This window comes from Zea mays, chromosome 8 (assembly GCF_902167145.1).
Source record: "Zea mays cultivar B73 chromosome 8, Zm-B73-REFERENCE-NAM-5.0, whole genome shotgun sequence".
Taxonomy (NCBI): Eukaryota; Viridiplantae; Streptophyta; class Magnoliopsida; order Poales; family Poaceae; genus Zea; species Zea mays.
This window is the reverse complement of record NC_050103.1, coordinates 72,379,505-72,523,683: the sequence shown is the minus strand read 5'-3', so window position 1 is coordinate 72,523,683 and position 144,179 is coordinate 72,379,505.

Below are 144,179 nucleotides of genomic sequence, written 5' to 3'. Positions count from 1 at the left end.
AGAACTAAATTTGTTTTGTAGGTTTATGCATCCGGGGGCTCAAGTTGGATACTCGACAGCGGGTGCACAAACCACATGACCGGGGAGAAAAGGATGTTCTCCTCATATGAGAAAAACCAAGGTCCCCAACGAGCTATCACATTCGGGGATGGAAATCAAGGTTTGGTCAAAGGATTGGGTAAAATTGCTATATCTCCTGACCATTCTATTTCCAATGTTTTTCTTGTAGATTCTTTAGATTACAACTTGCTTTCTGTTTCCCAATTATGTCAAATGGGCTACAACTGTCTTTTTACTGATGTAGGTGTCACTGTCTTTAGAAGAAGTGATGATTCAATAGCATTTAAGGGTGTGTTAGAGGGTCAGCTATACTTAGTAGATTTTGATAGAGCTGAGCTCGACACATGCTTAATTGCTAAGACTAACATGGGTTGGCTCTGGCACCGCCGACTAGCCCATGTTGGGATGAAGAATCTTCATAAGCTTCTAAAGGGAGAGCACATTTTAGGATTAACAAATATTCATTTTGAGAAAGACAGGATTTGTAGCGCATGCCAGGCGGGGAAGCAAGTTGGAGTCCATCATCCACACAAGAACATCATGACGACCGACAGGCCGCTTGAGCTACTCCACATGGATCTATTCGGCCCGATTGCTTACATAAGCATCGGCGGGAGTAAGTATTGTCTTGTAATAGTGGATGATTATTCTCGCTTCACTTGGGTATTCTTTTTACAGGAAAAATCTCAAACCCAAGAGACTTTAAAGGGATTCTTGAGACGGGCTCAAAATGAGTTCGGCTTAAGGATCAAGAAAATAAGAAGCGACAACGGGACGGAGTTCAAGAACTCTCAAATTGAAGGCTTCCTTGAGGAGGAGGGCATCAAGCATGAGTTCTCTTCTCCCTACACACCTCAACAAAATGGTGTAGTGGAGAGGAAGAATCGAACTCTATTGGACATGGCAAGAACCATGCTTGATGAGTACAAGACACCGGACCGGTTTTGGGCCGAAGCAGTCAACACCGCCTGCTACGCCATCAATCGGTTATATCTTCACCGAATCCTCAAGAAGACATCCTATGAACTCCTAACCGGTAAAAAGCCCAACATTTCATACTTTAGAGTTTTTGGTAGCAAATGCTTTATTCTTGTTAAAAGAGGTAGAAAATCTAAATTTGCTCCTAAAACTGTAGAAGGCTTTTTACTTGGTTATGACTCAAACACAATGGCATATAGGGTCTTTAACAAGTCCACTGGACTAGTTGAAGTCTCATGTGACGTTGTGTTTGATGAGACTAACGGCTCTCAAGTAGAGCAAGTTGATCTTGATGAGATAGGTGAAGAACAGGCTCCATGCATAGCGCTAAGGAACATGTCCATTGGGGATGTATGTCCTAAGGAATCCGAAGAGCCTCCACATGCACAAGATCAACCATCCTCCTCCATGCAAGCATCTCCACCAACTCAAAATGAGGATGAAGAGGCTCAAGTTGATGAAGTAGAAGATCAAGCAAATGAGCCACCTCAAGATGATGGCAATAATCAAGGGGGAGATGCAAATGATCAAGACAAGGAGGATGAAGAGCAAAGACCGCCACACTCAAGAGTCCACCAAGCAATCCAACGAGATCACCCTATCGACACTATCCTCGGCGACATTCATAAGGGGGTAACTACTAGATCTCGGGTTGCTCATTTTTGTGAACATTACTCTTTTGTTTCCTCTATTGAGCCACACAGGGTAGAGGAAGCTCTCCAAGATTCGGATTGGGTGGTGGCAATGCAAGAGGAGCTCAACAACTTCACTAGAAATGAGGTATGGCATTTAGTTCCACGTCCTAACCAAAATGTTGTAGGAACCAAATGGGTCTTCCGCAACAAGCAAGATGAGCATGGTGTGGTGACAAGGAACAAAGCTCGACTTGTGGCCAAGGGATACTCCCAAGTCGAAGGTTTGGATTTCGGTGAAACCTATGCACCCGTAGCTAGGCTTGAGTCAATTCGCATATTATTAGCCTATGCTACTTACCATGGCTTTAAGCTTTATCAAATGGACGTGAAAAGTGCCTTCCTCAATGGACCAATCAAGGAAGAGGTTTATGTTGAGCAACCTCCCGGCTTTGAAGACAGTGAGTATCCTAACCATGTTTATAGGCTCTCTAAGGCGCTTTATGGGCTCAAGCAAGCCCCAAGAGCATGGTATGAATGCCTTAGAGATTTCCTTATTGCAAATGGCTTCAAAGTCGGTAAGGCCGATCCTACTTTGTTCACTAAAACTCTTGATAATGATTTGTTCGTATGCCAAATTTATGTTGATGATATCATATTTGGGTCTACTAATGAATCTACATGTGAAGAATTTAGTAGGATCATGACAAAGAAATTTGAGATGTCTATGATGGGGGAGTTGAAGTACTTTCTAGGATTCCAAGTAAAGCAACTCCAAGAGGGCACTTTCATTAGCCAAACAAAGTATGCTCAAGACATTCTAAGCAAGTTTGGAATGAAGGATGCCAAGCCCATCAAGACACCCATGGGAACAAATGGACATCTCGACCTCGACACGGGAGGTAAGTCCGTGGATCAAAAGGTATACCGGTCGATGATTGGTTCATTGCTTTATTTATGTGCATCTCGACCGGACATTATGCTTTCCGTATGCATGTGTGCAAGATTCCAATCCGACCCTAAGGAATCCCACCTTATGGCCGTAAAACGAATCTTGAGATATTTGGCTTATACTCCTAAGTTTGGGCTTTGGTACCCTCGGGGATCCACTTTTGATTTAATTGGTTATTCGGATGCCGATTGGGCGGGGTGCAAAATTAATAGGAAGAGCACATCGGGGACTTGCCAGTTCTTGGGAAGATCCTTGGTGTCTTGGGCTTCAAAGAAGCAAAATTCGGTCGCTCTTTCCACCGCCGAAGCCGAGTACATTGCCGCAGGCCATTGTTGCGCACAATTGCTTTGGATGAGGCAAACCCTGCGGGACTACGGTTACAAATTAACCAAAGTCCCTTTGCTATGTGATAATGAGAGTGCAATCAAAATGGCCGACAACCCCGTCGAGCATAGCCGCACTAAGCACATAGCCATACGGTATCATTTTCTTAGGGATCACCAACAAAAGGGAGATATCGAGATTTCTTATATTAACACTAAAGATCAATTAGCCGATATCTTTACCAAGCCTCTTGATGAACAAACTTTTACCAAACTTAGGCATGAGCTCAATATTCTTGATTCGCGCAATTTCTTTTGCTAGATTGCACATAGCTCTTTGATATACCTTTGATCATATCTCTTTCATATGCTATGACTAATGTGTTCTCAAGTCTATTTCAAACCAAGTCATAGGTGTATTGAAAGGAAATTGGAGTCTTCGGCGAAGACAAAGGCTTCCACTATGTAACTCATACTTCGCCATCACTCCAAGCAACTCTCTATTCTTTGGGGAGAAATGAGCATTAAAGAAAAGGACTTCGTCTTTGGTATAATCTTAACTCATTTATTTATGGCCAAAGGGGAAGAAAAGCACTTCAAAGGGCTCTAATGGTTCCGTTTTTGGCGATTCATGCCAAAAAGGGGGAGAAATGAGCCCAAAGCAAAAGGACCGCACCACCACCACCAATTTCAAAAACTTAGTACTTTTTAAAAGTATCTTTCAATTGGTATCTTATTGTGTTCAAAAGGGGGAGAAAGTAGTATTTCAAAAATGGTATATCAAAACCCTCTTGAACACTAAGAGGAGTATCTCATTTAGGGGGAGTTTTGTTAAGTCAAAGGAAAAGCATTTGAAACTAGGGGAGAAAATTTCAAATCTTGAAAATGCTTTGCAAACTCTTATTCATTTACCTTTGACTATTTGCAAAAGATCTTTGAAATGAATTTACAAAAGAATTTGCAAAAACAAAACATGTGGTGCAAACGTGGTCCAAAATGTTAAATAAGAAAGAAACATTCCATGCATATCTTGTAAGTAGTTTTATTGGCTCAATTCCAAGCAACCTTTACACTTACATTATGCAAACTAGTTCAATTGTGCACTTCTATATTTGCTTTGGTTTGTGTTGGCATCAATCACCAAAAAGGGGGAGATTGAAAGGGAATTAGGCTTACACCTAGTTCCCAAATAATTTTGGTGGTTGAATTGCCCAACACAAATAATCAGACTAACTAGTTTGCCCAAGTGTATAGATTTTACAGGTGTAAAAGGTTCACACTCAGCCAATAAAAAGACCAAGTTTTGGATTCAACAAAGGAGCAAAAGGTGCAACCGAAGGCACCCCTGGTCTGGCGCACCGGACTGTCCGGTGCGCCACCGGACATGTCCGGTGCACCAGGGGGACTCAGTTTCAAACTCGCCACCTTCGGGAATTCCCTGAGGCGACTCGGCTATAATTCACCGGACTGTCCGGTGTACACCGGACAGTGTCCGGTGCGCCAAAGGAGGTCGGCCTCAGGAACTCGCCTGCTTCGGGAAACTCCAACGGCCCGTCCGCTAAAATTCACCGGACTGTCCGGTGTGCACCGGACTGTCCGGTGCGACTCCGGAGCAACGGTCATCTCCGCGCCAACGGCTCTCTGCCGCGCATTTAATGCGCGCTCTGCGCGCGCAGGAGGCAGGATCGCCCATGCTGGCACACCGGACAACAAACAGTACATGTCCGGTGTGCACCGGACACCCAGGCGGGCCCACAAGTCAGAAGCTCCAACGGTCAGAATCCAACGGCAGTGATGACGTGGCAGGGGGCACCGGACTGTCCGGTGTACACCGGACTGTCCGGTGCGCCATCGAGCAGACAGCCTCCCAACGGCCACTTTTGGTGGTTGGGGCTATAAATACCCCAACCACCCCACCATTCATAGCATCCAAGTTTTCCCACTTCTCAACCACTTACAAGAGCTAGGCATTCAATTCTAGACACATTCAAAGAGATCAAATCCTCTCCAATTCCACACAAGGGTTTAGTGATTAGCGAGAGAGATTTGCCGTGTTCTTTTGAGCTCTTGTGCTTGGATTGCTTCTTTTCTTTCTCACTTGTTCTTGTGATCAAAACTCCATTGTAATCAAGGCAAGAGGCACCAATTGTGTGGTGGCCCTTGCGGGGAAGTTTTGTTCCCGGCTTTGATTTGAGAAGAGAAGCTCACTCGGTCCGAGGGACCGTTTGAGAGAGGGAAGGGTTGAAAGAGACCCGGCCTTTGTGGCCTCCTCAACGGGGAGTAGGTTTGAGAGAACCGAACCTCGGTAAAACAAATCCGTGTGTCACACTTCATTATTTGCTCGCGATTTGTTTTGCTCCCTCTCTCGCGGACTCGTTTATATTTCTAACGCTAACCCGGCTTGTAGTTGTGTTTATATTTGTAAATTTCAGTTTCGCCCTATTCACCCCCCCTCTAGGCGACTATCAACGTGGCCGAGCCAACGGTCGGGAGGGGGCACCGGACTGTCCGGTGTGCACCGGACAGTGTCCGGTGCGCCAACGGCTCTAAGGCTGCCAACGGTCGGCTTCGCCAAATAAGGAAGGAAATCCGCACCGGACTGTCCGGTGCGCCAGGCGACAGAAGGCAAGAATTGCCTTCCCGGATTGCTCTCAACGGCTCCTAGCTGCCTTAGGGCTATAAAAGGGACCCCTAGGCGCATGGAGGAGGACACCAAGCATTCCTTGAGCACTCTTGATCACTCACACTCCATTCTTGCGCACTTGTTCGACATTCTAGTGATTTGAGCTCCGTTCTAGTGTGCTAGTCTCTTGAGCTTAAGTCTGGGTCTTGTGTGTGCGTACTTGCTGTTATCTTTGTGTCTTGTGTGAGTTGCTAATCCCTCCCTTACTCCATGCTTCTTTGTGAATATCTTTGTAAGGGCAAGAGACTCCAAGTTGTGGAGATTCCTCGCGAACGGGATATAGAAAAGAAAAGCAAACATCGTGGTATTCAAGTGGGTCTTTGGACCGCTTGAGAGGGGTTGATTGCAACCCTCGTCCGTTGGGACGCCACAACGTGGAAGTAGGCAAGTGTTGTACTTGGCCGAACCACGGGATAAACCACTGTGTCTACCTGTGTTGATTCTCTTGTGGTTATTGTGTTTCGCTAAGACTCTTCTCTAGCCACTGGGCAATACTGTGCTAACGCTTAACCAAGTTTTTGTGGCATTAAGTTCAAGTTTTACAGGATCACCTATTCACCCCCCTCTAGGTGCTTCAGAGGCAACTTGAGCGCGAAATTGGCTTCGCTCTGTTGGCGGCTTGGCGCCGATCAGGACATCCATTACTGTGATATGTATCGGCGCGGACATTCCGCAACCTGGCGTAGTTTTTGCCGACAAGCTAGACGATCCGCGCTAGATGGTCGGATGGTCAGCGCGTGCGCAGAGGCGACTGAGTTCACCAACAGCCCCTAGATCTCGCTCCCGGGAGGGACCCCGTCGGGGAGGAGAGGTCCTAGGGTTTGTCTTGGGATCGATAGGCCACTCAAGACGCCTCTATACAACGTAGAGCCGGAGAGAGATGAAGAGAGAATGCTAGATTATTGTCTACTCCTAGGGCTAAAGTAAAGAACGAAATATAAATTGAATGTTTGATCGATTATTGGTGATTGCAATCGGCCGTACCCCTTAAGGCTTTGTTTTGATACTTTAGTATTTGTCCCAATACATATGTATTGAGGTGGATTGGGGTGTAAGTTAAACTAACTTACACCCCAATCCACCTCAGTCCATGTGTATTGAGGTAAATACTAGAGTATCCAAACAAAGCCTAATATATATAGGGGGAGGTCTGGACCCCTTCCTAGGCGTCTCCCAACAGCAACTGCGGATTGGGGGATAAACTCGCGCGGAAAAGGGATTAGTCACGCCTGATTCTATCTATTTGCAGACCGTCCGCGCCTATGGGCGGATCGTTCGTGGGCCGGACCGTCCGGTCGTGCCCAGTGCCACAAATGGTGCTCAACACATGCCCCCTGCCTTTTGAAGAAGATGAGCGAATCAAAAGCACTAATGCAGACTAGAATCAACTCGATGTGACCATATTGGTTCTCTTAAGCATCATGCCACATAGTAGGATGATATTGCTTCAGGAAACACATGTTCAGTGCCTTGGGCAAGTCCTCACCTTGTAATGTTTGCAACATGTAGGTGTTACCAGATATTACCTGTGCGATCTTGTAAGGGCCTTCCCAGCTTGGCGACCATTTCTGGAACTTCCGGTATCTGCTCCTCAGTGGCAAGATGGTCTTCCATACCAGGTCTCTTATCTCTCCCGGAGCTATCAATCTCTTGTCGGTCACTTCATCAATATCGTCCATCATTGAATTATAATAATAACCGATAGTTAGATCGTTTTGCATGGCGAACCTGACAACATTTAAGCTTACCTCCACATGCAAAACTGCTTCCTGTCCATAAACAAGCTCAAACGGAGAAACTTTAGTAGCACGGTGTTTAGATATTCTATATGAGTCCATAAAGCTTCAAACAAGACCTTATGCCAATGCTTAGGATGATCAAATATCTTCTTCTTTTATAAGGCTAATTAATGTCCTATTACTAGACTCGGTCTGTCCATTGGCCTGAGCATAATATGGTGATGAATTAAGCACTTTAATCTTATATGATTCAGCAAACTCACGTACCTCCTTTGACATAAAAGAAGTCCCCGGTCTATGGTCAAAGTCTGACGAATGTCAAATCTATGAATAATATGCTCAATTATAAACCCAATTACCTCTTGGTGCGTCATGTTCTTGAGAGCAATGACTTTAATCCATTTAGTAAAGTAGTATGTGGTGACTAACATGAACCAATACCCTTTTGATGATGAAGGATGAATTTCTCCTATAAAATCCAGTCCCTACCCCCGAAAAGGCCTAGGTTTAATAATAGGATGTAATTTGGCTGCAGGGACTAACTGCAAGTCACCGAATTTTTGTCACACTTGGCATCCTTTGTAGTACTTGAAACAATTAGCTATCATGTCAGACCAATAGAAGCCAGATCTTCGCAATAGCCACTTCATCTTCGGAGTCGATTAATGAGTACCACAAATCCTCTCATGTACTTCGATCATGGCTAATATAGCATCATCTGTGCCCAAGCATTTAAGCAAGACATCATTGACAGTTCGGGGGTAGAGTTCATCATCAATTAAAACATATTTGAAAATTGTACGTCGAACATTTTTGTATGTTCTAACACCGGGATTACGTATGTAATTAATTATAGGTGCCCTTCAATGAGTTGCATCGACTGTGTTATCAGCCGAATCAATTAAGAGGATGTTTCTAGCACCGTAGGACGGTTCAGACCCCTTGCCCGAACGGTCTGAGCCCACCGCGGACGGTCCGGCTTGGCCGCTCGGACGGTCCACAACCTAAGGATTTGGCGCGGCACCGGTTATCAGATTTTTGGTACCGTGAAATTTCCCTCATTTTATCTGATAACCTGAGGCGTCTTGTACCAAATTTTAGCTCTGCAATTCTCAACTATGGATATATGCTGAATGTTGAATTTGTCAAAAGAATGGATTATGTCCCAACATTTTTCAAGATAAATATTTAGAGTACCATCTAAACATTGATACTTTTCTAAAATTTGCTGGACAACTAGCTAAGAATCATCAAATGCCCTCACATGTTTTATCTCCATATAATCTAGGAGTTCTAAACTGAATAAGAGGGCCTCATATTCGGCTTGATTGTTAGTGCAATAAGTTTTCAATCGGCTAGAGAAGTCAAAAGAGGTGTTACTTGGTGAAACAAGCACGATGTCAATTCCTTGTCCTTCATTACAAACTAATCCATCAAAATACAAAGTCCAAAGATTAATATTGAGATATGACATGTCTAGTTTATAAGTATCATTAATCTAATGTTGTACAATAAAATCTGATACGACCTGGCCTTTCATAGCTTTTAGTGATTCATAGACCAAGTCATATTCTATAAGTGCATAATCCCATTTACCAGCTCTACCACTCATAATTGGGTTTTTGCAACATGTATTTAATCACATCGGTTTGACCAGAAATGGTGCAAGGACTATACAATAGATAACACCTACACTTGGTGCATGCATAAAATAGGCATAAGCATAATTTCTCAACGAAAGTGTACCTTGTTTCAGCATCCACCAGCCTTTGGCTTAGGTATGTCACCACATGCTCCTTTCCTTGGGTCTCCTGTGTTAGTACAACTCTATTAACTTTATATTTGGCTGCAATGTATAACCTGAATGGTACTCCTGCTTGTAGTGCTTTCAATACTGGAGCCGAAGATAAATAGTCTTTAATAATATCAAATGCTTCATGTTGTTCTGCCCCCAAGTGAAATCAGCATCATTTTTAATCCTAAGAATAGGGGTGAAAGCATCAATCTTCCCGGCTAAGTTAGAAATAAACCTTCGTAAATAATTTACTTTGTTGAGAAACTTCTGCATCTCAATCTTACAGGTTGGACCTCCCACATTCCAAATGGAGTTTATGTGGTTGGGATATATCTCTATATCATGTTCATGAATGATGAATCCTAAGAATTTACCAACTGACACATCAAAAGCACATTTATGTGAGTTCATTTTTAAATCGTATCGACGAATTTTATCAAAGGCTTTGCGCAAATCAGCTATATGAGAACCAAACTCAGCCGATTTGACTACAATATCATCAATGTAAACTTCCACAGTGTTTCCCAACAACTCCTGAAAGATCAAAGTCATAGCTCTTTGATAAGTGGTACCAGCATTTTTTAAACCGAATGTCATGACAACCCACTCAAATAAACTAATGAAGCCTGGACATATAAAGGCCGTTTTAGACATATCTTCCTCGACCATAAATATTTGATTATATCTGGCATTACCATCAAGAAAGCTAATAAATCTATTTTCTGATGCATTATTAATCAATATGTTGGCTATAGGCATAGGGTATTCATCTTTAGGAGTTGCTCTATTTAAATTGAGGAAATCAATACACACTCTAAGCTTACCAGACTCCTCCATCAGTACGATATTAGAGACCCACTATGCATATGTGTAAGGTCTAATAAAATTAGCTTCCAAGAGCCAGTAAATTTTGTCCTTAATCCTAGGGAGTAAGATGAAATGATCTTGGTCTCTCCTTGAAGGGCCTGAAATCAGACTTAATAGGCAATCTATGCTCCACTATCTCTCGACTTAATCATGGCATTTTGGTGTAACTCCAAGCAAAGCAATCAGAATACTCTTTTAATAAATCGATCATTTTATCTCTAGGATCGGCTTCTAGGGCCTTGTTCACAAAAGTCGGCCTTGGAGTTTTACCATCTCCTATGTCAATCTCTTCTAAAGGATCAGCCAATGTAAATCCATGTTATAACTTGTCGAGATCCCTAAATTCCTCTATTGTGCTCACCTAAGAGGAGTTAGATGATGTCTGCGCGACTATGGACTGTCTGGCCTTAGAGGTTAGACCGTCCGCGACACCGCCCTCGTGCTGCGGCACTCTCTAGCAGCAACCGGATTGTCCGGTCTCAGGGGAAAAACTGTCCGTGATAGGGGCTGAGCCCTGCGATTCTTCCTGTTCTACCTCGGACCGTCCGGCCTCGGGGGGCGCATTGTCCACAACCTAGGGTATGATCTCTTTGTATGTACTCATTATTTAACATTTACTTGGGATTTAGCCGATTCTCCATCAGCTCTAGCATTACAGGGATGAAGCCTTTCCTATCTATACTTATGAATTGATAATTAGAAAAATCTACTCCTGTGAGACATGTGGCAGTTTCATAGGTCCAAAATATAGGAGCATCGACCACGACAATGCAAGCCGATGCATCAGCATGTACTTGTTCTATATCATCGACTACCCATTGCAATAACATTTGATGTAAAGTAGAAGGTACACATTGATTTGCATGGATCCAATCTCTACCTAAGATTAGACTATAATTTCCTTCTACGTCGGCGACGAAGAAAGCAGAAGCAAAGGTCTTGGTCCCGATGATTAACTCAACGGATGTGACTCCCTTGACTTTAATCGAATTGTCGGTCCCAACACCAATGAGTGTCATGTTAGTCTTGACTAGTTCGTCATCTTGCTTCCCTAATTTTCTGTACAATGAGTATGACATTAAATTCTCGGCCGCCCCACCATCTACCAACATTTTAGCAATCGGTATTCCATCGACATGACAGCGCACAAAGACCAGATTTAAGTGATTGTCCGATTCTTTGGGCTTAGTGAAGGCGGCCTCTTTAGGACCAAAATTGAATTGAGCAACAACAGGTTCATCGTCACCGATAATAGTGCAATCGGCTGAGAACATAATCACATTTACATCCATACATGGGTCCTCTGGCGAGGCTCCATAGTTAACCAAATCCTCTCCTAGCAGGTCGTCCTCCTTAGTGTTATATTCCTCCATAGGTGTTGGCGCGTCGTTGAAGGCATTCTAGTGAGGCATGGATGGTCCAAACTCGAGGGTCGGACGGTCCGGGATGAATGCGAATGGTCTAGCTTTAGCAGCCGGACTGTTCGCTGTACCTGAAGAAAGCTGTGCAGATGTTGTTTTGTCCTCTATTTTTTGTGGCCATTTAATTTGCTTCGACGGCCTTTGGTTTCCACCTTTTTGGGGTGGTGGGTATTGCGGATGTGTATCATTAAATATTTTTCCACCTCTTTTTTGTCTCCTTTGCTCTTAGGCACTGCAATTTGTGCTTTTGAGATCGTGTCAGTCCCGGTGGGCACCATAAGGGCATGGAGTATTTCGGGTCGGCTGTTTTGCTAGTTGTTCTCGTGTCTTCTTCCTTCTTGTATTAACCGATTTAGTAAAAATAATCGGCCCTTCATTGTTCCCCTATATGACGACATCTGTTGTGCCTATTTTGATGTGTCTCCTTTTGTCGTTCTTTTGGTGGTTGTAGACATTTCCTCTCTATGCCCCCTATCGGATTGGTCAGCCTTTACGACCGAGTAGTCTAGCAACTTTGTTGGACCCGTGCTTGGTGACTGGATTGAGGTGCACTCAATCGGTCTTTGTACTAGAGGTGTGAACCTGTCAAATACATAAGTTTGGCCCCCCCAGTGGGGTACTATGGCATCCCGTATGGATATGGTGGCATACCCCACATTTGATTTGGGATAAAGTGCCGGTAGGTATGCATATTGATATGACACAGATGGGTATGGGTGTGGAGGTGTCCATGTAGGTATATTATGTCTTAGATGAATATCATGATGTGTTGTCTCCTCCAATTGGTGAGTGTCACACCCGGTTTTGGAAGGCAAACCTAATGCGAACCATGTACGCTCCAGGATCAGAAATTCACATACACATCGATTACATAATTGGACATTATCAGACAATATTTAAATAATAGCACAAAGAAGTATTACTTTATTACATCATGATGTCCGAAATATCCACATAGTCATTAACTTAAACAGAAATCAAAGTGCTAAACAAAACGTAGTAAGATAAGGCCTTCATAGGCAACTAACTAGGGGTTTGCCGTAATCTAGTTTAGAACTCATCGAAGTCCTAAAACTCTTGAAAGTCCTCCACATGGCCTTCATCTTCACCTAAGCAGGGGTTGCAATGGGGACAACCTAGTGTTTGGTGTTTAAGCAAAGGTGAGTACATATAAACGTACTCAGCAAATGTCATGTTTGGCTAAACTGGACTAGTTGTATGTGGGGTGAAGCTTAAAGTAGTTGACTTTAGTTTGTCAGGTATTTATTATTAGTAGAAGCCAAGTTTTAGCAAGAACCCCAAGTTATTATCCCAAAAGGTACTACCCCAAGTTTAGCAATAACTCGTGTTTTTGCAGTGTTCCTGTCCGAGGCTCACCCTGGTGTCGCGGACGGTCCGCCGCAAGGGCCCGGACGGTCCGAGTACAGGTGAATTTCTAAAGAGCTTCTCATGTCCAGAATAAACAATGGTATTCCGGATAGTCGACTTAGAATTGATGTATATGAACTTTATGCACTTGAGAAATGATCAACTAGGCAAACTAGTTAGTCCATAAGTTTTGTGATGGGCGTCAAGCACCAAAATCAATTATAGAAAATGGTTAAGGCCATTTCCCTTTCAATTTCCCCCTTTTTGGTGATTGACGCCAACACAAATCAAAGAAAATATAAAGTGTAGAAATGTAGCTAGTTTGCATTTTGACAAATGTGCATAAGTTACTTTGAAATGAAAGCAGTTCTAAGTATATATGAATGTTTTGACATAGTTAAAATTTTGGACCACATTTGCACCACATAGCTTGTTTTTGCAAATCTTTTGGAAAAGTCTTTTCAAATTCTTTTGCAATTTGCCAACGGTAATAGAATATAGTTAAGTTTTGAAAGATTCCCCCTTTTTTAAATGCTTTTCCTTTGACTAAATAAAAAGCTCCCCCTAAAATAGTTCTCCCCTTAGTTTTCAAGAGGGTTTTTGCAATTTGCAAATGCAATATTTCCAATTTAGATTTTTTTTTTCAAAAAATAGGGTGGTGGTGAGGTCCTTTTGCTTTGGCATATTAATTTCTTCCCCTTTGTCATTAAGCGCCAAAATTGAAGAAGTCTGGAGGCCTTTAACAAGAAAGATATGAATGTAAATACATGAGTAGGGCAAAGGGTATACGATACTAACGAAGATGTAGTGGAAGCCTTGCCTTTGCCTACAACTTCATTTCCCTTTCAATGTAAGACTAAGTATAAAAATACACTTTAAAGCACATTAGTCTTAGCTTTGGCACAAGAAGAATAAGAAATATGCATTTGTACCAAATGGAAGAGACATGGCATGATCAAAGGTATAAAATGAGCAATGTGTGCAACATTTCAATCAAAGTTCTGAGAATCTAAGACATTTAGTTCATTCCTAAGCTTGCTAAAAGTATTTTCATTTAAAGGCTTGGTGAAGATATCGGATAACTGGTTGTGGGTGCTAACATAAGCATTGTGATATCTCCCCTTTGTTGGTGATCTCTCAGGAAGTGATATCAGATGTCTATGTGCTTTGTGTGGTTGTGGTCAACAGGATTGTCTGCCATGCGGATTGCACTCTCATTGTCACATAGGAGAGGGACTTTGCTCAATTTGTAGCCATAGTCCCTAAGATTTGCCTCATCTAGAGTAATTGTGCACAACAATGTCCTGCAACAATATACTTAGCTTTGGCGGTGGATAGTGTCACACCCGATTTTTGAAGGCAAACCGAATGCGAACCATGTATGTACCAGGATCAGAAACTCATGTACACAACGATTACATAATTGGACATCATCACACAATGCTCAAAGTAAATAGCGGAAAGGTACTTTATTACAATAAGATGTCCGAGACATCCTCAGAGTCTAATAGATATCCATAATCATTAATATTATCAAAGTGCGATAAAAACGTAACGTAGTAGATAAGGCCTACACAGGCAGTTGATTGGGGGTTTGCCACTAAGAAAAACTAGAACTCGTCATAGTCCTAGTGTAGGATTACGGGGAGGCTACGCTAGCGCAAAACAAAAATTTTCATCCCCATAATACCAAGAACTACTGCGGTTATAGGTCATGGAATTACCACTAGACGCGCAGAGCAGCGGAAGACGTCTCGATGTAGACGAACGCGTCGAGCAGTGCCGTGCAGTCGCCGGCGTCCTTCACGTCCTTGCACGGTTCGCCCAAGTGCTCCAGATGTAGCACCTCCGAGGTATCCACACGTACAGGGAGGAAGCGCCGCGTATCGAACTGCTAGGTTCGCGACGGCGGCTTGGCGAGGGCGAGAGGTGGGCGGCGACTGTTAGTTCGCTGGTGGCGAATTAGGTTATCCTTAACCGCGCCCCCGCCCCTCATTATATAGGCGTTATGGTGGGCTTCTGACGCCGAGGCCCATCATTAACCCTAAAGCCCAGTCTAATTTCGGATCTAATCCGAATTAGGCTTCCTTCCCCTTAAGTGTGTGACCCTATAGGTTCACTTACAAATAGACATAGCCCGAGTACTCTTACTTGGCCCAATAATTGACAACGGCCTCTAGCAAGACATGTCAACTCCTATGTGTACGTAAAGATCATATCAGACGAACCATTGCGACATTAAGTACATGCTGTTCCCTCACGATATTTGGTCTGGCTCTAAGCTGACCTCTCTTTCTCGATACTGTGAATTGGAATCCTTTCAATGGTTAACTCTTAACCCTAGCACGGCCATGCATTTCTTGATCCAATCACTCGAGGGGCCCAGAGATATCTCTCTCACAAAGAGAGGGACAAATTCCATCTTGACTGACCATGCCTCATAGCATGCTTCCTGACAAACCCAAAACTACCTTTATAACTACCCAGTTACGGGATAGCGTTTGATAGTCCCTAAGTAAGTCAATTCACATCTTGAGAACATGCGACAATCTCAGGTCTAAGGATACAGTATTCATGTTGCAAGAAGAGAACTATATTACAATATCTCACGTTGGGTCGGTCCAGCCTCATGTCATACATGCGCCCACATTATTAATTTAACATCTCCATGTTCATGACTTGTGAAATGTAGTCATCAACTAATACATGTGCTAGTCATCGACTCTGACTAGGGACATCATTTAGAATAACCATATAAGTAAAGAATTGTTGGGGACTTGTTCTCAAATGCTAAGAGTTAAGAACAAGGCAACATAAAAAGTGTTAAGTGTTAAAGTCCTTCGTCCTTCGAAGCATTATGTCCCTTCAGGAAATAATGAGTTTCGGACGAAGGTCATAAGAGACATACCTTCGTAAACATAACAAGTAATGACGAAGGATTCATATAAAGCATGAAATATAATATAAGCATCATCATAGAATCATTTCTATTTTATTAACATGGAAAAATAGAAATGATTTCAAATTACAAATGTACCTTCGGTCCTGAGAGAAGGTAAAAAGTACAAGCGTGACGCAAAAGCAAATGCCAAGTCAGCGTGAACAGTACGGGGATACTGTTCACCTATTTATAGACACGGGACACAGCCCTTACAAAATTACATTTATGCCCTTTACATCTGACAATAACTCTATAGTAATCCATCGAGGTCCGAATAGCCTTTTCATCTTTAAGTCGGTTTCCTTTCCTGCCACCATGCCGAAGCTTTTCTGCTCACAGCTTCGGTGCTGTATCAACCTTCGTATGCTTTGAGCTTCTCCCTCTGTGATACCGATTCGAGTCCGAAGATACCTGTTTGCACATTATACTCCAGAAACACTATTAAATCATGTTTTTGAGGACCTTCGGACGCCGAAGGTCCCCAACAGTAGCCCCTCGCAATATTAATTTGTTTGAAATAATAAATTCAGATTGCGATATGAACGAAGGCTTTATGCCGAAGGTCCGAAAAAACACCTTCCCTTTGCTAGAATAGCAACATTCAATGACAAGTGGGGTCTTTCAACTTTCAACGCATCAAGCGTATAAATACGGCCATACCGCAAACTTATTTTGCACGCTTTCTGGCCAACCACTCTTGCTCACTCATTTTTTAGCTCTTGTGCACTGTGATCTGCTAAGCTTTTAGCTTTGAAGCTTCGGCTTTGAAAACAGTTTTTTAGTGTTTCCGAAGATGTCTGAAGCTGCTAAGAAGGCTGCTGCTGAAATGAAGCTGAGTCTTGATGAAGAGAAGAACTTAGGGTTTCTTATAGCAATGTCGAAGACCAACACAGAAAAGATCACCAGGGAAATTCTGGAAGGGCTGTCTGAAGATACTGGTGACAGTGAAAGTTATGATGTGGACAGCGGTGGCGAAGACTCCGAAGATCGCCCCTGGCGACCAAGCCATTCAGTTTATGGTAAATCAACTATCAAAGAGAATCATCTTGTTAATATGAGAGGAAGGTATTTCCGGGATCTGTCCATTGTGAGGGCGGACGAAGGGGAAAAGACTTGTCCACACCCTGAAGAAAATGAAGTTGTGGTGTACCGAAGCTTTTTGAAAGCCGGACTGCGATTCCCCTTGAGCAGCTTCGTCGTGGAGGTGTTGAAAATCTTCAAAGTCTATCTTCATCAACTTACTCCAGAGGCTATTATAAGGCTAAATATCTTCGTGTGGGCCACGAGAAGCCAAGGTCTGAAGCCTGACGCAAGAAGCTTCTGTAATATACATGAATTATTATATGAAACAAAGCCTTGGGGTAAGGAACAGTATCACAATAACTTTGGCTGCTACAAATTTGTTTCTCGGTCTGGGTCAAGCTGCCCCGTGCCAACTTTTCGGAAAAAATGGCCCAGCGGCTGGATGACAGAGTGGTTTTATGTAAAAAAATGATCTGAAAACACGAGAAGACATCAAAGGTATAATCATGCGTCCTATTTGGCAAAGCTTCGGCCTTCGGAGGCCGAAGGTTGAAATGAATGAAGCCGCCGAAGAGTGCCAAAGAGCCTTCGGCGTTGTCTGCTCTTTTATGGGAACAAGGGACTTAGTACAAGAGCATATTGCCTTCAGGGTGTGGCCGCTTGCGGAGAAATGGGAAATGCCACAAGAAACCATTAAAGAGGCCGACGAAGGTGGACTTGTCATGTTTAAGTACACCTTTAAATTTGGAGATAAATTTATTGAGCCAGATGATGAGTGGTTGAAAAGCATTGACAATTTAAGTGATGAGCTGCTTGGGACCTACTCGAAGGCCGAAGATACTGCAATGTCAGCAGCCTTCGGAGGCCGAAAAAAGAAAAGGCTGAATCGGGTATTTGATGCCATCGGGTTTGTCTACCCTGACTATTGCTACCCCATTCGAAGGCAGAAGAGAAAAAATACAACCTCTGCAAAAGAAGAAACTGCAGCTGCTCCTAGCGAGCCAGAACCAAAAAGGAAGAAGATAAAGGTTCTTACGCATCGGCCGCGTTATATTGAACCATCTTCGGTGCCTGAGTTTACCGGAGAGACTTCTTCGGCCACCGAAGCTGAAAAACCAGCCGAGCCAACTTTGCTGCCAGAAGTCACAGAAACAGCCGAAGTACCAACGAAGACAAAATTGGAGCAATCAAAAATTTTGTTACCGGAAACGAAAGAGAAGGCCGAAGCGCCATTCACAGAAAAAATGGAAGAGGTAAAGGAAGCAACCGAGGACTCCAAAACATCAGAAGTTTTGAGTCCTTCAGCAATTATTGGGACATCAAAAAATGAAAAAGTGCCAGCTGCAACTCCGAAGAGAAAAAGAATGGCTAATGTGCTAGATGTACTGGAAACGATCATATCTTCGAGCACACCTCCGAAGAGGGCTGCTATTACTTTTGAAACAACAGCTGAAATTTCTGGTTCTGCAGCTCCAGAGCAAGAAATTGAAGCCGAAGCTGGGCCCTCAGAGCCCACAAAGGCAAAAACCTTGGAAAGTGAGGCAGAAAAAATAACAAAACCAACTTTTGCTGAAGAAACTGGTGTTGTTACCCCCGAAGCATCCCCCAAAATTCGTGATTATATTTTTCGTCATGCTTCGGGGAAAAAATTATCAGAAAAAGAAGAACAAGAGGCCCAACACTATGCCCAAAGGTTGAAATATCCAAAGGGGGCGTTGATATTTAATGGCAGTGGAGAAGAAGATTTCTTGTACTGCCTCCCCGACAGCAAGGAAATTTCTGTCTGTCGGGAGATGAGCAGAAGCTTCGGATTCCCAACTTTAGAAGACGGACTTTCGGTGCTGTCAAAGAACGATCTGGCTGACAGCCTAGCTTACAACAGTTTAAAGGTGCGACAAATAGAATTCTTATATTTTTGTTGAGTTCAAGATTTTTCGTTTGTTTAAAACTATTGACACAGACATATTCCTGTCTGCAGGGCCTGATACTCAGCAATGCCCTCAGAGCACAGAAAGATGCTGAGGACGAAGGATGTACTATAGCCCTGAGCAACCTTCGTTCCGAAGTAATTGAACTGAGGAACGAAGGTCTCGAAAAAGACAAAATATTGCATTCCTTAATAAATAAAATAAAAGAAGACGAAGCTATTTTCAAAGGTCAGGCCGAAGCTCAGAAGCGTGAAATTGAAAACCTTCGTAAACAATTAGCCAGAGCTAAAGAGGAATGCATACTTGAAGAAACAAGGCGAGAACTCAGCGACCAATGGGCAAATCATTTAGAAGAAACTGTTAAAGAGCTTCGGTCAGCCAAGAAGAAATGCTTCGAGAAATCTATGGAGTGTGTCAAGAAAATAAAAACTAGCTTCGCCAGCGTTGGCGCATTTTCGCAAGAAGAAAACTTTATAAGAGGTAACCCCGAAGGTCCCCTGGAATGGATCAATCATGAGGCGGAGGCCTTTGAAGAAATTTTAAATAGTCGCGGAGACATCTGCGCTTTTTCTGGTGCCAGAGGGATTGCCACCATTTTGGAGGGGAAAGGATGTGAACATGTAAAGATTTTATCGCAGTCCGAAGCCACCTTGTCCACTGAAGATATAAAAGATCCTTCAGCCGAAGCTAGCGCGGTTGGGGGAAAATTTTTCACCGACATCTGGGACAACGGTGGTAGAGAAATGGCCCAAGAAATCATTCAGAAAAGCGAGAAAGGGATTCATGAGGCTAGAAAAGTAGCCGAGGCTGCTGAGAAAAACGCAGAGCCCGAAGGGCAAATAGGTACTAACGAATAGTTTTCATTGCATTATAACTTTTAATTTTATAGTTCGTTCGCGATCTGTAATAATGATGTAATAGTATCCCGTCCTCACTCAGTTCCTACTAAAGCATCTTCGGGCCCTCAGCCTAAAGATGACGACGAAATTAAAAAGATGGCCGAAGCTATCATGGATCAGGTTGTCGATCGACTGCTGAACGAAGCTGCAGAGATAGTACTTAGGGAAGACTAAGTGCTATTGGAAAAAACATTTGATATATGATTTGTGTAATATTCTGTAATCCTGTATGTAATATACTTGTTTTATGATTCAATTCTTTACGATGCATGAAACTTTAAACACGTACCATTTTTGAGTCTTCGACGAAAAAAACACCTTCCCTTCTTTTCATGCTTTGTGAAGAAGAATTTATCATTTATCACGACAATATCCATAGTGTTCTGATAAGAAATATCCAAGCTTCGTAAAAATAATCTCCGAAGCTATACCTCGAAAATCAATATTGTTTCTCCCTGTAACTTGGCATGATTTGCCCTTTTTCAAAGCATTTTCCGAAGATCGATAACATGCCCCCTTCTTGTGCCACATGCAGCATGATGTATGATGATTATGCTATGCAAAATGATGTGATGATGTTATGTTATGCAAAATGATATTTTGTGCCGAAGATACGCACATTCCTGCAATGGGGCACAATCTTTTGTATCAATACTGACTTTTTCATTATAAGCCTCCCTTAGGAGCTTCTTCGCCTTTTACTTCAGCGGAATCAGCGTTTATTTTTCGCTGTAAGTTCTGCATCCCCTTAGGAACGTCTTTGGAACTTCTTCGCCTTTTACTTAGGCGGTATAAGCTCTGCATTCCCTTAGGAACGTCTTTGGAGCTTCTTCGCCTTTTACTTAGGCGGTATCAGCGTTGACTTTTCGCTGTATGCTCTGCATTCCTTTTGGAACGACTTTGGAGCAGAAAACTTACACTGCGCTCCCTTCGGAACGACTTTTTGTGACTTCGTCAGACTTACTCTGCGTTCCTTAGAACGACTTTTTGTTGCTTCGAAGGATTTTCGATAGTCCGAAGGTCCTTTTTACTATCACAAACCTGTGAAGAAAACATATTTTTCTTGTAGGAATCAACGAAACTAATTACATGAAACCTAAACAATGTCCTTTATTACAAAAAATAAAACTGAATGAAAAAGATTGCTATTAAGGTAGGATATTTGTCAATAGATGTGTTTTGACTCTGGCACGGTGCTGTTGACCGTGCGAGCTTCGGACTGTTCTCTGAAGTCCCTTTGATGTGGAGCATATTGGCTCCCTTCTGGCTGCTGGCCTTGTTGCAACGGAGGTGGAGGCGGGGGCTGTTGCCAGGAAGCTGAAGGCTGACTTGCCGAAGCAGCAGAGAATGCAGGATGGTTGCCCACATATTCTGGGATGTAGGGCGAATGATACGAAGCAGTGTGCATGACCTGCTTCGGCTGAGCCTGTTGCGCGGCAGCTTCGGCTATCTCTTTTTGCTTTTGAATGGTAACATGACACATCCTGGTAGTATGACCTTTGTTTTCACCACAGAATAAGCAAAATATTCTTCTGGGTTGATCCCCGAATCTTCCGCCGAAGCCCCTGGCGCCTCTGCCTCTTGGAGCTGGTGGTCGGAAGGATCTTTGCTGTTGCCCCGAAGCCTGTGAGGAGTACTGTGGCCTTTGCTGCTGGCTCCCCTTATCATCATTTTGATTGGAATTATGAATTGATCTGACATGCCTCGGATAGAATCTTCCTCCGAAGCCCCTGGTCATCTCAGAAAATCTGAAGGCCTCCTCCCTTCTTTGGCGAAAATCATTGTCAGCTCGAATATATTCATCCATCTTCTGGAGCAGCTTCTCCAGCGTTTGTGGTGGCTTCCTGGCAAAATACTGCGCTGATGGCCCTGGCCGAAGCCCCTTGATCATGGCCTCAATGACAATCTCATTGGGCACTGTCGGCGCCTGTGCCCTTAGACGCAGAAACCTTCGGACATATGCCTGAAGGTATTCTTCGTGGTCCTGGGTGCACTGGAAAAGGGCCTAAGCAGTGACCGGCTTTGTTTGAAACCCTTGGAAACTAGTTATGAGCATATCCTTCAGTTTCTGCCAAGAAGTGATTGTCCCTGGCCGAAGAGAAGAGTACCAGGTCTGAGCAACACTTCTGACGGCCATGACGAAGGATTTTGCCATGACTGCCGTATTGCCACCGTATGAAGATATTGTTGCCTCGTAGCTCATTAGGAATTGCTTCGGGTCTGAGTGACCGTCATATATGGGAAGCTGGGGTGGCTTGTAAGTCTGTGGCCAAGGTGTAGCCTGCAATTCTGTTGAAAGAGGAGAAGCATCATCAAAAGCAAAGTTTCCATGATGGAGATCTTCATACCAGTCGTCTTCATTGCGGAAATCTTCCTGATGAAGCTCTCTGCGTGGAGGCCTTCGGGTTTGATCGCCTTGAACGAAATGACGGACCTCTTCCGAAGCTTCATCTATCTGTCTCTGAAGATCAGCTAGACGAGCCATCTTTTCCTTCCTGCGCTGAACTTGTTGCTGAAGGATCTCCAAATTTTGAATTTCCTGATCAAGATCATCATCCGGAGGTGTTGGACTGACAGCCTTCCTTTTCTGGCTTCGGGCTTCTCTAAGAGAAATAACATCCTGATTGGGATCCAGCGACTGCAGTGTGCCAGCTCCTGTTGTTGAAGCCTTCTTCGGCGGCATGACGAAGGTGACGCTCGCCGAAGGTATTCAAAGCTCAAGAAATGGAAGTGAGTTCACCGGAGGTGGGCGCCAATGTTGGGGACTTGTTCTCAAATGCTAAGAGTTAAGAACAAGGCAACATAAAAAGTGTTAAGTGTTAAAGTCCTTCGTCCTTCGAAGCATTATGTCCCTTCAGGAAATAATGAGTTTCGGACGAAGGTCATAAGAGACATACCTTCGTAAACATAACAAGTAATGACGAAGGATTCATATAAAGCATGAAATATAATATAAGCATCATCATAGAATCATTTCTATTTTATTAACATGGAAAAATAGAAATGATTTCAAATTACAAATGTACCTTCGGTCCTGAGAGAAGGTAAAAAGTACAAGCGTGACGCAAAAGCAAATGCCAAGTCAGCGTGAACAGTACGGGGATACTGTTCACCTATTTATAGACACGGGACACAGCCCTTACAAAATTACATTTATGCCCTTTACATCTGACAATAACTCTATAGTAATCCATCGAGGTCCGAATAGCCTTTTCATCTTTAAGTCGGTTTCCTTTCCTGCCACCATGCCGAAGCTTTTCTGCTCACAGCTTCGGTGCTGTATCAACCTTCGTATGCTTTGAGCTTCTCCCTCTGTGATACCGATTCGAGTCCGAAGATACCTGTTTGCACATTATACTCCAGAAACACTATTAAATCATGTTTTTGAGGACCTTCGGACGCCGAAGGTCCCCAACAAGAATCTCACAAACAATTCACATAATTGCTAATCAATACAAGGTGCCTTCCATGGATATTCAATTAAGCAATATATATATCATGGATACAAAGAAATATGCTCATCTCTATGATTATCTCTAGGGCATATTTCTAACAGTCTCCCACTTGCACTAGAGTTAATCTAGAAGATATCTAATACCCATAGATCTCACGTGTGCCTCATGCTTAGGTTGTGGAAGAGGTTTTGTCAAAGGATCAGCAACATTCAAATCCGTATGTATTTTGCATATCTTTATCTCACCCCGCCTAATGAATTCCCGTATGAGGTGAAACTTCCGCAGTACGTGTTTGTTTTTCTGGTGGTTCCTTGGCTCCTTAGCTTGCGCAATAGCCCCATTGTTGTCACAGTAGAGGTTCAATGGGCTAGATGCATTAGGAAACACACCAAGCTCGATGAGGAACTTTCTTATCCAAACACCTTCCTTCGCAGATTCAGAAGCTGCAATGTACTCGGCTTCTGTTGTAGAATCAGTCACAGTCTCCTGTTTGGAACTCTTCCAACTAACAGCACCACCATTTATTGTGAACAAAAAACCTGATTGCGATTTTAACTCGTCTGGGTCAGTTTGGAAGCTAGCATCGGTGTAACCAGTTACAACGAGCTCCTCCTTACCCCCATATACCAGGAACATATCTTTAGTCCTTCTTAAGTACTTAAGAATGCCTTTTACCGCTGTCCAGTGATCCTCACCTGGATCAGCCTGGTATCTACTCGTAGCACTTATAGCGTATGAAACATCTGGGCGTGTACTTATCATGGCATACATGATTGATCCAATCGCTGAGGCGTATGGTACCTTACTCATGCGCTCTCGCTCATTAGCCGTCGCAGGACATTGCATCTGGCTAAGGTGTTTACCATGTGACATAGGTATGAAACCTTTCTTGGACTGTTCCATGTTGAACCGTTTCAAAACCTTGTCAATGTACGTATCTTGACTTAATCCTATAAGCCTCTTCGACCTATCTCTATAGATCCTTATGCCCAAAATATATGCTGCTTCCCCTAAGTCCTTCATAGAAAAACTCTTTTTCAGTGAAGCCTTGACGGACTCCAGCATAGGAATGTCATTCCCAATCAATAATATGTCATCCACATACAAGATCAGAAATACAACAGCGCTCCCACTTTCCTTCTTGTAAACACAAGCTTCTTCTTCATTCTGATGAAAACCAAGCCCTTTGATCACTTCATCAAAACGAATGTTCCAACTCCGAGATGCTTGCTTCAACCCATAAATGGATTTCTGAAGTTTGCATATCTTTCCAGCATTGATCGGATCGACAAAACCCTCGGGCTGTATCATATACACGTCCTCATCAAGGTTTCCATTAAGGAAAGCTGTTTTGACATCCATCTGCCAAATCTCATAATCGAAATATGCGGCAATAGCTAGAATGATCCGAATAGATTTAAGCATCGCTACTGGCGAGAATGTCTCGTCATAGTCAACTCCTTGAACTTGTCGAAAACCCTTTGCAACAAGTCGAGCCTTATAGATGTGAACATTTCCATCCATGTCTTTCTTCTTCTTATAGATCCATTTGCATTCTATAGGTCTAACACCATCAGGCGGGTCAACCAAGTTCCAAACTTGATTTTCTCCCATGGAATCTATCTCGGATCTCATGGCGACATGCCATTTCTCGGAATCTGGGTCCATCATCGCTTCTGAATATGTTGCAGGTTCGTCGTTGTCTAACAACAACACTTCCCCATTGCCCAACAATAGCACTTCTCCTCGTGCCTCGCGAAGCCTTGCTGACCTTCGTGGTTGTGGTGGTGTTTCTCTTGCCATAGACGTCTCAACTTGTTCTGCTACATTAGCATCGCTTGTTGAATCTTGTCCCACTGGCTCATCCTGAACTTCTTCAAGATACACCTTTTGTTTACTTTTCTCTCTTTTGAGAAACTCTTTCTCTAAGAACACACCGTTCCGGGCGACAAACACTTTGCCCTCTGACCGGTGGTAAAAGTAATATCCCAAAGTTTCCTTTGGATATCCCACGAACATGCACTTGTCCGATTTTGGAGTGAGTTTATCCGACTGTAGTCGCTTGACGTAAACCTCACAACCCCAAATCTTCAGAAAAGACAAGCTGGGAGTCTTCCCAGTCCACATCTCATATGGTGTCTTAACTACGGACTTAGACGGTACCCTATTTAGTGTGAAAGCTGCTGTTTCTAGAGCGTATCCCCAAAACGACAAAGGTAGGTCCGACTGGCTCATCATTGATCGAACCATATCCAATAAAGTCCGATTACGTCGCTCAGACACGCCATTCCTCTGAGGCGTTCCAGGCGGCGTAAGCTGTGGAACAATTCCACAACTCTTTAGATGATTGCTAAACTCATGACTCAAATATTCACCACCACGATCTGATCGCAGTGCTTTAATTTTCTTGCCACACTGATTTTCTACTTCATTCTGAAACTCTTTGAACTTTTCTAAGGATTCAGACTTGTGTTTCATTAAGTAGACATACCCATATCTACTAAAATCATCAGTGAAGGTTATGAAGTATTGGAATCCTCCCCTAGCTGTCGTACTCATTGGTCCGCACACATCAGTATGTATGAGTTCCAATAAATCTAACGTCCTCTCCGGTAAACCCGTGAAGGGCGCCTTGGTCATCTTACCAAGTAAGCAAGCTTCACATGTCTCGTATGATTCAAAATCAAACGAAGTTAAAAGCCCATCAGAATGAAGCTTCTTCATGCGATTCTCACTTATATGACCCAAACGACAGTGCCACATGTAGGTAGGACTTAAATCATTAGGCCGAGGCCTTTTAGCACTAATATTACAGATAGGTGCATCATCAAGATTTAAAATGAATAACCCATTCATAATGGATGCAAAAGCCACAAACATGCCATTCTTAGAGATCACACAACCATTGTTTTCACTCGCAAATGAATAACCATCCTTCATCAAACATGAAGGAGACATAATGTTTCGACTCATACTAGGAACTAGATAACAATTATTTAACTCCAAAATAAATCCTGATGGGAGGTGGAGTTGCATTGTCCCGACGGTCAACGCAGCAACTCTTGCATTATTGCCTACCCGGAAATCAACTTCTCCTCTTTTCACGCTTCTACTTCTTATCATTCCCTGCATCGAATTGCAAATATGGGCAACCGATCCGGTATCAAATACCCAAGAATTAATATAAGAATCAGCAAGAAAAATTTCTGTAATGTGAATAGCAAGTGTACCTGCTGCGGCTGTACCCTTACCGCCGCGATCCTTAATAGAGGCCAAGTACTGCTTGCAATTCCTTTTCCAGTGACCAAGTTCTTTGCAATAAAAGCACTCTGCATCTACAGCTGGTCCAGCCTTGGGCTTTTGATTTGGCTTGGATACTGTATCCTTTGCCTTGCCCTTCTTCTTTTGAGATTTACCCTTCTTCTTAAAGTTGGGTTTGTTTTGGACCGCCATCACATGGCCGCTGCTGCCAGCGCTTTTCTTTATGTCCCCCTCTGCTGTTTTCAGCATGCCACATAGTTCATTGAGGCCCCTCTCCGCCCCATGCATATGGTAGTTCGTGATGAAGTTTCCATAGCTGGGCGGAAGAGATGCCAAAATGAAGTTAGTGGCCAACTCTTGGCTTATTGGGAAGCCTAGCTTCTCCAACCTCTGACTGTAACCAACCATTTTGATTACATGTGGCCCAACTGCTGCGCCTTCTGCTAGCTTGCATTCCAGAAAGGCTTTGGACACATTGAACCTTTCAGTCCTAGCCTGAGTCTGGAACATATCCTTGAGTGCCACGATCATATCGTACACCTCATGGTTTGTCTCAAACTGCATCTGGAGCTCAGGCTCCATGCAAGCAAGCATTAGGCAACTCACTTCAAGATTAGCATCCATTGCTTTCTTGTAAGCGGTTTTAGCTGCAGCAGTTGCATTTTCACCAGGATCCTCTGGCAGTGGGGTGTCTAGAACGTCTTCCTTTTTTTCAGCCCTGAGAACAATTCTCAGGTTACGGATCCAATCCATATAGTTTGTTCCATTTAACTTATCCTTTTCAAGAATTGATCGCAAAGTAAATGTTGGTGTGCTAGGTGCCATCTACAACAAAATAATGCAAAATACTAAGACAAAAATATCCATGACAGAGTAAATCATATTAAACATTTAATAGTCTACTCCCACTAAAATCAATATCCCTCGATTGATACTTAGTGATTCAGAACCCACAACTAACAAGTCTACTAGTGAGCTTTAGCATCACCGCTAGAAGACAAGGTAGATCGGTAAGCAACTCCTTGCTAATCATATCATATATATGACTCCTGTTGTTGGGTGACATCTCTATGTCTCGGCTCCCAACCTTATGCCTCAAAGTCCTTAACCATTAAGCTGACTTTGTTTAAGTTAACCAACCCTTTCTGCAGTTCGTATCCGATACAAACCTATCTAGTCAAGGAAAACTGGTGGCACCCTAATTTCATAGACCCACCACCAATTGTACAAGACTTATGATAGTGCAAGGTTTGGAGAGGCATTAAAGCTTAAACATTTATGAGGGATCGTCCTACTTATAACATCGCACGCAAGGAATTATATGCAATATAAACAAGTAGAACAATAAGAATGGCATTCACACAACAGTTGTGATTCGGTATGGCTTGCTTTTCACATGGTGATCCCCATCTCCAATAATCTGTCCATCACGATGATCTCCATCTCCATGATATAGGTATGCCATCCTCCAGGTGATGAGTCCTTCAAGATCTATCTAACGTATGCTGGTAAACAAATTACATATACGCTTTGGATCATCACATGTTGACACGCAGGTCATTACATTAAATTTGGACAATACATGTGGCTCCAGCCGTATTGCCCTGGTCACGACACGCAGGTCATGAATAATTTATTAACATGCATCATATACACAATAGCCATACCGATCACAAGATGTCCTGCAAAAACAGGTTAGACAAACACGTTTCTATACGTTCGCCACTACAGGATTCCATGCATCGTATGTATGGAAATTCCACTGGAAATCTCATGCGGTTGATCAAATCAACCCAAATCTGTTACATCAATCTGCTAGTTGTGTACGCAGTTAGCCCCGATGGTGATTCCAGCCGGTAGGGGCAAGTCGCGCACATAACAGAGAAGGACAAACTGATCTCTCCAGTCATATCCGATGTAATCGACTTCAACCCTTTATAACCAATTGATCTAATCAAACCGTGCATCAAGTAGATCCATCTCATGAACCTAGATCCAGACCTAAAACTACGCAGAACCTGGCTCTGATACCACTGTAGGATTACGGGGAGGCTACGCTAGCGCAAAACAAAAATTTTCATCCCCATAATACCAAGAACTACTGCGGTTATAGGTCATGGAATTACCACTAGACGCGCAGAGCAGCGGAAGACGTCTCGATGTAGACGAACGCGTCGAGCAGTGCCGTGCAGTCGCCGGCGTCCTTCACGTCCTCGCACGGTTCGCCCAAGTGCTCCAGATGTAGCACCTCCGAGGTATCCACACGTACAGGGAGGAAGCGCCGCGTACCGAACTGCTAGGTTCGCGACGGCGGCTTGGCGAGGGCGAGAGGTGGGCGGCGACTGTTAGTTCGCTGGTGGCGAATTAGGTTATCCTTAACCGCGCCCCCGCCCCTCATTATATAGGCGTTATGGTGGGCTTCTGACACCGAGGCCCATCATTAACCCTAAAGCCCAGTCTAATTTCGGATCTAATCCGAATTAGGCTTCCTTCCCCTTAAGTGTGTGACCCTATAGGTTCACGTACAAATAGACATAGCCTGAGTACTCTTACTTGGCCCAATAATTGACAGCGGCCTCTAGCAAGACATGTCAACTCCTATGTGTACGTAAAGATCATATCAGACGAACCATTGCGACATTAAGTACATGCTGTTCCCTTTGTCTCACGATATTTGGTCTGGCTCTAAGCTGACCTCTCTTTCTCGATACTGTGAATTGGAATCCTTTCAATGGTTAACTCTTAACCCTAGCACGGCCATGCATTTCTTGATCCAATCACTCGAGGGGCCCAGAGATATCTCTCTCACAAAGAGAGGGACAAATTCCATCTTGACTGACCATGCCTCATAGCATGCTTCCTGACAAACCCAAAACTACCTTTATAACTACCCAGTTACGGGATAGCGTTTGATAGTCCCTAAGTAAGTCAATTCACATCTTGAGAACATGCGACAATCTCAGGTCTAAGGATACAGTATTCATGTTGCAAGAAGAGAACTATATTACAATATCTCACGTTGGGTCGGTCCAGCCTCATGTCATACATGCGCCCACATTATTAATTTAACATCTCCATGTTCATGACTTGTGAAATGTAGTCATCAACTAATACATGTGCTAGTCATCGACTCTGACTAGGGACATCATTTAGAATAACCATATAAGTAAAGAATCTCACAAACAATTCACATAATTGCTAATCAATACAAGGTGCCTTCCATGGATATTCAATTAAGCAATATATATATCATGGATACAAAGAAATATGCTCATCTCTATGATTATCTCTAGGGCATATTTCTAACACCTAGAACTCCTCAAAATCCTACATGTTGCAAGCATCTCCTCCTGAGCACAGAATACAGTGGGGACAACCTGGGGTGGGGGTGGTTTGTAAAGCAAGGGTGAGTACACATCAACGTACTCAGCAAATGTCCTGTTTGGCTAAAGTGGACTAGCTTTATGTGGGGTTAAGGTTAAGCAGTTGCTTTTAGTTGGTTAAGTATTTATTACTATTAGTAGAGCCAAATTTTAGTAGTAACCCAATTATTTACCCAAATGTACCTCCTCCAAGAGGAAATACCAAGGATCAAGATTATAACCATCATCATAAATGTAACCAAAGTTCTTCTAATCAAAGAGGATCCCAAGGCCGCTGTTAACAGTGAGCTCGGTTGATATACCATTTTCTAACACTCTACAGAGGTTGTACACTTTACCCACGAGTCATGATCCCTTTCCAGCCTGGGTTGTACAGACCCGATCTTCACTACCGAGGTGAATGGCTGGGGATACACTACGTAGCCTTTACAAAGACTCCCCTGGTGCATAGCTGCTCGTTAGGTTTCGCCAGTCGTACAAACGCAGTACACCTCCCTAAGGTGGGTGACTAACAAAACCAAATCGAATGAACCTCTGCACCCCCCTTGGCAGAGCGAGCACCATGCCCCAGCCCCCATTGATGGCCCTTTGGCAAAGCCAACTACACCCCAGGTTCATCTAATTAATCAGCTAAGGGCGTCCCATTCCACCCTCATGGTTGCACTATTATCCCGGGTGGTCACTCCACGAACAGGTCCTTACAGAGAGGTACTTAGGAAAATGGCCTGAGTCCCCTAGAGTATCACAATATCATCATCGGGATAACATCATCGTATCATAAATAATCACATCATGTTCATTGATTAAGTTAAAGCAATAACATAAAGCTAACTATGATAATCCAAAATGTAAGCAAGGACAAGATAAATACAAAGCTAGTCAATCCTTAGGTTTCAATTAAGTAATACGGGACCGTGAATTATGGAGTAAGTAGGACATAATAGGTCAGAGGACACTTGCCTTCACCAGGTTGTTGCTCAGGAAGATCTTCAGTAACACACTCAGGAACCACGGACTGCTTGTTGTCTAAATAAAGCGATCATGCATTCAATACATTTGGTAAATGACAAATAATCAACACATCTATCATGTACAAACATGGGAACACATCTTAAAAAGAAAAGTATAAACTCAAAAGGGAGTTTAAATTATAGGGTAGACTAATCTCACTAAGTAGTTGATTATTCTTTAAGTGTTGTCCATGATTACATAATCTGATTCTATTTGTTTTAATGAGACATAAGAGTTACACCAGAGATAAATTCATACATCACATGTTATTATCTTTCCAATATTAAACATATATTTACCACTAGGGTTTCCTTTTTATTTATTTTATTAAGTGAATAAGTCAATACATACATTAATTCATAGTTAGACATAAAAATTAGAGTGTGCAGATTGTGAATGAACCTAATTTATTTAAACAGAGAATATTCCTATGAACATTTTGCAATTTGAATCACTAAATTTGGAGTTCATACGCAAAAGATATGAAATAAACAAGTTTGGGAGTTTAAAAATGAAAATAGGTCTAATTCTGTAATTATTTAAAAGCCTAGGGTTCAACCTGCAAGATTACAGGGGCCTGCGCGCGAAAACCAGGGACGACGGGTTGATTCTCAACAAACCGAGGGTCTCTTTAACAAAATCTATCGCGCGAAGGGGTATTGGGTCCGCTCAACCGTTAGATTTAAAATCAACGGCCGAGATTAGATCCACGGGCGGGCGCGCACTGACCAGCGGGCCAGGATGGTCAGCGACCAAGGCGGGGATGGCGGACTGACCAGCCGAGCCCGGTGCCAGGGGCACAGATGACCGACAGGTGGGTCCGGACGCAGGGCGCGCGTGCGCGAAGCGGTATCCCGTGATTTGGTCCATGCAATCCGAATCGGACGGTGGAGATCAAAGCCGAGAGGGCTGATTGGCTGCAGGCGGCGCCGCTCCTTCTCACGACGTTGAGGTCACCGGAGTTGGGGCAGGTGCGTGCTATGGCGGTTCCAGGGTCGTTGGGGCTTCCAGAAACGAAGAGGAGCACTCGACGAACTCACTGGTGGGGCTTTAGCCACGAGACTGGGTCAGAGAGGGGAGAACGGCGGCAGAAAGGCTCCGGACGGGTCGGGGCAACTCCGGTGAGGAATCGCGGCCGAGTAGAGGGGGTCTGATGCGCGCTAGGGCTTGGACTAGCTTTAGCAGAGCGAGGGAACATCAGGGACCCACGCGGGGGCGCTGGACTGGACTAAATCGGCCGGTCACCGCGCGGGCGCGGCGGACCGCCGCGGCTAAACTCCGGCGAAGCCGAAATTGGCCGACGACAAATCATAATTGAGGGAACCGGGCAAGGGAATGGGTGTCTCACCTTGGGGTGAAGCTCAGGGTCGCTTGGCGCGGTGTCTAGCGGACTGGGTGACCGGCATGGTGGGCGTGGGTCTATGGCGAGGCAGAGCGGCGAAGGCAGAGCGCGAGAGAGAGCGAGACTGTGCGAAATGGGACGGGGGAGTGAGTGCGGGTGCGGGTGGTGCTCAAAAGGGAGCTGGGGGCGTGGGCGGGCAATGTGGCCGGGGATCCCGGCGAACGTGCGCGAGTGCGCGCATGCTGGTCCACAGCGGGTCGTGGGGAAGGCGGAACTGACAGGGGGTCCCATGACGCAGCAAGAGAGAACGGGCGCACGACAAAATGGTTCGGCGAGCTGACCAGGCGGGCCCGTGAGGCATAGAGGGAATAAGGGCGCGCGGGCGAGAGCGACTGACGCCGATAGCGTGGCCCCACTGGGCAGAGGGAGAGGAGGAGGGGGCGCGCGCAGGGATAAACTGTCGCTGATAGGTGGAGCCCACTTGTCAGGCGGCGCGCGCGCGGCCTCGCTGGGCTGGACTGGGCCGATTGGGCTGAATTGAGATTTTCTATTTTCCTAGAATTTCTAATTGCTTTTCTATTTTATTTTCTCTAGGATTTTTAATTCAAATTCAAACCAAGTTTCAAATTCAAATTAATTCAAACATGTGCAACAATTCAAAGGACATTTAAGCTCAACATAATGCAACATTTCATGACTCATAATTGTTTTGACAAAAATAAATAAATAATTCCTCACTAATTAAGCCAAATCTACTCAAAAGGAAAAGAGAGAGAAACTAGAGAGAGAAGAGTAACACCTGAATCTGAATGATAATTAGAAATAAATTTTATATCCCCAAATTCAGGGTATTACAGACCTATCCGCCTTAAAAAGAATCTCGCCCTCGAGATTGAAGGTTGGCTAGAAAAGAGCTCAGGGTACTTGGCTTTCAAATCATCTTCTCTTTCCCTAGTTGCTTCTTCTTTTGAGTGATGACCCCATTTGACTTTGCACATCCTGATGGTGCTTCTCCGAGTGACCCGATCTGCTGTCTCCAAAATCCGAGTTGGCTTCTCAATATATGTTAGATCTTCTTGAACTTCAAGGTCCTCTGTTGGCAACTGCTCTTCTGGCACCCTCAAGCATTTCTTCAGCTGAGACACATGGAACACATCATGTACAGCTGACAGACTCTCCAGTAAGCTGAGTTGATATGCCACTTCTCCGCGCCTTGCTTGAATCTGGTACGGCCCGATGTACTGAGGTGCTAGCTTGCCTTTGACTCTGAATCTTTTGATTCCTCTGATCGGTGACACCTTTAATTAGACATAGTCTCCTATTTCAAAACTCAGTTCTCTTCTTCAGGTGTCAGCATAGCTTTGCTGTCTGGACTGCGCTGCCTTCAGATTCTCTCGGACCATTCTGATGTTCTCTTCGGCTTCAAGCAAAATATCTGGACCGAACACTGCCTTTCGCCGGGCTGGTCCCAATGCAATGGAGTTATGCAATTCCTCCCATAAAGTGCTTCGAATGGTGACATCTTCAGACTGGCTTGATAGCTGTTGTTGTAAGAGAATTCTGCATACGGTAGCCTCTTGTCACAATCTATTTTGTCTTGCAAAGCACAAGCCCTCAACATGTCTTCAAGAATATGGTTGGTTCTCTCTGTTTGACCATCTATCTGCGGGTGATAAGCTAAGCTGAACTTCAAGTGTGTGCCCAAAGCTTCATGCAACTGCTGCCAAAAATGAGAGGTGAACTGAGTGCCTCTATCTGATACTATCTTCTTTGGAACACCATGCAAGCACACAATCCGAGACATGTATCGTTCGGCCAACACTACACTGTGGTAGGTGGTTTTGATTGGTATGAAATGGGCGGCCTTTGTCAAACGGTCCACTACTACCCAGATGGAGTCATAACTAGTACGAGTGCGAGGCAAACCAACTATAAAGTCCATCCCAATCTCATCCCATTTCCACTGAGGGATCTGCAACGGCTGCAACAAACCTGCAGGCCTCTGATGTTCTGCTTTAATCCTCTGACAACTGTCACATACTCTTCTATCTCCCTTTTCATACCATACCACCAGAACCATTTCTTCAGGTCTTGGTACATCTTCTTGCTACCAGGATGTATAGAATATGCTGTCTCATGAGCTTCCTTGAGAATCAGTTCCCTGATCGATTTGATTTCGGGAACACACAGTCTATCCTTGAACCATACCACTCCTTCTGCGTCTTCACAGATATCCTTGCCTTTTCCATCTATGATCAGCTGCCGGATCTCCTTGATCTTCTCATCATCCTTCTGGTCCTTCCTGATGTCTTGCTCTAGAGTGGGTTCCAACTCAATTGTCACTCCTTGAGTGTTGTTCAGAAATCCGAGACTCAATCTGTCGAATTCCTTCGCTAGCTCATACGACATGGGGTGAGCGGCCAACATATTAACTTGACTCTTTTGGCTTAGAGCATCTGCAACCACATTTGCTTTGCTTCGGTGATAATGAATTTCTAGCTCATAATCTTTGATCAACTCTAGCCATCTTCGCTGCCTCATGTTTAGCTCTGAATGAGTGAATATATACTTGAGACTCTTGTGGTCCGTGTAGATATCACACTTCTGCTCATACAAATAGTGCCTCTAGGTCTTTAGTGCATGAACCACTATTGCTAGCTCCAGGTCGTGAGTAGGGTAATTCTTTTCATGAACCTTCAACTATCGGGACGAGTATGCCACTACTCTCCCTTCCTACATTAACACACATCCCAGGCCGGTGTACGAAGCATCACAATATATTGAGAATGACTTGTGGACATCTGGCAGAATTAATATTGGCGCTGTTGTCAATTTCTCCTTCAATGTCTAAAAGGACTTTTGGCATGCTGGGGTCCACTTGAACTCAACCTTCTTTGCCAACAAGGCTGTCATTGGCCTGACAATCTTGGAGAAACCTTCAATGAAACGACGATAATAACCGGCCATTCCAATGAAACTCTTGATTACTCGGGCATCTTTCGGTGCTTTCCAATCCAAAATAGTTGCTACCTTCTTCGGATCTACAGTCAATCCCTCTTGGTTTATGATGTGACCCAAGAACATGACTTCACTGATCCTGAACTCGCACTTGCTAAGCTTGGCATATAACTGGCAATGTCGTAACCTCTGCAGTACTTTTCTCAAGTGCTCTTCATGCTCTTGCTCATTCTGGGAATATACAAGGATATCATCAATGAACACCACTACAAATTTGTCGAGGTAGTCTATGAACACACTGTTCATCAAGTACATGAAATAAGCTGGTGCATTCGTCAAACCGAATGACATGACCGTGAACTCATATAGCCCATACTTGGTGATAAAGGTTGTCTTCGGTATGTCCGAAGGCCAGATTCTGAGTTGATGGTAACCTGACCTCAGATCTATCTTCGAGAACACCCCAACTCCTCTCAACTGATCGAATAAGTCTTCAATTCTGGGTAGGGGGTACTTATTCTTGACAGTAACTTCATTCAAGGATCTGTAGTCAATGCACATCCTCTTTGTTCCATCCTTCTCCACAAATAGCAATGGGGCTGCCCAAGGCGAGGTATTCGGTCTGATGTAGCCTTTGTCTAACAACTCATCAATCTGCTTCTTGAGTTCCACCAATTCTGGTCCGGACACTCGATATGCTCTCTTGGAAATAGGGGTGGTGCCTGGTATAAGCTCTATGACAAATTCAACTTTACTTTTAGGTGGCATACCTGGTAACTCATCGGGAAACACATTTGGGAATTCTGATACTACATTGATAACTTCTATTGGTTCAATCTCCTCAATATGGGTGGTGACTTGGTGACATCTTCCTTTCCTTGGTCCAGACAAGACCAACTCCACTAACACTTCTTCTCCTGATAAGGACACTAACTTCGCCATTCTCTTGTCATAGCTAAGACTAGCTTCATACTTGGTTAGCCAATTCATTTCTAGGATGACATCTATAGTCGCATCCTGGTTACCCATAACTATTAGATCAGCAGGGAACTCTATCCCCCTTATTTGAACTCTTGTACTAGGGCAAAATCTATCCGTTTGGGTTCTTCCACTGATTGAACTAACCCTCATAGGTGGATACATGGGTGCTACTGGTATATTGTGTGATTCTACCTGTCGGTGTTTCGACCCCGGGGACCTGGACCGACGAGTAAAATTGTCGCTGCGTGCCCCAGCCCAGATGGGTTGGCGCGAGACGGAACACAAGGGGGAAAAACCGCGGCTCGTGTTATCCTGCGCCAGGGGGATGCGCTTGCAGTAGGGGTTACAAGCGCTCGCAAGGGAGAGAGAGAGAGAGAGCCTGTTCGTCAGCCCGTCCTCCCGCGCGACCACCCTCCCGCATGAGGGCCCTGGACCTTCCTTTTATAGATGCAAGGAGAGGGTCTAGGTGTACAATGGGGGTGTAGCTATGCGCTAACGTGTCCGGCAGAGAGGTGCCAAAGCCCTGTGTACATGGTGTCGTGGCCGTCGGAGGAGCGCTTGAGCCCTGTAGAAGCATAGCTATCGGGGCTGCTGGGACCTTGGTGACGTCTCCTTGCTTCCGTAGGGGGCTGAGAACCGTCGTTGTCATGGATGCACGCGGGGAGCCATCATTACTTGTTACCGGGGTGAGCCTGGATGGGACGCCGGTCTTGTTCCCCCGTAGCCTGAGCTAGCTAGGGATATGGTAATGATGTACCCCCTGTGGCGTGGTCGGTCCGAGCCCAAGATCGGGCGAGACGGAGACTCCTCCTGAGGCCGAGGTTGAGGCCGAGCCCTAGGGTCGGGTGAGGCGGAGACCACCTTCTGAGGTCGAGGTTGAGGCCGAGCCCTGGGGTCGGGCGAGGCGGAGACCTCCTCCTGAGGTTGAGGCCCAAGGTCGAGCGAGGCGGAGCTTCCTGTTGCGCCTGAGGCTGGACTTAGCTGCTGTCAACCTCACCCAGGCGGGTGGCACAACAGTCGGAGAGGGGCGAGCGGCGCTGTTTTCTTGTCAGGTCGGTTAGTGGAAGGGCGAAGTGACTGCGGTCACTTCGACCTTGCCGACTGAGGCACGCGTGTCAGGATAAGGTGTCAGGCGATCCTTGCATTGAATGCGCCTGCGATACGGTCGGTTGGTGAGGTGATTTGGCCAAGGTTGCTTCACAATGAACCCTGCCCGAGCTGGGCTTCGGGCAAGTTGAGGGTGCGCCCGTTGCTTGAGGAGGCCCTCGGGCGAGGCGTGAATTCGCCTGGGACTACTGTTCCCGCCTGAGGCTGGGCTCGGGCGAGGCAAGATTGCGTCCCTTGAGTAGACGAAGCCTTGACCTGAATTGCGCCCATCAGTCTCTGCAGCTTGTGCTGATGGTGATTACCAGCCGAGTTTAGGAGTGTTGGGGGTACCCCTAATTATGGTACCCGACAGTAGCCCCCGAGCCTCAAAGGGAGTGTTTGGTACTCGCTTGGAGGCTTTGCCGCACTTTTTTGCGAGGGGACCGTCCTTTCTCGGTTACACTTTGTTCTGGTGGGTGCGCGCGAGCGCACCCGCCGGGTGTCGCCCCCGAGGCCTCGGAGGAGTGGTTTGACTCCTCTGAGGTCTTAATGCTTTTTCATGATGCCTCGGCCGGTCTGGTTGTTCCCTCATGCGACCTGATTGTGGCCCGGGTGCATGGTCAGGTTCCGAGTTTTCAGGCTGGTTTGTTGACGCTGTCAACGGTTTGGCCATAGCCGGGTTTGCGAGAGCAGCCCCCGAGCCTCTGCATGGAGCGAGAGGACGATCAAGGACTGTCTCGACTTTTATCATACGCCCCTTCGTCGCCTTTCCGCAAGGAAGAAGGGGGGGAAGCGCCATGTTGCCCTTGGAGGGCGCCGAACATGGTGTCTCCAGTGAGTTGCTAACGGGTGATCCGAGTGGACGCCCGTGCCCCATTCGATAAGGGTTGGCTAGTGGCCCAGAGGCGCGCTCCAAAAGTACCTGCAGGTGATTTGCCGGACCTGGTCCCGTTCGATAGGGTCCGAGGGCTCGATGCCTCCCTCTGGTGGGATTTCGTTACAAAATCACTCTTGCTGGTCTCGGAAATGTCCTAGGGTACCTCGGGAGCGTAGCCCGAGCCTCGGCCATGTAACAGACGTACCCAGAGTCATCCCTCGCTCTGCGTGCTCTGGGGCGACTGTCGAACCCTTCCGAGGGGCCAGCCTTCGAACCCCTGATCAGTAGTGGGCGCGGAGCCCAGGTGCTCTGAGGTGGCTGTTGAACCCTTCCGAGGGCCAGCCTTCGAACCCCTGATCAGTAATGAGCCTGAAGCCCGAGCGCTCTGGGGCGGCTGTTGAACCCTTCCGAGGGGCCAGCCTTCGAACCCCTAATCAGTAGGAGGGCTCGGGGCCCGCTTCCTTCGCGGAGAAGGATCCCTTTCGAAATATCCCCTTTCCCGGTCACTATAGCAAGAGAGAGAAAGGGGAAGAGGAAAAGGATATGAATTTAAACGGTGTGGCGCACCTTTTTTGACGAGGTCATCATGGTGGAGGTGAAACGACGCCTGCTTCGCCTGCCAAAGGCATCGTTTGCCCTGCCGCGAGTTAATGCGATGAGACGGGTGGTTCGCGGGGCGGCCGTTGCGCGTGCGCGAGCCGTTCGAGGAACGGAACACGGGTACGTTGTCTTTACGCCGTGGGAGAGGGCTTCCCTGCCGCTCCAGGAGGGGATGTGAGCCTGCAGACAATTTGACCGCCGCTTCCACTCGTCTGCTGCCGCCATTACTGCCGGTCCACTTTTGGCCATATCAACCGTCGTGCCTCCTCCCGCGGCTGACTGACCCGTGATCGATGTGCTCGATTAGCACTGTTGGGCCATGCGTAGGGTTGCCTCGAGTCGCGGCACTGGTTCCGCAGTCGAGAAGGCGCGACATTGGCGCAAGTGGCGGTGCAGTTTCTTGCACGTAGTAACCAGCACGCTCGTTACATGACGCGTGGGCCTGGGCCGCCACGCTGGATGCGACGAAGCCGAAGGGGTGCGCCCCCGCGGTGCGGTTGCATGCCGCCTGCATGGCGGTCCGCCCTTTCGACCGCTGGTTTCGGCGAGGATGGAGGAGTGCTTGTAACCGCGGGGCGGTTACACGCTCCGCATGCGGCAGTTTGGCTTCTTCCGTTCCGGGCCAACTTGCATGACGTGTGGGACCTAGCCCCTGTGTCGTAGGGGGAGGGCCCTGGAGCACGTTGGTGAAGACTTTGCCTGCGACGCTTGAGGATGCGAGTGGGGACCTGCCGGTGCAGGCTGGGGCGGCCGCCATTCGTTGGCGTAGTGCCGGCGCGCAGGTGGCCACCGTCGTCGGTGCTGAGGTGGTGGTCGCCAGAGGAGGTTTCTCCCCTGACGAGACCGTCGGCGCCACCCGCGGACAGACCTCCAGCTCCTTGGCTTTGACGGCTTGTCCTCGCCCCTCGTGTGGGGACGTGGGCGAGGGCCTTCCTACAGCAGCATTTGCCCTGAGGTCATCGCTGCTGCTGTTTAGCCGCCCGAGGCGGAGGTCGTTGTCGCTGTTGCTGCAGTGGTGGCCGGCAAGCCACCCGGAGTTTGTCGTCCCGCAGGCCCTCCGATGTGGAGGTTGTTCATACCCGCGGGAGTGGAACTGGAGTTCCGTTTGTAATGGCACCTTGGGTGCCGGTGTATGTTCATTGTGGCTGTCGGGGCCTGAACATCTGGGTATTTGGGCGTGAAGCCGTGTTTCTCCCTCATTTCGAGCACTAGGACTCGCCTGTCGGTTGGCTAAACTGCTTAACCGGGTGTGAGTTGCCTTGTGCGGAAGGTGACGAGTGAGGTATCCGTATCCCAGAGGCGTAGGAGTCCCTCGGCTCAGTCGGCCTTACCACTCAAGGCTTCTCTTGCTCAGTTACGGAACCCTCGGCTGCTCTGTGATGAGCCAGAGCCGGAGGCAGCGGTGTCAGCATGGACAGAGGCAGAGTCGGCTCGAGAAGAGGCTTCGTCGGCCCGGGGGCACGTGGCTTCCCTGGCCGAGGAGGCGCAGCAGCGGCGGCTGGAGCCTGACTAGGTCATCCGTGAGCGGGACCAACTTCGGAGTCACGCTGCCGAGGCCATGAGCCGGGCTGATGTCCTCGGGGGACAGCTGGCTGAGGCTACGGAGCGGCCGGTCGAGGTGTCTGCTCGGGCCGGGACCCTGGAGGAGACCCTGGCTGTGATGGCCCAAGCGCGGTGCTGACGTCCTCCTTCGAGGTGGAGATCCTTCCGCCCGTGTCGCCGTCCGAGGCCGGGCCAGATTCCGCTGAAGGTTGAAACAACGCCGAGGGTGCTTCTGCTCCCTCTGTCGATGTCTGAACCTGCAGGAACAGTTTGTCTGTAGTATGCGTATGTTTTTCGCGGCCGCCGAGGCCCAAACATATTATTGTCGTGTTATAAAGCTGTGTTTCCTTTCCTCTTGTTTCGAGTATCAGGACTTGTTCGTCGGTAGCAGAATCACTTATCCGAGCGAGAGTTACTTATCGCGGAAGGTGATGAGTGAGGTATCCGTATCCCGGAGGCGTAGGAGTCCCTCGGCTCGGTCGGCCTTGCCGCTTACGTGTACTCTTACTCGTCCGCAGGATTTTGTTATCGATATAGTCAAGAAGGCATGAAAATCGTTCTGGCAGAAAAGTTTTCGAGCGTTAAGACTTGTTTGGTTAGCCGAATCGCTTATCCGAGCATGAGTTACTTATCACGGAAGGTGATGAGTGAGGTATCCGTATCCTGGAGGCATAGGAGTCCCTCGGCTCGGTCGGCCTTGCCGCTTACGTGTATTCCATCGTTTTTAGGACCCCGCTATCGAAGCAGTCGAAAAGAGCGAAAGACATTCTGGCAGAAAGATTTTTTCCGAGGAAAATTTTGACGAAGAGGGGGTTCCCCCTTCTAGCCCCCGAGGGAGGGTCGGGCTTTGCCGAGGCAAGGCTGACCCTTCCTTGACAGTTAGACTTTATTTGTGTATGTATAGAAAACAAGGTATATGAACGACTTGAAAACATCTTAAGGGTAAAAGCGACGTAGCTGTCGGATGTTCCAAGCGTTGACGTAGACCTCGCCTTGATCGTTGGCCAGCTTGTACGTTCCGGGCTTCAAAATCTTGGCGATGATGAAAGGCCCTTCCTAGGGAGGAGTAAGCTTGTGGCGCCCTCGGGCGTCCTGCCGCAGCCAAAGTACCAAGTCTCCCACCTGTAAGTCTCGGGGCCGAACCCCTCGGGCATGGTAGCATCGCAAAGACTGCTGATACCGCGCCGAGTGTAGTAAGGCCATGTCCCGAGCCTCTTCCAGCTGGACCAGTGAGTCTTCTCGGCTGGTTTGGTTGCTTTGGTCGTCGTACGCCCTTGTCCTCGGGGAACCGTATTCTAAGTCTGTGGGCAAGATAGCCTCGGCCCCATAGACTAGAAAGAACGGCGAGAAACCCGTGGCCCGGCTTGGGGTCGTCCTCAGACTCCAGACCACCGAGGGTAGTTCCTTCATCCATCGCTTGCCGAACTTGTTGAGGTCGTTGTAGATCCTCGGTTTAAGTCCCTGGAGAAGCATACCGTTGGCACGCTCCACCTGCCCATTCGTCATGGGGTGAGCCACGGCGGCCCAGTCCACACGGATGTGGTGGTCCTCGCAGAAGTCCAGGAACTTCTTCCCAGTGAACTGGGTGCCATTGTGGGTGATGATGGAGTTCGGGACCCCAAAGCGATGGATGATGTTGGTGAAGAACGCCACCGCCTGCTCAGACCAGATACTGGTTAGGGGTCGGACCTCGATCCACTTGGAGAACTTGTCGATGGCGACCAGCAGGTGCGAGAAGCCCCCGGGTGCCTTCTGCAAGGGACCGACGAGGTCCAGACCCCACACAGCAAACGACCAGGTGATCGATATCGTCTGCAGGGCCTGAGCGGGCAGGTGCGTCTGTCTCGTGTAGAATTGACACCCTTGGCATGAGCGTACAATCCTAGTGGCATCGGCCACCGCGGTCGGCCAGTGGAAGCCTTGTCGGAAGGCGTTCCCAACGAGGGTTCGAGGTGCTGCGTGGTGACCGCAAGCCCCCGAGTGTATCTCTTGCAATAGCTCCTGTCCTTCGGTGATGGATATGCATCGTTGGAGAATGCCTGAGGGGCTGCGGTGGTAGAGCTCCCTTTCATCACTCAGCAAGACGAACGACTTGGCGCGCCACGCCAGTCGCCGAGCTTCTGCTTTGTCGAGGGGAGCTATCCTCGGTGGAGATATTGCAGGTACGGGGTCTGCCAGTTTCGATTAGGCGTGACCCCATTCTGCTCTCCCTCGACGCGCAGTGCCTCACCCTCGGAGGCCGAGGATGCCTCGGGCTAGGCCGAGGCCTCCTCGGGCTGGGCCGAGGCCTCCTTGGGCTCGGGCGTGTCGTCGGTCTTGACGGAGGGTTGATGTATGTCTCTGGAGAAGACGTCTGGGGGAACCGTTGTCCGCCCCGAGGCTATTTTAGCTAGCTCATTCGCAGTCTCGTTGTACCGTCGAGCGATGTGGTTGAGCTCAAGCCCGTGGAACTTGTCTTCCAGGCGCCGAACTTCGTCGCAGTAGGCCTCCATCTTCCGGTCGTGGCAGTGGGAGTTCTTCATGACTTGATTAATGACAAGCTGTGAGTCGCCACGAGCGTCGAGGCGCCGAACCCGTAGCTCGATGGCGATGCGCAACCCGTTAACCAGAGCCTCGTACTCGGCCATGTTGTTTGACGCCGGGAAATGGAGGCGCAACACGTAGCGGAGGTGCTTCCCGAGGGGTGAGATGAAGAGCAGGCCCGTACCGGCTCCTGTTTTCTTCAGCGACCCATCAAAGTACATGGTCCAGAGTTCCGGTTGGATCGGAGCTGTTGGTAGCTGGGTGTCGACCCATTTAGCCACGAAGTTCGCCAAGACTTGGGACTCGATGGCCTTCCGAGGAGCGAACGAGATTGTCTCGCCCATGATCTCCACCGCCCACTTCGCTATCCTACCCGAGGCCCTCGGCACTGGATGATCTCCCCCAGGGGGAAGGATGACACCACAGTCATCGGATGAGACTCGAAGTAGTGTCGCAACTTTTGCCGTGTCAGGATTACTGCGTATAGCAGCTTTTGAATTTGCGGGTAGCAGATCTTAGTCTCGGACAGCACTTCACTGATGAAGTAGACCGGCCTCTGGACGAGCAGTGCATGACCTTCTTCTCGTCTCTCGACTACGATCGCGGTGCTGACCACCTGAGTGGTTGCGGCTACGTAGATCAAGAGGGCTTCTCCTGCAGCGGGGGGCACCAAGATGGGCGCACTTGTAAGGAGTGCCTTTAAGTTTCCGAGGGCTTCCTCGGCCTCGGGGGTCCAAGAGAAGCGCTCGGTCTTCCTTAAGAGGCGATACAAGGGTAGGCCTCTTTCGCCGAGGCGCGAGATGAAGCGGCTCAGAGCCGCAAGGCATCCCATGACCCTTTGTACTCCTTTTAAGTCTTTGATAGGCCCCATGTTGGTGACGGCCGCGATTTTCTCCGGGTTGGCCTCGATGCCTCGCTCGGAGACGATGAACCCCAGGAGCATGCCTCGGGGGACTCCGAAGACACACTTCTCGGGATTGAGTTTCATGCCCTTCTCTCTCAGACACTTGAATGTCGTTTCAAGGTCAGAGAGGAGGTCGGAGGCTTTCCTCGTCTTGACTATGATGTCATCGACGCAAGCCTCGACCGTTCGGCCGATGTGCTCTCCGAACACGTGGTTCATGCACCTTTGGTATGTCGCACCTGCATTCCTCAAACCAAACGGCATAGTAGTATAGCAGTACATGCCAAAAGGGGTGATGAAAGAAGTCGCGAGCTGGTCGGACTCTTTCATCTTGATTTGGTGATACCCTGAGTAGGCGTCGAGGAATGACAGGGTTTTGCACCCAGCAGTGGAATCCATGATTTGATCGATGCAAGGTAGAGGGTAGGGAACCTTCGGACATGCTTTGTTTAGACCAGTGTAGTCTACACACATCCTCCACTTCCCACCTTTCTTTTTCACAAGCACAGGGTTGGCTAACCATTCAGGATGGAATACCTCTTTGATGAACCCTGCAACCATCAGCTTGTGGATATCCTCGCCTATGGCTCTGCGCTTTTCTTCATCGAAACGGCGCAGAGGCTGCTTCACGGGTCAGGCATCAGCTCGGATATCCAGTGAGTGCTCGGCGACATCCCTCGGTATGCCGGGCATGTCCGAGGGTCTCCACACAAACACCTCGGTGTTTGCACGGAGAAAGTCGACGAGCGCTGCTTCCTATTTGGGGTCGAGCTTAGAGCCGATCCGGACTTGCTTGCAGGCGTCATTGCTGGGGTCGAGAGGGACAGACTTAACCACCTCTGCTGGCTCAAAGTTGCCGGCATGGCACTTCGCATCAGGCACCTCCTTGGAGAGGCACTTCAGGTCGGCGATGAGGGCCTCAGCGTACTCCACGCACTCCACGCCGCATTCGTACGCGTGTCGGTACGTGGAGCCGACGGTGATGACCCCGTTGGGGCCCGACATCTTGAGCTTGAGGTAGGTGTAGTTGGGGACGGCCATGAACTTGGCGTAGCACGGTCTCCCCAGCACCGCATGGTAGGTTCCTCGGAACCCGACCACCTCGAACGTGAGGGTTTCCTTTCAGAAGTTGGAGGGAGTTCCGAAGCAGACGGGCAGATCGAGTTGTCCAAGGGGCTGGACGCGCTTCCCGAGGATGATCCAGTGAAACGGCGCCGCACCGGCCCGGATCGTGGACAGATCGATTTCCAAGAGCCTGAGGGTCTCGGCGTAGATGATGTTGAGGCTGCTGCCTCCGTCCATGATGACCTTGGTGAGCCTGGTGTTGCCGATGACCCTTGGTCGACAATGAGCGGGTACTTTCCTAGGCTCGGCACGCAGTCGGGGTGGTCGCCTTGGTCGAAGGTGATGGGCTTGTCGGACCAATCTAGGTAGACTGGCGCCGCCACCTTTACCGAGCAGACCTCCTGGCGCTCCTGCTTGCGGTGCCGAGCCGAGGCGTTCGCCACTTGCCCACCGTAGATCATGAAACAGCCGCGGACCTCGGGGAACTCCTCTGCCTTGTTGCCCTCCTTATTGTCGTTGTCTTGGCCTTTGCCACCTTCCGTCGGGGGCCCAGTCTTATGGAAGTAGCACTGAAGCATGACGCATTCCTCAAGGGTGTGCTTGACGGGACCCTGGTGGTAGGGGCACGACTCCTTGAGCATCTTGTCGAACAGGTTGGCCCCTCCGGGAGGCTTTCGAAGGTTCCTGTGCTCGGTGCCGCCGACAAGATCTGCGTCGGTGGCGTCGCGTTTAGCTTGCGACTTCTTCTTGCCTTTCTTCTTTGTGCCACGCTGGGAGGACGCCTCGGGGACGTCTTCCTACTGGCGTCCCTGAGGCTGCTTGTCCTTCCGGAAGATGGCCTCGACCGCCTCCTGACCAGAGGCGAACTTGGTGGCGATGTCCATCAACTCACTCGCCCTGGTGGGAGTCTTGCGACCCAGCTTGCTCACCAGGTCGTGACAAGTGGTGCCGGCGAGGAACGCCCCGATGACATCCAAGTCGGTGATGTTGGGTAGCTCGGTGCGCTGCTTCGAAAATCGCCGGATGTACTCCCGCAGGGATTCCCCTGGCAGATGGCGGCAGCTTCGAAGATCCCAGGAGTTCCCAGGGTGCACGTACGTGCCCTAGAAGTTTCCAGCGAAGGCTTTGACCAGATCATCCCAGTTGGAGATCTGCGCAGGAGGTAGATGCTCCAGCCAGGCTCGGGCGGCGTCGGAGAGGAACAGGGGGAGGTTGCGGATGATGAGGTTGTCATCGTCCGTTCCACCTAGCTGGCAGGCCAGCCGATAGTCCGCAAGCCACAGTTCCGGCCTTGTTTCCCCCGAGTACTTGGTGATGGTAGTCGGGGCTCGGAACCGGGTCGGGAACGGCGCCCGTCGTATGGCCCGGCTGAAGGCTTGCGGACCAGGTGGTTCGAGCGAGGGGCTCCGATCCTCCCCACTGTCGTAGCGTCCCCCACACCTGGGGTGGTAGCCTCGGCGCACCTTCTCGTCGAGGCGGGCTCGACGGTCGCGACGGTGGTGCTCGTTGCCGAGGCGACCCAGGGCTGCAGGCGTCGCGTCCCGCGTGCGCCCGGTGTGGACCGAGGCTTCCCGCATGAATCGGGAAGTCGCTGCGCGATGCTCCGGGGGGTACCCTTGCCTTCGGGAGGCAGAGCTCTCGGCCCGTCGGACCGCGGCATCCTCCATGAGATTCTTGAGTTCTCCCTGGATACGCCGCCCCTCGGTGGTGGATGGCTCCGGCATCGCTCGGAGTAGAATTGCCGCTGCAGCCAGGTTCTGGCCGACCCTACTGGAAGCGAGGGGTAGCCTTGCCCTGGCATTGTCAGTGATACGACACTGGATGTGCTGGGCCTGATGACGCGCTTCTCCGGCCAGTGCTCGGCCTGCCCACTCCTGCTCGATGTTTTGCCGGAGCTGCACAAGTTGTCCTGCTTCCTCATCGAGCTTGCCTGCATCTCGCGGATTTGCTCGAGCTGTGTGTCCTGACCCCCCACAGAGACTGGGACCACAGCTAGCTCCCGCAGGATGTCAATGCGAGGCGCAGGCCCAGGGGGATCCTCATCCTCCGGCATACCAAGGTGGCTGCCTTTGTCGTGACCCCCTAGATCGACGTGGAAACATTCGCGACTTGGGCCACAACCCTCATCGTCAAGGTTGTGGCCATCATCAGAGCAATTGGAGAGGCAGTAGTCACATGCGGTCATGAAGTCCCGCATGGCACTGGGATTACCGAGCCCGGAGAAATCCCAACCAGAGTCGGGCGCGTCTCCTTCCTCGGAACCCGGGGGCCCGTAGGTCGAGACGGCCGTCAATCGGTCCCAGGTTGACCACATATGGTACCCCGGAAGGTTAGGATATGCCTTTATGAAAGTGCTCACCGAAGCAGGGTCGCTTGGTGGATCGAAGCTGAATCTAAAAGGCACAGGGTGGAAAACAGACGGTACCTCTCGATCGATGGATGGTGATGAAGTCACGTCGGGGACAGACTGCACCGTTATCTCAGGTACGAGGCTAACGCCCAGCAAGCCCTCCGCGAGTGTGTTGGCATCATCTGTCCACTTGGGGTTGGCGTGTTGCGGGGAAATGACGCTCGTCGTCGTCTTAGGCGCGAGGGCAACGCCCGACATGTCCCCCGCTGGGGTGCTAGCGTCGTCGACTCGCTCGATAGCCGACGAGATGTTGCCTCCTGCCTGGCCACGGTTGCCCCGCCTCCTCCTCTTGCGGCGAGGAAGGTGACGGGACAAACCCGGATGCTGCTCTTCCGCCACGGGGGGAAGACGTCGTCGAGTCCGCCGTCGTCGGGCGAGCTGACGGCCATCGTTGTCGCTGTCGCGCTGTGGGGGGAGGAGTACCATGTCGTAGCTGCCGTCGAGGGACATGAACTCGAGGCTCCCGAAGCGGAGCAGCGTCCTAGGCTGAAGAGGTTGCTGGAGACTACCCATCTGGAGCTCAACGGGAAGTTGTTCGTCAACACGCAGCAGACCCCTACCTGGCACGCCAACTGTCGGCGTTTTGACCCCGGGGGGTCCTTGGACCGACGAGTAAAATTATCGCTGCGTGCCCCAGCCCAGATGGGTTGGCGCGAGACGGAACACAAGGGGGGAAAACCGCGGCTCGTGTTATCCTGCGCCAGGGGGATGCGCTTGCAGTAGGGGTTACAAGCGCTCGTGAGGGAGAGAGAGAGAGAGAGAGCCTGTTCGTCAGCCCGTCCTCCCGCGCGACCACCCTCCCGCATGAGGGCCCTGGACCTTCCTTTTATAGATGCAAGGAGAGGGTCCAGGTGTACAATGGGGGTGTAGCTATGCGCTAACGTGTCCGACAGAGAGGTGCCAGAGCCCTGTGTACATGGTGTCATGGCCGTCGGAGGAGCTCTTGAGCCCTGTAGAAGCACAGCTGTCGGGGCTGCTGGGACCTTGCTGACGTCTCCTTCCTTCCGTAGGGGGCTGAGAACCGCCGTCGTCATGGATGCACGCGGGGAGCCATCATTACTTGTTACCGGGGCGAGCCTGGATGGGACGCCGGTCTTGTTCCCCCGTAGCCTGAGCTAGCTAGGGACAGGGTAATGATGTACCCCCTGTGGCGTGGTCGGTCCGAGCCCAAGGTTGGGCGAGACGGAGACTCCTCCTGAGGCCGAGGTTGAGGCTGAGCCCTGGGGTCAGGCGAGGCGGAGACCACCTTCCGAGGTCGAGGTTGAGGCCGAGCCCTGGGGTCGGGTGAGGCGGAGAACTCCTCCTGAGGCCGAGGCCTAAGGTCGGGCGAGGCAGAGCTTCCTATTGCGCCTGAGGCTGGACTTAGCTGCTGTCAGCCTCACCCAGGCGGGTGGCACAGCAGTCGGAGAGGGGTGAGCGGCGCTGTTTTCTTGTCAGGTCGGTCAGTGGAAGGGTGAAGTGACTGCGGTCACTTCAACCTTGCCGACTGAGGCACGCGTGTCAAGATAAGGTGTCAGGCGATCCTTGCATTGAATGCGCCTGCGATACGGTCGGTTGGTGAGGTGATTTGGCCACGGTTGCTTCACAACCAAGCCTGCCCTAGCTGGGCTTCAGGCAAGTTGAGGATGCGCCCATTGCTTGAGGAGGCCCTCGAGCGAGGCGTGAATTCGCCTGGGACTACTGTTCCCCCGAGGCTGGGCTCGGGCGAGGCGAGATCGTGTCCCTTGAGTAGACGAAGCCTTGACCTGAATTGCGCCCATCAGTCTCTGCCGCTTGCGCTGGTGGTGATTACCAGCCGAGTTTAGGAGTGTTGGGGGTACCCCTAATTATGGTACCCGACACTACCCATGATGCAGTCACAAAAGAATGCGTTGCTCCAGTATCAAATAACACATTTGCAGAATGGTACTCGATAAAGAACGTACCTAGTGCCACTCCTGGGGTATCCTGGACTGTGTCGGCTTCCAGGTGGATCACCTTTCCGTACTGTACATGAGGCTGCCCATGGTTGTTGCCTCCATGTTGCAATGCAGGCTGCTTGACTGAGGCATTGGGAGCTAGCTGCTGCTGAGATGCTTTCTTTGGGCAATAATTCGCTCAATGGCCTTGTTCCCCATAGTGGAAACATGCACAACCTCCTCCTTGCGCTAGAGCTTTTTGGTTGTTCTAGTTGGTTGCTGGGGCAGGAAGGCAAGGTGCCTGGTTGCTCTAGCGCTGATATTGATTTCCTCTCTACTGGTTGTTCTGGCGGTACTGCTGCTGCTGCTGAGGAAACTGCCTCTGGTATTGCTGCTGCTGGTTCTAACGCTGATGCTGGTGCTGGTGACCTTGCTTGAATTGCTAAGGTGGGTTGCCTGAGTAGCGGGGACAGTTTCTACTCCCGACCTAAGATCCACCAATCTTGCATTTCCTGTCCTCCATCTCCCGACGCTTCCTTTCAGTCATGACTGCTATGTGGAGGTTCATGAGTTGGTAGTGGAGGTAGGGAAGGTGTGGTTCATGAGTTGGGAAGGTGTGGTTCATGAGTTGGTAGTGGAGGGGATCAACCAATCCTCTTAGGAAACGATACTGCCTCTTGGCATCCGTATTGACATCTTCCGGGGCATAACGTGAAAGCTGCAGAAACTTGTCCCTGTACTCACTGACAGACAGGGGACCTTGCTTCAAGGCGAGAAACTCCTCCTTCCTTACTATCATCAGTCCCTCGGGCACATGGTAGTGATGGAAGTTGTCCCTAAATTCCTCCTAGGTGATGGCATCAAGGTTGGCATGGGTGGCGAGGTAAGACTCCCACCAAGACTGTGTTTCTCCCCTTAGCTGTCGGGGACCATACAACACCTTCTCACGATTGTTGCATTGAGCAGTGTGCAACTCACGTTCCACTGTACGTAGCCAATCTTCAGCGTCCATGGGATCAGCAGAATGGGCAAAGATAGGGGATGACCCCTCATGAATTCTGCCCGCTTGTCTCTGGGCACCTGTGGCATCTGGACTTGCACCTGAGGTTGAGGTGGGGGTGGATGTTGTTGCACCTGCTACATCGCAGCTAAGGTCTGACCAATTACTTGGACTGCTTGGGTCTGCATCAGGAACATCTGCTCAATGGTCATCGGGGGTGGCAGTGGAAACTGCCGCTGAGCTGCATCTTCCTGGGGTGCCTGCTTTTCTAGCTGAGCACGCCTTGCACCTCGGCGCCTGTTCTCAGACATCTATAGAAAGCATACACAAATCAGATCTGACTCTGCAATCTTTCAGCATAAGAAAAGATGTATAGAAAATCTTCATAGCACTGAACAATTGATCATCTTCACTGACAGCTTCTCAGATAAAGAGGAAAGTGGAAATAAAGGGATTACCCAACTAAATAACTGACTTTATTAATAACTACACCAAGTTGCAGGGGATGCCCACACCTTGATGACAATCATTACAAAGATCCAACTTCATTACATGTTCATCATGACAAGCATTCTAACATATGGTAAGCAAACTAACTATAACTAAGACTGACCGAGACTAAGATATTGAATTAGCATTATTACAGACTCCGACTTTATCGATCTATGGATCCCAATCTATCTGGGTCCTGCAGTCAGGGGTACCATACTCGAAGAGACCACGGGGCAGTGAACGGTAGAGGTGCTGAATCCCGATAGGGGCGGGAGAACCACCATCCAAGTAGTGGTGTGCTGCGCACTCAGCACACAATTCCGCAACCTCCGCCCAAACCTTGCCTAACTCGTCAAGGGCGTGGTATAGCTCGGTGTTGAGCACGGCGGCCAGGTTGACCATGCTATTTAGCCTGGGATTGCCCTCACCAATAGGCGAGACAATCACACCTCCAGAACTGTCGGTCGAACGACGAGGGTAATACTTCAGGTCAAGGCCATCGGCTACCCCGCTGAACAACGAGCAATATTGCGAAAGTGCACGTCGTGCTGCATCTTGCATGGCTGCCTCGGCAGTATCCCTCAGTGATAAAATAGTGCTCTGAGAAGGCCTCTGCACCTTGGAGATCATAGTCCGGACGACGCACCAAGCAAGTAGCCTCCCACTGGTCCGGGTATAACCCATGACGATGCTGGTAGACTACACAACGGTACTCGATAGACCAAGTGTGTCGGTCGAAGGCCCGACGCAGCAAGGTGTCGAGAGCGTCGTGGAAGTGACACCCGCGAGCGATGTCACGAGTGATGGGTCTAGCGATCGATCCCTTAGGCTCCTACTCCTTCGAGAGCTCCGTGCCGTGGCTCGAACTGCCACCGACGTTGTCATCGTCTCCATCTCCGTCAGGGTCTCCTCCAGCAACTGGGATGCCCTGTGGTGGTGCAGGGGGCATCTCTGGCTGATGTGCAGGGGAAGGCTGGCTCCCAGACTCCACCTCCTGCTGAGGCGAGGGGGAAGAGTCCTGCTGCTCCTGCTCCTGGCATCGGCGCTCTTGCTCTTCGTGCAGGCGACGATGCAGTCTCTCCAAGTGGCTAGACTGACCCGACACCGTGCGACACAGAGGGTGCTCCGCCAAGCGAGAAGGCAAAAAGGGGATCATAGACTTACGTGCAGTGCATTTAAGACGAGCCATCTACAAAGACATCGTAAGCACAAGAGCGAGAGTAGAACTATAAGACCAGAAAGTAACTAGAAAGAAAAGTGAGATAAAATTTAGTAAGATGAGTAATAACATAGAATTGGTCAAGATGATGAACTTTTGAAGTGATACTAAAGATCAAGGTAAGAGTAGGGGTCTATAGTCCTTAGGGCCACCATTCTAGTCTAGGTTAGCGGTCCTATAGTCAGCAAGGCTTTGATACCACTTATGTCACATCCGATTTTGGAAGGCAAACCGAATGCGAACCATGTACGTGCCAGGATCAGTAACGCACATACAGAGCGATTACATAATTGGACATCATCACACAATGCTCAAAGTAAATAGCGGAAAGGTACTTTATTACAATAAGATGTCTGAGACATCCTCAGAGTCTAATACATAGCCATAATCATTAATATCATCAAAGTGCGAAAAAACATAACGTAGTAGATAAGGCCTACACAGACAGCTGACTGGGGGTTTTCCACTGAGAAAAACTAGAACTTGTCGTAGTCCTGGAACTCCTCAAAGTCCTCCATGTTGCCAGCATCTCCTCCTAAGCACTGAATACAGTGGGGACAACCTAGGGTGGGGGTGCTTTGTAAAGCAAGGGTGAGTACATATCAACATACTCAGCAAATGTCCCGTTTGGCTAAAGTGGACTAGCTTTAAGTGGGGTTAAGGTTAAGCAGTTGCTTTTAGTTGGTCAAGTATTTATTACTATTAGTAGAGCCAAATTTTAGTAGTAACCCAATTATTTACCCAAATGTACCTCCTCCAAGAGGAAATACCAAGGATCAAGATTATAACCATCATTATTAACCATCATCATAAACGTAACCAAAGTTCTTCTAATCAAAGAGGATCCCAAGGCCTCTCTTAACCGTGAGCTCGGCTGATATACCAGTTTCTAACACTCTATAAAGGTTGTACACTTTACCCACGAGTCGTGATCCCTTTCCAGCCTGGGTTGTACAGACCCGATCTTCACTACCGAGGTGAATGGCCGGGGATACACTACGTAGCCTTTACAAAGACTCCCCTGGTGCATAGCTGCTCGTTAGGTTTTGCCAGTCGTACAAACGCAGTACACCTCCCCAAGGTGGGTGACTAACAAAACCAAATCGAATGAACCTCTGCACCGCCTTGGCAGACCGAGCACCACGCCCCAGCCCCCATTGATGGCCCTCTAGCAAAGCCAACTACACCCCTAGGTTCATCTAATTAATCAGCTAAGGGCGTCCCATTCCATCCTCATGGTTGCACTGTTATCCTGGGTGGTCACTCCACGAAAAGGTCCTTACGGAGAGGTACTCGGGAAAATGGCCTGAGTCCCCTAGAGTATCACAATATCATCATCGGGATAACATCATCGTATCAGAAATAATCACATCATGTTCATTGATTAAGTTAAAGCAATAGCATAAAGCTAACCATGATAACCCAAAAGGTAAGCAATGATAAGATAAATACAAAGCTAGTCAATCCTTAGGTTTCAATTAAGTAATACGGGACAATGAATTATGGAGTAAGTAGGACATAATAGGTCAGAGGACACTTGCCTTCACCAGGTTGTTGCTTAGGAAGATCTTCAGCAACACACTCAGGAACCACAGACTGCTTGTCTAAATAAAGCGATCATGCATTCAATACATTTGGTAAATGACAAATAATCAACACATCAATCATGTACAAACATGGGAACACATCTCAAAAAGAAAAGTATAAACTCAAAAGGGAGTTTAAATTATAGGGTAGACTAATCTGACTAAGTAGTTGATTATTCTTTAAGTATTGTCCATGATTACATAATCTGATTCTATTTGTTTTAATGAGACATAAGAGTTACACCAGAGATAAATTCATACATCACATGTTATTATCTTTCCAATATTAAACATCTATTTACCACTAGGGTTTCCCTTTTTATTTATTTTATTAAGTGAATAAATCAATATATACATTAATTCATAGTTAGACATAAAAATTAGAGTGTGCAGATTGTCAATGAACCTAATTTATTGAAACAGAGAATATTCCTATGAACATTTTGCAATTTGAATCACTAAATTTGGAGTTCATACGCAAAAGATATGAAATAAACAAGTTTGGGAGTTTAAAATATGAAAATAGGTCTAATTCTGTAATTATTTAAAAGCCTAGGGTTCAATCTGCAAGATTATAGGGGCCCTGCGCGCGAAAACAGGGACGGTGGGTTGATTCTCAACAAACCGAGGGTCTCTTTAACAAAATCTACCGCGCGAAGGGGTATCTGGTCCGCTCAACCGTTAGATTTAAAATCAACAACCGAGATTAGATCCTTGGGTGGGCGTGCACTGACCAGCGGGCCAGGGCGGTCAGCGACCGAGGCAGGGATGGTGTCGGTGTTTGGAGCCCGACCGCACATCCAGTGTTACCCCTCGCGGTGCTTTTGGGTAGGACAGTGCTGTTGACTGTAACTCAATGGTTCGTGCGGGATGCACGAGAGATGACAGGTGATTTTCTACAGGTTCGGGCCATGTTGAGATGCATAACACCCTACTTCCTGGTGTGGATCTTTATGTGGTAGGTTACAAGGAAAATCTCCTGTATGGAGAGAGACTAATGGGTTGAGTAGATGGTCGATGGAAATGATGGGGTACCCCCTAGGCCTTATATACTTGACCATGGGGCACTACATGCGTGTATGATGATGATGTGTACCTAAACAATAGCGAACCGACTAAACTTATCTTCCTATAATCTTGCCGACTTATCCCCGGTTTGCTTCGATATTCAAGGCCGTTGTGCGCGGGAAAGTCGGGTCGGCGCTGTGGAGAACGCTTAAATCCAACGAGGCACCTAGGCCTGAGTCTGCTTCTTTCTAGCATCGGCCCATTCCACCAGCAGTTCTCCCCTGGCCCACGAAGGGATGGCCTTGCGAGATAATAGGCCCAAAGCCTTTCGCGAGGGCTTCTTGCCTTCTAGTGGACCCGGGGGATATCTGTCCCCCACAAGTCACCAATCTTTGAGTTGATTTTGAAATAATCAGCCCAAAGATTCTAGGTCCAGCACACGAATCTGTGGCTTGATTTTCATTTTGGTGATGGGCGCGCCGAAGGTGCACCTATTGAGCGTTGCTCCTGAACTTTGAGTGACTCAGTAAAAACAGTCTTCTCAAAGGTCCTCATTCGATGCTTTGGAGATCAACATCTTGTCATCATATCGTGCTTTGGAAGTCAGCATTTGGAACTTTGAGTAGGTTTTTGAAATCAAACCACTCAAAAGTCTTCATCAGCTTATGCTTTAGAGATTAGCACTCTATCATCAGTTTATGCTTTAGAAATCAGCATTCTATCTTCAACTTATGCTTTAGAAATCAACGTTCTGTCTTCTGGGATTAAAAATCTATTGGGCGCACCGGAGGTGCACCCAATGGGTGTAGCCCCCAAGCTTTGAGTGGATTTTTGAAAATAATCCACTCAAAGATCTTCATCTTATGCTTTAGAAATAAACATTTTGTCTTCATCTCATACTTTAGAAATCAGCATTTTGCCTTCATCTCATGCTCTTGCGAATTCAAACAATATTATCTGCCCACACCTTGTTAGGTCTGAAATTTATTTGATCGGTGACAGATTGGACGTTTGGTAGATGGCTCTTAGCTGGTCTTCTCCTCGCTCTGCGCTTCAATGCCTCTGCTGACTAGGCTTGCTGTTCAGTAGCTATATTTGGATTTCCTTCGATCTCTACCGATCTCTTTCTTCTGTCTCAGTACATTCATTGCGTATACTGTATGGATATGACTGGTTCATAAAATCTATTGAAAATTCCTGGTTACCCCCCTAATGGGTGTGACCAAGGGGTGCCTTGGTACGCAGAGCGTTTAGCACACTGTCCTGGAGTAGTAACTTGATGTGACCACGGGATGTAATCATATCGCCCGAGCAGTTGACCTTGGTCCAAATGGTGTCCTGTTACGCGAGGCAGTACCTGTTGCCTGACTCATTTTCAGGCGGCTTGAATTGCTTATTGAATACTTGCGACTGTTCGGCGAGCGTGGTAGGAAGTGGACGGTCACTCCCAGCCTCTATAAATAACCTGCTTGCACTGTTGTTCTCTTCACTCATCCTTCGATCATCTGCTACTTTCTTCTCCCTTTATCCTCTTCTCCATCCGACCATGGCCAAAGGCAAGAGAGGTCGAGGCTCGCCCCATCGTGCCGGTGACAAGTAGAAGCGCGATCCAAGTCCTCCCTCGGAGGACTTCGGGAACTCTGAGTACTCGGAGGAGGAGGTTTCCTCCGAGTCCGAGGGGTCGCTGGCTCTCGCCTCTCCCCCGATGTCATCCGATGACTCGGATGACTCCCAGGGGCTGGCCGCTGAGGTGTGGATGTACATCCACTCCGTCGAGCGCGCCGGGCTCGAGGGGTCGGAAGAGTCTGAGGTTCCTCGGATGAGGAGAACTCCTTCGGTTCGTCCGAGGAGCGGAGTGGCGACGACAGCGTCGACGAGGGCGGTGGCGACGATAGCGACGATGGCGACAGTGGCGAAGGCGACGAAGACGGCGGCGATGGTGACGATGGCAGCAACGGCGACCACGGTGACGGTGGCGGCAAGGCCAGTGGCAAAGCGCCACTATTTTAAATATTAGTATATGTTGGGGGCCTTCGTCTTCCGAAGGTCCTCAAAAACACGACTAACATATTTCCAAGTATAATATATGTATAGGAGCCTTCGGACATGGGATGAAGTTGTACATAATACAAAGAGCGCGGTTTGAGAGAAGGATGAACCAGTGCCGAAGCTACTCATGGAAAAACTTCGGCATAGCGGTGGAAAAAGAAACCGACTTAAAGGGGAAAAGGCTGTCTAGTCCTCGATAGATTATCCCTAAGTCAATAGTAAATGTCAAGGGCATGAATGTAATTCTACACAGGTTGCGTCCTATGCCTATAAATAGATGAACAGTGACACCGTACTGTTCATGATGACTTGTATTCACTCGCGCGTCACACTTGGACTTTGCCTTTTGTCAAGCCGAAGGTATAAATATAATTCAATATTGCTCATGTTCATTCATGATGATATAATAAAGATATATTAATGATGTTATATGATTATTCAGGACATTTCTCATGTTTCATATGCTTCTACTTCCATTAATGTACACTGTGATGATGAAGGTACGTCTTTCATAACCTTCGTCTGAAGATCATTATATCCTAAGGGAGATAATGCTTCGAAGGACGAAGGACTTTAACCACTAACATTTTGTGTTGCCTTATTCTTAACTCATAGCATTTGAGAACAAGTCCCCAACATTGGCGCCCACCTCCGGTGAACTCATTCGACCACCTTCGGCAAGCTGTGACCTTCGTCATGCCGCCGAAGAAAGCTTTAGGGCAAGGGGCTGCATTGCAGCCACTGGATGTCAACCTGGAAACACTGCGCGAATCTCGAACTCAAAAGAGGAAGGCTACAAGTCCAACACCCCACGAAGAGGAGCTGGACCAAGAAATAAGGGACCTCGAAGCTATCCATCAACAGGTCGAAAGGAAGAGAGAGAAAATGATTTGTCTCTCCGATCTACAGAAGAAGATCGATGAGGCTGCTGAAGAAATACATCATCTCACTCAAGATGACCAGGACCGAAGACCTCCACAAAGAGAGCTTTGTCAGGATAATTCCTACAATGATGATGATTGGTATGACGATTTTCATCACGGGAATTTTGCTTTTGATGATGCTTCTCCGTCAGCAGAACTACAGGCTACCCCATGGCCCCCATCATACAAGTCACCTCAGCTCCCCATGTATGATGGGCACTCAGATCCGAAGCAGTTTCTGATGAGCTATCAAGCGACCATATCTTCATATGGGGGCAATACCGCAGTCATGGCGAAGTCCTTCGTCATGGCAGTCCGAAGTGTGGCCCAGACATGGTACACTTCTCTCCGGCCAGGGACAATCACGTCATGACAGAAGCTTAAGGACATGCTGGTTACCAGTTTTCAAGGGTTTCAGACGAAGCCAGTCACAGCTCAAGCCTTGTTCTAGTGCCTTCAGGCGTATGTCCGAAGGTTCTTACTTCTGAGAGCACAAGCGCCCATAGTGCCCAATGAAATCGTCATTGAGGCCATGATCAAAGGTCTTCGGCCAGGGCCTATGGCTCAATACTTCGCCAGGAACCCCCCCAGACTCTGGAGAAGCTGCTTCAGAAAATGGATGAGTACATCTGGGCTGATAATGACTTCCGCCAAAGAAGGGAGGAAGCTTATAGATTTTCTGAGATGACTAGGGGCTTTGGAGGAAGAATCCACCCTAGGCATGTCAGATCAATCCACAGCTCCAGTCAGAATGATGACAAAGGAAGTCAGTTTCAGAGGCCACAACATAGCTCACAGTCCTTAGGACAGCAGCAAAGCTCCTTCAGACCACCAGCTCTAAGGGGTAGAGGCAGCAGGGGCTTCGGAGGAAGATATGGGGATCAACCCAGAAAAATCTATTGCTTATTCTATGGTGAAGACAAGGGCCACATGACAAGAACATGTCAGGTTACCATTCAGAAACAAAAGGAGATTGCCAAAGCAGAAGCCCGGCAGAATCAGCCGAAGCAGGTTTTACATACTGCTTCGTGCCACTCTCCCTACATACGAGAATATGTGGGCAATCAACCTGCAGCTTCTGTTGCTTCGACAAGCCATTCACAAGCTTCCTGGCCTCAGCTCCCACCGCCACCACCATTGCAACCTACTTATACCCGAAGCCAGCAGCCAGAAGGGCGCCAACACCACCAACAGCAACGTGACTTCAGGGAGGAGTCCGAAGCTTGTACAGTCAACAACACTGTACCAGAATCAAAGCACATATACTGAGCAATATCCTACTTCTGAAATACTTTTACTTTTCACACCATTTTACTTTCTGTATGAGGAACAAGTAATGAAAAACTTAGTTTTAATTTCTTGTAATGATTCTGCCTGCACCAGAATGAAATACATCTTCTTCGCAAATTCACGAAGCTCAAAAGTCGTTCCTAAGGGAATGTAGAACCAAAATAAACAAAGTTACAAAAGTCGTTCCTAAGGGGGTGCAGCGTAAGTTTTCTGCTCAAAAGTCGTTCCTAAGGGAATGCAGAGCCAAAATTAGCGAAGCTACAAAAAGTCATTCCTAAGGGAGCGCAGTGTAAGTTCTCTGCTCAAAATTCGTTCCAAAGGGAATGCAGAGCCAAATACCGCTGAAATATAAGGCAAAGAAGTTCAAAAGTCGTTCCTAAGGGGATGCTGAACTTATACCGCCGAAATAGAAGGCGAAGAAGTTCAAAAGTCGTTCCTAAGGGGATGCAGAACTTACACCACCAAAATAGAAGGTGAAGAAGCTCAAAAGTCATTCCCAAGGGGATGCAGAGCTTAGACTCAAAAGACGTTCCTAAGGGGATGCAAAGTCTTGTGTATTCCAGTGTGGGCGCGTGGGTGTGTGTCTTCGGCATCCTCATCATTTTGCATCATATCATCACATCATTTTGCATAACATTACATCATACATCATACTGCATTAACGGCACAAGAATCGAATACGGAGCCAATCTTCGGCAAATGCTTCGTCAAAACGAAAATGTGGTAAGGCACGAAGTAAGCTTCGGGAAATACAGTTTTATCAGACTGGCCATAAGAAGGGATCTTTTTCTTTATGAAGCATGAAAAGAAGGGAAGGTGTTTTTTCGACGAAGGCTCAAAAACGACATGTGTGTAAATTTCACGCATCACAAAGAAATAAAGTACAATAATTTACATATTCGATTCAATGTTACATACATCAAATGTTACATAGTTTTGTTACAATAAGAGCCTCATCTTCATTCCATTGTTCCATACATAAGCATTTCAAAATATTATTGCAATAAAATCTATTCTTCTCTAAGGACTTTTTCTGCAACTTCGTTCAAAAGCTTATCGATGACTTCATCAATAATGGAGTCCGCCATGCTTATAATATCCAGTGCTTCCTTCATTTCTAGATCAACTAGGGGATCGTACGGCTCCGGTGGTGGGGATAGTTCAGCTGAAGTAGGTAGATTGATTAATTCGAAGCCACAAAACAAGTACCAAAGCTAAAAAAATAAAAAAACAATACCTATACGCCTTTCGCGTTCAACAACCTCTTTAGCTCGCTTTGCTTCTGCCCTGGCGTCGTGGGTGTATTTTTCATTCCTTTTTATAATCTCGTGGGCCAGCTCTCGGCCACCATTCACCCAGACATCGTTATAAAACTTCCCGCCCATTAAAGTTGCTTCGGCTGAAGGATCTTTCATATCGTCTATGGAGAAGGCAGCTTCGGCCTGGGCTATAGCCTTAACGTGATCACATCCGGCCTTCTCCAGAATAGCTGAGATTCCTCGAGCACCGGAAAATGCACAGATATCCCCGTGATCATTGAAGATTTCCTCGAAGGCTTCGGCTTCTCCACTTATCCATTCAATAACACCCTCGAGGTCGCCTCGGATAAAATTTTCTTCAGAAGAATAGGCGCCCACTTTGGAGAAGCTAATTTTTAATTTCTTCACACAATCCAAGGATTTTTCAAAACATCTCTCCTTGGATTCGCGAAGTTCTCCAACATTTTTCTCTAATTTATTCTTCCAATATTCACTAATCTCTTGGTTAGCCTGTGCGAGCGCGCAGTTCTCCTTAGCTTCGGCCAGTTGTCTCCGAAGATCTTCAATCTCAGCTTTCTGGGCTTCGTCCTGAGCATTGTACTTAGTTTCGTCTTCTTTTATTTTGTTCACCAATGAAATCAAAATTTTGTCGTTCTCTAGACCTTCGTTTCTCAGTTCAATCACCTCTGAGCGAATGTTGTTAAGAGCCATTGGACAACCTTCGTCTTCGGCGCTCTTCTGTGCCCTCAAGGCATTACTAAGAATTAAGCCCTGCAAAGAAGAAGAAAGAATTGAGCATGGCAATAAAATATTTCATTTTCCTACTTCAAAGTTAACTTCTATACCTTTATACTATTGTACGCGAGGCTATCAGCAAGATCATCCTTCGTCATAACCGCAAGGCCTTCTTCAAGCTTCGGAAATCCCATATTTTTAGCTATCTCCCGACAAACAGATATTTCTTTTTTGTCCGGGAGACAGTACAGGAAATCATCTTCGTTAGTGCCGTTAAACACTAAAGCTCCCTTCGGATATTTTAATTTTTGGGCATAATGTCTGGCTTCAAGGATTTCTTCTTCAGATAATTTCTTCCCCGAAGCATGTCGATAAATGTAATCAACAGGTTCAGCTGGGGCTTCGAGGGCAGGAGATTTTGCTTTTTTCTGCCATACCTTGCCCTGCTATCATGTGGTATCTGAAGTTTGTTGATCAGCTTTGTCTTTAGGCGCGACAGCCTTCGCCTCAATGGGCGCTATAGGCTCAGCTTCGTCTTCCGCCTGGCCCTTGGCAGCTTCAACAACTTTCTTAATAGGAGCAGGGGTTAAGGCCTTTGTAGTCTCCATAATAGCGTCTATCACGCTGGCCATCCTCCTCCTCTTGGGAGTTGCAGCAGGAGCTTTTTGCATCTTCGACAAATCTGCCTCTGCCGGTGGGCTCAGGATTTCTGGCATTTTTATCACTTTTTTCCACCTGTGGCCCTTCGGCCTTATCATCCTTAGCTTCGACTGGGCCGACTATAGGCACCTTCGGCACTACAATCGGCTCTTTAGCGCTCTGCACAATCGAAGCAGCTTGTCTTGCTTCGGCACCTGAAGAGGTCCCTTCGCCAAATTCAGGCACTACGGCCGGTTCAATATAACGCGACCGGTGGGTCAGAACCTTCACCTTTTTGCCCTTCGGCACAACTGTGGTGGCCGAAGCGGCAGTCTTTCTCTTTTTCCCTTGCCCTCATAGCGTGTAGTGATAAACATGGTATATGAAGCCAATCACATCAAATACCCTGTTCAATCTTTTCTTGCCTCGACCCCCGAAGGCTGCAGACAAAGCATTATCTTCGGCCTTGGAGTATGTCCCAAGTAGCTCGTCACTGGTAGCGTCAATACATTTCAACCAGTCATCATCTGGCTCATCAAACCTCTCTCTAAACCTGAAGGTATATTTCAATCGAACCAGGACACCTTCACTGGATTTGGTAGAAGTCTCCTTCGGCATATCCCAACTCTCCACAAGTGGCCACACCTTGAAGGATATGTGCTCTTGAATTAAATCCCTCGTGCCAATGAAGGCGCAAACAGTACTAAAGGCATTCTGGCATGCTTGAACATCGCTATCAACATTCACCTTCGGCCTTCGGAGGCCGAAGCGAGACCAGATGGGGCGCTGGATAATTTCCTTGATGTCTTCCCTTTTATTTAAATCATTTTAAACGTAAAACCACTCCTCCATCCAGGCCCTGGGCCATCTTTTTCAGAATGTTGGCACTGGGTGGCTTGCATTGGGGCAAGCAATAAATCCATAACAACCGAAGTTGTTGTGGTACTGTTCTTTGCCAGTAGCCTTCGTCTCGTATAAAAGCTCGTGCATACTGCAGAAGCACTTCGCGCTTGGCTCCAGCCCCTTACTCCTTACAACCCAGACAAAAATCCCCATCCTAATTATAGCTTCGGGGGTGATCTGATGAAGGAAGGTCTGGAATATCTTCAACACTTCAACCACAAACTTACTCAAAGGGAACCGAAGACCAGCCTTCAAAAAGCTTCTATAGACAACAACTTCATTTTCCTCAGGAGCAGGGACGATGTTGTCTCCTCCAACCCTCACGATAGACATGTCGCAAAAGTATCTTCCTCTCATGGTGTCAATATGACTTTGTTTAATGGTCGATTTTCCGAATACGGCATGGCTTGGTCGCTAGGGCCGATCTTCAGAATCTTCATCTCCACTCTCCACATCATAACTATCACTGTCATCAGAATCTTTAGAAAAACCCTTCATTATCTCCTTAGTATTTTTCTCTGTATTCGTTTTTGCCATAGACTCATAAAACCCAGCGATAAAAGGATCCGCAGCTTTCTTTTCTTCATACAGCTTTGTGTCCTCAGTTATCTTCTTCTCCTCAGTTATCTTCTTCTCCTCAGTTATCTTCTTCTCCTCAGTCATCTTCTTCTCCTCAGACATGGCGCAAACATGTCCATAAATGAAGCTCGGAAAGTTTGAAAATCAGACAAGAGCTAATGAGCAAGAGCTAAATGTTTGAGAAAATAACGCAAACGGCAGAAATGGCGTATCAAATGCTGCCGATGTGGGTTCCTATTTATATGCCTAGCACTTTGCAACTTGGCAGGCCCCGTCTGTCATTGAGTGTCGCTATTCTAGCGAAGGAAAGGTGTTTTTTGGACCTTCGGCTTAAGGCCTTCGTTCATGTCGCCGTCTGAATTTATTGATATAACAAATTAATACTACGAGGGGCTACTGTTGGGGGGCCTTCGTCTTCCGAAGGTCCTCAAAAACACGACTAACATATTTCCAAGTATAATATATGTACAGGAGCCTTCAGACATGGGATGAAGTTGTACATAATACAAAGAGCGCGGTTTGAGAGAAGGATGAACCAGTGTCGAAGCTACCCGTGGAAAAGCTTCGGCTTAGCGGTGGAAAAAGAAACCGACTTAAAGGGGAAAAAGCTGTCTAGTCCTCGATAGATTATCCCTAAGTCAGTAGTAAATGTCAAGGGCATGAATGTAATTCTACACAGGCTGCGTCCTGTGCCTATAAATAGATGATAAGTGACACCGTACTGTTCATGCCGACTTGTATTCACTCGCGCGTCATACTTGGACTTTTGCCTTCCATCAAGCCGAAGGTATAAATATATTTCAATATTGTTCATGTTCATTCATGATGATATAATAAAGATATATATTAATGATGTTATATGATTATTCATGACATTTCTCATGTTTCATATGCCTCTACTTCCATTAATATACACTGTGATGATGAAGGTACGTCCTTCATAACATTTGTCTGAAGATTATTATATCCTAAGGGAGATAATGCTTCAAAGGACGAAGGACTTTAACCACTAACATTTTGTGTTGCCTTGTTCTTGAGTAGAATGCTTGGGTCTATTGAATGGAGGTGGTTGGGGTTGTATTTATAGCCACCAACCACTTCCTAGCCGTTGCCCTTGTTCTGCCAACCGCAGGCAGTCCACGCCCTGGTCCTGACGGTTCGCCCCTGCACATTAATGGCTGAAATTGCAATGGTCAGCAGTAACGGCTATAGTGCATTTAATGTGTTGTCAGATGTCAGATAAAGCAGTCACGGACGGTCCGACCGTGCACCCCGGACGGTCCGCGAGGACACTAAAAATGCATTTTACACCCGTCACCTTTGGGTTTTTCTGGTTTTTTAATGACCGAACGGTCCGCGATCGAGGCTGGACGGTCCGAGCTTGGTTCCAGACGGTGCTCGCTTCTAGTTCGGACAGTCCGTAGTGTTAACTCGTGTTTTTGCAGTGTTCATGTCTGAGGCTCACCCTGGTGTCACGGACGGTCCACTGCAAGGGCCCGAACGGTCCGAGTACAGGTGAATTTCCAAAGAGCTTCTCGTGTCCAGAATAATCAACGATATTCTGAACAATCGACTTAGAATTGATGTATATGAACTTTATGCACCTGAGAAATGATTTGTGATGGGCGTAAGATTTGTGATGGGCGTCAAGCACCAAAATCAATTATAGAAAATGGTTAAGGCCATTTCCCTTTTAGAGACTTCAAAGGGATCGGGGTGGCGGTTTCACGGGGCACGACGTGGGCATGGGCACCTCGGCATGCATGCGGGACGGGGGAGACGATTTCGGGCGTGTGCGGGCGGAGTCGCTGGCGGGTGAGGCCCGCCGAGCAGAGCGAGCGGGTGCACGGATGCGCGAGGGAAGGCGCCAACAAGCGGGGCCCAAGGGGTAAAGGGAGAGGGCGCACGTGGGGCAGAGGGTGACGGCGCCGACAAAGCGGGCCCATCGGGCGGAAAGAGAGATGGGCGGGTGCGTGGGAGGGGGAGTTGGGCCGGTTGGGCCGAAAGGTCGAGAGGAGAGGGTTCCCGGGCTCTTTTCGCTTTGCTTTTTATTTTGAATTCTATTTTCCTTTTCTTTTTTTTTGTATTTTGGATTCAAATATAAATATGCCATAAATTCAAATTAGAACACCTCAAGCATATGCATCAAACAAAATTAAAGTTTGGGGTTCAGAATGATGCAACAATTCATACTCCCTTGGAGTTTTGTCTACTAGAGTATAATTACATTTCCAAATAAAATACCCACTCCTCTACTTGAGCTTGTTTGTAGATGGAATAGTATAATTTATTTTAATGTTGTCGTTTTTAATAATTCATTGAATATTTCATCACACTTGCCAACATTAAATGTAAATTTGACCTCTTCTTGTCGTTTCTTTTGAACCGGTTATAAAGAGGAACAAGCCGAAGATTTGGCCTGCTTTGGCCAAACCATCTCTGCAGCGTACACTTATTTTGGTTCGTCGTCCGAGCTACTCTGGTCACATTCTATCACATGGACGTTGTGACAAACCGCTTTAGCAGTATCTTTGCTTCTGCTTTCACAAGCCAAAGGCGAGTTAGCATAAAAAATCGAATGCCTTCTAATCTTTCTATTAAATAGGAACACATTCCATTAAATGCTAGTCACTACAAGAATCCGAAGCATTCCCGTTGGCTACATTAATTCCCGTCGGCCAGCGCACGGGCCGACGGGAATAACGTAATCCCAGTTGGCCAGAAGAAGGCCGACGGTGATTAAGTAACGTCCGTCGGTCAAAACCCTAGCCGACGAGAATTATGTAATTCTCGTCGGCCAGTCAACATAGCCGACGGGAATTACTTAACTCCCGTCGGCCGCGTACTCTGGCCGAAGGGAGGTATTCAAAATAACCGCCTGGCCAGCAGTCAGCAATTCTCTTTCTTCTCTCTTTCTCTCTACCGAACTGCCGTTCCCGCCCACGCGCCACCGTGCCGGCCGCCCGCCACTGGTAGCAGCCCCCCGCCGGTTGCCGCCCACCCGCCCCCAGCGCCCGCGCCGCGCGCCCGCCACCGTGTCGCCCGCCCATGACTACCGCCGCCCTCCCACGGCCGCGCGCCCGCTCACCGCCGTCGCCCGCCGCGGCCACGGTAGCCGCGGCCTCCCTCGGTTGCCACGCCAGCCCGCCCGCCACCGCCCCTGGTTGCCGCGGCAACCGCCGCCGCCATTTGCCGCGCCGCACAACGCTGCCGCCTCCCCACGCCGTCTGTCGTCGCCACATCGGCGTCGTCCACCACTTTCGTCCACCGTCGTCGTCCACCACCGCCGTCCGCGCAAGGCGAGGTATATTATTATATATATTAAAATGTTTTATTTTCATCGGTTTTTTGTGGCCGACGGGAGTTAACTGTTATGTGATTAGAGTTTGTTTAAATTTGTTAATTAATAGTGTTATTAGTCTTCATATGACTTTATACATTGTAGTTGCTATTTTTAATTTTATGTTGCAAATATAAAATGTGTTGTTTGATGTTATTAGTTAATGAATTTGATGGTGAATGTGATGTGTTATACAAATAGTAGTTATTTCAAATATTATTATTTAATGCATTTGATGTTATGCAAGTATTAATCATGTTAATATGATGCAGTTATGTTATGTATATATATAGTTTAACTACTTACCTATAGATGTATGTGTGATGTGTAGAAACATGAATGTCTCACACACGCACTTCTTACTCGTACACATAGCCGCAATAATGGGTTATAGATGTGATTGGATGTATGAAGGTTTCAAGAAGGGTGGATGTCACACATGTGAATGGTTTGCCAAGACGCAGATGTTTCTAGACCATGCAGCTGCTTTGTCACAAATAGATAATATTAGGTGTCCATGCAATAAATGTGGAAATATGACGAGCCACACCAAGAGGCAGGTCACACTACACCTGTGCTCGCATGGTTTTGTGCCAGGCTATAAGGTCTAGTATCTCCACGGGGAGTCACGCCTTGAATGAGCAGCAGAAGTAGAAGTTGATGATGGTGAAAATGTGGATAGGATGGACCAGATGCTTGAGGATCTGCAGCCTGAACTGACCCCAGTTCATCATGATTCACCTACACCAGAGGTTCAGAAGTTCTTCGACCTCCTCAAAGCGTCAGAAGAACCTCTTCACGGGCACACTGACGTGACCGTCCTCGGATTCGTGACCCGACTGATGTCAATTAAGTCCAAGTTTGCATTCTCAATTATTTGTTACAAGGAGCTTGTGGATTTGATTAGCGAGGTTCTTCCTACGGGTCACAAGATGCCCAAAGACATGTATCAGTCCAAGAAATTGCTTGAAGGTCTTGGTATGGAGTATGAGAAGATTGATGTTTACCAGGACAACTGTATGCTTTTTTGGAAGGAACATGACAGTGAGCATAAATGCTTAAAATGTGGGAAGTCGAGGTACATGGAGCTTGTAAATGAAGAAGGGGAGAAGGTGGTCACAAAGGTTGCACATAAACAGCTTTGGTACATGCCTCTCACTCCTAGAGTGGAACGTTTGTTTCTCTCGAGGAAGACCGCTATGCACATGAGGTGGCATAAAGATTGTACGGACAAACAAGATGGGTTAATGGTGCACCCGTCAGATGGTGATGCATGGAAGGCTCTTGACAACTTTGATCCAGATTTTGCCAGCGATGCAAGAAACGTTCGTATCGGCTTGGCAACTGATGGTTTCACACCTTTCAATATGACTGCTGCGTCGTATTCATGTTGGCCTGTCATTGCCATACCGTACAACCTTCCACCTGCTCTTTGCATGAAATATGAGTTTATGTTCCTATGTCTTGTTATACCTGGGCCTGAGCATCCTGGCGTATGCCTCAATGTGATGCTTCAACCACTGATTGAAGAGTTAAAGAAGCTATGGCAAGGAGTGGAAGCCTATAACTGCTTCAAGAAGCAGAAATTCAATCTTCGTGTTGCGTATCTGTTCTCGGTTCATGATTTTATGGCGTATGGTATTTTCTCTAGATGGAGCGTGCATGGTAGATTGACGTGTCCTTATTGTGCTAAAGATACATATTGTTTTCGTCTTAGTGCTGGTGGCAAGATATGTTACTTTGATTGCCATATATGTTTTCTACCCTTCAATCACCCCTTCAGAAGGCAGAGAAAGGAGTTTAGGAAGGGCACCATCGTCACGAAGGGACCAGTGGGGCCAATAGGCCGAACCGACTGACAACCCAATGGATGATGGCTCAGGAGGCTCTTCAGCAACACACACACGTTGCTTAAGAAAAAGCCACTCAGTAAAGCCTCGTCACGCGATAGAGCGAGAGGCTGATAGGATCTTAATCATGTCTCATGGAGATCGGTGAGTGTAATATATTAACTTATCTCATATAACTATTATGTGTATTGTTAATGTTTTTGTGTAATGCAGGAATTGGGAGGACCTGTCCTTTGACGGCAAGGGACACCACACTCAGGTTAACCTTACGTTGGGTTCTCTTTGGCGCCTTCACTACCCTGGTATAGTGAAGGTGTCAAACGGTGATACCGATGATGAGGTGCTCGTCAGTACCTAGGACGAGTACAAGTTTAAAAAGGAACAAAACCACACCGGCAGACAGGGACTTGTGCGTCATGGCTTTTGGGTATGAATTCTTTATTGTTTTTGTTGTGTTTCTTAATATTGTAATTCTATGACTTATACCATTGTATTTGTATTCTTTATGTTGTAGCTTCGATATCGGTTGCCTGACGGAGAGGATTACATGGGGCACGCTGAATGTGTGTTCCAAAACAATGCAAAGAAGCTGGTGAAGGATGCCATATACTATGCGAGAATTCAGGCTATAAACCTGTATTTTCAAAATCATCTGGAAGAAGCAGGCCCCTTGAATAAAAAGGAAGGGTCCTCAAAGATATATTTGACTGAGGATCAATATCGTGAGGTTAGTATTCAATTTGTGTTACCCTTTTTATTGATTGTTGTGATTGATATAATATGTAACATTGTGTGTGCAGGTCATGGTTCCATGGATGGCGCCCGTGCCTGATGCGTACTATGCTTTGTGTCGATATTGGGCTTCCGAAGGCTTCCAGAAAGCGTCAGCGCATCACAGGCAATGTTGAGGAACAAATTCTAACCACAAGTTTGGCGGTGACGACATGCTCCGAAAAGCTAAAAGAATGGTAAGTTTAATCTAGCTATGTCGATCACCAAATAGTACGATTGCTTATGAATGTTTTTTGTTTATACAGGAAGCTACGAGTGGCCAAAAGACTAGTGACATTGAGGTCTACCAGGAGGGCCACAAAGGACCAGACCCTAACAACCCTGACAAGCTCTGCAGCCAGACATCCACGGATCGGTTGGTGAGTTTTGGCCCAAAAGTACAAAAGTTCAAAGTATAGAAATTTCTGTATTTGTAAGGTTGTGAATGATGTATATGTGGCATATGGGGAGGAGATGGTTCGTCGCCACGGGCCTGACTTCAACTGGCGACATGAACCGGTGGATCCCTCAGTGGTGTATGCAAGTGGTGGTGGAAAAGCACATGGATTGTAAGCTCTAACTTATGAAATTATATGGTTGACACTAAATTGATTATGCAGTAATCACAATTTTTGAATCACTTATAGATACGCACTCTTCGATGGATTCAATGACTTGTCGTCGGTGAGATCTCAGAGGACGGGTTCGTCTTCCCGTAGCTCATGCTCTCGTCGACCGAACGAGTAGGAGTTGGAGATTATGAGGATGCGTGAAGAGATGAGACAACAACGCGAATTTATGGAGGCTTGCAATGCACATAACCAAGCAATGTATCAAGTGAGTATACATAATCCGAACTCTAAATTATTATATTTCAATACAACATATTCAATAGTAACACATATGTTTAATAGTTAATGCAGCAACAGGGCATGACAACAAATATTCCACCGCCACCACAATGGAGCCAGTTTGCATACACACCAGCTCCGCCACCACAGTTCAACACCCCTCCGACACATATACCTGCACCTGAAGATAGGGTACGTTTGATAACTCTCGATTAATTTATACACTTGTATACTTTTTGATATTTGTATTAAAAATGTTGGTATTTGCTAACTTGCATAGGTTATGCCTGAAGCGGGTGGTAGTGGGTCTGATCCCGCAGCAGGGACTGGATTTGTTGACTCCCTCTTCGCGTTCCCTTCTCATAGTGGAGGCAGCGGTCAAAGCTCTAACCACCCAAGTGGTGGTTATCTCTAAACACTTGAACTCGTGCACGCTATGTTTCTTAACTCATGGACGTTATGTTTGTGTAAACACTTGATCTTAACTCGTATTTGAAATGTTTGTGTAAACACTTGATCTTAAGTTTGTGACATGTGAATTGATTATCAATGCATGTGTTTGTAATGTTATCCCCGACATCTGATGGCTTGTAATCAGCCGTCGGCTTGTACTTGGCCGATGAGGATTACTTATTCCCGTCAGCCGTCGACGGGAATAAGGTTATCCCCGACACCTGATGGCCATCGGCTTGAGGCCGACGGGAGTTAGCCAGTTATCGACGGGAATTAGTTATTCCCGTCGATTTATAGGTTATTCCCGTCGGTGTTTAGCCGACGGGAATTAACTGGATTTCTGTAGTGGGCGAGTGGGGATAGGACCGGGAGCTGCGTTGAGAGGTAGCGTGAGCTCACCTCACAGATGCGGGCATGACTGACAGGAGCGGCTCGGAGGTGGATGAGGTCAGTGCGGGCATCTCTGCCACCGGCGGCGCGGTGGAGGTCGGGAGCGGGGGCGGCATGGTGGAGAGGTAGCGTGAGCTCACCTCGCGGAAGCGGCCGCGGCGAGACGGGAGCGGCTCGGAGGTGGACGAGGCTGGTGCGGGCATCTCTGCCACCGGCGGCCCAGTGGAGGTTGGGAGCGGGGGCGGCGTTTTGGAGAGTTAGCATGAGCTCACCTCGCGAAAGCGGCCGCGGCGAGATGGGAGCGGCTCGGAGGTGGATGAGGCCGGTGCGGGCATCTCTGCCACCGGCGGCACGGTGGAGGTCGGGAGCGGGGGCGGCGTGGTGGAGAGTTAGCGTGAGCTCACCTCGCGGAAGCAGCCGTGGCGAGACGGGAGCGGCTCGGAGGTGGACGAGGCCGGTTCGCGCATCTTGGCCACCGGCGGCGCGGTGGAGGTCGGGAGTGTAACACCCCTGGTGTTACTACCACTAAAACTTGAGCATAACATCATGAGCATCAGCATATCATATGATTGTTACACTTAGAATGCATTCACTAGGCAAAAATTTCAAACAAGTTGTATTGATGTGACTGGTCATGGGTAAAACCCTAGAGTAGGGTACTTAACCCTAAACTGGGCTTAAAAGAGTAAATAAAGCCTAAATAAGAGAAAACTTCAAAACTCATTAGTAATGATCATAAAATGTCACCATTAATGGACTTAAGTGGCATCCAAACCCCAGAAGTACCAAAAACCATAAATAGACCCCTGGAAAACCCTGGAATGAAACCCTAAGGGGTTATATGTAAATGTTGCCCACTTTTGGACCTAAGTGCAAAAACCATGGAATTAGGGTACCTTAAGTCATATGGTTCACATATTTGAAGATTTGCAAAAGAAGCCATAAGATTTGGGCCTAATTGCAAAAAGGCCACTCTTGTGCTCATGTGACTAAGTCTGAAAACATTTGAACAAGGCTGACTTTGGAGCTCTGTAGTTTTAAATATATAAAGATTTTGCCTAGGGTCAACACATCAAAGATCTAGAGCTACTATAGGAGTACAACTTTGCTTAAGGGATCAAGCATTGTGTTGTACAAAAAGATGAAGATAATTGGCCCTAAAGTTTAGCTGTCAGACAATTCAGAAACTGAACATGGATTGTTAGTGAGTTTTGAAGAACTTTAAGCTTGATTCATGCTCCAAGGAGTAAGCAACTGAGCATGATCTCTGCAGCAGAATTGTAGTTTGTATATAGGGCTACAAGTTTGCTACAAACCGATTAGCAAGTTGTCATGCAAAAATTCAAGAAAAATGTTTCTAAAGATCCTCTGTCAGACCAACTGAATGACCTCATGATGGTACAGTGACCGGATCAAAACGCCAGCGCAGAGAAGCTCACCGCTGATGACCGTGCGCCTGGATTCGCGCTCGCCGCGGTGATTCGTGCTCGGCTCAGTTAGATAACGCCGAGGGGTAAGGAAATATCGCGCCGAGGTTGAACTCCGGCCACTATTTTACTCCGGCCGCCATACCCGAGTATGTCACGGCCGCTTTGGATAGGTTCGCTGGAGTTAGCCACCTCGCGGCCTTGCGCCACGTGCCTCGGCATTTACCACGTTGTAGTCGCTCGCGTTATGCATATCTGGTGATCGCCGTTGAACCCGCCATGGTGAAAGCCACTAATCGCTTGTGCCAGTGCAACTCTTCTCTCCGGCCGCCACCATGCCAACTCCAAATTCACAGGCCACAGCCCCCGGAGCCTATAAATTGAGTGTGTTGTCGGGTCCGTAAGGTAGTCAAGCACCTAATCCACCAAGCCGTGCCTCCAATTGCTCACCAGCGAGCCCCAATTTCGGATTTCCCCCAAATCAGTCCGAAACACCGCGCCTTGTGACCTCGCCATGGTCAGCGTGCTCCAGGTCCGCTCATGCCCCTGCTCTTTCATTTCAGTATCCTTGTGTGTCCCTGATGCTCCCCGACCCAGCTGATTAAGCTAGAACCTATTAGATCGCCGGGAACACTCGATGTTGTTCTTGTATTGCACGGACACCGTGAGCAGAGAGTTTGTGAACCCGAATGGTGGAATTAAGCGAGGGGAAATGTTTGTTAAGGGTTCAATTTGGTGTCTGCCACACGGGAGCACCGGTAGTTGAGCTATCCGGCCGGTGTAGGCTTGCCGGAGCTCGGTTCTCCGCCGCTCCCCGTCGTGGACCTCGGGGTGTGAAGAAATAGAAGTGTGAGGGCTTATTTGCATTTGTCAGTGACCCAAGAAAATAGTACGCAGGTTCCTTGCTAGATTTTCAAACCGCCGCGTGGGCGCGGGCGCACGCGTCTTTACCTGGGCATGGGCCAGATTGGGCCGGTTTCAGCCCAATACTATAGAACCTTTCTCCTTTTCTTTTCTGGCCAGGACTAGAGAATTCCTAGAAAATTGTAGAAAAATGCTAAAAATGCAAGACCAATTTTGCTAGGTTCCTAATTTTCTATAGTCTTTAATAAAAAAAGTTTCATGATATTTAGTTGAAATAGGGAATTATGGGATATTTAAAATAGCCAAAACCCATACCCCTGGAATTTCAGAAATTAATTAATAATCCCAAAAATCACCAAACTTTTGAGAAAAGCTTTAAATATTATTTAGAAGCCTTGGGTAAAGTTTTGTATGATTTGAACCATGTTTGGTACCTAGAACCCAAAACCCTAGTCTTCTGCCCTATGAACTTCACTATTGACTCTGAAAACCCTAGTTTCCTAGAGATCCGTGAAGGAAAATTGTATTCAAGACCTAAGATAATGTATTTTTATTTTCTTTGCATTTCATGAGAATTACATGAGCATTCATGACTATATATGGCTATATAAAGAAAACGAAGAAGAGATAGAAGTTGAAGAACCAAGGACTCAACCACCACCACCTGAAGAACCCTAGGCCATGAACTGCTTTTATTTTGACATCTGTGGAGTAGAGCCTGACTCACCTATAACACAAGGCAAGCCTTGGTGCATTTGCCACCTCCTTGCTATTTCAAAATCTTTCTCACTTGCTTGATGCATTAGGTAATAGGAGTTGCGTGCTAAACAAATTGATGCATTTCCTTCCTTGAGAATTTGATTACCTTCCCTTGATCCCTTGTTTTACAAAAAGGTTTCTTATGCTTAGCTTTGCTCTAGAAAAACAAAATGTTTTGTTTTAAAAAAAAGTGATGCTTCAGTGGGTGGGAATGTTTTCGAAAATAAAAACTTGATGGTGGATCCATCATGGCCGTGATGGGTTCAACATCGGAAAAGATGTACCTCTGCCAGGTACCAAACTTTGGGTTGAAAATAATAAAGCTGAGACCGGGCGGTTGACTTGCACGAGAAGGGAGTCTCGGTGTAGTGTCTCCGTCTGAGTCGATTAAGGACCGTCTCGATGTAGGCCTGCTGACAGAGGACCCTTTAACTGGTCACATGCCTCATCATGGGTAAGCTTTGCCTCGGACAGACTAATACCAGAATAAGATAACACGCAATGGGAGTGGAGAGATGGCGAGAGTAGCGTGTACCCTCCGTGGCAAGAGGCTGGACGGTGGTGTATCTGTGCTCTCGGTTGGCGTGAACCTGATCTAGTCTTAAGGACCCCGGTGGCGAGTTGACATATGCAAGGGTTAAGTGCTACATATGTCGTGTGATTGGAGATCCTCAACTGAGTATTAATCGATTCGGATCACCATTACTTCTCGGACATGAAGACTTGGTCACTGACTTACACGTAGCATTCCAGTGAATTAGAAGGGTTAATAAGAAATTGGCTAGTATAGGTCAAGTGCTTGAACTAGGGTAGAAAGAACTCTAGATGCAGGTAACTTTACTTAACCTGACAATTAAAACTAGATTTTTAAGGATCCACTATTAGTAAGCATTTCTGCAAATAGAGTCTTTGATTCTTGATAAGCCATACCTTGATTCCCAACAGCCAGCATATCCTTGAGAGTCTTTTATTTTGACGGGTAAGACTTGCGAAAGTACACTTCGTACTCAGGGTTTTCGAACCCATGTTGTTGTAGGTGAGGAAGCAGCAAATTTTTGTTGCTTTTGTTCCAAGGTGGTGCCTAAGGAAGAAAACCAAGACTGAAGTCTCGGGAGGTAGTGTCCTCCTCTAAAAACTTTTACTGTTAATTGGGAGGGGTTTTTGCCTCCCAAGTTATGTAATAATATTACTCCAGCACTCTTATATTTTTACTGGTCTGTAATAATACTACTCTTTCCATACTTTAATATAAAATAAAGTTATTGTAATTGCTTCCACATACTCGTACCTTCGATGTGTTATAATATCTGCGTGACGGGTGAAACGCTCTTGGGCAAGGTAAAGAATACATATACCGAACTTGTCAAGTGATCAGGTGCACCTGCAGGGTTGTCTGAGGTCCGTTGGACAAGGACAACTGTAGGTGGGCCTAATGACTTGGGAGGTTCTGTCACAGCTGGTATCGAAGCGAAGCCCATCTCTGCAGATGTTATGAGGCATTTTCAAAAAGAATTTTCCAAGACTTATCTAAGAAAATTTCTTCCCTTCTTATCTAACTACCTTCTGAAGTACTTATTTTAAAGACCAGATTGTAGAGTGCAATGTATAGAAGGTTGTGAATCAACTAAGGTTGATTCTGTAATTATGCATGCATCATGTTAAAAACTATACTAATAAGAATTTCCCCCTTATGGAGATATGCCACCGCGCACAAGGAAAACCACGCGCAAGTCCACTGGACCAATTGGCGTGCCTCGCCATCAACTGGCTCCAAGGCATGAGGATAGCAGCAACGTCCACAATGATCTCATTGGAGATCTAGAAGCTGAGGTGGAGCAGCTTCGAACGGAATTACGTCATAGAAACAGTGTGTGGGTCGAGCATGGCCGTTGATAGCCTTATGGGATGACTGCTTACCATTAACGGAGTTCTCATACAATAACAGCTATCAAGAGTGCATCAAAATGGCACCCTTTGAAGCTCTGTATGTACGATGGTGTCGTACTCCGTTAAACTGGTCTGAACCAGGGGAGAGATGGTTTTTCAGGCCTGATATGGTAAAAGAAATAGAAGAGAAGGTCCAACGGATAATACATAATTTGAAAGAAGCCTAAGCTCGCCAAAAGAGTTATGCAGACAAACGACGCCAACCCTTGTACTTTCAAGTTGAAGATTATGTCTACCTGAAAGTCTCACCAATGAAGGGTGTATCTCGTTTCGGGGTAAAAGGGAAGCTTGCACCCCGGTACATTGGTCCTTTTCCTATCCTTGAAAGATATGGACCAGTGGCATACCGACTCCAATTACCTGAAACATTGTCTACTGTGCACAATGTGTTCCACGTATCTCAATTGAAGAAGTGTCTTCGGGTTCCAGATCGAACCGTTGAAGTGATGGATGTTGCCTTAGATCCAGACTTGACATATTCAGAACATCCTATTCGAGTCTTGGATCAAAAGGACAGAATTACCCGAAGGAGAACTCTCAAGTTTTATAAGATACAATGGAACCAACACACAGAAGACGAAGCTACTTGGGAAACTCAAGACTTTTTAGAAAAGAATTTCCTAGGCTTTTTAGCTTCATGTAAATTGTGAGATATGTACACTTGTTGTAATAGAGGAATGAACCTCATACCACCCCTGCCTTGTACCAAAAATAAGGAAATAAAAATATGACATGTTTCCTTTTCCATTACTTGCCCTAGGGCTTTTAATCTCGGGACGAGATTCTTTTATGGGGGAAGGATGTTACACCCCTGGTGTTACTACCACTAAAACTTCAGCATAACATCATGAGCATCAGCATATCATGTGATTGTTACACTTAGAATGCATTCACAAGCCAAAAATTTCAAACAAGTTGTATTGATGTGACTGGTCATGGGTAAAACCCTAGAGTAGGGTACTTAACCCTAAACTGGGCTTAAAAGAGTAAATAAAGCCTAAATACTAGAAAACTTCAAAACTCATTAGTAATGATCATAAAATGTCACCATTAATGGACTTAAGTGGCATCCAAACCCCAGAAGTACCAAAAACCCTAAATAGACCCCTGGAAAACCCTGGACTGAAACCCTAAGGGGTTATATGTAAATGTTGCCCAATTTTGGTCCTAAGTGCAAAAACCATGGAATTAGGGTATCTTAAGTCATATGGTTCACATATTTGAAGATTTGCAAAAGAAGCCATGAGATTTGGGCCTAATTGCAAAAAGACCACTCTTGTGCTCATGTGACTAAGTCTGAAAACAGTTGAACAAGGATGACTTTGGAGCTCTGTAGTTTTAAATATATAAAGATTTTGCCTAGGGTCAACACATCAAAGGTCTAGATCTACTATAGGAGTACAACTTTGCTTAAGGGATCAAGCATTGTGTTGTACAAAAAGATGAAGATAATTGGCCCTAAAGTTTAGCTATCAGATAATTCAGAAACTGAACATGGACTGTCAGTGAGTTTTGAAGAACTTTAGGCTTGATTCATGCTCCAAGGAGTAAGCAACTGAGTATGATCTCTGCAGCAGAATTGTAGTTTGTATATAGGGCTACAAGTTTGCTACAAACCGATTAGCAAGTTGTCATGCAAAAATTGAAGAAAAATGCTTCTAAAGATCCTCTGTCAGACCAACTGAATGACCCAGTGATGGTACAGTGACCGGATCAGAACACCAGCGTAGAGAAGCTCACAGCCGGCGACCGTGCGCCTGGATTCGCGCTCGCCACGGTGATTCGTGCTCGGCTCAGTTAGGTAATGCCGAGGGGTAAGGAAATATCGCGCCGCGGTTGAACTGCGGCCACTATTTTACTCTGGCCCCTGTACCCGAGTATGTCACGGTCGCTTTGGATAGGTTCACCGGAGTTAGCCACCTCGCGGCCTTGCGCCACGTGCCTCGGCATTTACCACGTCGCAGTCGCTCGCGTTATGCATGTCCGGTGATCACCGGTGAACCCGCCACGGTGAAAGCCACTAATCGCTTGCGCCAGTGCAACTCTTCTCTCCGGCCGCCACCGCGCCAACTCCAAATTCACAGGCCACCGCCCCCGGAGCCTATAAATTGAGTGTGTCGTCGGGTCCGTAAGGTAGTCAAGCTCCCAATCCACCAAGCCGTGCCTCCAATTGCTCACCAGCGAGACCCAATTTCGGATTTCCCCCAATTCAGTTCGAAACACCGCACCTTGTGCCCTCGCTGTGATCAGCGTGCTCCAGGTCCGCTCATGCCCCCTGCTCTTTCATTTCAGTATCCTTGTGTGTCCCTGATGCTCCCCGACCCAGCCGATTAAGCTAGAACCTATTAGATCGCCGGGAACATTCGGTGTTGTTCTTGTATTGCACGGACACCTTGAGCAGAGAGTTTGGGAACCCGAATGGTGGAATTAAGCGAGGGGAAATGTTTGTTAAGGGTTCAATTTGGTGTCTGCCGCAAGGGAGCACCGGTAGTTGAGTGATCCGGCCGGTGTAGGCTCGCCGGAGCTCGGTTCTCCGCCGCTCCCCGTCGTGGACCTCTGGGTGTGAAGAAATAGAAGTGTGAGGGCTTATTTGCATTTGTTAGTGACCCAAGAAAATAGTACGTGGGTTCCTTGCTAGATTTTCAAACCGCTGAGGACTTCGGTGCAAAACCGCCGCGTGGGCGCGGGCGCGAGCGTCTTTACCTGGGCATGGGCCAGATTGGGCCGGTTTCAGCCCAATACTATAGAACCTTTCTCCTTTTCTTTTTCTGCCAGGACTAGAGAATTCCTAGAAAATTGTAGAAAAATTCTAAAAATGCAAGACCAATTTTGCTAGGTTCCTAATTTTCTATAGTATTTAATAAAAATAGTTTCATGATTTTTAGTTCAAATAGGGAATTATGGGATATTTAAAATAGCCAAAACCCATACCCTTGGAATTTCAGAAATTAATTAATAATCCCAAAAATCACCAAACTTTGAGAAAAGCTTTAAATATTATTTAGAAGCCTTATTTTAAAGACCAGATAGTAGAGTGCAATGTATAGAAGGTTGTGAATCAACTAAGGTTGATTCTGTAATTATGCATGCATCATGTTAAAAACTATACTAATAAGAATTTCCCCCTTATGGAGATATGCCGCCGCGCACAAGAAAAACCGCGTGCAAGTCCACTGAACCAATTGGCGTGCCTCGCCATCAACTGGCTCCAAGGCATGAGGATAGCAGCAGCGACATCAATGATCCCATTGGAGATCTAGAAGCTCAGGTGGAGCAGCTTCGAACGGAATTGCGTCATAGAAACAGTGTGTGGGTCGAGGATGGTCAGCGCATAAATGAGTTAAGAACTAACATCCGGTATCTGCAAGACGAGCTTGCTGAACGAGATTTGGCACTCGATTGGGCCGTCAACTCACGTTCCATTGCTTGGAACCGAGAGGCCAAAGCTCGAGCCCATGTGGAGGAGCTTAGCATGGCCGTTGATAACTTGCAGGTGTACTGCAATACATTGCATGAGGAAGTTCATGAATTGTATTCATGACTGCACCTTGACGTACCTGCCAACCCTGTCGGAATGGGAGTTGGACCTTCTGGAACAGCAGGTTAAGCATGTGGTGGGGAACTGGATCTTTTCAAGCCCCCTCCTTCAATGAACTTGGCTGATGAATGGACCCCTACACCCAACAACGAAGCTGCTAAGGATAATTAGTACTAGTAGTAGTATAGTTTTGAAATAATGTTAATGTAAAATAGGTAATGATGTCATGTTGTACATTGAGTTTGTAACATTACCTCTTAATGTAATGTAAAATGATGGTATGTATCAGCATGTGATATTTTCCAAATATTCCTTTGCTTCAGATGCCATCTCGAACTCGTGCACATGATGGCGCAGGAACATCTCGTGGCCAGGAAGATACACCAAATCCACCGCCGGTTCCACCCACGCTGGCCAAGGCCATCGCCGCCTTGGTTACCACGACCGCTGACAACACCTGCTTTCTTCGCGAAATGGCGGGACAACAACTGCAGCAGCAAGGCGAGAGGGCTTATCCATAAGGACCCCGTGAAACTTCGTACTTGGATTTCTCGGAAACCCGTCCCCCACTATTCGTCAAGGCTAAAGATCCCCTCGAAGCTGACGAATGGATTCGGGTCATTGAGCAGAAGTTTGGACTTATCCGATGCATGGAGACCCAGAAGCCATTATTTGCGGCTCAGCAGTTAAGAGGCCCTGCCAGCACCTGGTGGGCAAATTATGTGGCCATTAAGCCTGCCAGACATCAAGTCACTTGGGACAAATTTAAATTGGCATTTCGGGAGCACTACATTCCAGAAGGAGTGCTCCATATGAAGCAAGAAGAATTCATGAAACTTAAACAAGGTCAGTATCTCAACAAGTTCAATCATTTGTCCCAGTACGCAATTGACCAGGTCAACACTGACCTGAAAAAGAGGAACTGTTTTATGAGGGGCCTTAATGACCGGCTACAACGGAAGATGGCTACCTGCCTCAACATCTCCTACAGCAGGGCTGTCAGCACGGCGCTGGCAGTTGAAGCTAAGTATGCAGGCCGAGGGAAGTCAAAGGGCTTTAGAGGTGACAGGCCCAACCAGGGGCCTGAAAAGCGACAAAGGTTGGTGATTCGACCTTTCAATCAAAACCGTTCTTCACCTCATCCACCCTCCTACCCCTTTAAACAGCCTGTATTCATCCGCCCTGCCACTGCCCCCACCTCAACAACTCAGCCGAGTGCCCCTGGTACTCGTTTCCCCGCACTCCCGAGTTCATCTACTGGTTGCTTCAATTGTGGGAAGTCTAGACATTTCATCAAAGACTGCCCATATCCGAGGCGGAACAACTCCAATAATCAGCAGAACCCGGGAAGTTCCAGCCAAGGCAAGGGAAACACGGCAAATAATGCAGCGGGCAAGAATATGAAGAAAACCGGGCGAATCTATTATACACAAGTGGCCACTACACCAGAGGGAGAACCGGTCATGATGGGTACGTTTCTTGTGGCCAATCACCCTGCAGTCATTCTCTGTGATTCTGGTGCTTCACATACATTCATAAGCAAGAAGTTTGTGGAGAAATATTGCATTCCATGCATTGAATCAAGGGAAGGGTTCATTATTCATTCGCCTGGGGGACAAATATTCACTAAAGAAATGGCTTTCCATGTGCCCGTAACATTGGCTGAACGGGACATCCCTACTAATATGATTGTTCTAAAAGGCCAAGATATAGATGTAATTTTGGGCATGAATTGGTTAGCCCAGCATAAAGCTATCCTCAACACTGATCTGAGAACCATCAGGTTGAGCTATGGCCAGGAAGAGGTTCTCTTGTCCATTCTCGTAGCTACTACAACTAAACCATTTGGCACAGTATATGAAGCCATCATACCGGAGATCCAAGATATTCCGATAGTATGTGAATTCCCGGACGTCTTTCTGGAAGATCTGCCTGGATTGCCTCTAGAGAGATGTAGAATTTGTGATTAGTTGAAGCCTGGTACGGCTCCTGTTTCTTGAAGGTCGTACCGAATGCCTCCGAATGAGTTGGCAGAGCTCAAGACACAATTACAAGATCTGCTAGAAAAGGGATACATCCGACCAAGCTCGTCACCTTGGGGTTGTCCAGCCATTTTTGTCAAGAAGAAGGACCAAACGCTTCGGATGTGCGTGGATTACAGACCCCTTAATGAGGTCACCATCAAGAATAAGTACCCTCTTCCCCGGATTGATATCTTATTTGATCAGCTTACCGAAGCTCGGGTATTTTCCAAGATTGACCTCAAGTCGGGTTACCATCAAATCTGTATCCAACACGAAGATATACCCAAGACCGCATTCACTACGCGGTATGGATTATTTGAATATCTGGTTATGTCTTTCGGATTAACAAATGCTCCTGCCCACTTCACATATCTTATGAACTCGGTATTCATGCCCGAGTTGGACAAATTCGTGGTAGTCTTCATTGATGATATCTTAATATATTCCAACAATGAAGAGGAGCATGCTCGGCATTTGCGGATCGTGTTAACGCGCTTAAGGGATCATCAACTATATGCTAAATTTAGTAACTGCGCGTTCTGGCTGCAGGAGATCCATTTTTGGGACACGTATTGTCGGCCAAGGGGATTGCGGTGGATCCCAGCAAAGTCAATGATATTTTGGAGTGGAAACCACCAACCACTGTACATCAAGTCCGAAGTTTCCTTGGACTAGCTGGTTATTACCGCCGATTTATTTCAGATTTTTCCAAGCTTGTGAAGCCAATCACAATTTTATTGAAGAACGATACCAAATTTAATTGGTCTTCAAGATGCAATGAAGCCTTCGAGCAACTGAAGGTGTTATTGACCACTGCTCCGGTATTAGCTCAACCGGACATTGAAAAGCCGTTTGATGTGTATTGTGACGCATCAGGCAGTGGTTTAGGTTGTGTCTTGATGCAAGAAGGCCGAGTTGTAGCATACGCCTCAAGACAGTTGCGCCGGCATGAGGAACATTATCCAACTCATGACCTGAAATTAGCTGTTGTGGTTCATGCCCTGAAAATATGGCGTCATTATCTGCTGGGGAATATCTGTCATATCTATACAGATCATAAAAGCTTGAAGTACATCTTTACCCAGTCAGAGCTGAATATGAGGCAGAGGAGATGTCTTGAGCTGATTAAGGATTATGAATTGGAAATTCACTACCACCCAGGCAAGGCCAATGTAGTGGCAGATGCACTAAGTCGCAAGGCTTCCTGTCATTGTCTTACGATGAAGGCTTCTGACATTACATTATGCCAAGAAATGGAAAAGTTGAACCTGGGAATGATTCAACATGGAACTTTCAATCACCTGAAGTTTGAGTCGGTTCTTTTGTAGAGAATAATTGATGCACAAAGAAATGATGAGGGTATGAAACACATTCATAAGAAAATAAAGGCGGGGCAAACTATTTTAGAGAAGATGATCAAGGCATTGTATGGTTTAACAACCGCATAGTTGTGCCCAAGAATGATGAGATCCGCCACCAAATTTTAGACGAAGCACATCTTAGTCGCTATTCTATTCATCCCTGAAGCACTAAGATGTATCATGATCTAAAGCAACATTATTGGTGGACTAAGATGAAAATTGAAATTGCACGCTATGTGGCGAGATGTGACACTTGCAGACGTGTCAATGCCATACATATGAAAACTGCTGGTCCATTACAATCGTTACCTATCCCAACTTGGAAATGGGAGGATATAAGCATGGACTTTATTGTGGGATTGCCCAGGACAGCAAAAGGATATGATTCTATTTGGGTTATAGTTGATCGACTTACCAAGATAGCCCATTTTCTGCCCGTCAAGAAAGATCATCCAGTTGTTGTCTATGCTCAATTATATATTGCTCGTATTCTTAGTCTACATGGGGTTCCAAAGACCATAGTGTTGGATCGTGGGCTGCAATTTGTAGCCAAGTTTTGGGAAGCACTTCATAACTCCCTGGGTACCAAGTTGCTTCATAGTTCGGCCTACCATCCTCAAACCAGTGGGCAGACTGAGAGAGTAAATCAAATACTTGAAGATATGTTGCGAGCATGTGTTCTGAAATTCCCATAGAAATGGGATGACTGCTTACCATTAGCGGAGTTCTCATACAATAACAGCTATCAAGAGAGCATCAAAATGGCACCCTTTGAAGCTCTGTATGGACGAAGGTGTCGTACTCCGTTAAACTGGTCTGAACTAGGGAGAGATGGTTTTTTAGGCCAGATATGGTAAAAGAAACAGAAGAGAAGGTTCAACAGATAATACATAATTTGAAAGAAGCCCAAGCTCGCCAAAAGAGTTATGCAGACAAACGACGCCAACCCTTGTACTTTCAAGTTGAAGATTATGTCTACCTAAAAGTCTCAGCAATGAAGGGTGTATCTCGTTTCGGAGTAAAAGGGAAGCTTGCACCCGGGTACATTGTCTGTTGTCCTTTTCCTATCCTTGAAAGATATGTACCAGTGGCATATCGACTCCAATTACCCGAAACATTGTCTATTGTGCACAATGTGTTCCATGTATCTCAATTGAAGAAGTGTCTTCGGGTTCCAGATCGAACCGTTAAAGTGACGGACGTTGCCTTAGAACCAGACTTGACATATTCAGAACATCCTATTCGAGTATTGGATCAAAAGGACAGAATTACCCGAAGGAGAACTCTCAAGTTTTATAAGATACAATGGAACCAACACACAGAAGACGAAGTTACTTGGGAAACTCAAGACTTTTTAGAAAAGAATTTCCCAAGCTTTTTAGCTTCATGTAAATTGTGAGATATGTACACTTGTTGTAATAGAGGAATGAACCTGATACCACCCCTGCCTTGTACCAAAAATAAGGAAATAAAAATATGACACATTTCCTTTTCCATTACTTGCCCTAAGACTTTTAATCTCGGAACGAGATTCTTTTATGGGGGGAAGGATGTAACACCCCTGGTGTTACTACCACTAAAACTTGAGCATAACATCATGAGCATCAGCATATCAAGTGATTGTTACACTTAGAATGCATCACTAGGCAAAAATTTCAAACAAGTTGTATTGATGTGACTGGTCATGGGTAAAACCATAGAGTAGGGTACTTAACCCTAAACTAGGCTTAAAAGAGTAAATAAAGCCTAAATAAGAGAAAACTTCAAAACTCATTAGTAATGATCATAAAATGTCACCATTAATGGACTTAAGTGGCATCCAAACCCCAGAAGTACCAAAAACCCTAAATAGACCCCTGGAAAACCCTGGACTGAAACCCTAAGGGGTTATATGTAAATGTTGCCCACTTTTCGACCTAAGTGCAAAAACCATGGAATTAGGGTACCTTAAGTCATATGGTTCACATATTTGAAGATTTGCAAAAGAAGCCATGATATTTGGGCCTAATTGCAAAAAGGCCACTCTTGTGCTCATGTGACTAAGTCTGAAAACATTTGAACAAGGCTGACTTTGGATCTCTGTAGTTTTAAATATATAAAGATTTTGCCTAGGGTCAACACATCAAAGATCTAGAGCTACTATAGGAGTACAACTTTGCTTAAGGGATCAAGCATTGTGTTGTACAAAAAGATGAAGATAATTGGCCCTAAAGTTTAGCTGTCAGACAATTCAGAAACTGAACATGGATTGTTAGTGAGTTTTGAAGAACTTTAAGCTTGATTCATGCTCCAAGGAGTAAGCAACTGAGCATGATCTCTGTAGCAGAATTGTAGTTTGTATATAGGGCTACAAGTTTGCTACAAACCGATTAGCAAGTTGTCATGCAAAAATTCAAGAAAAATGTTTCTAAAGATCCTCTGTCAGACCAACTGACTGACCCCGTGATGGTACAGTGACCGGATCAGAACGCCAGCGCAGAGAAGCTCACCACCGGTGACCGTGCGCCTGGATTCGCGCTAGCCGTGGTGATTCGTGCTCGGCTCAGTTAGATAACACCGAGGGGTAAGGAAATATCGCGCCGTGGTTGAACTCCGGCCACTATTTTACTCCGGCCCCATACCCGAGTATGTCACGGTCGCTTTGGATAGGTTCGCCGGAGTTAGCCACCTCGCGGCCTTGCGCCACGTGCCTTGGCATTTATCACGTCGCAGTCGCTCGCGTTATGCATGTCCGGTGATCACCGGTGAACCCGCCACGGTGAAAGCCACTAATCGCTTGCGCCAGTGCAACTCTTCTCTCCGGCCGCCACCGCGCCAACTCCAAATTCATAGGCCACCGCCCCCAGAGCCCATAAATTGAGTGTGTCGTCGGGTCCGTAAGGTAGTCAAGCACCCAATCCACCAAGCTGTGCCTCCAATTGCTCACCAGATTGCCCCAATTTTGGATTTCCTCCAATTTAGTGTGAAATACCGCGCCTTGTGACCTCGCCGTGGTCAGCGTGCACCAGGTCCGCTCATGCCCCCTGCTCTTTCGTTTCAATATCCTTGTGTGTCCCTGATGCTCCCCGACCCAGCCGATTAAGCTAGAACCTATTAAATCGCCGGGAACACTTGGTGTTGTTCTTGTATTGCACTGACACCGTGAGCAGAGAGTTTGGGAACACGAATGGTGGAATTAAGCGAGGGGAAATGTTTGTTAAGGGTTCAATTTGGTGTCTGCTGCACGGGAGCACCGGTAGTTGAGTGATCCGGCCGGTGTAGGCTCGCCGGAGCTCGGTCCTCCGCCGCTCCCCGTCGTTGACCTCGGGGTGTGAAGAAATAGAAGTGTGAGGGCTTATTTGCATTTGTCAGTGACCCAAGAAAATAGTACGCGGGTTCCTTGCTAGATTTTCAAACCGCCGAGGACTTCGGTGCAAAACCGTCGCGCGGGCGCGGGCGCGCGAGTCTTTACCTGGGCATGGGCCAGATTGGGCCAGTTTCAGCCCAATACTGTAGAACCTTTCTCCTTTTCTTTTTCTGCCAGGACTAGAGAATTCCTAGAAAATTGTAGAAAATGCTACAATTGCAAGACCAATTTTGCTAGGTTCCTAATTTTCTATTGTATTTAATAAAAATAGTTTCATGATTTTTAATTCAAATAAGGAATTATGGGATATTTAAAATGGCCAAAACCCATACCCCTGGAATTTCAGAAATTAATTAATAATCCCAAAAATCACCAAACTTTTGAGAAAATCTTTAAATATTATTTAGAAGCCTTGGGTAAAATTTGGTATGATTTGAACCATGTTTGGTACCTAGAACCCAAAACCCTAGTCTTCTGCCCTATGAACTTCACTAATGACTCCGAAAACACTAGTTTCCTGGAGATCCGTGAAGGAAAATTGTATTCAAGACCCAAGATAATGTACTTTTATTTTATTTGCATTTCATGAGCATTACATGAGCATTCATGATTATATATGGCTATATATAGAAAACGAAGAAGAGATAGAAGTTGAAGAAGCAAGGACTACACCACCACCACCTGAAGAACCCCAGGCCGGGAACTGCTTTTATTTTGACATCTGTGGAGCAGAGCCTGACTCACCTATAACACAAGGCAAGCCCCGGTGCATTTGCCACCTCCTTGCTATTTCAAAATCTTTCTCACTTGCTTGATGCAATAGGTAATAGGAGTTGCGTGCTAAACAAATTGATGCATTTCCTTCCTTGAGAATTTGATTACCTTTTCTTGATCCCTTGTTTTACAAAAAGGTTTTTCTTATGCTTAGCTTTGCTCTAGAAAAACAAAATGTTTTGTTTTAAAACAAAAGTGATGCTTCAGTGGGTGGGAATGTTTTCGAAAATAAAAACTTGATGGTGGATCTATCATGGCCGTGATGGATTCAACATCGGAAAAGATGTACCTCTGCTAGGTACCAAACTTTGGGTTGAAAATAATAAAGCTGAGACCGGGCGGTTGACTTGCATGATAAGGGAGTCTCGGTGTAGTGTCTCCGTCTGAGTCGATTAAGGACCGTCTCGATGTAGGCCTACTGACCGAGGATCCTTTAACTGGTCACATGCCTCATCATGGGTAAGCTTTGCCTCGGGCAGACTAATACTAGAATAAGATAACACGCAATGGGAGTGGAGAGATGGCGAGAGTAGCGTGTACCCTCCGTGGCAAGAGGCTGGACGGTGGTGTATCTGTGCTCTCGGTTGGCATGAACCTGATCTGGTCATAAGAATCCCGGTGGCGAGTTGACATATGCAAGGGTTAAGTGCTACATATATCGTGTGATTGGAGATCCTCAGCTGAGTATTAATCGATTCAGATCACCGTTACTTCTCGGACATGAAGACTTGGTCACTGACTTACACATAACATTCCAGTGAATAAGAAGGGTTAATAAGAAATTGGCTAGTATAGGTCAAGTGCTTGATCTAGGGTAGAAAGAACTCTAGATACAGGTAACTTTACTTAACCTGACAATTAAAACTAGATTTTTAAGGATCCACTATTAGTAAGCATTTCTGCAAACAGAGTCTTTGATTCTTGATAAGCCATTCCTTGATTCCCAACAGCCAGCATATCCTTGAGAGTCTTTTATTTTGACGGGTAAGACTTGCAAAAGTACACTCTGTACTCAGGTTTTTCGAACACATGTTGTTGTAGTTGAGCAAGCAGCAAATTTTTGTTACTTTTGTTCCAAGGTGGTGCCTAAGGAAGAAAACCAAGACTGAAGTCTCGGGAGGAAGTGTCCTCCTCTAAAAACTTTTACTATTTATCGGGAGGGGGTTTTGCCTCCCAAGTTATCTAATAATATTACTCCAGCATTCTTATATTTTTACTGGTCTGTAAAAATACTACTCTTTCCATACTTTAATATAAAATAAAGTTATTGTAACTGCTTCCGCATACTCGTACCTCCGATGTGTTATAATATCTGTGTGACGGGTGAAACGCTCTTGGGCAAGGTAAAGAATACAGATACCGAACTTGTCAAGTGATCAGGTGCACCTGCAGGGTTGTCTGAGGTCCGTTGGACAAGGACAACTGTAGGTGGGCCTAATGACTTGGGAGGTTCTAACATAGGGAGCGGGGGCAGCATGATGGAGAGGTAGTGTGAGCTCACCTCGCGGAATCGGCCGTGGCTGCGAGAGTGCGGGTGTGGCCGACGGGAGCGGCTCGAAGGTGGACAAGGTCGGTGCAGGCATCTCGGCCACCGGCGGCACGGTGGAGGACGATGAGGCAGCGACCATTGTTTGATGGAGGTCGAGAGGCGAGGCGTCCCACGTAACTAAGCATGTAATTTTTCTATTTGTGTAGAAGAAGAGCAGTGAGGCTGGCTTGTGATTAAGAGCAGCGAGGCGACGAGTACACACTCGACTACAAGACTGTCCTTGGAACCCTCTGGAACCTCACACGTGTGTATGCCTACTTCGATGTTGGATTAACACTTTAGGAAGGCAAATCAGTGCTAAATTGCCATAGATTGGTCCTGTGGAATGCTCGATCTGTGCCTATGGGCGCGTTCACGTAGCTGTTTTGTTAGTGATCATTGCTTTCCTTGTCTTGATGGGAGAAAATGTTATCTTGATACTTCGCAGCACTAAGAACAAAAAGTATACGATAATGCAAAAGAGTTTGCCAAAGGAGAATAAATGTAGAGTAGTTAATAAATCATTGTTAATTTAGCTTTATGTATTGACCCTAAGTCATATTTTCTTTAAATTATGGACATATAGAAGTTGGACAAATGTAGAGTAGTTAATAAATCATTGGATAGACATAAAAGTTAGACAAATGCTAGACCCTCGGACCGAGATGCAATGAATACTATTGATATTATATTTACTCTCATGTTTTGTAAGATGTTGTATTTATTTTTTTCTCTCTCTATCGATATCTCATGAGTCATGATTTTTCTGACCTTGTGGTCAGATTTTTGACACGCGTGCGAGGGGATGCGGTAATGAAGCTCACCAACGAGAAGTTGCCCCTACTCTAGCGCACCCATCTATCTGCAGAACTAGACTCATATTAGCAAGGTCGACAAGATCTTTGGCCCCATCAATGAATATGTGAGCACCTCCCCGTCGGCTTGTACTTGGCTGATGGCTTGTACTTGGCCGACGCGGATTACTTATTCTCGTCAGCCGCCGATGGGGTTATCCCCGACACCTGATGGCCATCGGCTTGAGGCCGACGGGAGTTAGCTAGTTACCGACGGGAAATAGTTATTCCCATCGGTTTATAGGTTATTCCCGTCGGTGTTTAGCCGACGGGAATTAACTGGATTCCTGTAGTGGGCGAGGGGGGACAGGACCGGGAGCTGCGTGGAGAGGTAGCGTGTGTTTGTAATGTGTATGTTTTGTGTGATGATATATATGTTTTGTGTGCAATTGTGGAGAAATAGTGACCTAATTTGGTGCTAGTTTTGCAGCATTATAGGTTAATTCCCGTCGACCCAGTTAATTCCCGTCGACTATGGTCAAACCGACGGGGATTAACAATTAATCCCCGTTGGCCCAATTAATTCCTTTCGGCCCACATGGCCGACAGGCGTTAAGGCTTATCCCCGTCGGCTTATACTTGGCCGACGGGGATTACTTATTCCCGTCAGCCACAAACTGGAATAAGGTTATCCTCGACACCTGATGGCCATCGGCTTGAGGCCGACGGGAGTTAGCCAGTAACCGACGGGAATTAGTTATTCACGTCAGTTTATAGGTTATTCCCGTCGGTGTTTAGCCAACGGGAATTAACTGGATTCCTGTAGTGAGTCCTGCTAGCTATTTTTCTGCTAGGTGAATTTGGAAACATCGGTTTCTTGTGTCCTGGAACCACCGGATGTAGTCATTAACCGATTCATAATTCCCCTGTAGCAGAGCCACCAAATTTGCCAGATCTATCTTATAATCGCCAGAGAAAAAATGATCATGGATTTTTTGTTTTAAATTCCCCATGAGAAAATAGAGTTAGGAGGCAGTATGGCGTACCATGTGAATGCAGTCCTTGTCAGGGACAATGACAATAAACGAATGTGGAACACCTCCGTGTCGGCTAATTCCCCTAATTGCGCTAGGAACTAGCCTATGTGCTCGTGCGTGCTTTTGCCTTGGTCACTCGAAGATTTTGTGAATTCGGGTATTCTAGTTCCCTAAGGGTACGGGTGATATTCAAATTGGCTATCATAGGGTCTCCGATATGACTGCCCCCCACCCGAGGATCATGCTAACTTTGAGCTTATATCAGAACGTCCCAGCTACCTTCTCCCTTACTATGTCAATGTCGGCTGGTGGTAGTCCACCGGCCCTCTGGTGCAACATAGGTGTGGATGTTTGGATATTATGTTGTCTCCATATCCACTGGCTTTGATTTTCTGGGGCATTAATGCTTGCCCTATGCGGCTTGTACAGCCAATTGTCCCTTTCAGTACTTCTGGAGGAGGCTGAAAAGTACTTATCCCCACATGTCTGAGATGTCATATTATGGTGCTGGGGTGTTGTAGGATACAGCTGGAGATTTAGCTGAGATGGATGTGTAGTCGGGTAATAATCATTATCATTAGGTTCTATGTACTCTACGTCGAACCGTCCGGTCAAATACGCGGACTGTTCGGCTATGTGCGCAGACTGTCCAACTGCATGGCCGGACCATCCAGAGATGTATTCGGACTGTCCAGTGCTATACGCAGATGGTCTGAACTTGTAACACCTAGTCCAATCCCGAACCGGCTGTACTTACTCCTAGCAGCTCTCTAGGATCATATGTTGTCCCCACAGACCAACACAGGACTTTTGTGTGCACTTTGTCCTCACTCATGTGCACTCGAGAAAACTTCTCGGTCGGTCACTCATCCCAAATTGCTCCAAGCCAAGCATGCTTAACTTGGAGGTTCTTTCGAGATAGACTTCCGAAAAAGAAGATGCGCCTTAATGGTATGGATACTCTATTAATTCTATTAAGACTTGGGCTAGGATATCACCATCATAGGGGCCAGGATATAACAATCCACCCCCTTAGAAGGCCGATGTCCTTGTCGGTCAACCCCAATCCAGGAACCTCCCCTCTTAGACACGTCTATGTGTCTAGTGTCGTCATATGCCATGTCATGTGACCACTCCGGGCCCACATGTGGCATGTGCCATATACCTGAACCCTCAACCCACACACGCCCATGAAACCGTGAGGGTCGGCTCTGATACCGCTTGTAACACGCCGTCCAATCTCGGACCGGCGGTACTTACTCCTGGCAGCTCTCTAGGATCATATGTTGTCTCCACAGACAACATGGGTCTTTGTGCGCACTTTGTCCTCACTCATGTGCACCCGAGAAAACTTCCCAGTAGGTCACCTATCCCAAATTGCTCCAAGCCAAGAACGCTTAACTTAGTGGTTCTTTCGAGATAGGCTTTCGAAAAAGAAGATGCACCTTATTGGTATGGATACTCTATTAATTCTATTAAGCCTTGGGCCAGGATATCACCATCCAGGGGCCAGGATATCACAGAATTGTTCATACAGGGTTTGCGCGGGACATGGCAGCCCATACATGGATTTCGGTAATTCGGTTCTAAAACCGGGACCGGCCACCGTTGGCCCAGACAACCCATACGCGGATTCCTAGAGTGGACGAGGGGGACAGGACCGGGAGCTGCGTGGAGAGGTAGTGTGCGTTTGTAATGTGTATGTTCTGTGTGATGAAATATATGTTTTGTGTGCAATTCTGGAGAAATAGTGACCTAATTCGGTGCTGGTTTTGCAGCATTATAGGTTAATTCCCATCGGCCCAGTTAATTCCCGTCGGCTATGGTCAAACCGACGGGGATTAACAATTAATCCCCGTCAGCCCAGTTAATTCCCGCGGCCCACGTGGCCGACGGGAGTTAAGTCTTATCCCCGTCGGCCGAGCCGACGGTAGTTAAGGCTTATCCCCATCGGCCCACGTGGCCGACGGGCGTTAAGGCTTATCCCCGTCAGCTTGTACTTGGTCGACGGGGATTACTTATTCCCATCAGCCACCGACGGGAATAACGTTATCCCCGACACCTGATGGCCATCGGCTTGAGGCCGACGGGAGTTAGCCAGTTACCGACGGGAATTAATTATTCCCGTCGGTTTATAGGTTATTCCCGTTGGTGTTTAGCCAACGGGAATTAACTGGATTCCTGTAGTGGTCGAGGGGGGACAGGACCATGAGCTGCATGGAGAGGTAGCGTGTTTTTGTAATGTGTATGTTCTTTGTGATGATATATATGTTTTGTGTGCAATTGTGTAGAAATAGTGACCTAATTTGGTGCTAGTTTTGTAGCATTATAGGTTAATTCTCGTCGGACCAGTTAATTCCCGTCGGCTATGGTCAAACCGACGGGGATTAACAATTAATCCCCATTGGCCCAGTTAAGTCCCGTCGGCCCACGTGGCCGACGGGAGTTAAGGCTTATCCCCGTCGTCTCACATGGCCGACGGGCATTAAGGCTTATCCTCGTTGGCTTGTACCTGGCCGACGGGGATTACTTATTCCCTTCAGCCGCCGACGGGAATAAGGTTATCCCCGACACCTGATGGCCATTGGCTTGAGGCCGACGGGAGTTAGCTAGTTACCAACGGGAATTAGTTATTCCCATCGGTTTATAGGTTATTCCCGTCGGTGTTTAGCCGACGGGGATTAACTGGATTCCTGTAGTGGGCGAGGGGGGACAGGACCAGGACCTGCGTGGAGAGGTAGTGTGAGCTCACCTCGCGGATGCGGGCGAGGCTGACGGGAGCGGCTCGGTGGTGGACGAGGTTGGTGCGGGCATGTCTACCACCGGCTACGCGGTGGAGGTCGAGAGCGGGGGCGATGTGGTGGATAGGTAGCGTGAGCTCACCTCGCGGAAGCGACCGAGGCGAGACGGGAGCGGCTCGGAGGTGGACGAGGCCGGTGCGGGCATCTCTCCCACCGGTGGCGCAGTGGAGGTCGGGAGCAGGGGCGGCGTGGTGGAGAGGTAGCGTGAGCTCACCTCGTGGAAGCAGCCGCGGCGAGACGGGAGCGGCTCGGAGGTGGACGAGGCCAGTTAGGGTATCTTGGCCACCGTCGGTGCAATGGAGGTCGGGAGCGGGGGCAGCGTGGTGGAGAGGTAGTGTGAGCTCACCTCGCGGAAGCGACCTGTTGGGGCGAAGGCGAAGACGCTACCCTTCGCTCCAGCCTTCGTTTATCTCGCTGCACCAACGGAAGCAGAATAACCGGCGAGGTCCACCCTTCGCCTTCTACACTACAAGACGAAGGCCTACGACGACGTCGCCCCGTCCCACGTCCTCACTCGACCTGGAGGCCCACGTGGGATTCGACCCCTTGTAACAGGCCCCGCACGGAGAAGTGTGTTACGGGCCCGATTTGTAATAGTTTTACTGTAATGATAGTCTGTAACCCTCCTTTATAGGAATATTCCGAGGATAGTCCAAGTGCCTGAGGGTATATGTGTCCTTACATTGAGACGTTGGGCACTCAGGCACCTATAAATACCCTCGTACAGTGCCCTTGAGAGGCTGGATTAACAGAGCAATTGCCATCTCGAGTTGAAACCTTGTTCACACTACTTTCACTCCCCCGTTGGATCAACTTGCCCAGGAGAGCAAGTTCCAACATTTGGCGCCCACCATTCGTGCTACGAAAAAACCACCCGCGATGGCACCCAAGAGAGCTAGCTCGAAGGCAGCCCCATCCGTTGACGAAGCAGCAAAGGCAGCGCTGCTGGCCGAGAAAAAGGGCAAGGCCCTTGCAGACACCACCCACCAAGAAGCCTGCGAAGACGACGCACTCAGCAAGAGACAGCGCAATGATCAACCTACACCCGAGGGCACCCTCCGCACCTTCATCTCCGGAGGACAACCGCAAGCACCCCCAGGCTTCGCTACACTAGAGGACTAGGACACCACTTAGGATGGCAAAGTTATCGGCATTTCAGCAGAGGAACAGCTGCAGCTGCAGGCCTTGCGCATCAAGAACTGTAACCTCCAGAAGCAGAAAGAGATCGTCGAGGCCAAGTGCCAACGTGTCTCCTCGTAGTCCAAGGTGCGCCAGATGATACGAGACGAGGAGCAGAGGGCTCAGGAGCTCGAGCAAGAGATTGCGCTCATGCAGCGCGAAGGCCAACATGATCTGTAGCACGGTCCGCCCCCCCAACAACGCGTGCCAATCGGAGACCTATTCATTCCTCAGCGCGGACCCGTCATCCCGCACACCGCAGCATTCCAAGGCGTCAACTACCTCGATGAGCGGAGTCCCCTAGCGCCGCACCTGCAAGTGTGACCATGGCCCGCCGATTTCAGGGCAGGGGCCTACCCCAAGTACAACGGCAGCACCGACCCAGCACAGTATATCATGAGCTATCAAGTCGCTGTCGCATCGTCCGGAGGGGACGACGCCACGATGGCCAAGTCCTTCATCATTGCCCTCGAAGGCCCGGCCCTAACCTGGTACACCAGGCTGACCCCGCTGTCTATCGACTCATAGAGAAGTCTTCGGGACAAATTTCTGCTCAACTTCCAAGGGTACCGCCCAGACACCGATGCCTTGGCCGAACTGTCACTCTGCAAGCAACTGGAGAAAGAAACTATGCGGGAGTACTACCGCAAGTTCCTGACTCTCAAATCACAACTGCCTTCGGTCGATGACCAAATCGCCATTCACTACGCCATCAGTGGCCTTCGGGCGGGCGTCCTCTACAACCACTTCATCAGGGACCCACCAAAGAACCTCCAGGAGCTCTATCAACTATTTGAAAAATATGCCAGATCCAAGAAACTCCACCAGCGCAAGGTCAAGTCCCAGAGGAAACCCAAGGACCCTCCGCGGTCCAGTCGAACATGGACAAGACCTTCGCAGTCAGATTCCGGTCGGGACAGCCGCAGTCAGCAGCAAGTGCACAACATTGCCAACCAGCACCCCGCTGGTGAGACCCCTCGCCGTCAAGATTATCCCCCCAGGGCCGCGGCAATGGCACGCGTGGTCGGGGTCGAGGACGGGCACAGCAGCCGCGCAGGTTTTACTGCCTATTTCACGGCGAAGACTGCACGCACCCGACGTGGGACTGCCCAGAAACGAAGGCCACCAGGGACAGGATGTCCCGGGCGCAACCTGCCGACAACCCAAGAGTTGTCGCCCACACATATCAACACCACCTCCCACAACCATACAACCACGGCCCCGCTCAGCATCCACCTAACCACGTGTTGGGGCGAATGCGAAGACGCTACCCTTCGCTCCAGCCTTTGTCTATCTCGCTGCACCAACGGAAGCAGAATAACCGGCGAGGTCCACCCTTCGCCTTCTACACTACAAGACGAAGGCCTACGATGACATCGCCCCGTCCCACGTCCTCACTTGTTTTGGAGGCCCACGTGGGATTCGGCCCATTATAACAGGCCCCGCACGGAGAAGTGTGTTACGGGCCCGATTTGTAATAGCTTTACTGTAATGACAGTCTATAACCCTCCTTTATAGGAATATTCCGGGGATAGTCCAGGTGCCTGAGGGTACATGCGTCCTTACATTGAGACGTTGGGCACTCAGGCACCTATAAATACCCTAATACAGTGCCCTTGAGAGGCTGGATTAACAGAGCAATTGCCATCTCGAGTTGAAACCTTGTTTACACTACTTTCACTCCCCCGTTGGATCAACTTGCCCAGGAGAGCAAGTTCCAACATTTGGCGCCCACCGTTCGTGCTACGAAAAAACCACCCGCGATGGCACCCAAGAGAGCTAGCTCGAAGGCAGCCCCATCCGTTGACGAAGCAGCGAAGGCAGCGCTACTGGCCGAGAAAAAGGGCAAGGCCCTTGCAGACACCACCCACCAAGAAGCCTGCGAAGACAACGCACTCAGCAAGAGACAGCGCAATGATCAACCTACACCCGAGGGCACCCTCCGCACCTGCAGCTGCGGAGGACAACTGCAAGCACCCCTAGGCTTCGCTCCACTAGAGGGCGAGGATGCCACTGAGGATGGCAAAGTCATCGGCGTTTCAGCAGAGGAACAGCTACAGCTGTGGGCCTTGCGCATCAAGAACCGTAACCTCCAGAAGCAGAAAGAGATCCTCGAGGCCAAGCGCCAACGTGTCTCTGCGCAGTCCAAGGTGCGCCAGATGATACGAGATGAGGAGCAGAGGGCTCAGGAGCTCGAGCAAGAGATTGCGCTCATGCAACGCGAAGGCCAACATGATCTGCAGCACGGTCCGCCCCCCCCCCCCCCAACAACGCGCGCCAATCGGAGACCTATTCATTCCTCAACGCGGACCCGTCATCCCGCACGTCGCAGCATTCCAAGGCGTCAACTACCTCGATGAGCGGAGTCCCCTAGCGCCGCACCTACAAGTGTCACCATGGCCCGCCAATTTCAGGGCAGGGGCCTACCCCAAGTACAACAGCAGCACCGACCCAGCACAGTATATCATGAGTTGTCAAGTCGCTGTCGCATCATCCGGAGGGGACGACGCCACGATGGTGTAACATCCCAAAAATCCCAACCCAAGGTTTGGAACCCTAACCTCCTAACCCCCCTCTTAATTTATTTTCTCCCTAAACTCCACCCTTAGATCATCTCATCATGTGCATACACTTGAAATGATAGGAGCACCTCACATAGACAATATTCATCACTCAAGATCATTTAGAAAATTATTGATTCAAAGGAAAAAGAAATAAAAAGAAACAAAAGTAGAAAAGGAAAAGAAATAGAAATAGAAATCAGAAAAAGAAAAAGAAAAGAAACCCCCCTCGGCTGGGCCGATTCTGGCCCAACCCGCGCCGCGCCCGCGCTCCTCCCCCCTCTCCCCGGCCCAGGCGGCCCAACTCCGCGCGCCCGCGCCTCCACTGACAGATCGGCCCCACCAGTCAGCGACTCGACTCCCTCCCTCTCGCGCCGCTCTCTCTCCCTGGCAGCTCGGTCCCGCCTGTCAGCACCATCGTCTCGCCCATCCCTCACCGGCGCGTTCGCCGCCGAGCGCCTCACGCCCCGTGAGTAGTGCTCGGTGAGTTCCTTGTTGAATTTACTCCCGCTACCGTACTTTTCGATTCTGGAGCATCCCACTCTTTCATAGCCACTAGTTTTGTGGAGAAACATGGCATTCCCTCTACTCCTCTAGGGATTCCCTTGGTCACCCGAACCCCAGGGTCCGACCTTCTATGCCAGCTCAAATGCTCCCAAGTCAGAATCCTTTTAAGTGGGGTAGTATTCTTGGTAGACCTAACCGTCTTGCCATCCAAAGGGATTGATGTGATCTTAGGGATGGATTGGTTAACTAAACACAAGGGTATCATCAGTTGTGCAAGCAAGACAGTCCTCCTCACCGACCACCAGGGAAAGTCAGTTTCTTGTCAGGCCCAACCACCCGCCAATGACCCAATGATGTTCAATCTAACAGCAGAAAGCATATCAGTGGTCGAAGAATTCATGGATGTGTTTCTAGAAGAATTACCAGGAATGCCACTAGAAAGAGAAGTGGAATTCTACATAGATCTGATCCCTGGAACGACACCCATCGCAAAGAGACCATACCGCATGGCTCCTACCGAGTTAGCAGAACTGAAGCTCCAAATCGCAGATCTCCAGCAAAAAGGATACATTCATCCCAGCTCATCCCCTTGGGGAGCACCAGTCATGTTCGTCTCTAAGAAAGACGGGAGTATGAGAATGTGTATTGATTACCGATCGTTAAATGAAGTCACCATCAAAAACAAGTATCCACTTCCTCGGATCGACGACCTATTCGATCAGCTTCAAGGGGCCAAATACTTCTCCAAGATAGACCTAAGGTCTGGTTATCACCAATTGAGGATTAAGGAAGCAGACATCCAGAAGACTGCATTTGTCACCCGGTACGGACAATATGAATTCACAGTGATGTCGTTCGGACTATAAACGCACCCGCCTTTTTCATGAACCTCATGAACAAAGTGTTTATGGAACAGCTGGATAAGTTTGTCGTGGTCTTCATTGACGACATCCTTATCTACTCCAAGAACTGTGAAGACCATAAGCATCACCTTCGGATCGTCCTTGGAATGCTCAGGGCACACCAACTCTACGCTAAACTCAGTAAATGTGAATTCTGGTTGGAAAAGATAGCCTTCCTTGGGCATATCTTGACCGCGGAAGGAATAGAAGTAGACCCTTCCAAGGTGGAAGCAGTATCAAAATGGAGGCAGCCGACCAACGTCAGTGAAGTTCGAAGCTTTCTGGGAATGGCAAGATATTACCGCCGCTTTATCAAAGGATTCTCCAGCATAGCGAGACCTATGACAGAGCTTCTCAAGAAAGACCATAAATTTGTGTGGACCCCAAAATGTGAAGGAAGTTTCTAGATCATAAAGAAGAAACTCACAACCGCACCCGTTTTGACACTACCAGATATCCATCAGGATTTTGTCGTCTTCTGTGATGCCTCGAGGCAAGGCTTAGGGTGTGTGCAGATGCAAAACGAAGAAGTCATTGCTTATGCATCACGCCTACTTAAGCCGCATGAGCAGAATTACCCCACCCACAATTTGGAATTGGCAGCCATAGTACACGCTTTAAAGATATGGAGGCATTTCCTAATCGGGAACAAGTGTCACATTTTCACCGATCACAAGAGTCTGAGGTATATCTTCACTCAACCAGATCTCAACCTCCGTCAACGAAGATGGTTGGAGCTGATCAAGGATTATGACCTTGAGATTCATTATCACCCCAGGAAGGCCAACGTGGTAGCAGACGCCCTCAGTCGAAAACCATTCAGAATAAAGGGAACCAACTTTTTAGAAGATTGGAAGAAAGAATCAGCTCAACTGAATACATGTCTGGGAAACAGTGGCAGTCTCGAAGTCAAACCAATGCTAGAAGACCTCATATACAAAGCTCAACGCCTAGACCCAGAGACAGCAAGACTTGTGGAAAAAGCCCACAAGGAACAACTCCCGGACCTCAGGGCAGATGAACAAGGAGCCCTTTGGTTCAAAAATCGTCTTTGTGTACCAAAAGGGGAAGCATGAGAGGTCCTGCTCGAGGAAGCTCACAACTCAGCCTACTCCATCCACCCAGGAACTACCGAGATGCACCTTGACCTCAAAACCAGATACTGGTGGAGAGGGATGAAGAAAGAGATAGCTCAGTATGTGGCCCAGTGTGACACCTGCCAAAGGACGAAGGCCGAGCACCAAAAACCTGCAGGCCTATTACAACCCCTCCCCGTGCCTGAATGGAAGTGGGAAGAAATAGGCATGGATTTTGTAACCGGACTACCCCGGACGCAAAAAGGGAATGACTCTATCTAGGTAATAATAGATTGCCTCACCAAGGTAGCCTATTTCATTCTAGTAAAACTACCTTTGGAGGAGCCACCCTTGCCCGAATTTATCTCAAAGAGATAGTCAGACTCCATGGCATCCCAAGAAATATAGTGTCAGACAGGGGAACCCAGTTCACCTCCAAATTCTGGATAAGCCTTCAGAAAGCGATGGGCACCAAGCTAGATTTCAGCACCGCTTATCACCCTCAGACAGACGGGCAGACAGAAAGAGTTAACAAAGTCCTCGAAGATCTATTAAGAGCATGTGTGCTAGCATTCGATAGAAGTTGGGAATCCAGTCTACCCTACGCAGAGTTCTCATACAACAACAGCTATCAGGCCAGCATCAAGATGTCACCATTCGAAGAGTTGTATGGACGAAAATGCCAGACACCTCTCATGTGGTCCAACGTAGGGGAAAAAGCACTAGAAGGACCTGCCTTTGTCAAAGAGGCAGAAGAGAAAGTTGCTCTGATCCGCAGGAGATTACTTGAAGCTCAGAGTCGGCAGAAGAGTTATGCAGACAATAGGCGGAGAGAGCTCAGATTTGAAGAAGGAGACTTCGTCTACCTCAAGGTCTCCCCGATGCATGGTGTCAGGAGGTTCCAAGTGAAAGGAAAACTAGCACCGCGATTCGTCGGTCCCTATCCCATCATTGGCAGAGTGGGACCCGCAGCATACCGTCTTGAACTACCAGAGTCCATGTCTGACATCCACAATGTGTTTCACGTATCCCAACTCCGCAAATGCCTGCAAGCACCAAAAAGTCACATCGAAGAAGAGGCAGTGCAGATTCAGAAAGATCTTTAGTACCGAGAGAAGCCAGTTAAGATTCTTGATTTGGCTGTCCAAAAGACCCGCACCTCAGAAGTGAAGCTCTGTAAAGTTCAGTAGAGCAGAGAAGGAGAAGACGAAGCTACCTGGGAGAGTGAGGACTCCTTGAGGAGGGAATACCCTTATCTTTTCCCAAATCCAGTCTAAATCTCGAGGGCGAGATTCCTTTAAGTGGGGTAGGTTTGTAACATCCCAAAAATCCCAACCCAAGGTTTGGAACCCTAACCTCCTAACCCCCCTCTTATTTTATTTTCTCCCTAAACTCCACCCTTAGATCATCTCATCATGTGCATACACTTGAAATGATAGGAGCACCTCACATAGACTATATTCATCACTTAAGATCATTTAGAAAATTATTGATTCAAAGGAAAAAAGAAATAAAAAGAAACAAAAGTAGAAAAGGAAAAGAAAAGAAATAGAAATCAGAAAAAGAAAAGAAACCCCCCTCGGCTGGGCCGATTCTGGCCCAACCCGCGCCGTGCCCGTGCTCCTCCCCCCTCTCCCCGGCCCAGGCGGCCCAACTCCACGCGCCCGCGCCTCCGCTGACAGATCGGCCCCACCAGTCAGCGACTCGACTCCCTCCCTCTCGCGCCGCTCTCTCTCCCTGGCAGCTCGGGCCCGCCTGTCAGCACCGTCGTCTCGCCCATGCCTCACCGGCGCGTTCGCCGCCGAGCACCTCATGCCCCGTCGCCTCGCCATTAAGGCTTGCATCGGCCTCAGCAACCACCCCGCCACTGTGCCTGAGCCGTCCCCTCACCCCTCGCCTGCCCGAGCCGTCCCAATCGTCGTTAGCTCCATTCCCGCCATCATGGCAAGCTCATCGACGCTCGCCGTCCCTTCCATCCCTCTCCCTCTCCCGGCGCCTATAAAAGAAGCCGCCCGAGCCCCATCCTCTCCACACCAGCTCCAGCCAACTCCTCCGCTTCTCCCCGAGCAAATCAAGCTAGCGCCGCCGTGCTTCCCCGTCACTCCGGTGAGCTCCATTTCCCCCTTCCTAGTGAACATCAGTCCAATTAACCAGTGCGCGAAGCTCCGCCACACACTCACGGTCACAGGGCACCCCTCCCCACCTCCTATTGCACCCGGCGACCTCATCGCCGTGGACACCCGCCGTCGCGCCGCGGACCGGCCGCCCTAGGCCCCCGCCGGTCAAATTGACCCCACCCCTGTGATCGCCTGCCCCCGCCCGTGCAGCACCACCACCTCCCCGCCGCGGAACCGGACCCACGGCGGAGAACCGCCGCAGATTCCCACCGCCGGTCGGACCCCGGTCGAACTCCCCCTCCCTCCGTTACTGCCCGCGCCGTTAAACTCGCTGCCCCTCGCTGGCATTTGGGCCCCGCACCGCAGCGCCGTTCCCCCGCCGTTTCTCGCTGCTGGGCCAACTGGGTCGGCAGCCGCTCCCGCGCGCGCGCACTCGCGCTTGGGTGGGCCGAAATACCCCCCCCCCCCCCGGCCCAGCAAGGCAGGAAACCCTTTTTCTTTTTATTTTCTCTTTTCTTTTCCCATTTTTCTCATATAGAATTATATGCTAATATTTTATGTACCAAAAATAGTTCAAATAAATTATAGGGCACCAAAATAATGAGATATAAGAAATGGCACACCCCACCAAAGTCACCATGATTGATGTATTGTTATTATCTGTGTTTGATTAGCGGAGGAGGGATCCGATCCTCCGGAATTTATAGCTCCGGGAGAAGGGCAAGAACCCGACCCCTCCGAGATAAACCTCTTGTGCCAGGAAAGCTTCGACGAAGGCAAGTCCATCCTTCCCTTGATGCATTATTTACCTATTTCTCTCTACCACTACCTAAGCCTGGAATATGGGATCGAATCAATTTGCATGGTGAGCATGAGAGAGCCCGCATTAACTAATACCTTTGATTACAAGATATGGGATAAGTAAAAGGGTGCAAGTAACATGTTTCCAAAATGTGTGCGATGAAGGGTATTCACCCTCATCACCTGGTGAGTAGGATGATCAGGGACTCCCTGGTTTAGGGGATGGCCTAAGGTGATGGCTCAGCTGGTTTAGGCATGAGAAGAAGGATTGTCCTCTCATATAAGGACCGACTTGTCATCTTTCATTACCTGTACTCATAAAAAGTACAACCACTCGAGGCTGTGTGGGCAGCCACTCGATCTGAACTCGTATGATCCAACCCCAAGGTTATGAAGGCTGGGGAGCACCGGGAGGATAAGGAGGGGGAATGTTTTGTCTGGTTTGGACATGGCGGTGGCCTGACTCCTTCCGGTATAACCGTTAAGGTTAGGACGTGCAAGGAAGGATAGAGTTTCGGATTCAGATCTCATTGGCCATGGGATCGCAGAGCCGGACTAGTGGGTAAAGTGTACCCCTCTGCGCAGAGTCTAAACCTATTCGGATAGTCTGTGTCCACTGGTATGGACGAGTCTGGTATGGTATGACAATTAGTGTTTCTATAACAACCGGGAACAGGGAAATATGTGTGTGTGTTTCTGGAAAGAAAATAGTGCCACGGGAGCGGGGAGCTCAGTGGTGGTTAAGCAAATGTCATTTCTCTTGTCTCGGGAAAACCCTAACAACTAGTATTGCCTTTCTCTAAAAAAGGATGAGTGACTTCAACTCCACCATATGAAGCATGTACAATATAGGTCACTTTCTCTTTACGGGAGCCGGGTGGGCTTGCGGAATACCTAGTGTATTCACCCAGATTTATTTATGTTTTTCAGCAGCTGAAGACTTCTTTTCTTCTTTGCTTGATTGAAGGGGATGTGTCTTCACCCGGTTCTGCCTGTGGCCTGAACTAATTTATCTTCCACTACGTTTTATGATTTTCGGCTCACTCTCGAGCTTGTACCCCCGGTATTGTAATAACATTTCTCAGACTCTGTAACTATTTGAAGTAAGGAATGTGATTACTAGCCTTCTACGACTAGTAATTGTATCACATTTGAGTCCCAAAGGATTGGGACGCTTCAGGTGGTATCAGAGCCTATAGGACTGGCCTAGACCGCAGCCCTGACCTTAAAAGTTGCTTAGCAAGAAAACACCTCTTACCCCCAAGAAACATTTTCTCTCCTTTCCCCGATATTAACAGACCCTTCTTTTCTTCTACCAGATGGAAAACTCTTGGGTCATTAGGACATCATACTGCTCAGAGGAGGAAGGCTTTCCTCACCTTCTACGGAGTTGCGGACTGCGCATGGGGATCCGCAAGAAGCTCGAATATGTCTGGAAGGAATACCGCGAAAATGGAATGGAGAAATGCTCTATGGCAGTCTACCTGGGAGAAAGCCGAAGCTACCCAAACCACCCCCCTTCCAAGTCACCTTCATCGGGCACCGCTTCCCAGACACTTGCCAAAGTGTTGCCCGAAAGGCCCTCAAACAGCTATGCCAAAACTACAGCAGAGAGGTCTTTGAAACTCCTCTTCGTTATTTCCCACCCAACAATAAAAATACCCCCACCTAGAGGAAAAGACTTCAGGCTCTGTCAAGGAGAGACCCCACCGAGGATGACCCCACCATTATCTACATGGCCGGATACCTCCACACCCTCGATACCCACTACGATGATCTCTCCTCCCACTGCACCCACCTAAACTCCCGGGTGGAAAGCCTAGAGCAGCAAGTCAAAGAGCTTAAGAAGGACAAGGCATCTCTCCAAGAGTGTCTCGACATAGCAGAAGGCGAGGAGGGCAACACCCGTGAGGCCTATCGAACCTTAAAGATGGACTATGATAAGAAGCTTAAGAAGCTCGCCCCCACAAAGAAAATCCGGAAGAAAACCACGAGCCAAGGATGCCAGACGGAAAGGAGGAAGAAAGCTCCCCCAGCAACAGCTCCCGCTAGGATAGAGAATTTGTCCGATATCGAGGATATGTCCCTCGCTAGCCTTGATGATCTTCTCAAGGAATTTGGGGACACTCTAGAAAAGGAATTCGGTAGTACCTCAGGGAACGCTCGCGTGTAGTACAACTTGTAGTAGTGTAACACCCCGTCCAATCTCTGGACCGGCGGTACTTACTCCTGGCAGCTCTCTAGGATCATATATTGTCCCCACAGACCAACACAAGTCTTTTGTGCGCACTTTGTCCTCACTCATGCGCACCCGAGAAAACTTCCCGGTCGGTCACCCATCCCAAATTGCTCCAAGCCAAGCACGCTTAACTTGGAGGTTCTTTCGAGATAGGCTTCCGAAAAAGAAGATGCACCTTATTGGTATGATTACACTATTAATTCTATTAAGCCTTGGGCCAGGACATCCCATCCTAGGGGCTAGGATATCACAATCCACCCCCCTTAGAAGATCGACCTCGACCTCGATGAAGCCCCAATCGCCGGTGCCCGGCTGTCTCTGCTCTGTGCCGATTAAGGTAGAAGAAGGTGAAAACAAATCATAAACTACCACTCCAAATATATGTTTAATCGTGTATAGACTTTGCGATAGTTTCCCTATTTTAAAATATTTATTTGATACTCAAATAAATTAAAATACTATTTGATTAGCTTCATAAATTTGTGCGAAAAACGCTAAATCAATGTTTGCAACAATATACGTGTTTTTTTATTTAAATTTGATTAGTGATTGTTATAATTGATCTATACGTAATTTTATAAATATGAATGAAAAGATTATGAATTTTTAACCAAAAGTAAGAGATTGTTATTTATAATGTTATCTAAACACAAAAAATATAAATATACCGGCTACACAGTCTAATCTATCTTTATTTATGCTTAGGTCCCTATTATAGTTTTATTATAAAGTGTATATTTGGAACCGAAACAAAATAGAAAAAAATGGTTTTGTTAGATTCGTAGGTATGTGATACACATTTTAAATTAGTGATTCGAACAATTCACGTAATTTCATAGTTTAATTTGAATTACGGTTGTATACATTTGATATTAAAATGACATTTTCAATGAATATCATGTTTTCATAATTTAATAATGTTCATTATAGATATTTAAGTATAGCCGTATTAAATATAAATTTAAAAGAATATGTAGACCATATGTTTTAAATAAAAAAATAAAAGATAAATATATGTCCAATTACATTTCTCATAAAATTTAATTTAACCTTATATTCAAGTTCTTATAAATGATGATATATTATGTCTCACAATGTTTAAAAGTAATATAGGGCTTTTTCTAATATAAACGTTAAAATGGATTAATTAGTGTCCTTGTTTTTATAAACTAAAATGATAGTTTATACATTTTCCTTTCAAATGATTTAGATCACATGTTCCTAAATTAAAACTAAATATAATCAATAGATTATTTATATTTTCTCACAATTTATTAATTAGACTCACATTTCAATTTGTCCATAACTAGTAATATAAGCCTGATTAATCCCTTCATCAAGTTGAATCCATATTATTTATATATATCATTTAGTTTTTTTCTAAAGGAAAATAAAGAAATTAATGTTCATGTTTTTTATAATTAAAATGTTAGTTTACATATTTGTTTTGTATATAGCTTTCTTAACAAAGAATATAGGACATGTGCTTTCTAATAAAAATAAAATATAGTTGTATGTTCAGTATCTTTTACACAAAAGTTCATTTAAGGCATATATCATAACTTTTCATAAATAGGTGTTTAATAATAATGGTCTTTTCACATAAAACCTATTTAGACTTATATCTTAATTTGTCATAAGTGATTGGTTAACAATGATTTATAAGATATTCCATAATGCTTCTAAAATTAATAATGTGTTTCGTAGTCCATTAACCTTAGATATATCACTTATATCTTTTCTAAAAGGTTAAAAAGGGTTTAATATCGTTATAACGTGTATTATCATCCTATAACCTATTAATCTTAGACATATCACATATGACGTTTTATAAAAGATTAAATTAGTGAACCTAATATTTGTATAGTTTAATTAAGACATTTTAAGCTCATGTCTTGTTTTATAAAGTATAGATCACACATTTTTGAAAAGAATACCTTTTTATTATAACCCTTGCGTGTAATATTTTTGAAAAGCGAGCGCTCTTTTCGTTAGGCTTTCTTTTAGCTTTATGTATGGTGAATGTTGTATGTTATTGAGTGGTGTTTGTTTCTTCTTGTTTGTTTGTGTGATATTCAGTGGTTGATTTAATAGTTGAGAATCAAGTGCTATTCCGTGGAAGAACCTCAAATTTTCAGTAAGCAAGGCAAGTGGACTTCTCCCTCTGCATACTCTGTTTGATCCCAAACAATACATTTAATAAAGTTTATTCTTCGATGAATATATGCATAATTTGACGGGTTACCTATTTAGATAACCTTTCCAACCTTACTCCTGGTTTAACCTGGGATTATGATCTAATCAAGTAGCTATGCTATTGCTACAACTTAACTTTATGCAGTCACTCCCGCTTATGATATTAATGTTCCAAAATGGTAAGTTTACATTATTGTTATTAACCCGATGGTTAAACAAGATTATTGCATATTAATTGGAACATGGAGTGACCACCCGGGAAAACAGTGCAACCACGAGTGCTATCATGGCTCTGGCTTTGGTAATTAGCTTTATATGCTTAGTGCCTGGCAACCTTACCTGAAATATGGGCAAGAGGGGGAGCGGTAGGTGTTGGCAACCCACGTTAACATGGGGATGTATTCTTGGCTAAGGTACCTCACCCAGGGGGCCTCCACCATCGTCTTTAGAAACCTTAGCGGGTTGCTTCGTATTAAGTGTATTTTGTGAAAGCCTCATACTGGATCCCTAGCCACTCACCTCGGAAGTGTTTACGGGTTTTGGCCGACCCAGGCTAGAGGGGATACACGGCTTGTGGGTAAAGTTGTACCACCTCTGCAGAGTGTAAAACTGATATATCAGCCGTGCTCACGGTTATGAGCAGCCTGGACTCCTCACATGATAATTGAACTTGAAGATGGAAATAAATCGAGATCCGATGATCTGCCAATGGTTTGCTTAAGTGGTTTCACTTAAGTGTTTTTGATATACTCTTATACCTTTGTTTAATGGGAATACTTGGGATTCACACTTATTAGTAAGACAGGTGTTGTTAATAAAATGTTGACCAACTAAAATGCTTATTGCTCAACCTTGGCCTCACCTTGTTACCTTGCATTAGTTTTTCCCCCACTTGCTGAGCCCCGACCATAAGTGAGCTCACCCTTGCTTAATTTTGATCAGAAGATGCAGATGAAGATATGATGCTGAACTCCATGGATGCTAGTCTAGTGATACCCCCGGTCATCTTCCTGTGGATGGATGTCCATGTCTCGCTGTACTTTGATGAATAAAGGTTAAGACATTATGTCTGTTCGAAGTGTAATATGTTAATATAATCATTATTTACGCTTTTATGCATTGTTCTTTTGATATATTACACTTGTGACGTCAACATATGTGTGGTAATAGATCCTGGCACACATATGGTATGCACCCGGCTCTGCCCTTGGAGACGGGTGTGACAAGTAGCCATATGCTTGTAATGTATTGGTGTAATGAATAAAATAACTTGGTTAAAAACAATTTGCATGTGCATAATAGTGACTCTCTCCCCTGGCAGATGGCTTCGGATAAAACCACGCCTACCACCTCCGGGATTGGAGCAGGGTTTCCCCTGAGAGCTGAAAGGGAAGCCGATAGAGAGGAAAGTGAAACCCACCTCCCCGCACCTCTGCAACTACCCTTAGATCTAGCCCAAGTTCTAGCCAATCAAACCCGACTCATCGAGGTCCTCACTCGAAGTCTGGAAAATCAACGTCCGAATGGTGGAAGACCACAAGACAGAATGGGGATTTCCTGAGGCTTAAGCCTCCCACGTTTGTCGGATCTAGCAACCCCCTCGATGCAGACGATTGGCTGCGCACGATTAAAAGAAAGCTGGAAGCCATTGGATGCCCGGAAAATCAGCGTGTTCAACTGGCCGCCCATCAACTTTCCGGGATGGCCTTAGCCTGGTGGGATACCTTCAACGTCACCATCAGAGATGCTACCTGGGAGGAATTTGAAACGGCTTTTCGGGAGCACCATGTACCCCAGGGGCTCGTTCAGCTTAAGGAAGACGAATTCCGGGAACTGACTCAAGACAAGAGATCTGTCAGTGAATATGTGCACAAGTTCACGGAGTTAGCCCGCTACGCGCCAGATGACGTCAGTACCGAGGGCAAGAAGATGGCATGTTTCCTGAAGGGACTCAGGCCAGAACTCAATACAATTCTGGCTAGCCAAGACTTCCTCAGTTTCTCTCACCTCTCCAACAAGGCCATGCAAGTTGAAAGGGCAAAGGAGGAAGAAAAAGGGCATATCAAAAGGAAATTCCAAGTCCTCTGGGCTCAGCAGCAAGACCGGCACCGGAAGACTCGATCCTTTGGATTTCCACCCAAGGGACCAAGCTTCAGTAGACCAGCTGGACCCACCCCATCACGGTTCAGTCAGCAGAGTCAGAGCTCTTTCCATGCCCCCTCAGTTGCAAGCAACCAACCCCCGGCGAATGCATGTTGGCACTGCGGAGATCCCAGTCAATTCAAGAACAACTGTCCCCAGCTGAAGCCGCCAGGACTCGCCTACTCCAACTCGGTGAATGGCCCCAAGAATGCCTCGGCATCCGCCCCCAAGGCGCCCTCCTCCATCAGCCAGCAGAACAAGACCCAATATCAAGGAAGGGCACGAGTGAATCACGTCGATGCCCAGGAGGCTCAGCAAGCTCCGGGAGTAGTGCTCGGTGAGTTCCTTGTTGAATTTACTCCCGCTACCGTACTTTTCGATTCTGGAGCATCCCACTGTTTCATAGCCACTAGTTTTGTGGAGAAACATGGCATTCCCTCTACTCCTCTAGGGATTCCCTTGGTCACCCGAACCCCAGGGTCCGACCTTCTATGCCAGCTCAAATGCTCCCAAGTCAGAATCCTTTTAAGTGGGGTAGTATTCTTGGCAGACCTAACCGTCTTGCCATCCAAAGGGATTGATGTGATCTTAGGGATGGATTGGTTAACTAAACACAAGGGTATCATCAGTTGTGCAAGCAAGACAGTCCTCCTCACCGACCACCAGGGAAAGTCAGTCTCTTGTGAGGCCCAGCCACCCGCCAATGACCCAATGATGTTCAATCTAACAGCAGAAAGCATATCAGTGGTCGAAGAATTCATGGATGTGTTTCCAGAAGAATTACCAGGAATGCCACCAGAAAGAGAAGTGGAATTCTACATAGATCTGATCCCTGGAACGGCACCCATCGCAAAGAGACCATACCGCATGGCTCCTACCGAGTTAGCAGAACTGAAGCTCCAAATCGCAGATCTCCAGCAAAAAGGATACATTCGTCCCAGCTCATCCCCTTGGGGAGCACCAGTCCTGTTCGTCTCTAAGAAAGACGGGAGTATGAGAATGTGTATTGATTACCGATCGTTAAATGAAGTCACCATCAAGAACAAGTATCCACTTCCTCGGATCGACGACCTATTCAATCAGCTTCAAGGGGCCAAATACTTCTCCAAGATAGACCTAAGGTCTGGTTATCACCAATTGAGGATTAAGGAAGCAGACATCCAGAAGACTGCATTTGTCACCCGGTACGGACAATATGAATTCATAGTGATGCCGTTCGGACTGATAAACGCACCCGCCTTTTTCATGAACCTCATGAACAAAGTGTTTATGGAAGAGCTGGATAAGTTTGTTGTGGTCTTCATTGATGACATCCTTATCTACTCCAAGAACCATGAAGACCATAAGCGTCACCTTCGGATCGTCCTTGGAAAGCTTAGGGCACACCAACTCTACGCCAAACTCAGTAAAAGCGAATTCTGGTTGGAAAAGATAGCCTTCCTTGGGCATATCTTGATCGCGGAAGGAATAGAAGTAGACCCTTCCAAGGTGGAAGCAGTATCAAAATGGAGGCAGCCGACCAACGTCAGTGAAGCTCAAAGCTTTCTGGGAATGGCAGGATATTACCGCCGCTTTATCAAAGGATTCTCTAGCATAGCGAGACCTATGACAGAGCTTCTCAAGAAAGACCATAAATTTGTGTGGACCCCAAAATGTGAAGGAAGTTTCCAGATCATAAAGGAGAAACTCACAACCGCACCTGTTTTGACACTACCAGATATCCATCAGGATTTTGTCGTCTTCTGTGATGCCTCGAGGCAAGGGTTAGGGTGTGTGCTGATGCAAAACGAAAAAGTCATTACTTATGCATCACGCCTACTTAAGCCGCATGAGCAGAATTACCCCACCCACAATTTGGAATTGGCAGCCATAGTACACGCTTTAAAGATATGGAGGCATTACCTAATCGGGAACAAGTGTCACATTTTCACCGATCACAAGAGTCTGAGGTATATCTTCACTCAACCAGATCTCAACCTCCGTCAACGAAGATGGTTGGAGCTGATCAAGGGTTATGACCTTGAGATTTATTATCACCCTAGGAAGGCCAACGTGGTAGCAGACGCCCTCAGTCGAAAACCATTCGGAATAAAGGGAACCAACTTTTTAGAAGATTGGAAGAAAGAATCAGCTCAACTGAATACATGTCTGGGAAACAGCGGCAGTCTCGAAGTCAAACCAATGCTGGAAGACCTCATATTCAAAGCACAACGCCTAGACCCAGAGACAGCAAGACTTGTGGAAAAAGCCCGCAAGGAACAACTTCCGGACCTCAGGGCAGATGAACAAGGAGCCCTTTGGTTCAAAAATCGTCTTTGTGTACCAAAAGGGGAAGCATGAGAGGTCCTGCTCGAGGAAGCTCACAACTCAGCCTACTCCATCCACCCAGGAACTACCAAGATGTACCTTGACCTCAAAACCAGATACTGGTGGAGAGGGATGAAGACAGAGATAGCTTAGTATGTGGCCCGGTGTGACACCTGCCAAAGGACGAAGGCCGAGCACCAAAAACCTGCAGGCCTATTACAACCCCTCCCCGTGCCTGAATGGAAGTGGGAAGAAATAGGCATGGATTTAGTAACCGGACTACCCCGGACGCAAAAAAGGAATGACTCTATCTGGGTAATAATAGATCGCCTCACCAAGGTAGCCCATTTCATTCTAGTAAAAACTACCTTTGGAGGAGCCACCCTTGCCCAAATTTATCTCAAAGAGATAGTCAGACTCCATGGCATCCCAAGAAAGATAGTGTCAGATAGGGGAACCCAGTTCACCTCCAAATTCTGGATAAGCCTTCAAAAAGCGATGGGCACCAAGCTAGATTTCAGCACCGCTTATCACCCTCAGACAGACGGGCAGACAGAAAGAGTTAACAAAGTCCTCGAAGATCTATTAAGAGCATGTGTGCTAGCATTCGATAGAAGTTGGGAATCCAGTCTACCCTACGCAGAGTTCTCATACAACAACAGCTATCAGGCCAGCATCAAGATGTCACCATTCGAAGCATTGTATGGACGAAAATGCCAGACACCTCTCATGTGGTCCAACGTAGGGGAAAAGCACTAGAAGGACCTGCCTTTGTCAAAGAGGCAGAAGAGAAAGTTGCCCTGATCCGCAGGAGATTACTTGAAGCTCAGAGTCGGTAGAAGAGTTATGCGGACAATAGGCGGAGAGAGCTCAGATTTGAAGAAGGAGACTTCATCTACCTCAAGGTCTCCCCGATGCGTGGTGTCAGGAGGTTCCAAGTGAAAGGAAAACTAGCACCGCGATTCGTCGGTCCCTATCCCATCATTGGCAGAGTGGGACCCGTAGCATACCGTCTTGAACTACCAGAGTCCATGTCTGACATCCACAATGTGTTTCACGTATCCCAGCTCCGCAAATGCCTGCAAGCACCAAAAAGTCACATCAAAGAAGAGGCAGTGCAGATTCAGAAAGATCTTCAGTACCGAGAGAAGCCAGTTAAGATTCTTGATTTGGCTGTCCGAAAGACCCGCACCTCAGAAGTGAAGCTCTATAAAGTTCAGTGGAGCAGAGAAGGAGAAGAGGAAGCTACCTGGGAGAGTGAGGACTCCTTGAGGAGGGAATACCCTTATCTTTTCCCAAATCTAGTCTAAATCTCGAGGGCGAGATTCCTTTAAGTGGGGTAGGTTTGTAACAACCCAAAAATCCCAACCCAAGGTTTGGAACCCTAACCTCCTAACCCCCCCCCCTCTTATTTTATTTTCTCCCTAAACTCCACCCTTAGATCATCTCATCATGTGCATACACTTGAAATGATAGGAGCACCTCACATAGACTATATTCATCACTCAAGATCATTTAGAAAATTATTGATTCAAAGGAAAAAGAAATAAAAAGAAACAAAAGTAGAAAAGGAAAAGAAAAGAAATAGAAATCAGAAAAAGAAAAGAAACCCCCCTCGGCTGGGCCGATTCTGGCCCAACCCGTGCCGCGCCCGCGCTCCTCCCCCCCCCCTCTCCCCGGCCCAGGCGGCCCAACTCCGCGCGCCCGCGCCTCCACTGACAGATCGGCCCCACCAGTCAGCGACTCGACTCCCTCCCTCTCGCGCCGCTCTCTCTCCCTGGCAGCTCGGGCCCGCCTGTCAGCACCGTCGTCTCGCCCATGCCTCACCGGCGCGTTCGCCGCCGAGCGCCTCACGCCCCATCGCCTCGCCATTAAGGCTTGCATCGGTCTCAGCGACCACCCCGCCACTGTGCCCGAGCCGTCCCCTCACCCCTCCTCGCCTGCCCGAGCCGTCCCAATCGACGTTAGCTCCATTCCCGCCATCATGGCGAGCTCGTCGGCGCTCGCCGTCCCTTCCATCCCTCTCCCTCTCCCGGGCGCCTATAAAAGGAGCCGCCCGAGCCCCGTCCTCTCCACACCAGCTCCGGCCAACTCCTCCGCTTCAACCCCGAGCAAATCAAGCTAGCGCCGCCGTGCTTCCCCGTCACTCTGGTGAGCTCCATTTCCCCCTTCCTAGTGAACATCAGTCCAATTAACCAGTGCGCGAAGCTCCGCCACACACTCACGGTCATAGGGCACCCCTCCCCACCTCCTATTGCACCCGGCAACCTCACCGGCGACCTCACCGCCGTGGACACCCGCCGCCGCGCCGCGGACCGGCCGCCCTAGGCCCCCGCCGGTCAAATTGACCCCACCCCTATGATCGCCTGCGCCCGCCCGTGCAGCACCACCACCTCCCCGCCGTGGAACCGGACCCACGACGGAGAACCGCCGCGGATTCCCACCGCCGGTCGGACCCCGGTCGACCTCCCCCTCCCTCCGTTACCGCCCGCGCCGTTAAACTCCCTCCCCCTCGCTGGCATGTGGGCCCCGCACCGCAGCGCCGTTCCCCCGCCGTCCCTCGCTGCTGGGCCAACTGGGCCGCCAGACGCTCCCGCGCGCGCGCTCGCGCCTGGGTGGGCCGAAATACCCCCCCCCCCGGCCTAGCAAGGCAAAAAACCCTTTTTCTTTTTATTTTCTCTTTTCTTTCCCATTTTTCTCATATAGAATTATATGCTAATATTTTATGTACCAAAAATAGTTCAAATAAATTATAGGGCACCAAAATAATGAGATATAAGAAATGGCACACCCCACCAAAGTCACCATGATTGATGTATTGTTATTATCTGCGTTAGATTAGCGGAGGAGGGATCCGATCCTCCGAAATTTATAGCTCCGGAAGAAGGGCAAGAACCCGACCCCTCCGAGATAAACCTCTTATGCCAGGAAAGCTTCGACGAAGGCAAGTCCATCCTTCCCTTGATGCATTATTTACCTATTTCTCTCTACCACTACCTAAGCCTGGAATATGGGATCGAATCAATTTGCATGGTGAGCATGAGAGAGCCCGCATTAACTAATACCTTTGATTACAAGATATGGGATAAGTAAATGGGTGCAAGTAACATGTTTCCAAAAAGTGTGCGATGAAGGGTATTCACCCTCATCACCTGGTGAGTAGGATGATCAGGGACTCCCTGGATTAGGGGAGGGCCTAAGGTGATGGCTCAGCTGGTTTAGGCATGAGCAGAAGGATTGTCCTCTCATATAAGGACTGGCTTGTCATCTTTCATTACCTGTACTCATAAAAAGTACAACCACTCGAGGTTGTGTGGGCAGCCACTCGATCTGAACTCGTACGATCCAACCCCAGGGTTATGAAGGCTGGGGAGCACCGGGAGGATAAGGAGGGGGAATGTTTTGTCCGGTTTGGACATGGCGGTGGCCTGACTCCTTCCGGTATAACCGTTAAGGTTAGGATGTGCAAGGAAGGAAAGAGTTTCGGATTCGGATCTCATTGGCCATGGGATCGCAGAGCCGGACTAGTGGGTAAAGTGTATGACAATTAGTGTTTCTATAACAACCGGGAACAGGGAAATATGTGTGTGTGTTTCTGGAAAGAAAATAGTGCCACGGGAGCGGGGAGCTCAGTGGTGGTTAAGCAAATGTCATTTCTATTGTCTCGGGAAAAACCTAACAACGAGTATTGCCTTTCTCTAAAAAAGGATGAGTGACTTCAACTCCACCATATGAAGCATGTACAATATAGGTCACTTTCTCTTTACGGGAGCCGGGTGGGCTTGCGGAATACCTAGTGTATTCACCCAGATTTATTTATGTTTTTCAGTAGCTGAAGACTTCTTTTCTGCTATGCTTGATTGAAGGGGTTGTGTCTTCACCCGGTTCTGCCTGTGGCCTGGGCTAATTTATCTTCCACTGCGTTTTATGATTTTCGGCTCACTCTTGAGCTTGTACCCCCGGTATTGTAATAACATTTCTCAGACTCTGTAACTATTTGAAGTAAGGAATGTGGTTACTAGCATCCTGGGACTAGTAATTGTATCACATTTGAGTCCCAAAGGATTGGGACGCTTCAGATGGCCAAGTCCTTCATCATTGCCCTCGAAGGCCCGACCCTAACCTGGTACACCAGGCTGACCCCGCTGTCTATCAACTCCTGGAGAAGTCTCCGGGACAAATTTCTGCTCAACTTCCAAGGGTACCGCCCAGACACTGATGCCTTGGCCGGACTGTCACTCTGCAAGCAACTGGAGAAAGAAACTCTGCGGGAGTACTACCGCAAGTTCCTGACTCTCAAATCACAACTGCCTTTGGTCGATGACCAAATCGCCATTCACTATGCCATTAGTGGCCTTCGGGCAGGCGTCCTCTACAGCCACTGCATCAGGGACCCACCAAAGAACCTCTAGGAGCTCTATCAACTATTTGAAAAATATGCCAGATCCGAGGAACTCCACCAGCGCAAGGTCGAGTCCCAGAGGAAACCCAAGGACCTTCCGCAGTCCAGCCGAACATGGACAAGACCTTCGCAGTCAGACTCCGGTCGGGACAGCCTCAGTCAGCAGCAAGTGCACAACATTGCCAACCAGCACCCCGCTGGTGAGACCCCTCGCTGTCAAGATTATCCCCCAGGGCCGCAGCAATGGCACGCGTGGTCGGGGTCGAGGACGGGCACAACAGTCGCGCAGGTTTTACTGCCTATTTCATGGAAAAGACTGCGCGCACCCGACGAGGGACTGCCCAGAAACGAAGGCCACCAGGGACAGGATGTCCCGGGCGCAACCCGCCGACAACCCAAGAGTTGTCGCCCACACATATCAACACCACCTCCCACAACCATACAACCACGACCCCGCTCAACATCCACCTAACCACGCATACCAACACCATCAGGAGGTACAAATTGTACCTCCCCCGCTCCATCCTCCGCACCCGCATCAGCCAAACATCCACCACCCAAATCACCCCCAAGCACCTAAGCAAGAAAACTTTGCTGATCAGCCGTATCTTGGAGTCATTCACATGATCACTGGGGGGTCCAACGTCGACTTCGACACGAAGCGACAGAAGAGGGACCACTACCAAAGCATCAACCACGTCGCCGTCACCGGCCCAGTCGTGCAAACGAAGTGGTCCCACGTCCCGCTGACCTTCGACGCCAGAGATGTCGACTTGCGAAGCGCACCCCACATGGACGCCATGGTAATCAACTGCAGCGTGGCAGGCTGGGACCTGCACAAAGTCTTAGTTGATAACGGCAGCCAGGCGGACATCATTTTCCTCCACGCCTTCGACTGCATGGGCATCAGCCACAGTCTACTCAAGCCTTCGGACAACCCCTTATATGGCTTCAGCGGCAAGGGCACCTTTCCTGTGGGCAAGATAGAGCTACCCCTGTCCTTCGGTGTAGCACCCAATGCACGAAGCGAGTAGGTCACCTTCGACATCGTCGACATGGTATACCCGTACAACGCCATAATGGGTCGGGGCTCCATCAACAAGTTTGAAGCAGCCATTCACAGACTTTACTTGTGCATGAAAATCTCGGGTCCGCAAGGCGTGATCACAGTCTATGGCAACCAGCAGACCGCGTGCAACATTGAAAGAGACTTCGTTCCAGGGCAAAGGAACATACACTGCCTTACGACGCAGCGCGAAGTCCCCGAGGCTGCCCACCCAACCGCCAACGAGCATACAAAGGCACAGCTGCAGAGCAACGATGGAACGAAGACAGTTCCCCTTGACCAAGCAACGCCCAAGCAAATGGTCATCATAAGCGAAGACCTTACTTCGCATGACGAGGAGAGACTCATCTCCTGTCTTTCCAAAAATAAGGACGTCTTCGCTTGGTCTGCCCTCAACCTGGTCGGCGTCAGTTGCTCTATCATCGAGCACAGCCTGGGCATCGACCCTTCGATGCGGCCGAAGAAGCAGAGACTGCGCAAAATGTCTGATGAGAAAACAGAAGCCGCCAAAGCCAAGGTACATCGCCTGCTTGAGGCCAATTTCATCGAACCAGTTGCCTACCCTACGTGGCTCGCCAATGTAGTCATGGTGCAAAAAAAGAGTGGCAAGTGGCGGATGTGCATTGATTTCACCAATCTCAACAAGGCTTGCCCTAAGGATAATTTCCCGCTGCCTCGGATCAACAAGATCGTCGATAGTGTGGCCGGATGCAAAGTCATGTCACTCCTCGACTGCTTCTCGGGCTATCACCAAATATACATGAAGGAGGAACACAAGGCCAGTACCAGTTTCATCACACCCTTCGGCACGTATTGCTTCATCAGAATGCTGGAGGGACTGAAGAATGTTGGGTCCACCTTTTCTCGCCTCACCAAGACAGTGCTCGAGAGCCAAGTCAGCCGGAACATATTCATGTACGTGGACGACATTGTCGTCACCAGCAAAAACAAAGAGGGCCATCTGGCCGACCTCGCAGAAACATTCGCGAATATGCGGGACGCACGACTTCGCTTAAACCCCGAGAAGTGTGTCTTCGGCGTTCGCCAGGGGAAGATACTGGGCTACCTGGTGTCGCACCGCGGGATCGAAGCCAACCTGACCAAGATCCAGGCTATCATCAACATGACGCCTCCGCAGTCAGCCAGAGACGTCCAATGTCTGACAGGAAGATTGGCCACCCTCAACAGATTCATTTCCAAGTCCGCAGAGCGAAGCCTACCTTTCCTCAAAATGCTACGCGGCGCAAAAGATTTCTCATGGGGACCAGAGCAAGCGGTGGCCTTCGCATCACTAAAGCAGCACCTGTCAGAGTTGGCAATCCTTACCAGCCCCAACCCCTCGCTACCCCTGTTGCTCTACATCGCAGCTTCGCCACACGCAGTTAGCGCAGCGTTGGTCCAAGAGCAGGCCAAAGAGGGCACAACTCGGCAGTGTCCAGTTTATTACGTCTCTGAAGTCCTCACGACTTCCAAATGCAACATGACGGAGTTGGAAAAAATTGCCTACGTAGTCATTATGGCATCGCGCAAGTTGCGCCACTATTTCGAAGCAATCAAGGTATGGGTCACCTCGGACAGGGGACTCGGCGAATTATTCTGAAATCCAGAGGCGTCTGTCCGGATCGCCAAATGGGCAGCCAAGCTCTCCGGCTACCACATTACCTTCGAGCCTAGGACAGCCATCAAGTCACAAGTCCTGGTAGACTTCATCGTTGACTGGACAGGGCCAATAACGCAACCGGACGGGCCTGCAGAGACGGTGTGGACCATCCATTGCGACGGCGCATGGTGCCATGCAGGGGCAGGCGCAGCTGCAGTCATCACGTCACCCACAGGGGTCAAACACAGATACGCGGCACGCCTCAGCTTTGCTTTGGAGTCCGACAGATGCACCAACAATGTAGCAGAGTACGAAGCTGTCATCCTCGGCCTTCGCAAGCTACGGGCGCTTGGTGTCACTACATGCATAATCAAAACAGACTCCAAAGTAGTTGCCGGCCAGGTCGAAAAAGATTATGCAGCTAAGGACCCCGCACTCATGCAATATCTCACGGCTGTCCGCAGTCTTGAGAGACAATTTAAGGGCTTTACCTTGCAGCATGTGGACCGGGCCAAGAACGAGGAGGCCGATGTGTTGGCCAAAGCAGCAGCCAGAGGCGAGGCCTTGCCCTCCGACGTGTTCTACCATGTCATCGGCACGCCAGCCGTCCGCAGCCCAAAGGGCCTACAAATAACCAACGACACCGAAGGCCACCGCATAGTCAACCTCATCATGACCGAAGACTGGCGAGCGCCAATCACCCTGTTCCTGCAGGGATATTACCATCCAAGCGACATCAATGAGGCCAAGCGCCTCAAGCACCAAAGCCGAGACTTTGCACTCATTGAGGGCCAGCTTTACAAGAAGGGGGTCAGCCAACCCATGCTTAAATGCGTCACCGAGACCGAAGGTGTCCAAATTCTACGCGAAGTCCACAGCGGGACTTGCGGCTCTCACGCGGTGCCTAGGGCCCTTGCTGCCAAGGTGATCTGTCAAGGCTTCTACTGGCCCGCCATGATCTGCGCCGCGAATCGAGTCACGAGATCGTGTGAAGCCTGCCAGAAGTTTTCCCCCCGTTCGGGCAACCCTTCGCAATTCACAAAGATGATCGCCCACACGTGGCCCCTTTAGCGCTGGGGCCTAGACATTGTCGGGCCATTACCCACGGCCCAAGGGAACCTCAAGTTCACCTTCGTCGCCGTCGAGTATTTTACCAAGTGGATCGAGGCAAGGGCAGTATCCACAATAACATCGAAGACTGCCCAGAAATTCTTCTGGCAAAACATTGTTTGCCGATTCGGAGTCCCGTCTAAGCTCACAGTTGACAATGGCAAACAATTTTACAGTCAGGACTTCAAAGACTTCTGCTTCTCCATTGGCACCAAGCTTGCCTTCGCCTCAGTATATCACCCACAATCCAACGGCGTCATGGAGCGCACCAACGGCAAAATTTTCACGGCCATCAAGAAAATGCTTCTCGACGACAAGAAGGGTAAATGGGCCGACCTACTACCTGAAGCAGTCTGGGCGCTGAACACGATAGAGTGTCGGGCGACTGGGTTCACTCCTTTCCGCCTGCTATATGGATCGGAGGCCACGACCCCGCAGGAAATAAAACATGGGTCACCACAGACAAGCACTTCAGCCATCCCCGACGTAGATGAACCAACTTCCAAGGACCTCATCGACGGAGACCGTGTCTTCTCCCTGCAGGCCCTCAACAAATACCAAGCTCAAACAAAAGCATGGCGCGACCACACAGTCGTCCCGAGAGAATTCAACGAAGGGGACCTCGTACTCGTCCGGACAACTCGGACAGAGTCACGGGGCAAGCTGGAGCCAAAGTGGGAGGGTCCCTTCATCGTCAAGACGAAGGCGTCCCCCAGCGCGTACAGGCTAACAATGCCATCCGGCGAAGACTTAGAGCATTCCTGGAATATTGATAATCTCCGTAAATTTTTTGTTTGAATCCTCAGGGCTAACACGCCCTTGTAATTCACCAAACAGTTTTATTCCGGTCCGCACTCTTTTCCTCCCGGGGGGTGAGGTTTTTAATGAGGCGGAGCCATGTAATATACACGCACAAATCCCCCGCAAAAAATTAAGACAATGTCGAAAAAGACCGCATCGATGGTCTTCGGCATTCGACCACATCGAAGTCACCGCGAGGGGCAGCACTGTCCACCCTCACGTGCGACACTCCGCGCAAAAGTCGCCTAAGGGTGCATCCAGACTAGCACAATAAGTGCGAAAAATTGAAGTCTTTTCCAAAAGACTCTCCGTGCAAAAGTCGCCTGAGGGTGCAGCTGGACTACCACAATAAGTGCACAAAACCACTCTCCGTGCAAAAGTCGCCTAAGGGTGCAGCCGGACTAGCACAATAAGTGCGAAAAATCGAAGTCTTTTCCAAAAGACTCTCCGTGCAAAAGTCGCCTAAGGGTGCAGCCGGACTAGCACAATAAGTGCACAAAACCACTCTCCGTGCAAAAGTCGCCTAAGGGTGCAGCCGGACTAGCACAATAAGTATGCAACATCGAAGTCTTTTCCAAAAGACTCTCCGTGCAAAAGTCGCCTAAGGGTGCAGCCGGAATAATAAGTACGAAAAATCGAAGTCTTTTCCAAAAGACTCAGTGCAAAAGTTGCCTACGGGTGCAGCCGGAATAACAGGTACGCAAAATCGAAGTCTTTTCTAAAAAACTCCGTATAGAAGCCTACGGGAACGGCCTGATCAACGAAAGCGTGCAGCCTCATCACACAAAGTTATGGTTACATACACATAGCGAGGGCATCACGTATTACATTGGCTCAACCTTCGGGATGATACCCATCTCCCTGTAGTTGAATAGCATTATCCTCAGTTCCTCACCCTCGAACAGATTTCGCAGCTCCCCCTCACCTACACTCACCCCAATCAGCGAGGACAACAATTCTCGCTTCCCAGTCCCATCCACGCGAAGACGACCTTTCTCCACCTCGCTACGACAACGCCTACCACTTCGTGACAATTCACTCACTCTCCGCTTCGCCACTGCCCTCCGTCGCCTATATCCAGTACTCGCGCCCGGGAGTTCCTTGGAACCCTCCACGCGCGGCGAAGGCTCCACTGCAGCCACATCCAACGCCGCAAAATAATCCAAGTCCTCATCTGAAGACTCCTCCATCCATGCTATCGAACTCTTAGAATCATCAGACTCAAAACACTTAGACACAGAGCCAAATGAATCGTCATCAGCAACCACAGTCGAAGCCGCCACAAAAATATCATTGTCAGTAGCGGTTGCGTGCGCAGGCCCAGACCCAAGAACCTGCACAGCAACCAAGGTTCAGTATCACATAGACAAAATTTACAAACTCCTCAACACCTATTTAGCCACCTGCGAAGGCACGGCCGCGGCTGTGGGGTCTTTGGCTGCCGGCTCGGCGGTCGGCTCGGCCACTACCTTCGCGTCGGCTTCGCCCGTCGGCGCCGGGGCTGGTGCGGGGTCTTCGCCGGCCGCACCGAGAGCAAGGATCACCGAGGTGCCCTCACCGGCATCCGGTGGCGGCACCGGACCGACCTCCGCGGCTTCAGGCAACGCACCGTCCAGACCAACAAGGTCCTCGACGTCCTCGGCATGCGCCATCTGCAGCAATAGCACACTCATTCAGCAAAACCACACATACCAACACATATAACCACACAAAAATAGCCTTTACCTGCTCTATCGCCCGGTCGGACCGCTCCCTGACCGCCTCCCGACCGTGCGGACCCCACATCCTATCGAAGAGTGCCCCCGCTGACTGCTTCACCACAGGGTCTTCAGCCTTGAAGATTTCACGTTCAAAGTTCTCGTCTGCTTGGTCGAAGACCTCGTAGTGCCTGCACCCCTCGCGGGACAGTGCATTCTGTCGGTGTTTTGGGTCCGACCGCACACCCGGGGTTGCCCCTCTAGGTGTTTAGGAGCAGGACGGTGTCGCCGACTGTAGCAAAATGGTTCGTGCCAGATGCACGAGGGACAATGGACAGTGTTTACAGGTTCGGGCTGCTTAGAGATGTGTAACACCCTACGTCCTGGTGAGTATGCTTTGTGTAATGGGTTACAAGGTAGCTCTCTAAAGTGAGAACGTGGAGAGTTGAGGTGGATGGCTGAGTGATGGGATCGATCGTTCTGAAGGGGTGCCCCCTAGGCCTTATATATTCGACCGTGGGGCAATACATGTGGATATGATAACAATGTGCACCTAAAAGATAGTGAACTGTTTGAGTCTATCTTCCTATGGTTCTGCCGACCTATCCTCGCCTGGTTCCGTTGCATGGGGCTCCAGCGCAGGAAAGTCGGATCTTTGTTGTGGTCGCTTGTTCAACGCTGTGGGCCGTCCGGGCTTGCACCAATCCGGCCTTACGTCAACCTGCTTTACTGGTTGTCCCTCCCCAGGCCCACGAAGGAATGGCCTTATGATTTATTGGGCCCTTGGGCCTCTCGTGAGGTCTTTTGCCCTTCCAGTGGACCCGGGGGATATCTGTCCCCCACAAGCCCCCGATCTTTGGGTTGATTTTGAGGTAATCAGCCCAAAGATCCCAGGTCCAGCTTGTAGGTAATTTGGAGAAAAACGATTTCCCACTGTCTCCTCCTGCTTTGATCACTCGTAAACTGGAGCTTTGTTTCATGCTTGTGCCTTAGAGGTCGGCATTTCGTATTGTAGGACCCTGGACTTCATTGGGTGCACCGGAGGTGCACCCAATGGGTGTAGCCCCCGAGCTTCGAGTAGATTTTGGAAAATAATCTGCTCGAAGGTCTTCATCAGAAATTATTTTTATTTTACTCTTGTACTTTGGTTGAGGGCCAGCCTTGTCTTTAATCTTGTCTTATGCCTTAGAAGTCGGCACTATCTTGACTTGAAATGGTAATTCATGGGGTGCACCAAAGGTGCACCCAATGGGTGTAGCCCCCGAGCTTTGAGTGGATTTTTGGAAATAATCCCCTCGAAGGTCTTTATTTCGTGTCCTTCTGCTGGGAATAATCTTTTCTTTTTTTTCTGAATGCTTTAGAGGTCAGCATTATGTCATCAATATTATGCTTCAGAGGTCAGCATGTATTTTGTCTTTTGCAGCCGAGTTCGTGATCCGCCCATATCTTGCTAGGTGGTGCAATTTATTTGCTCTGCGATTGATTGGACATTTGATGGACGTTCCCTGGCTAGTCTTCACGTCGCTTCTATCGGTCAGATTTTGTACTTCCCCGGCTATATTTGGCTTTCCTCTGATCCTTACTAATATCTCATTTTTTCATGAGGTATTCATTGCATGCCCCGCACGGATGTGATAGTTTTGAAAATATACTGATAATTCCTGGGCGTCCCCCCCCAATGGGTGTGGACAAGGGACGGCTTGGTACGCTGAGTGTTTTAGCCGGCTGCTTCTGAGTAGTAATGTGATGCGACGGCGGGCGTAATCATATCATCCACGCTGTTGACTGGAGTCCCAATGGGTGTTGCGTTGCGTGAAACGGCGTCAGCCGCCTGACGTGTCTTCAGACGGGTTGAAGTGTGTATTGAATGTTTCGTGACTGTTCAGTGACCGTGGTTGGAGGTGAGCGGTTGCCTTCTTCTTCTATAAATAGTGCCTTTGCCTCTCTGGTTTTTTCACATCTCTTGCTGTTCTCCGCTGCTTGCTTTCTTCTCCTTCTCGCGCTTCCACCATGGGCAAGAACAACAAGCGCAAGCGTGAGCCGACTCCTCCATCAGAGGACTTCGGTGATTCGGAGTACTCAGAGGAGGAGTTCTCCTCTGAGTCCGAGGGGTCTCCAGCTCCCATCCCTCTGCGTGAGTCGTCTGACGATTCAGACGACTCCTAGGGGCTTGCGGCTGAGGTCTAGACTTACATCCGGGCCGTCGAGCGCTCCGGGCTCGAGGGCTCGAATGAGTCGGAGTATTCCTCGGACGAGGAGGACTCGTCCGAGGGCGGTGGCGGCGATGGCGACGACGACGACGACAACGACGAAGGCGGTGGCGGCAATGACGGTGACGGCGGCGGCAGGGGCGGCAGCGGCAGCAGCAAGGATGGTGACGGCGGCAGCGGTAGGGGCAGCAGCAGGGGCGGCAGCAGTAGAGGCAGCAACAGGGGCGGCAGCAGCAGAGGTAGCAACAGGGCCAGTGGCTAGATGCCACTGGTCCTTAGATGTTAGTATAGTATAGTTAGAATAATGTAGTAGTATTTAGTAGTGTAGAGTAGTATAGTGTAGCGTAGTAGTAGTAGTAGTAGTAGTAGGGAAGTATCAACTCATAATGAGTTGATTTGTAAGTACTGTTACTTCCCTTTAATGAAGAATGACGTTGTCTTCTCTGTGTCGATTGTTTTGCTTCGTAATCAGTTAATTTCTGCCGTGATATTCATTGCCCATGATGTTCTTTATTCGTTATGTTTGTAGCATAACTTAGAGTTCTTGAATCATTCCTCCGCCCACCTTATTTGTGAAGTTGATTCTCTTGGAATAGTAATTAAATAACTCGGGCATCATATCGACGCTTTTAGAGGTAGCTGCCGAGTGACTTGAAGATGACGTCCGAGTTTTAGATATAACTGCCGAGCGACTTGAAGACAACGTCGGAGTTTTAGAAATAACTGTCGAGCGACTGAGGACGACGTCGGAGTTTTAGAGGTAACTGCCGAGCGACTGAGGACGACGTCAGAGTTTTAGAGATAACTGCCGAGCGACTGAAGACGACGCCGGCGTGTTAGAGGTAACTGCCGAGCGACTGAAGGTAACATCGGCGTTTTAGAAATAATGGCCGAGTTAGAACGGGCTGCGCCGGCCATGTTGAGGGTAATAGCCGAGTGATGATGTGGAAGTGACCGTCGGGTGACAACGTGGCGCGCTGGTGTTTTGAAAGTAACTGTCGGGTGCTGACTGGGCGCTTTTAGAAACGGTATCTGACTCGGGAATATCCCATAAGTACTGCGCTTTTAGCCGCCTCTGCTTTCCGTGCCCTAGTTCTTGCTTTTCTGCCTCCAAATCCTCTCTGCAATTTGTCTTCCACTCTGTTCGCCGGTAGAATTGAGATGGTGCCCAAGAGGAAAGCCTCGAGTTCATCCGCCGCGGTGATTCCCCCAATCGACCCCAACAGTCAGTTGCCTTTCGCAGGTAACCACATGTCTGTTGTCTTTGAGCCCGACCTTCTCCACCTCGTGTCCATCGGGGTCCTTCCCCCGAGGGAGCTGTGTTCTTGGCGGATTTGTCATGGGGTCACTGTCCCGACAGAGGATACCCATGAATCCGTAATTTACGTTCCTTTTCTTTTTCGCGGTCTCGGTCTTCCCATTTCTCCCTTTTTCCGCGGCCTCCTTAATTTCTATCGCCTTAACCTGATCCATCTAAATCCCAATTCCATTCTGCAAATTTCCATTTACATTCATTTGTGCGAAGCTTTTCTTGGCGTGCTGCCACATTTTGGGTTGTGGAAGTACTTGTATCACTGTCGCCCTGGGATGGCCGAGGGGCAGCATCAGCTGGTTGGGGGTGCTAGTTTAGAGATGCGTCGCGGGAGGAAGACTGAATATCTTGATATCCCTCTCAAAGACAGTATCAAGGGATGGCGCTTGGAGTGGTTTATTGTTGAGAACCATGTAAATTCTCTCCCCCCTAGGTCGGGAAGACAGCCGGATGTTCGTACTCCAAGTTGGACCGAATCCCCCACTGATCAGGAGGTAGCTGAGGCAGGTGCTTTGCTAGCTGAAGTTGGGCTGCTAAAGGAGAGGGGTCTGACTGCTGAGGCTGTGGTTGATGATTTTGTTTTCAAGAATATTCAACCGTTGAAAGACAGGGCATACCCGGCTTATCTGTACCGAGGCCTAGCTGACTCAACTCGGATTACCAACAGAAGAATTCCCTCTGTAGACTTCGTGAACCGACTTGAGATGATTCTTAGAGGCAAGGTATCAAATGTTGGTGCCCCAGTGGCATACTCAGCCTGGAACTTGCCTCCTCCCAAGGCCTTCACTCTTTTTGTGTCGAATCCACCTGTCACTGATGGCAGTTTGGGCCTTAGAGTGCGACCCTCTGCTGAAGAAGTTAGCGTCTTGGTTGCCTCGCTCGGGGAAATTCCTGATGATGGACGGCAGATCCATTTTGAGGTGCCTTTGGATCCTAGTGAGGCAGAAATAAGTGCTATGCTTGATTTGCTGGCTGAGGACTCTTCTGATGCTGCTCCTACTGGGACATTGGTGGTGGCGCCTCTCCCAGAAACTTGTACAACCTTGGATATCCAGAAGCCTGCCAGTACTCGCCCGAGACGCCCTTGCCGAGCCAATCAACTTGATCCTTCCGCAGATGAGCAGAAAAAGAAAAAGAGACGCCTCCGGCGAGTATCTAGTTTGGATCCAGAGGCGGATCCATAGGGTGGGCAAAGTAGGCCATGCCCCCCCCCTCAATTTTGTACATCCTTTTATGTCTAATGATTATTTAGTATTAAGTGTAGAAAAAAAATCAAAGTTTTAGATAGTATAGAGTCTTGTTCTAAATCTCTAAAACTAATAGCTAGTTGCTAAAATTAGTCGAGAGGTTTAGAATGGATCAACTAATTGTTAGTTATACCCCTCAAATAAGTATTAGTTGTTAGATGCCACAACCCAGCTAAAATCAGTTAACAGTTAGCTATAAAGGTTTAGAACATGACATAAAACAACCATGTTATGAGCCTGCTCGCCTGATCCTCTCGGTCCAGTCCTTGCATCTACCTGTCTAACTCTAATCTTTTCGACACCACCTAAACCAGTCTGCTCGCTGCCCTGTTTCCGCCGCCGACCCATTCCCGATGCGATGCCACCCGACTTCGCCCCTTCCTGCCGCCTTCGTCCCTTATTCTGTTTTTACATGACATCAATCCGCTCGACAAGCTAGATCTCGCTCGTCGCAACGATATGACTTGTCCTAGGTCGACGGACATGACGAACTAGAAAATCATGTCTCTTATGTGGTCTTTTTGGCCCCCCTTGAATTTTTGTCCTGCGTCCGCCACTGTTTGGATCGGGACGTTGGTACTTCGGTTCCTGCTGCTGGAGAAGTGCATGTGCCTGAATTTACTGACGCTGACCCCGATGGGTGCGCTCCATCTGTTGCTGATCCCAATGGGGGTGCTCCATCTGCTGCTGATTCCAATGTGGGTGTTGCCTGTGTTGCTGGTGAAGACGACGGGGAGGAAGAGGACGAGGTCCCTCTGACTCGAAAGAACAGTCGGCAGTACGTCGCCAGTGGTGAAAGTAGTGGAGTTCCTTCTCCTGCTTTGTCTGCTCTCATTGGTCTGCAAGAATTGTCTCTAGCGAATTTTGATCAGACTCTTGAGGATATGGTTCCAGAGGATCTGTTATCAGAGCCAGCAGATGATGGTGTGATGGAGGTTTGTGCTGATGTGCTCGATGCTGGGTTGAGGTCATCCCGTGTCTCATCGATCTTAGAACGCGGTCTTGAGGGTCAGGAGGCTGACTTGGATCATCTTGGTCCCATGGAAGTAACTGAGGGTTCATCAGCCTTAGAGGCGGCTACTGCAGAGAACTTGGTCCCCAAGGACGGTGTTGACACTTGCCCAGCCCCCGAGGATGTTGCCGGGGATGACTCGGCTCGGGTGGGAAGTGCAAGCCACTGCCCAGCCCCCGAGGGTACTGCCGGAGATGATCCGGCTCAAGTGGGCAGCGCAAACCGTGACCCAGCCCCCGAGGGTGTCCGAGCGGGGTCTTCCTCTTGTACTTCCATGGACGTTCATGCGGGATCGCCTCCGCACTCCGGCTGCATGGTGGTAGCCCAAGCTTTGGACCAGGGAGTCGCTTTAGAGGGCAGCGTCCCCGCTGACCAAGTTTTGGGCTCTGTTGATGGCACTGAGTTGGTTCCTGCTGGTTCGTTGCAAGCTGCTTCGGGTGGCGACCTTACGCCTGGTCATCAATTGATCTCTCATGATTTGGGAGTCCCTTCGTTCTTTTCCAACCTCCAGGTACTGTGATATATTTTAGCTTGATTTTTACACCGCATGAACTGCTATCATTACACTCATCTGTTCTCCTTATCAGGCTTTGGTGGACGGGATGGCTAGCCAGCTGAGGTTGCAGGGTGCTTCTGTTCCAGAAGGAGCTTTGTCTCTTGCACGTTGGAATCCAGTGTTACTTCAACATCGTGTCTCTGACTTGGAGGCGACCAATGCTGGTTAGTGCTTTTTTGCTTCTCTTTGTCTTCATTATTGAACTGCCTTACATTCTGACCCCTTTTGTTTGATTGTCTCCTGCTAGATATGACTCGGCAGATTTCCACTCTTGAAGAAAAACATTCTTGAGATCAGGCTGAGCTGGTCCAGCGGTGCTCTGATTTTGAAGAAAAGTATTCTCAAAGCCAGACTGAACTAGCTCAGGTCTCTGCTGCCCTAGATGACGCCAATGCACTGAGCTCTTCCCTTCGCACTTAGCTTGATTCTGAAAAGGTGACTTATGGAACTGTGCCTTGCATTACTGTGTTCCTATTGCTTGCTTAATGTTTGAAGGAGTTGATTTTTGTTTGCAGGAAGAAAAACGTATCCTCGCTGCTTCTCGCGACAATCTTGACAGACTGTATCGCGACTCTAGCAACTCGTTGACCATCCTGGAGAGGAGTCATCGCTTCACCATGGAGGAGTTAGACAACCATCGCTGTAAGCTGCAGGAATCCACGGATGAGGTGATCCGGCTCAAGCAATTGATATCGGCGAAGGATGCTATTATCAAAGAACTCCGTGCTTCCAAGAAATCCATCGCCCAGGAGCTAGAAACCGCTCAGTTGGCTACCAAGGTTGCTGAAGAAACTTCCATTACTCTGAGAGCCCAGCGCGACAGGACCATGGATAAGGCCATTTGGGCAGGGCGAATCTTGATGAGGAGACCTGGCGTGGTTGTTCCTGAAGATATAAGGGCTGACGTGAATGCTGCTCCTGATTCCTCAAGTCGCCCTTCCTCGTCGGTTGCCCCTGAGAAAGATATCGCGAAATAGAGAAATATTTTGCGTGCTTTGAGCACGCGGTTAGCATGGTCAGACATTTGTTAGAGGACACCAGTTTAGCACTTGAATGATATTGTTATTCTCCTACTGTTTCAGAATTCAACAGTACGTAAATTTGCAGTAGTAAAATGTTGTGTGATGGTTTTGAAACTTGTTTACGAGATATAGAAGTCATCCCTATATGAGTAATCGTAAGCGCGTCAAATCGCCTTAAGTTGCTGCTGACTTAAGTCGATCGCTTCTGTTAATAGGGCATAGTGGTCATCCCAAGTTAGGTAGGCGTGAGCGTGTTGCACCGTCTTAAGTCGTTGCCGACTTAAGCCGATTGCTCCGTTAGCAGGGCATAGTGGTCACCCCGAGTTATGTAAGCGTGAGCATTGTTGGGGACTTGTTCTCAAATGCTATGAATTAAGAACAAGGCAACATAAAATGTTAAATTAATAATGTCCTTCATCCGCTGAAGCATTATTTCCCCAAGGATTTAATGAACTTCGGACGAAGGTTATGATGACACAATTACGAAGGTTGTATTTTCGTATTTAAACTATCAGAGATAAAACAACACAAGACATAAAGTATTAAAGACAAATAAATTAGAAGTAAACAACATTATTTACATATTATATAAACTTGATGTATTCAAATATAATGTTTAGATACATTTGTACCTCTGTCTTGATAGGGATTAATTTCCGAGTGATGTGATTGCAATTATAGAAATCCGTGAACAATAAAGGAATACTGTTCACTATTTATAGGCACAGGACACAGCCTGTGAGCAATTACAATCATACCCCTCATGAAAGTTTACAACAACGACTCAAACTCTTATGGACTAAAAGGTCATTCTATCTTTAAGTCGGTTTGTAATTCCGAAGCTTCATGAACGGCACCCTTCGGCATCACGTATAGACAGCTTCAGCCGAAGTTGTTTCTTCCTGCAGGACCTTCGGCGACGAAGCATGGTCCCAACAGTAGCCCCTTCGCGGTGCTAGATCGTTTTTCGTAACGAGCTTGATCCGTGAAAAAAGTCTCTTAGGCTTCAGGAAGCCGAAGGTCCGAAAAACACCTTCCATGAGCTTGTTGTCGAGAAACGATACAGTTTCCGAGCGCGTAGCGGTCCCACCATGTAGGTTCACTATTTTGGTCTTTGTGGCCCACCACGCAGCGGGTGCGAGCAGCTGTTTGCCTGGTGTAAAAATCCTGACGATTCACCTTCTTACCTGCAGCACTATATAAACAGACAGGTAGGTGTGAAGTTACCACAGCATTCATTGCTATTGCACTGTTTTGCTGCCAAAAATTTTAACCATAGCCGAAGCTTGACTCTCGCATTCAGACGAAGCTGCAGTTTGGTGCCTACTTCGTCAGAAGAAAAGCTTCGGGAGAAACGGTTATTTAATTCCCAAGAAATCTTTCAAGAAGTTCAAAACTAAATGGCCAGAGTGCGCTCTACTGCTAGAGTTGAGCGTGAGGGAGACGAAGCCGAAGGTGCGGAGACTGTTCCTATCTCCGAAGCAATGCAGCGATCCGGATTGGTGACCTCGGAAAGAATCCCCACTGCCGAAACAGAACAAGTTGCTGCCGAAGCGGAACAAGAAGATATTGAGGAAGCTGATTCTGACGGTGATTACCATATCGCAGTACCGAGCAAGCCTAGCCATTTGGACTTCGGAAAGTCGACTATCTCCAAGGCTGATTTTTCCAAAATGGTGAAGTCGGGCTATTTCAGTGAAGATGAGAAGAAGCTGATCCGCTTCGGGGGAGAGGAAACTACCCCGAAGCCAGAAAAGGATGAAATAGTTATTTTCAAGAGTTTTCTAAAAGCTGGGTTGAGATTTCCTTTAAATAGAATGATTTCTGATGTGCTGCAAAAGTTTGGGATTTATTTTCACCAGCTGACTCCTAACGTCATTGTCAGGCTTAGCGTTTATATCTGGGCTCTCCGAAGCTAGGCGGTTGAGCCGTTTGCCGACAGCTTCTGTCGAGTACATGAACTGCATTACCAGACTAAGGCCAGAAAGGATGGGTTGCATGAAAATTTTGGTTGTTATAATTTTGCCTATCGGAAAACCACAAAATTTCCTGTGATTAGCTACCGAAGCAAATGGCCGGCAGGCTGGAAGTCAGAATGGTTTTATGTCAAAGTTGACGATGACAAAGAGAAGCTGGTACAGAGCCCTCTTGAACTGATCTTCGGAGAAACCAGACCCCGATGCAATATGAAAGCAGAAGGTCCAACTTGGACCGCACTGGCTGAATTCAAAATTATTGCAGAACACATTGGCACTACAGATTTAGTGCAGGAATTTTTGGCCTTCAGAGTATTTCCAACTATGAAGGAGTGGACTATGCCGAAGCTTAAAGGAGAAAAGAAAGAGGGGGAACTTGTCCGACTGCCCTATTATTATAAGTTTAAGAAATATTTTAAAGCACCCTGCCAAGAATGGATCGATACAATCGAAGTAATGAGTAATGAAATTCTTGGAAATTACTCTAAAAAAGAGGACCAGCTGATGACAGCAGCCTTCGGCACTCGGCCGAAGCGAAGGTTGAACAGGGTGCTTGATGCTATAGGATTTGAATATGCTGATTATGGTCGACTGAGCGGGGATGCTGGAGGCCCGAAGCGAAAAAGAATTGCCAGCGCTGTTGACGAAGAGTTCGTCAAGGTAGCCAAAAAGAAAAGGGAAGATTCTGAAAAACTTAGCCCTGAAAAATTGAACCCTGAGCCGAAGGTGGCCACTGCAAGAAAGAGGAAAACTGCAACTCCAGAACCAAAAACGTTGGTGCAAGAAGAAGATACTCCTGCAACGTCTTCTGCTATTGAAGTAGAAGATATCATGAAGGTAATGACTGAACCCTTGCCTGTCAAGCTAAGTTCGCTGGCGCTGGAACTGACGAAGTTTTTTCAGAAGGACAAGGCAGCTTCGGCAGAAGAAGGCCCTGTACTGCCGAAAAAACGAAGGATCATTCAAATAGCAGATGTAATCCATGGGACACCGTCACCGACACTGGCATCAAGAATTGCTATTGACCAGACTGCCGAAACCGCCGAAGCTAAAGGCGCCGCAGCCGAAGCCACCAGAGCGGAAACCTTCGAAGCTGAAACTGGCGCAACCGAAGCTGCCGGGGCTGAAACCGGGGCCACAGAAGATCCGAACCTGGAAGAAACACTTGAAGTTATTGATAACATACTCCTAAAAATGACTGAGGAAGAATCTGTTGTGGCCGCGGCAAGCACAGCTACTGAAAAGGGGAAAAAGCAAGCTGAAGACATTTTGGAGGAAGAAGATTTTGAATTTCAAGATTTACTTGGACAAGGACTGACAGACGCTGAAAAAGCATAGCTTAAAAAATGTGCCATAGCCTGCGGATATAATCCAGGGGCTACACTGTTCGGTGGGGTCAACGAAGGAAAGCTGAGGTGCCTTCGAAACCGCAGCGAAGCTAAAATTGTTAGAACTCTCTGCAAAAACATTGGCTTGCCGAAGCTAGAAACGGACCTCTGTCGTTACCAACGACACCATATCGCCGGAAGCTTGCTTTATGCTAACTTCAAGGTAACAAATATTTTTGTTATTTTATTACTATTATTATTATCTTTTAGGTCGTTTTCTAACGAAGATCGTTTTGACAGAGCATATTATTAAGTAAGGTTCTAAAAATGCAACAAGATCTCGAAGAAGAGAAGAACAAAGTCGTCATCCAAGATTTGGCTGAAAAAGTTGAAAATTACGAAGCTAATCTGAAAAAGAAAGACTTCACCATCCAGGACCTTGAAATCATGGTTAAAGAGCACGAGGGTGCATTAGAAAAGAAAGATTTTGTTATTCAGACTATGGAGGGTTCTTTGGTTGAAATCCAAACTGAGAACAACAGCTTAAAGAATGAATTGCTCCAACAATCAGAAAAATTTGAGCAAGAAAAGAAACATCTTGAAGCAAGCCTGAAAATTGAGGTGGATAAAAATTCAAATTTGCAGAAATCCTTTAAAGAACTTCAAGAGAAATGCCTAAGCTTCGGCAGCCGATGCGTGCAGCGGCTGAAGGATGTGTTTCATTCTGTCGGAGCCAGCTCTGCAAAATTTACACCTTCAGCTGAAAATCTGCCCAGCACATTAGAATATATTGAAGGCGAGGTTGATGCCCTTGACGAAGTTATTGGTGGGCACGCCGACTTCTACGCCCTGGTAGCTTCTCGGGGCACAGCCACTGCTTTTCTGAAGGCTGGCTGCACGCATGGAAATATTGTGAACAGACCAAACTTTAGCTTGTCAGCATCAGATCTGATAGATATCCCAAGCCTAGCCCGAAGCATTGGAAATAGATTCATGACCCAGATCTGGGTAAGTGGCGGGCGAAAAATGGCAGGTGACGAAGCTCGAAGTCATCTTAAGCCGGTAAGAAACTTATGTTTGTTACTTTTACCTTCTCCTTGAAATTTGCACTTTTCTTATTCTGCTGCTTGATATGCGCAGGATGACGAAGCTAAAGAATGACGAAGCTGAAGTTTGACGAAGCCTAGCCTGAAGCTTAATAGTTGCTTACAATATACTTTCCTGCAAAAATTCTGGAGAAACTCTTGTAATATAGTTATGGATCAACTCATGTAAATTTGTACATACCTTGTAATATATTTTGTTTCTGCTATCTATGTACAATCTGCTTTGCTGTGGACGAAACTTCTCTTTTGAGCCGAAGGCGAAAAACACCTTCCCTTCTTTTCGTACACAACGAAGCATAAAAAAAATTTTACCTTCGAAGTTTTTCCTCATTGCCGAAGCATCTGTGTTTTTTGTGCGGTATAATGATGATTCTATGTATGTCTAAATGTATGTTTATGAATGCAAATGACATGATGAGATGTATTGTGCAAATGAATATCAAAACACATATTCAAAAAACCATAATCATAGCCCTTCAGCGTTGACTTTTCGCTGTAAGCCTCCCTTAGGAGCTTCTTCGCCTTTTACTTTCGGCGGAATCAGCGCTTATTTTTCGCTGTAAGCCTCCCTTAGGAGCTTCTTCGCCTTTTACTTTCAGCGGAATCAGCGCTTATTTTTTGTTGTAAGCCTCCCTTAGGAGCTTCTTCGCCTTTTACTTTCGGCGGAATCAGCGCTTATTTTTCGCTGTAAGCTCTGCATTCCCTTAGGAACGACTTTTGAGCTTCTCCCTGTTTCCTTTTCTTTTTTCATTTGCATTTATATTTACATTTTTTGGGGGATATCACTCTCATAGAATTGAAATAAGGAAAATTACATGTTGTGGCCCCATTAAAAACCTTTCTCCCCCTTTGGAAAGGAAAAGGGTGCCACAAAAAAGAATATAAAAAATTACATCAAACTAAACATAATATCGCCGAAGCTCATCCGCATTCCATGATCTAGGAATGTCGTTGCCGTCCATATCCTTCAATCTGTAGGAACCGGGTCTTGACGAAGATACTACCAAAAAGGGACCTTACCACTTCAACTGTAATTTGCCTACTGTCTCAGGGTTGGCTACTCTTCGAAGTACAAAGTGTTCTGGTTCAATGTTCTTCAGCTTGACCTTTCTGTCACGCCATTTTATTGTTTCAGCTTGATATTTATTGATGTTTTCCACTGCTTGAAGTCTGATCCCTTCAATAGCGTCTTTTTCTACAGAGCAATCAGCTTCGTCTTCGCCTTCTGCCGAAGCTACTATCCTTATTGATCCTGCTTTGGCCTCTTCTGGGGTTATTGCTTCGTCACCGAACAATAGTTTAAAGGGCGTAAAGCCTGTTGACCTTGACATGGTTGTGTTATGGCTCCACACCACTTTGATTAACTCGTCTGGCCACTTTCCCCTGGGCTGATTGAAGATTGACTTCATTATTCCTGTCATTATGATCCCATTAGCTCTTTCTACAAGTCCATTTGACTCTGGGTGTCGGACTGATGCAAAATGGATCTTCGTGCCAATTTGATCACAAAATTCTCTAAAGGCTTCAGAATCAAACTGTGTCCCATTATCCACAGTAATAATCTTCGGCACTCCGAAGCGACAAACAATGTTTTGCCAGAAAAACTTTTGAATAGTAAATGAAGTTATTGTGGCCAAGGGCTTTGCCTCAATCCACTTGGAAAAGTATTCCACTGCCACTACTACATATCTTAGGTTCCCCTGTGCTGGTGGTAATGGGCCTAGTAAATCGAGGCCCCACCTTTGCAACGGCCAAGTGGGTTGTATTAATTGGATTAAAGACGAAGGTTGTTTTTGATCTTTTGCACATTTCTGACAACCTTCGCACTTTTGTACCAGATCCGCTGCATCCGAAGCTGCCTTTGGCCAATAAAATCCTTGGCGAAAAACTTTCCCAAGCAAGGGCCTAGATCCAATGTGAGATCCACACAGGCCTGCATGTATTTCCTTCATTAATTCTATACCTTCGGGTCTAGATAAACACTTGAGCAATGGGGAACAGACCCCACGCTTGTATAACTCCCCTTCTATTATGACATATGGTCGAGCTCTTGCTTCTATTCTCCTGTTATAAGCTTCGTCGTCTGAAAGAAAATTACCCTGAAGGAAAGAGATGATCTCAGTTCTCCAATCTTTGCTATAAACAGGGGATATGTTAAGGATTGCTCTTTCAAGAAGCTCGACCGAAAGTGCTTTTATTGTTTCGAAAAATACTTCCGAAGGTATAGGCAGCCCCTGGGCTGCTGACTTGGCCAACAGGTCAGCATATTCATTTTCTCCATGAGGAATGTTTTTGACAGAGAAACCTTCGAAGGAAGCCTCAATCCTTCGGACTGTATCTAGATATTTTTCAAGCTCGGGTCTCTTGCTTTATAGCTCTTGTCAACATGACCAGAAATAACTTGAGAATCAGTTTTAAGAATGGCCCTTCTGATTCCCATTGCCTTTAGCTTCCGAAGACCCAAGAGCAGAGCTTCATACTCAGCGATATTATTTGTGCAACTAAAATCAAGTCTTGCCGCATAACAAGTTTTAACTTTGGATGGTGAAACCAACACAGCAGCCGCTCCTGCTCCGAAGGTTCCCCAAGACCCATCACAAAACATTGTCCATGCTTCGGCATCTTTATTCGTTTCTTCCTCCTGAGCCCCTGGCGTCCAGTCAGCAATGAAGTCTGCCAACGCCTGGGACTGAATCGAAGATCTATGGACATAATCAATACAAAATTCATTGAGCTCTGTAGCCCATTTTCCAATCCTTCCAGTAGCTTCTCGGTTTCTCATAATATCCTTCAGAGGTTGCGAAGAAGGAACAATTATGTTGTAAGCTTGAAAATAATGCTGAAGCTTCCTGGAGGCCATCAAAACAGCATATAGTACCTTCTCCAATTCTGTATAATTTTTCTTTGATAAACTAAGAACCTCGGATACGAAATATATTGGAGCTTGCCTCTTAACTTGGCCTTCGAGCTTCTCCTGAACAAGTGCTGCACTTACCGCTGAGTGCGAAGCTGCCACATATAATAACAAAGGAGCCCCTGGCGTTGGTGGAGTTAATGTTGTTAGATCTATCAAATATTGCTTCAGCTCTTCAAAGGCTTTCTGCTGGATTGGTCCCCATTGAAAGACTTCGGCTGACTTCAGCACTTCGAAGAATGGTAAGTTTCTCTCCGCTGATCTGGATATGAATCTGTTGAGAGATGCCAGCCTTCCTGTCAATCTTTGAGCCCCCTTTTTTGTACTTGGTGGTTCCATTCGAAGTATAGCTTCGATTTTGCTTGGATTAGCCTCAATTCCCTTTGTTGAAACTAGGCAACCAAGAAATTTCCCCTTCTTTACTCCGAAGACACATTTTCTGGATTCAGCTTTAGACCAGCCTGTCTAAAATTAGCGAAGGTCTCCTGTAAATCAGCAATGTGGTTTATCTTGCTTCGTGCTTTTTACAATGATATCATCAACATAAGTTAGCACATTCCTGCCTATCTGAGAATGGAGGACCTTCGCTGTCATTCTGCTAAAACTTCCTCCGGCATTCTTGAGCCCCTCAGGCATCCGGAGGTAACAATATGTTCCACTAGGGGTTATGAAGCTGGTTTTCGGTTCATCCTCCTTCTTCATCTAGATTTGATGATAGCCTGAATAGCAATCCAGCAGACTCATAAGCTCTGATGAAGCTGCTGCATCGACTAAGGAATCTATCCTTGGCAATGGAAACTCGTCCTTCGGACAGGCCTTATTGAGATCAGTAAAATCGATACACATTCTCCATTTACCATTGGCCTTCTTCACCATAACAGTGTTAGCCAACCATTCTGGGTATTTTACCTCTCTAATAACTCTGGCACTGAGGAGTCTTTTCACTTCATTCCGAGCACCTTTGGCCTTGTCATCAGACATCTTCCGAAGCCTCTGCTTTCTGGGTCTGAAGGATGGATCAACATTGAGCGAGTGCTCAATAACATCCCTGTTAACTCCACAAAGATCATTAGCTGACCAAGCAAAAACATCTTTATTGTCGAACAAAAACCTTATCAAGGTTTTCTCCTGCTCTTCAGACAATTGAGATCCCAATAGCACCTTCTGCCCTGCTATATCTTCACATAAGAGCATGGGCTTCGGCTGATCAGCCGAAGCAGCCTTTTCCCTTCTGAACTTGTATTGCTCACAAGCTTCAGTTCCATCTATATTATGGATTGCTTTTGAGTCTGTCCAATTTCCTTCGGCCCTTCTGGCAGCTTCCTGACTTCCATGAATAGCAATGGGCCCTTGGTCCGAAGGTATCTTCATGCAAAGATAAGCTGGATGAAGAATTGCTTCGAAGGCATTGAGAGTACCACGACCAATGATTGCATTGTAAGGGTATTCCATGTCAACAATATCAAACACAACTTGTTCAGTCCTTGTGTTGTTGATAAATCCGAAGGTTATTGGCATTGAGATTTTGCCGAGTGCTACAATCTGCCTTCCTCCGAAGCCGCAAAGGGGATGTGTGGCATCAAGAATTTTATCTTCGGGCTCTTGCATCTGTCTGAAGGCCTTAGCAAATATGATATCAGTTGCACTGCCTGTATCAACCAAAACATTGTGAACCAGAAATCCTTTGATAACACAAGAGATAACCATAGCATCGTTGTGTGGGTAATCCTTGAGTTGAAGATCCTCTTGGGAGAAGGTAATAGGAATGTGAGACCATCTTGACTTGATGAAGGGTCCTTGCACCCCGACGTGTTGTACCCTTCTCTACGCCTCCTTCTTCTGCTTCTTGTTGGCTGGCTCTGAGCATGAACCGCCTGTTATCGGGAGTACCAGCTTCGAAGCCGAAGCAGCTCCAGCTTGAATGTTGAACGAAGCCATCAGCTCAGAAAAGTGGAAGTGAGTTCACCGGAGGTGGGCGCCAATGTTGGGGACTTGTTCTCAAATGCTATGAATTAAGAACAAGGCAACATAAAATGTTAAATAATAATGTCCTTCGTCTGCTGAAGCATTATTTCCCCAAGGATTTAATGAACTTCGGACGAAGGTTATGATGACACAATTACGAAGGTTGTATTTTCGTATTTAAACTCTCAGAGATAAAACAACACAAGACATAAAGTATTAAAGACAAATAAATTAGAAGTAAACAACATTATTTACATATTATATAAACTTGATGTATTCAAATATAATGTTTAGATACATTTGTACCTCTGTCTTGACAAGGATTAATTTCCGAGTGATGTGATTGCAATTATAGAAATCCGTGAACAATAAAGGAATACTGTTCACTATTTATAGGCACAGGACACAGCCTGTGAGCAATTACAATCATACCCCTCATGAAAGTTTACAACAACGACTCAAACTCTTATGGACTAAAAGGTCATTCTATCTTTAAGTCGGTTTGTAATTCCGAAGCTTCATGAACGGCACCCTTCGGCATCACGTACAGACAGCTTCAGCCGAAGCTGTTTCTTCCTGCAGAACCTTCGGCGACGAAGCATGGTCCCAACAAGCATGTTGCACCGCCTTAAGTCGTTGCCGACTTAAGCCGATTGCTCCGTTAGCAGGGCATAGTGGTCACCCCGAGTTATGTAAGCGTGAGCATGTTGCACCGCCTTAAGTCGTTGCCGATTTAAGCCGATTGCTCCGTTAGCAGGGTATAGTGGTCACCCCGAGTTAAGTAAGCGCGAGCATGTTGCACCACCTTAAGTCGTTGCCGACTTAAGCCGATTGCTCCGTTAGCAGGGTATAGTGGTCATCCCGAGTTAAGTAAGCGTGAGCATGTTGCACCACCTTAAGTCGTTGCCGACTTAAGCCGATTGCTCCGTTAGCAGGGTATAGTGGTCACCCCGAGTTAAGTAAGTGTGAGCATGTTGCACCACCTTAAGTCGTTGCCGACTTAAGCCGATTGCTCCGTTAGCAGGGTATAGTGGTCACCCCGAGTTAAGTAAGCGTGAGCATGTTGCACCACCTTAAGTCGTTGCTGACTTACGTCGATTGCTCCGTTAGCAGGGTATAGTGGTCACCCCGAGTTAAGTAAGAATGCAAGTCAATCATGAACAAACTGAGTATCTTTGAGGCCTTTTTTATTGATGACATATTTCCCATTTTACAGAGTACATCGTCGTCCCGATAGCTTTTGAAATACAGTTAGGTATAAAACTTCCTGAGGTGTTCTATATTCCGGGAGTTCCCAATTTCTGTGCCGTCCATCTGAGTGAGACGATATGATCCTGGCCGAGTGACTTCTGCTATTATGAAGGGTCCTTCCCATAAGGGCGATAACTTGTGCTGTCCCTCCCCCGTTAGAATTCGGCGGAGGACGAGATCTCCTACTGAGAAGGATCGCTGTCGCACGGCCTTATCGTGATAGCGCCTTAGAGTCTGCTGGTACCGTGCTGATTGGATTACTGCATTCAACCGTTCTTCCTCGAGTATATCGATGTCCTCCATCCTAGTAGCTTCGGCTTCTGCTATGCTTTCGAAGATCAACCTTGGCGCCCCGAACTTGAGATCGGCGGGTAACACTGCCTCCGACCCATAGACCATGAAGAAAGGAGTGTTTCCATGCAGAGCTCGGCTAGGTTGGGTTCTTAGGCTCCAAACGACGTAGGGCAATTCCCTTATCCACTTTCCTGCGAACTTTTCATTCTTATCGAAGACCTTTTTCCTGAGTGCCTCCAGTATCATCCTGTTGGCTCGCTCAACCTGCTCGTTGGCTCTTGGGTGTGCTACAGAAGCATACTTGATCTGAATGCTTTTTTGCTCGCAGAAATCGAAGAACTCTAAACTCGTGAAGTTGGATCCTAGGTCAGTTATGATGCTGTTTGGTATCCCGAATCTGAATATTATGTCTTGTATGAATTCCACGGCCTTAGCTGAGGTTAAAGAAGCAATGGGTTTGAACTCTATCCATTTGGTGAATTTGTCGATTGCTACCAGTACATGAGTGTATCCTCCTTGAGCTTTCTTGAAAGGTCCAATCATATCGAGTCCCCAGCATGCGAAGGGCCAAGTTACTGGTATGGTCTGCAGTTGCTGTGCTGGTAGATGTTGTTGCTTTGATAAGTACTGGCAAGCTTCGCACCTCTAAACTAACTCGGCTGCGTCATTCTTCGCTGTTGGCCAATAGAATCCTGACCTGAAGACCTTCCCGACTAGTGTCTTGGATGTTGCGTGTATTCCACATTGCCCAGCATGGACCTCATCCAGAAGTCGCTTCCCGACAGATGAGAGAATGCACTTCATGAAGACACCTGATGCACCCCTTCTGTATAATGTCTCTCCAATGAGTGTGTAGTGAGCCGAATGTCGGGCGATACGCTCGGCTGCATTTTTGTCATCTGGTTCCTCTTCATTCTTTATATACCTGATGATTGGCCTTCTCCAGTCATCAGAGTCTGACTCTGGTTGATTCACGATATTACACTCTTCTGCTTGATCCATTGAGATGCTCGGCTGTAGTATTTCTTGCACAAAGACTCCAGGTGGGACCTGAGTTCGACTGGATCCTAGCTTGGACAATACATCGACCGTCGTGTTCTGATCTCTTTCTACATGATGAAATTCCAGACCCTCAAATTTATCCTCTAGTTTTCGGACGGCAGTGCAGTACTTTCCCATTGAATCGCTTGAACAATCCCATTCTTTGTTTATCTGGCTTATGACTACCAGAGAGTCTTCGTACACCATCAGTCTCTTGATGCCCAATGATATGGCGATGTTCAGTCCATGGATCAAAGCTTCATACTCGGCTGCGTTGTTGGAGGCTGGAAACAGCAACTGGAGGGCATATTTGAGGTGCTCGCCTCCAGGTGCGGTGAAGAGAATTCCTGCTCCTGCTCCCTGCAGCTTCAGCAAGCCATCGAAATACATTCGCCATACTTCTGCAGTCTCTGGGTTATCTGGTGCTTGCTGATCAGTCCACTCTGATACGAAGTCAACCAATGCTTGAGTTTTGACGGCAGTGCGAGGTCGAAATTCGATGTCATGAGATCCCAGCTCACAGGCCCACTTAGCTATTCGGCCAATGGCTTCCATGTTGTGAAGAATATCCCCTATTGGAAAACCAGTGACTACTATGACTTTGTGGTCGTCAAAGTAGTGACGTAGCTTGCAGGCAGTTAGAAGTACTGCATATAATAGCTTCTGAACTTGAGGATACTTTTTCTTCGAGGGACCCAGAACTTCACTGATGAAGTAAACAGGATGTTGCACTGGGTAGGCATGTCCTTCTTCTGCTCGCTCGACTACCAACACGGTGCTTACCACGTGAGTCCTGCAAGAGATATACAGCAGCAGATCTTCAGCTGGTTGTGTTGACGTGCCTCGCCGAGGCGGCTTAAGTACTGGTGGTGTTGTCAAGAATTTTTTCAGTGCATCTAGAGCTTCCTGTGCTTCTGAGGTCCACTGAAACTTATCCACTTTCTTGAGTAGCTTGTAAAATGGTAAGCCTTTTTCTCCCAGCCTGGATATAAATCTGCTCAGAGCTGCCATACATCCAGTAAGTCGCTGAACCTTCTTTTGTGATCGTGGTGCTTCCATTTTCATGATAGCTTCAATCTTATCCGGATTAGCCTCAATTCCCCGGTGGCTGACAATAAATCCGAGTAACTTTCCTGCTGGTACCCCAAAAACACATTTTTCGGGATTAAGCTTCCATCGATACCGCCGTAGACTGTTGAAAACCAGCTGTAAGTCTTCAATGAAGTTTTCCGAGTTATCCGTTTTGATTACCACATCATCTACGTAGGCTTCCACACGCTTGCCCTAGTGATCGGCTAGGCATGTTTGAATGGCTCTCTGATAAGTCGCTCCAGCGTTTTGAGGCCAAACGGCATGGAGGTGTAACAGAAAGCACCAAATGGAGTGATGAACGCTGTTTTTTCCTCGTCTTCCTTCGCCAAGCTAATTTGATGGTATCCGGAATAGCAATCCAGGAAAGATAGCACAGAACATCCAGCGGTGGAGTCTACCACCTGATCTATCCTTGGGAGCCCGAAGGGATCCTTTGGACAATGTTTGTTGAGATCAGTATAGTCGACGCACATGCGCCAATCCACTTTATTCTTTTTGAGTACAAGAACAGGGTTGGCTAACCACTCGGGGTGTAACACCTCTCTAATAAATCCAGCCGCGACCAAGCGAGCTAGCTCGGCGCGAATGGCTTCTCTCTTGTCGGGCGTGAAACGACATAGTTTTTGCCGGATCGGCCTTGCCTGGGGATAGACCTTTAGTTTGTGCTCGGCCAGTTCTCTTGGGACTCCCGGCATATCCGCAGGTTGCCATGCGAATACGTCTCGGTTATCTTGCAGAAACTGGACGAGCGCGTCTTTCTATTTGTCGTCCAGGCTGGAGCCGATGATGGCAGTCTTGCGTTCATCAGCGAACCCCAGGTTGATCCTTTTAGTTTCTTCAGTCGGCCGCATAGAGGTCGCGGCCTGAGATTCATTCGCCGGTGCTGCAAGGTCCTCCTCAGGCTTAGAGTTTGCCTGTGTTGAAGAAGTCATCGACGGCTTGGTGGTGAGGGCCGCTTGGATGGCCACTCGGAAACACTCTGCGGCGCCTTGGAAGTCACCGCGCACAGTTATGATTCCTTGTGGTCCTGGCATCTTCAGTATCATGTACGTGTAATGCGGAATGGCCATGAATTTTGCCAATCCCGGCCTCCCGATGATGGCGTTGTACCCGCAGTCGAAGTTCGCCACTTTGAACCTCAGGAACTCGGTTCTGTAGTTATCCGGAGTTCCGAAGGTGACGGGCATGTAGATGTGGCCCAGCGGGTATTCTCCCTCAGTCGCCACAATGCCGAAGAATGGAGTGTCGGACTCGTGGAGCTCTTTGAGGTGAACTCCCAAGCCTTGGAGTGTCCGGGGGAAGGTGACGTTGATGCTGCTCCCCCCGTCCACTAACACCTTCTTCACCCTGCTCTCTCGGATCACCGGATCGACGAGGAGCGGGTATTTGCCTGGGTGGTCGAAGTTGAGCCATTGATCCGCCCGAGTGAAAGTGATCGGGTGCTCCGACCACCGGTATGGGGCGGGAGGACCGGTGGTCGCCACCAATATCCGGCGATCGTTGAGCTTTTGTTGTCTTCTATTCTCCTGCGATCCGTGTCCGCCGAAGATGACATTGACCTCCCTGTCAACGCGCGGGAAAGCTCCTCCTCCTCCCTCCTCCTGCTGCTGGGGTTGTCGTGGTTCCTCTGGCCCTCCCCGCGGCGGAGGAGGAGGTAGAGGTTGGAAGGGTCGACCGTGCCCGATGGAGTGCTTGAAGTCTCGGCAGTTCCGAAGAGTATGGCGCATGTCCTTGTGGTACGGGCACTGGGCGTCGAGGATGTCATCCAACGTGCGCTCGCCTCCGCGAGGTCCTCCCCGGGCGCGAGAGGCTGGTGGTCCGGCGGCGTGTACTTCTTCACGAGGTCTCTTCTCCCAGCGTTTGTCGGGTTGCTGGTTCGCGTCGCGTCGTGGTGCTGCCGATGCGGACTTTGCTCCTCCAATGAGGTCCTGGGCTCGCTCGTCGGCGGTGATGTAGAGGTCGGCTTCCCGGAACAGCTCCTCGGAGGTAGTCGGCGCCTTCTGCAATATGGCTCGGACGAAGGCCGAGTCATTGGATCCTCTGTAGAAGTCCTCGATCACGGCCGCCTCCGTGACCTCAGAGATACGATTTCTCATGGTCTGGAACCTTTTGAGGTATGACCGGAGAGTTTCGTCCCCCCGGCGCTTGATGGATTTGAGGTCCCACGGTTGCGCCGGTTTGTCGGAGAGGGACTGAAAATTGGCGGTGAAGCGTCGACTGAAGTCGCCCCAGTCATCGATGCAGTGTCGGGTAGATGTCGCAGCCATTGCAGCGCGTCTTGCCCGAGGACAATGGGTAAGTATGCGGTCATCACGTCCTCGGACGCCCCGGCGGCCCGAGCAGCGGTGGTGTAGACGGCTAACCAGCCCCCTGGATCCTGCTTAGGTTCATATTTGTCGACATTGGATACCTTGAAGTTGGGGGGCCATTGAATGGCCCTAAGGTGTGGAGTAAGAGCAGATACTCCACACGTATCCTCCTGTCGTCGGGGATGATGTCTGTCCCGGGGAGGGGAGTAGTTGTTGTGGTTCCTCGACCGTCCCCGGGTAGTGCCGCCAGTTGAGGCCGTTGCCGACTCAGTTCTGGTGGCCTGGCTCCGAGCTGGGATGCCATGATCCCTGTCGTACTCCTCCCGGCGGCGGATCTCGTTCTCATGTCGTCGTTCACGCGAAGCATTGATGGAGCTTTGCGCGTCCCGACGACTGTTG